The following is a 144,179-nucleotide window of genomic DNA, read 5'->3' as shown; positions in this document are numbered from 1 at the left end:
GTAATTGTCAATAAAGTGGCATTTCTGACAGCGAGCGAATTTTGCACAATAGCAAAGGAAATGGTTTCTTAAAAATCTATGACCTTGTGGAGTCAGGTAATGTGATCAAATTACATGTGAGGACCATAGACAATTTATTTTATTTTTTTCTGGTAGCAATTTATCTTACTAAAAAAATGATTGATTCCAACACGGGCCAGGATTTATTGTTCATCACTTCATGGTATCTCAGAGGACAGCATTAGCAAGTTTTTCTTTATTTTCAGTTTTTTGTATTTCACTCTTGACCACATAACATGGTCAAGAACATTTAAAAAAATCTGATTTCCCCCCTCATTTAAGTTAAATCCATTAAATCTAAGAACTTCCACAATTTTAAGTTTCCAAAACATCAACCTAGCACTTGTATAGCACTTTATCTAGTTCAGAGTATACCAAGGATATTCACACTGCATTCAGCCACTCAACCATTCACACTTACATTCTCACACTGATACTGAAAAGCTACTATATTGTAGCTACAGCTGCCCTGCTCTGGTTGGACAGAAGCAACTCATCTCATTTGAGCTACTGAGAAAGACACATTGAACAATAAAAAACTGAAATGATTTATAACAGTTTGAAACTGGTCAAGATGTCAGAAGATTTTTTTTTTTCCTTTATAAACGATTAGCATCTCCACTGCTGCCATGCAGCAGCACAACCGAGCCCTCTGACCGCCACCAGCAGCCAAAGCAAGTGAAGTGTCTGTCTTGCACAAAGACACAACAACAGAGACGCACACAGCCGGGGCTCAAACTGTCAACTTACTGCTTACAAGAGGGACTCGCCACAGTCAATACATAAACATGACTGTAAAATAAATGAAACTTTTTGGTACAGCTTTGACATTATCTTGACTTTGAAAATGCATATACCATATGGCTTTCATCAGTGAGGCTACTTTCATCACACAAATTCCATCTTTGGTCTCTATCCTTTTTTATCTTAGAATCTGCAGAGATGCAACAACTTATCTTTGCCCCAAATCCTCATGTAATTAATATTTTAGACCACTTTTCAAGCTATAATTTGTTAAAGTTTAATTTCTGCACATTAAATGTCACCAAGACATTAATGTGTTGTGAAAAGGTCATGATAATTTTACATATAAATGAGATGGAGCTGCAGAAATCATCGCTTGGGAGGTTGTTTGTATCAGAAGACTCTGTAGTGGGGGGAAAAAATCCTTTGAAATAAACAATAAAAACTGAAATAATTCATAATGTTTGAAACCGGTCAGGCTGCAAGAGAAGGATTTTTTTTTTCTTCATAAAATGAGTTGCATCTGCACTCCTGCTGTGCATGGCAGAAGTTGCAAAAAAAAACAGAAATCACTTGTGGAGGTCTGCTTGGCAGTGGTCCAGCAGACATCTGCTGACAAGGAGACTGGAGCTGACAGTGGACTTCCACACATTAACACAGCAACACTCACTGATGACACCTTACAGCACCTGATAAAAGCCCCAAAGTCTACCCCTCCCATCACAGACTAAGCTGTCCAAAGGAAAGATATGTGGGTGGGTGCGCGTCCACGTGTGCTGTAAAAGCTCTGCAGCCAAAGGCTAGTTGTGAACTTTAGATCTTTCAGACACAGCAAAAGCTTACAAGGGGAAATTGTGAAGAGAAACAGAAACAGAAAACTACAGAAAGTACAGTATCAACACATGCTCAATATTGATTTTGAATTTGGCACAATGTGTATGTGAATGAATGTACCAAAGTATATGTCATAGAAGGTGTGCTTGTACCAATTTAGAAAGACAGGAAAACACTTCAATATAATGTATGACTTGCATCAGACAAAAAAAAACAAAAAAAACTTTAGATAAACATTAGTGATGGATTTGTTCTTCAGTTGTTGGAATGTTGGAAATGTTATTTTTCTTCATGCATCACAGATTAATGTAGCTGCTAAAATTATGGTTGGATAGCAACTTGTTATAAGAGTAATTTTCCAGGAAATTAAAGAATATCCATATCTCAGTTTTAGCAACTGCCACAAGGACTTTCTATGCATCTGATACATGACTCACATATTGAGTGTTTATATGTGCGAAAGGAGAGAATTACAATCTCTGGAAGCAATAACAGATCCTGTGATTTAATTTTTTTTCTTGAGAAGTTAGTTTCTCCTTTGAAATTGAAAAGCAAACTATTCTTTTAATTTACAAACAGAAGTTTGTTTTTCACAATTCTCCTAACCTGATGATTACAAATAAGGTGCTGGGAGGCCACAGATATTTTTGGTTAAGGCAGCACTTATATTCCCTTTTTCAAAAGACATTTATCTTCCTATCAAGCTAAAAACTGGAGAAGTTAAGCTATTAAGCCAGCAGAATGCAAAGTAAGTATTTTTAAAATTGTGGCATTTTAAAATAATATGTTGTGTTTAAATCAGACTTGGGCATCTAATTAGATGTAAATAGTTGAGTTGGACTTGGCTTGGACACAATGTTTCTGGCAGGTGTCTTCAAAACCACTCCTTGAGTGTCCAGTAAGCTTTAGATGTGTCCCTGGTTCAACACATTTGAATCAAAAGGGTGAATTAAAAAGAAACAACTGGGCAACTGTCCTCCTGGCCCTTATAAATTCATGCGTGGGAAAAGCTGAAAATGTTGAACTTTTGTTGTCTGCTGTCAGAGAAAACATTGATCTTTCGCTGTTGTTTGTTGCTCCCAGTGTGTTGAGTCCATAACGCGCTGCTGTGAACTGGGCAACCCTCTACAGGAGAGAGGCTTTTAGATCAAAGTAGCAGTTAGATTAATCTGCATTACGTAATTTTAATGCGTTAAAATTGTCAGATAAATTGCATGCATTAACACGGTAACGTTGACGGCCAAGCAATAAATTAGATGTAAAACGAACAATGTCGCTGTTTAATTTTCTTTGTTGGTTCTTGTTGTTGAACATCTACTGAAAATAACCTTTACTGTGATTAGTCTATCCTAATTATAGTAAGATCTCCAGTGACTTTTTTTTCCGGGTTGTTCTTTTCTTTGAACAGTTGTTATCCAGCTTGAAAGTGTAAAATCAAACTAACTTGGCCTTGAACCTAATACTTGTTCTTTCCCTCTCTGTATTACTCCCTCCCTTTATATCTGCGGATCTAACCACACATCAAAGCGTGAGCTCTTAAAGCCCTGTGGTAAGTGCTTGCACAACCCAGTAAGGCCTCATACCGAGGTGTCTGCATGTACAGCGAATTTAAAAAAATCAATGGGACTTTCAGCAACTTACAATCTTGTCAAAGTGAGATTATGATTTGTGAATTTCTTTTTTTCATCTTTGAGTCTAATGGTGGAATTGGCCTAATACCAGTCAAAGCAACTAAATGTTGAATAAATAACTCCTTTCTCTGAGACATGCTAGAAAACTCAATTTGGCAGTCATGTCTCTCTAAAGAGTTTTGTCGCAGTTGCCAGCAAGTGCAGGTTAGTCGTGGCCAGAACATCCCATTTGTCAGAGAAGTTAATGGAATATTTTCACAGCGCTTAACCTTTGTAGCATCTCTTTCTGTTGATTATCTGGACACATTTTGCTTTGACTTGTTCAGGGCACTGATGGATTTGAAAGTGCTGAATGGCATGTATTTACTGAAACTGGGAAACAGCAAACCATCAGAAAAGGGCTGCATTCATTGTAAGAATCAAATGTCAATATCACACCAATATCGCACCAATATCATGCAAAAATAATTCTGTAATAATCTTGTGTAGTTTTTGACAATATCTTGGCATTGGGGTTAGAGGAACATCAATGAGTAAAGCCAATAAGATTTAAAAACCTATCTCCATGATTTCCATTTTTGAATACATGTCAGTAATTAATTTTTCCAAGCATTTTGCTTCAACAACATACTGGCAACAGACTAGAAACAATATGTTGTCCCTATCACGCTCCCTGGTTAATGACACACGTGATGGATTTATCGTTGGACCATATGGAGACATAATTTCACCTGCAGCTATTTATGCTGCTGATCTGTATTCCATTTTATATGCGGCAGATTGTGGATGTCACAGTGTTGTTATCCATATAACGGTCTATGGGGGATTTGTCAGAGTACAAAAGTGTACAGATTTTAAAATACTTTGAAAACACTTGATTGGCATAATGAATAATTCATTGAGTATGAATGTACAACACACAGTGGTTACCAATACATTGAGGTTGTTTTGCTAGTTTTGTAAGAGAAAGTATCTGTTGACTGAATTTGCATGCCTTCTGCAACAGATAAAACAGGCATAAACAATGAATAAAATATGACAGAAGTCTCTCCCTTTATATATATATATATATATATATATATATATATATATATATATATATATATATAGCAACAAGGACTATTATGCTCAATCAAACCATCCATCTATTTTCTGAGCAGCCTTCTCCCTAACGGGGTCGGCAGTTGCTGGTGCCTATCTCCAGCTGCGTTCCGGGCGAGAGGCGGGGTACACCCTGGACAGGTCGCCAGACTGTCGCAGGACAACACAGAGACAAACAGGACAAACAACCATGCACACACACTCACACCTAGGGGGAATTTGGAAAGACCAATTAACCTGACAGTCATGTTTTTGGACTGTGGGAGGAAGCCGGAGAACCCGGAGAGAACCCACGCATGCACAGGGAGAACATGCAAACTCCATGGAGAAAGACCCCGGGCCGGGAATCGAACCCAGGACCTTCTTGCTGGAAAGCAACAGTGCTACCAACTGCGCCACTGTGCAGCCCTCAATTCTAAACATAAGGAAATATAGTCTTTTCTTTTGTTTCGTTCTCTTGTTTCTGACGCTGCTTTCTGGGCTGAATAGTGCATGAGTGTTTTGATTGAGACTGTGGAAATCAAGAGCCCAACAGCATCAGGGAAGGCTACATTACATTTGCTGTGATATGAGCATCTCTTTAAGGATCATCTATAAACCCAGAAATTACATTTCTAATCTCTATAAGTGACCCATGAGATCAGATCATTGTTGCTGAATTGAGTTGAAAGTAGGTCAGTTTTGTTTGATCTTTAAGCATCTGTGATTCCAGGGTGTGTGGATCTCCATGAAGTCAGATTAATCATTTCTATTGTGTTGCATGCAATTATGAAACAATAATAATAACTGCAACAGTATTTGCTTGTAGTGCACTTTACATTTTCAAAATATCGATGTGCTAAGCAATCATAAAAAGCAATAGTAATATAATTTCGTCATTTCTGCAATATTTGAGTGGAATTAATATAAATGAGGCAGCACTGGTGTTCACACAGGAGTTGCATCACTTATTTTCTTATTTTTCATCCTGATATTTTATTTTAAAATTTGAAGCAGTAAACTCATGTGATGTCTTACTGGAGTCATATTTGTGTTGAATCACAAAGATAAATTGTTCAACATTGTTCTTAAAAAGACAAACAGAATTTATCTTCTGCTGCAAAAGACATAGCAACTTTTTACTGAAACAATTGACACCGGCATACTAGGTCACCTATCCAAAGTTCTGGCTAAATCGCTAACAAACTGTGGATTAAAAAATAAAAAACAAATTAAAGGAAAGTCATAATTCATGGAAAAAGTGCAGTGAAATTCATAATTCACCATTGTTTACAAAAACACAAAGTGAAACTCTGCATTATTCAGATTTTTGTACTAATTATGAACATGTTGAGTTTATCAAAAAATGAAACCATTTGCAGATTTAACTAGGACAAGAAGGTGGTTCTGGAGGCTTCTTTGCCTGGCGTTTGCACACTCTTCCTGTCTGGGAACACTGACTTCAACAATGCGCATGATTTGTGAAATGGAAAAGATTTGATTGTAGGAGTGATTGAGTTGTGGTGTTCATGTCTGTAGCAACCCTGTGATGAAGAGAATACTAAAAATTAACCCAGAATATACCTGGGATGGCAGCTGGAATAAATCCTACCTCATGTGACCCTGACCAGTTCAGAATCGGTCTGGAAAATGAATGAAATCATGGCTTTGGTAAATAGGTAACAATGGCCTTAGCCAGGGAGGAAAATAAGGACTTCAATCCCCTCTTTGTTTACTCGTTTTCCTATTTTGCTCCTTTTACTGCAAATCTAACCAGCACTATAAGACACAATTGTGTGTCTTATAGTGCAGGTAGTGAAGGCTAGTGCCCATCCTTTCCCACAGTGGTAATTCTTCACTTCATCCACATCAGAGCACTGCCTCGGGGGACGTGGATGGGTAATACAGATAGAGCCTGTGTAGTTCTTTCAACTATGGCTAGAGAGAACCTGAAACTGGCACATCAATCATGACTTATTTTTTTCCACTCATTTTTTGATTTCTTTCTTTTTTTCTTTCTTTCTTTTTGAGTGTGCCACTATGAAGCAGTAAATCACTTTTGTCACATAACAGGATTGGAAAAGAAATGTAACCAGCATAAAAATGATAAAATTATTTCAATATGGAGATGAATAACTGCAATATCTCTCAGATATATTAAGACTTCTCAGTCCAATCACCTCAGATTTAGCAGCACACAACAGACCCAATAAATAAATTGATGCCATTTTGTGGTTAAACGGTATGATAAATACAAACCAGGCTAAACTAAAAATAATTTAAGCTGCTATCACTTTTTAAGTAAAAAGCAGAAAATGTAAACAAACATTTGTTTTTTCATCTAAAAATTCTGCCCTATATTTGCTATTTTTAAGGTAAGATACCTGTATTGTAAAGCCAAGATGAAAATAATTTGTTCGAAAGTTTTTGTCGTTTTTATTAAGTTGTCGGTTTTTCATTTGTCTGTGGGCATTTCAGTCCTTAATGAACTCTTTGTAACCAATTTTTCTAAAGAGAAGCATAGGTAAAATACATACCATGAGCAATGACAGATGATAATCAAATAACTTTTCCCATTAACTAGAATGGAAAATTTATTCTTTATAAGCATTTGCAACTTTGTCCAGTTGTGTATGATTTAATAAGCTTAGGGTGCAGCACAGCAGCTTACGGTTCCAGACTTGATCTTACATGCACTCACATTATTGCTCACAGTTTTGGACTGTGAGTGATAAGGAAAAAATAAATAAATAAATAATTCCTAAAAACTTTTACATTGTTTTAAAATTTCAACTTTCATCGTTGTCATTATTTTTTCATTCTTAGACTTAGATTTATCTAGGTCACTTTAGTTATAGTAGTCCTAAATAAATAAAAGTCTGCTTAAAAGGAACATGGATAAAACTAAATCAAAGAAATGGAATCAATGGAATAAAATGTTTTTTTTTTTTTTTGTTTTGTTTTGTTTTACTCAATTATATTGCTATGCACGTACAAGTAATAGCTAAGACCTCCCTAACACATATTCAGGGGTAATTGCTCAGTATACGTAGTATTTGCCACCTGTGGTTTAATATAAAATCATCATGAATGAATAATGAGCTTTCCTCAGCTGCATTAGAAATACAGACTTTGCCCACTATTTTTTTTTTAATTAACCCTACTGGAGAGCTCTCTCAGATGTCACCATGATTAACTCCGGGTAATAGAATGAAAAGACTTCACATGGTCTGATTTTGAAATCATTTTAGAAAGTGAATGTCTTTGGCCAGATGAGAGCAGTTTGTACGACTTATCAAGTGATTAAGGCAGTCTCTTTATTCTATCCCAGTTTCCATGGAGACGTGACTCGACTTGGTAAGCACAATGTGTATATAAGTGTGTACATGAGAGGATGGTAGTGTGAGTCTGGAGAATTAAGTTACAGTTGAATGCAAACCCTTAAACCTTTTATGGGGTAAAAATGTAACTCTTTTCAAAATGTATTATACTGTACTTGATTGAAACTATGCTTGGACCAACTTGTGTTGGACTGTGTAACTGGACTAGATCGACACCTAAAAGGAAAGGTTATAAAGAATAGAGATTTTTTTCCTATTGTACAAGCAAACAAAAATGCCTTGGAAAACTGGAGGGTGCAGGATTTTGCCATAGGCATGTCTTGACTGATGAGTAATGCAACCAATAAGAAAAATGTCAGAAATCTTTATAGCACACACATCTGCATATATATTTCTCATGCAAGGAATAAATATGCACAGACTTTCAGAGTGCAAGATGTTTACGGACATTTTCCAGACATAGGAAAACAAAACATCAAAAACGTATCAGTTCAACACAGAATGCCCTGCAGAGTGAGAAGGGAGAGAGATGAGGCAATATTATTGCATGTTGAGGCAAACTTGAGTGTTTCGGTGCGATTAGCTTGTCATCAGAGGTCTCACAGTTTAAATGAGTTATTTATTACTTTTCTTTAGTCAAAAACTAAAGAACTAACTTTAAAAATGTTATGCAACACAAAAGCAGTTGAAAATTATAAATGATGGAAACTTTTTGAACAATTGCCTCTCTGCCATGATGCAGAAATGTTGGTTTTGCTTTGAGCAAGAAACTTATAGTATTTTATGAATCAGTCTTAGGATTAAGAAAAGCTGCTTTTGTCACATGCGAATGTCTTATTAAAATGTTTACATTTAAGACAGAAAGATTCCTGTCTATATATAGGAGAGTGCAAAATGAGTTAACATTTCCAAATTTTGCCAACCACAAATGTCAATATGATTTCTTATGCTTGACTAAAACAAATTAGATAAAAACAGGGGAGGGGTCTTGAATTTTTCTTTAGAATCAAAAATTTGAAAAGTGACATTTATATTTAGCCACCTGTGTTGATGCTAATCGCATTATTTGTTGCTAATGCAGCAATTAGCTACAGATCTGTTGTATGTCATATTTTTTTTACCAGGTTTGTACATTTAGAGATGGAAATGTTTGCCCATTCTTCTGATTTGATTTTCAACTACAAGACCTGTTAGCATACTAGCTAGTATGCTCGTAGCATACTTGCTAGAAAATGACATACCTAGTATGGCATATATTTGCTCTTTCTTTAGCTCCATCTAGTTCCCCATCAACTCTCATAATGCTCCCAGCTACAAAAAGCATTCCCGCTCCATGATACTGCCACTACCATGCTTCACCATTTGGATGCTGCCTTCAGGGTAATACGGAATGTTATTCTGATCTAACCAATTTATATAAAAATAAAAAGTAAAAGACACTTAAATTACCTAAAACACCTAATCCTCATCCTCATACTCAGTCCTTCATTAAAGTCCTAACCCCTAAGTAGACATTTATTTAGCTCTCAAATAAATGTCTACTTAGGGGTTCTTAATTTTTTTAGTTCTCAAAAAATTGTGAACTATTTGAATGTAGTACAATCTGGCCTGTGACTGAAGTAAAAAAAAAATCTGATTTCCTAAAGCACAGCCAGAGAAGGAGAGTTTGTGGACTGCCTGAGGAGAAACTGAATTCCCTTGATCCTAACTGCACTGTCCTGCTGGGGGAAAAATGTACATCAATACAGCCATTAGTTATAATCATAGCCGATTAAGGCCAGCGCGTGTGGGAACATGTGCCAGCTTGTATCAACCACAAAAGAGTTGTACATTTGGAGTTGCAGCGATTCAGCTGATGCACAGAGGAGCAGCTGGTCGTCCACTTTGGCTGCTTTGATTTTGCATCCTTCCTCCTCGTTTTTGATCTGGTGTGGCATTTCACTGCGAGGTTTGCAGGATTGTTTAATAAGACAGAGTGATTGATGACCAAAGACAAGTACAACATGGCTGCCGTGTGTCACACGTTAATGACCACATGTGATGGATTGCAGCAAAGCTAAGTCAAATTTCCAGATCTCAGAAATCTTCTGAGGAACAAGGCATAGTGGTGTTGAAATAACTCCAATAGATCCATCTTTGAAATATGCAAAGTTTTTTTTTTTTTTTAAATAATAAAAAAATTGCTTTGGCATTATCTTCAAGGATCTCATACCAGTTGAGGTTGCTTCAAGAGAGAGAAAGCTAATCCTCTGAGAACATCCTGTGTGGCATAACGGCAATGCTCTTTCTCGGGGCGTGAGCGACTCATGCGAGGCCATGTGCAGTTCACTCTGCAATTAACTCACACAGTTAATTGCAGATTTCAAGAGGACACATTGTTCTGAAAAAAAAGGCACTCTGAAATTTTGAAGGCCATGCTTTGATTGGCTTTCATGGAGACTTAGCTTGACACAGCTCTTACATAATGGCTAACACTGTAAATTAGGCTTCCATTACGTTCCCTCCTCTTTGTATAAATGGGAACCAGTATGCATTTTGTAGAAATATATTATAAAGTAGGCCTTGTGTATTTAAATTACTGAGGACTACAAGGGCTCTTATTGTGTTCTCTCCATGCTGTCCATTAGTTATCCTTGAATTTCATACAAATTAATTTAGCATTCAGTGCCTAGAGGAAGATTTGGTTATTCAGCGTGCATTTCCTTCTGAATTATGAATGTGAGGTTTGTGTAGGTGCAGGTCAATTAAAGACTGCAGTGGTTGAACTTCAGAAACCCTCAAGGTAGTAAGGTTTGATCTTAGGAAAGACAAGAAACGCATAAAAAGGCAGAAACTGTTTGGGGTCATGATCCAAACAAAGAAATTCAGACTTTATGTCCCTTTGGAGGGAAGAGAGACGCAAACAGAGTTATTCTTCTTTTAGAATCAGCTTAAAGTCACATCTTTTTTCTCTTCCTTTTCAAAAAAGACAGAACAGGAGGCACTGTTGATTAATTTAGAAAAGAGAAGGTTTCCAGTCTTTACACCATTGTAAAAGTGACATGAAAAAAAACTATTCTCTGAAAAGCCAGCAAGCTCAAAGATGAGAAAATGGAGATGACAGCATAATTAGTTTGAATGCAGCCTGGTTCTGGGAGAGAATGTACTGATGCTGTGCAGTGAACCAGGGTGTAATGATGAGAGAGCTGGAGTGTGATTGCCAGTGTGCCCCTGAGACCCAGAAGTTTGCAGAAGGCGTGGGAGGAGAGACAGCTAAGTTCTCCCCCCATGACGTGACAGTGTTTCTTTCACTTTCTGATATTTGACATAATGAGCAAAAAAATATGTCCGCGAATGTATGTGTGTATGTGTGTAAAGTGTTCATTTGTACTTGTGTGTGGTGGGGCTATAGTTAAGTGCAGATTGGGGTGGTGGTAATAAAAGCGGGGAAAGAAACAGAGCGCTCCATCTGGCGCTTGGCACTAACACATCCACTGTCAACAATCCCTAATCACTGGAGACAGGCCCTATTAAAGGACACAGACTGAGATGTCCGGCCCTCACCGGAGCACCCTCTGAGTGCGAATCATTACTCTCCGTGTATATCTGTCTCTTGTCAGCCCAGGTCATTAGTCAGTGTAAATATGTAATGCCCTGACATTGAGGGTAGGGGAGAGGACAAAGTGTACAGGCGAACTTAAATTTAGCTAATTAGGAAAATCAGAAATGCTGAAAACATTGAAGTTACAAGATCAGAGAAACTCATTACTTCCTGTTCAATAGGCAGAAATGAACCAAACCTAATTTAGAAGTGACCTTTAACAGTAGCAAAATTGTGATAAGGAGCCCCTTTGTGTAATCAGATTCACATATTGTCAAATAGAATTTGTGGTGCGTAATTTCTCTCTACAATGGAGCTGTGGTCATTTGTTACGACTTACTGCACGTTCTTTCTGTTATGTCTCACATCTTTCTGTACAATTTAATCATTAAAGCTGATGGTTCGTTTGGAAAGGGATGTTTGTGTGTGGCTCCTGGTGAATTAGTGTGGAGCTTACTCACCATCTGTCATAATGAAAGCTTGTGAAGTAAAAAAAGAAATTTCAATAAAAATGTTTAAAACTTTTTCCAAACATAACGTACACAAATCTTGTACAATCCAAGTGAGAACCCTTTTCATTCAATGAAAAGACACAATAACATGGTAGCATAAATGTTCACAGGCTAAGAATTGGTTTTAGTACTCATTAATTCATGTCTGGTAACCCTAAAATTAAGTCCTACTGATCTATTAATCTATTAATATCTATTAATATTTTTCAAAAATGTTCTTATTTGCAACATGTGTCTAAAGCGTGAGTAAGCTAAGGCATTAAAATTATGTATTTGTCAAACACATATCTGTTCTGTCTCCTCTGCCTGATCCACTTCTCTGAGTATGCATACAACCTAAGGAAGAATCATCTGCAGTCCAAAGTTCAACGGTTAGGGAAACTGTCCCGGTCAGGCCAGGCAGAGGAGACAGAACAGATCCAGAATCTGTGTGATCATCATCAAAGTCCAGGTAGATAAACCAAAGTTTAGGGCAATAATCAAAGTCCTTTGCTATTAAGACGAGGACCAGGCAGAGGCAAAGGTCGGCAGGCAGAAAAAAGTTCAGAGACAAGATCATAAACAAGGACCTCTCAGAGGACCCTCAAAGACTGTGACAGGTATGATGACAGACAATCTCACACTGAGTTGGTACAGAGGAGCAGAGCATTGGAGCAGCGATGGAAACTATAATTAAACTAAATTAAACTAAATTAAAAGTTTTGTAAGAGAGAGCCATGAGATATATTTGGCACAAAAACAACACTTTACCTGATAAAAACAATTCCATAGTCACCATGAAAGATGGTGCAATCATTCAGTCAAAAAATGATAGATTTATGTTAGGGGCAATAAAACTATTACATGTGTCTAGAGCATAATTTGACAGTAGATCCATGGGGTTACCTCAAGAGGTATGTGACAAGAGATGTCCCCAGAATATGAAAGCTTTAGAGAACTTTTCCAAGATACATTGAGTCAAGTTGTGGGATGCTGATAGACTAATACAACTAATGAAGTGTTTTCATACTATATGCCGCTACTTTTTTCCCATGCTTTGAACCATGTGGCCTGTCTCTCGGTGTAGCTTTTTTGTGGATTTTTCTTCAACCACCAGAGGGCTCTTTAGCAGGAAATGAATCATTGGAAGTAAAAATTGGAAATCAATGAAGAAAGTGCTGATTTTCACTTAGAACAAGCACATGCTAGCAGCAGGTAAGACGGAGAAATGTTTTCAAACTCATACCTCCTCATCATGGAAACAACACAAAGAAATTCACATGATGAAACATATGATGAAACACACCTGTTCAGAATTGTATTTGCAATGTATTAACAATGTATTGTTTACTCCATGATGCATGACTTTGTGTTTTTGTGTTTATGATGTAAAGCACTTTGAAATGCCTTGCTGCTGAAATGTGCTATACAAAAAAAATTGATTGATTGATTGATTGACTGATTGATTGATTGATTGATTGATTGACTGATTGATTGATTGATTGATTGATTGATTGATTGATTGATTGATTGATTGATTGATTGATTGATTGATTGATGCCACTATTCTATCGATCTGGCAGGACAGATCGATAGCTGCTGCACATAAGCTCAGCGTGAACAAATCCATGGTTCAGCGTTGGAGATGCAGGACTGCGTCCTTAATAGCAGATTTATTGAGGATCTCAGCCCTCTGCTGTGTCCCTGAGGAAAATTGAGAGCAGCGGAGATATCAGCGGCTTACAGCCCGGTGCGGCTTCCAGTTTTTTTTAATAAAAAAATCTTTGTGGATGCGGCTTATAGTTAGGTGCGTGCTATAGTCTGGAAAATACTATATGGAATATGTGTGTGTGTACCAATGTAACCAAGTTATTAAAAAAACCAAACTTGAAAAAGTAATTTATTTTCTTGTATTATAAGAATTACTATAAGGCCTCAAACATTGGGTGAGACAAATAATCTCTACATCTCCTATAAAATATCCAAAATGCAGCAACTTTTTGATGGATATTGTACTGAGAAACATGAACATACTGTACATTTCCAGTTTTAGATTTTCTTCTTGATTGTTTTAGGATTGATTTCAAGATTTTAATACTCACTTTAAAACATTGTAAAAGGTTTAGACCCATCATTTCTCAGTGATCTTCTTCACCACATTACATAAAAACCCAGCAAAGCACTTTGACATTTGTGACTGTTGCATGTAAAATATTGAAAAGTTCAGTGGATTTTCAATATACTAAAGAACACTGTTGCTATGACCATGTTTAAAGTGCAGTTAATACTGGAATGTGTTGAGAACAGAGCAATTAGGTATTCAGACTTACTAATGCATGTCTTTTATTATGTTAAGGCAATTTTGAAAATGTCATTCAGCTCTTCAAGAAGAAATGCTAAAAGCAAGGTTGTTTATGTATCAACCAATTATACAGAGTTCACTCTCTACTGGCAGTGCCGCAGCAGGATAAGTAATGCAGTATGTTTTATGTCAATGTAAATATAATTCTTGGTAGAAGAGTAACTCTGTATTGTTTTTTTTTTTTTGTTTTGTTTTGTTTTTTTGTAGGTTGTTATATTTCTTTGTGTGCAAGCATTTTGTTTGCACAGTCAAAGGAGAGTCACTCTCATACTGTACATGAGAAACAGATTATAAGCTGTATGAAATTTATTTATATTACATATGACATGCTATAAGCTCTGGTACATTCAGAGAAAGAAAAACAGTTTTCAGACAATATCTACTCTGCTCTCAGGACTGTCAGATGACAAATATCTCTCTTCACTTTACTTCAGATCATGCCAGGCCTCTGTTTGTTATTCTGTTATCCATTAATATGAAAATGTTGATCTCATTTCTACAAATGTGTTTCATGTGACATTACACACAGTGAAAACTAGTCAATTTTAGTTTTGACTAAGTAGCTTAGCAATTGTTTGTTTGTGCTGATTTTGGCCATCACAAAATTTCCATCTGGATTAATAAAATATCTATCTCTGTGTGCGTGTGTGTGTATGTGTGTGTGTGGAGTCCATGATATCATTTCAACAAAAAATGAATGATCTCCTGCAAATGTTCAATTATCAGCAGATGTTGTTGATATGAGGTTGTGTAAGGTTATGTTGGATAAGTGTTCCCTTGTTGATGGCTTTTTCAACTGACCATTGTCAAGTTTGTTGCTGTTTTTAGATATTTTGGAATGATCATAAAACAGGCTGTTCATGATCCAAAACCTCCACTGAGGCTGAATTAAAACAATTCTATAAAGTGGAGTTGGCCAAAATTCATATGCGCTGATGCCAGTTGTTGCTGGCATGCGTACCACAACCAATTATTTTGATTTATGGGGACAGCTACTTTTTCACATAGGGACAGTTTGGTTTGAATGGCTGTCTTCCTTTAATAACAAAAATCTTTATTTGAAAATGTTTGTATTCACTCAGGCTGTCTTTGTATGGTCTGATATTAAAATGTGAAAACAAAGCTAAATCAGAAGAGATCTGTCACTGAAATTTCTCAGTGAACACAATATGATTTCTATAATTTGATTTTACAGAATTGTATGTATGAATAATAATTTATATACCTGATATCAGAATATATTTCTGTTAATTAAAGTCAAAACCTGAATACTGTTAAATGCTCTCTGTTCTTTAACATTAAATACCAATACAAAAAATGTAATATTTATATATTTGAGTCAGTATACACAGTAAAAAAAATAAAAATATATATTTTTTTTAAAAAAACTGCGTTTTCAGAGGATCAAGATGGATTTGTGTTTGTCAATACCTCATGGAGTCAGTTTTCTCCTTTCTCAGCTAAGCCTTCTAATCTAAAGGACTTTTACTTCAGGTTAATATCTGTTGTTGAATGTGAGGGCTAACAGAGGTCTGTTTGAGTAGCTTTACTTCAGATGATGACCAAAGCTCAGCTCCAAAGACCCGCAGGACGACTTCTTTAAAACATGAGAATGCCAGCTCTGACCACCTGTCAACTAAGCCCATTAAAACAAACAGCACAGCGAGAGAGATGCAGGTGGAATATCGACTGGTGCTTTACCCAGTCAATACCCAGAAGGCAGAGCTGGAGGAAATAAAGAAATGTCAAAGAAGCCTAAACAGTAAAGGAAGGATATTTTTTTTCTACTTCTTTGGGCTAGGCTTTTGAAGGAGAAAAAAAATGTGATAACTTTTTATTTATTTATTTTTTTTTTTATTTCTCAGAAAAGTACCAGTAAAAAGGAAGGTTTCTATTTATTGCAGCTTATGGAAACAAAGGTTTTCATGAATTATATTGTAGCTCAGGGGGTAAAGTATGCTTCACTGCTGAAACTCTGTCATGTCACACATCATATTTGCTCTCGTCACTCGCTCCATTCATCTTATCTTTCAAGTTGGCTCTGCAGAATAAAAAGTTTTTAAGGTCAAAAAGGGGCAGTGTGTTTTAAATTTGTAAAGTCCAGAAATGTCCAATTAAGGTATGCAAGGAAACAACAAAAAATTTCAATAAATGATTGTAAAACAATAAGAAGGTAATTATTACAACCATAAAACTAATCATCAGTGTCTGACAGAAAATAGTGTGACGGTGGGAAGGTATTTTCTCATCAGAAGATAAAGTTTTCCATAAAGAAAAGTCAATTCCGAGCAGAGCCTTATTTGTCAATATCCCGGTCCAGCGACTTTATCAGAGCAGGAATTAATTTGGAGAGAAATAAAAGGGAAATGAATGACAGTTTTTTATTGGACTGAATTAAAAAGTGATGTGCAGTAGCTTCAGATAAGAAAGCTTAGTCCTATTATTTTGACAAGAGAGGCATGGAGATGACAGGACTCCTCCCACAAACTTCAGATTGTCAGAGAACATTTATAATCATTTAAGATGCTCCGAAACTGACAGCAATAAGGGTTCAGGAGGAGGCAAAGAGTTGAAAAAAGGTCATCTTATCTGTTGTTTAAAGAGGCCGTAATCAGCCTAAGCTGTATAACAAACATCCTGGGAGTGTTGTAGAGCTGACATAAAACAGTCTCATGTTTAAATACAGTGTGTCAAACCGCTGGACGGTGTCCTGAAGATGCATGGAGAAACATGTCAATGTATGTCAGACTAACAGAACACTTAAAACCAATTCAAAAAAGCTTGTGTCGCATTCAACTCTGCTATTCAGACTTTATCCATCTGTCTTCTTTTTTTTTTTTTACACAGCCATGTGTAGCCTGTCAGAGGTACTACTTATTGAATCTCAGGAGTTATCTCTCTGGCTCATTTAAAAGGCTCAACCTGGAACATGTTGAGGACACCACTTTATATTTCTCAAAGCATCATGGCTGCGTTCCAAAAGCGGCAGAATAAATGCAATTAACAATTACAGTCTGCCCCGTTTGACATCTCATTATTTGAGTTTTCGTGATGTCCTTGCCTTCTGTATTTCTCTTTCCTTGTATGGCTGTCTCTCAGTCACGGAAGTGTTTTAGCCACTCAAAAAAGCAGTGACAGCTCTGGCGTGGGGGGTAGGGGAGATGACGGGAGTCTAAGGGAATGCTTGTGTTTAAGTACATTTTTGGCTTGGGCTTCAAAACCCAGGCTTGAAAGAAGTTCCAGCAAACAACTGGATTAGGAAATCCATTTGCGAGCCCTGACACTGTGCTGCTTGCTGATATTCTGACATAAAAAAGAGTAGGTGGGCATGTGGTATGTGCACATCAAACACACAGGCAAACATGACTTGTCTGCAGTGAGCCATTAGACACAGGTGAAGTGGCTGATGGATGCTATCTCTGTCTGCCTTGAAGAGTGTGACCAGATGAGGTCTTGTAAAACCCCTCAAAGTCATATGGGGTGCTGGCTGTCTCAACTGCCTGTGCATGGGGACAGCAGCAAACCTTTTCTCTGCCTGGTGCTGAACATGTTTCAGGTTTCTGCTCGACATAATAAAAATATATTTCATGAAGAATGGGAAAAGTATGTGTTTGACACGTCACAGTTTTTCTCAGTAAATTTGTTTCTAACGAGGATCATGACATAAAATTTACAACAGAAGTTTGTGGAAAAAATAGCTCATTGAGACATGCAAATAAGTTAAGACTAAAAAGTCAATTTACTGACTTACATATAAAAATTCAGAAAGTCGCAGAGAATGAGCACCGATCACATGAAGAAAAGAAACTGCAAAAAGACAACCAAAGACAGCCCTGCCCTGCTTCTGTACAAATTAATGTACCTTGCTTTTTTTCCCTAATTGATAACTTCTTGGAAGGTTATTACCAAATTATTACACAACCAACCCAAGTTACTGCCCAAGAAGCATCCAACAGACCTTTTGACTCTTATTGTAACAAATCATTCTCATGAGATTAGTTACAAACCCATTTCTAAACTTCTAAAGAAATAAAACAAATGAACAGGACATTATTTCAAAATAAAACTGCCACTACCAAGCCACCTATCAAAATTTCTGACAGAAGAGTCAAAAGAAAAACATTTTTGCATATCAACATGTTAATACTTGCTCTCATAAAGCTGTTTCAAATTTGAAACCTCTCATAGCTGTAGTCTCTTAGCAAATTGAGCACATCTATCTTGTGATGTCCGGAGGAACGACGAATGCAAATTGCAAATTGTTCTGTCACTCCATCTTTGAAATGTTGATTTTCACTGTCCGCCTTTCCTTTTGCTGCAAAATCATAGTACACCTTTTTTTCCCCCCCCCCAAACTAAGTTCCTATTGCTGAGGAACTTTACACAAGTAAACCAGCTCCAAAAAAAAAAAGTAAAAACATGAAATATGAGTTGCAGTAGTCTGAGTGACACTGATTTAGCCTGATGTCACTCATGGAGATTACAGTACATGTTGGTCTATGATGTAGCTAACGTGGGCATCTGGTGATCTTCCCATTATTGTGGAAACATAACGTACAGAATACCATGCCGATTCAGTGTGGCAACATGAATAAAGCAACAGAATTACAATTCAGAGCAAAAGATATGCAGCTTGCCTATAAAAGGCCTCTGACCTGTCATTTTAATTTTATTTTATTTTTCATTTTTTTGAGGAGAAGACATGGTCTACATGAGCTTTACAGAGCATTTAACAAAATAAGAAATTGCTCTCCACTTACAACTCGTGATGGTTTGAGATGAGTTGGTTAAAAAAAAAAACTGCCACAAGCCAGTGCCAATTGATTAAATCTGGCACATCCACACAATGAGCCAAACCAATATGGCATTCCTTTGTATTCTTAGACTTGATAAACAGGGGTTTAATCAAGGGTTTAACTGTCAGTAAATTTTACCCAAACCTACATGTCACCAACACAATGGTTTGCTACATGCAGAGCATTTGCTGGACAAAGTTTTGTTTTCCAATTTTATTAGCCAAAATGAACATGTTTGTAGGATTAGTGCTGACACATTAATACTTAGATTTTTGTGCCAGATGCTCAACAAAAATATAAAATATTAAAAGGTCTTCCACACTTTCACAGGGGCTGTAAATTGACCTTTGTATTTAACCTGATTTCAGATTCACCACTGTCCCTACAACCATTATTTTGTGAAATTGACAAAATTATGGTTTTAGGGAATTTTGTGCACACTTGATTGGGAGACTTTTTGGAAAGGCGGTGTGATAATGACACAGATTAGGAGGAATCTTAAACAGCTGTGAAAATGGCCTGGACTCAGAATTTTCAGTCCATCCAGTTTATGGAAGGAAAGGGCTGGGGAAGGAGGCTTAGAAACAGTCAGTTTATGACTTATTGTGTTTCATGGCTCACCAAAGGTTACAGCAAAGGTCTTGGATGCCTCTACACTAAAACATGATTTGTTTTGGAGGGACTTCACCTTATATTCAGCAATGAGCAGTTCACAAGAATGTTGAAGAACAGCACTGAAAACAGGACAAAATAGAGGAAGACTGTCATAAAATAATATAATTTGATATAAGTCCATCAAATGAAGACCTATCAGAAAATGATCAGAAAATCAAACAGCTTGAGCCTCTCTTAAGGCTGCAAATGATCTTGAAAACACATATCAGAAAAACAAAGGATCTTATATATAAAACCTTTTTGTACATAGGAAAAGGTTTGTATGTTCAAAAAGGTTTGTGTGGACGAAAAGTGGTTGCGAAGTTGATGCCACATGTAAACCTCATTGTGATCTGTGACTAGGCCAGGTAGTTACATAGACCATTAGCAATCACAACATCACACCTATGAGCAGAGAAACCAGCCAGCCTTAACAGAAGTGTTTGTGTGTGTGTGCGTGGGTTTGTATGCGCGGTTGTCCCAGAGGGAGCAGGTTAACCTTTATCTCCCATCCCCTTAAGGACCATTTAAAAAAATCAAATTCATGGATTTAGGTGTTTTATCAACAACAGGGTGATTTTTTCCAATTTGTTAAAGTGTAATTGTTAATGTTTAGTTTGAATGTAAATAATATAATGATAGTTATGTTTTTGTATTTTACGTATAATAACACACAAACAAAAAAGAATGTTAAAAAGACCTACTATTTTCACTTTTTAAAAGTGAAAAACTAGACAAAGTGTGAGCAGCTCATGTTGAGCAGGCAATCCTAACATACAGTAAAATCTTGGCACTGATTTGCACACAGTATGAATGTGTGTCCAGATCCTCATCACTGCTGTGGAGATGTTGTTTTTATGCCCTCAGGTTAGTATTCTCCCTACACATTCAATGTTCTGCAGATATTCAATATATCATTTCAGTACAGCTCCACCAACTTGAAACTTTGGCAGTGTGCAAACTTGAAGTTTCTGTTCTATCTAAACAAGGTCAGCCATTGGTCAGTAAATTTCAGCTGCAACTTGCCTGTACACTGTTGGGAAAAATGATGGACTGGAAATAACTTCTCAAGTCTAAATAGTCAAAACTAAGCTGGGCTTACACACACTACTACTTTATAATCAAGCATTGTCATGCTGTCCTTATGCATCTGATACCTATTGTACCAGGAGATGCCTAAGGTTTTCTGGTACAATCGGTACCAGCACAAATATTATTTTTGATCAAAGTTTTTTTTTTTTAATCTTTATTTAAACAGACAAAATAAAACAAAATCTTCAAAATAAGGTGTCCAGGGGAAGACTGACATTAGGTCAAGTGAAGGACAAATCTCAACAAACAAAGCATTTGTTTTTCATTTGAACTGTATATTATATGTGGAAAAATTTTGAAATTATTTATCATGGTCTAATTTCTTCACTAAAACCTCGTACATTTGAGGATCGCGTCTTGTTCATTTGTGAATTATGAGACTATTTTAGCTCCAACTATGTGACATTTCACTGACATTGCTTGACATCCATATGTGTAATTTTAACTTGAGAATTGCAACAGTAGTTGCAAGTGTTGAAAAGGTAAAGGCCGTTCTATGCATTTCTTTCAGGCTATCTTAGTTTGACAATGTGCAAATTACACATCTCTATTTCTGTTCGTAGATTCACCTTTTGAAGTGACAAAACTACACATTTTTCTAATGAGACATTTTAGAATACATATTTTGTCTTTTTGGGGAGCAATAAAAAGAACATAGTTTTCCATTTGCATTCCAAATGCAACAATAGTGCTTAAATTACAGTCTGTATTTTAAATGATGAGCTATTTTGTAATAACTGGTGCTTTCTAATATTTTTTACAGTTTTAAACCAGAATGTTATCACAATTTATTTGGAAATATTGGTGTCATTTCACTGTGACTTAAATTTACCTGCAGATCATTGACATTTTGTCACTCTGCAGCACTACAGCTGTATATTTGCGGCTTTTCTGGATTTAAAGCAGTGTGGTGAGAGTGCTGTGGATAATAAAGAGAGGAGTATTTTCTCACACTGCCACAGAAAGCCCGGCTAAGAGAGAAAAAGAAGCAACACTTAGGAAAGATCAATACAGGCTCTGACCAAAGTAAAATGGATGGCACGTCTGACCTGCTGAACTTGTTGGAACAAAAAGTCATCAGGCCATTATCAGTGCATCCGTGCAAGACTCCTACAACAGCACAGTGAACAAGGGCGGCTTGTTCCAGGCATAGTGTTTGAACCCAGTGAAGGACATAAAGCTTTTCTCATCAGCAGCAGCAATCGTCATGCAAGTCATTGAATTAGAAGGCACTTGTATTGAAAAAGTGATGACAATAACATTGACAATCGAGGTGAATTATGCAAATCTGCAAAACTCTGGGGAGAATATCTGCAACCATACGTTATTATGTCCTAATTGATTTGACTGGGGCTCTTCGTGTAGCTTTTATTAAACATCCACATTGTATTGATCAGATGGAAATATGCAATTGCCCCAGAGTGCTCAGTGGAAACTATGCCATAATTAAGAACCTGCCAAAAACCATTAAACTTCTGAGGAGTGCAAGCCTCTTTGGTTCGGCGTGCAAAGCCTCCACTACTCCATTACTTTGATCTACAGGTCAGGAAGGAACAAAACTCAATACCGAGATGTTGTTATGAGTGACCTCTAGTTCACTCCAGTTTTAGGTTGAAATCCATGGCTTTTTCCCAACAGTTCATCAGCTGTAATTTCTCAATTGGGGAAAGGAGATACAGATAGATTACTGCTGTCACAGAGAATGACTTCAGTGATACAGCTGAGCAGCTTGGTGGTGCCAAAAAGAAAGAAAGAAAAAAAAAACAAATGAATGGAAATCCCTAACTCTAAAAATCCCTATTTATATCCTCCTGAAAAGATAACTGCATTTCACCACATTTGAATTTCTGCAAGCTATCTGCTGATGGCCTGGCAAGCATCAAACCTTTAACGCCGGTCCTTGCAAACATTGACGTTACAGCAGAGCTCTCCTCGCAGCATGAAAATTTAATCCCAGGCTTTGATTGTACAGTAAACATTTCAGCATTCACTGCACAGCTCTGATTTCAGATTTTAAGTGAATAAAATATGAACAAATAGCTACAATGATGATGTCACATATTCTAATCAAAAACCCAGCATAAAGTTTGGGGAACACTTTCTGCTGCTCTGTTTATTTGATCTACAGGTTAGGGAGGAACAAGGCAGTAAACATTTAGATGAATTTCACATCACATCACATATTTCTTAATTAAAACTTTTTTCTGATCTTGTTATCTATTTCTCGCAGTGTTGACAATTAGTAGAAAACCACTCCATCCCGTTTTATTTTATGTATCAGGCATACATTTAAGATTTCTTGCATTATATTGATCATTTAAAAGCAAAAACCAATAGTTGTCATAGCAGCTTTTTGTTCTCCAGCAGGAAGATCAGGGTGGGATCTTGCACAAGTAACGTTACATTGCAAGGGGTCCATATTCAAAGCTACAGCTGGTCTTACAAACCAGGAGTGCTGAATACATATGCATACCACACCTTTCTGATATTTGTGAAACATGTTGAAAAGCATGCACCCTTTTTGTCTTTTGCTTCACAGTTTTCAGTTGATCTATCATATGAAGTCTTGATAAAGTACTGCAAAAGTCAAGGCTGTTATGTGACAAAATTTGAAAAGTTCAAGGAATAATAATTATTTTGCAAGGTACCTTATTCTCATTTTTCATCGTACATTAGAAACTGCTTTTCACATGATATGAAGATGGAAATGCTGACCCACCATATTTTTGTATGAATTCTGTATAAATCTTCCAAAGAAAAAGAAAAAGTCAAAGCTCAGTAACCTAAATTTTACCTTTGCAGCTTGCTAAATATTCTATGTGTATTACCTTGCTTTGTAAGCACTTTTACTAATGTGTTGAACCTGCTCCATGCAACAAAACTGACATATACGTTTGCCAAGCATTGCAACTTTGTTTGTCAGAAACATGTATATTCCTGTGGTGACACATCTGAGATACAGCCATAACTGACTTTTGCTAAATATGTGCTATTAGAGTCCACATCCGTTTAACATAGACTGAAATCCATAAATGGGAAATTGAGGGCTGAGAACTTTCTCCAAACTTGTGTCAAAATTACTTTAGTATCAAATGCCAACAGAGACAGTGATAGAAACATATGGCTCTGTGCCATGTCTCTTTTTTTCAATTCACTGCTTCAATACTCTCAGTTCTGTTGTTGGCTGTTAGTGAATTCAGCCACAAGGCTTTGGACTTGACTGACAGAGCGAGGAGTCAAGTTGAGCAGATGTTCTGCAGTGTTGGGAACTCAACTTGACTGTAAACGGGTCACAAACTTTTATAAGTGTGATTGCTCTGTTTGGTTCAGCTGTTTGCACTCTAACTGCAGAGTTTAACAGCAAAAAAGTCAGGAAAAGTAAAGATGAATTAGACACCACAAGATGAGAAAACAGCCACAGGACAACTATGAAAAAATATGCTTATATATTTTTTAATTCTGAACAGCAAAACATTTCACATCATAGAATTTGCCACCATGTTAGGAGCCTGCTACTGTGCTAACATTGCATTAGTGTCCCATAGAATATATTAAACAGCAATTTTAAAAACTATTTCTTCAGTGCACTCTATGCCATTCTATCGTTTTAGACTTGCCTATTTTTGAATGTGTGTGAAACAAAGAGAACTTATATTGTAAAACAAAGTGTTGCCACATGGGGTTACCTACTTCAGTGTAAGCAAATTAGATAATTACGCCATAAACGCTGACTTTAAATGCCATCCTAAGCTGCATAATGTACATATACTCATTGGGGGGTTTTTTGTTGCTTTTTTTAATGTTAAATCAAATGTAAAGAACATATACTAATATGCATTGACGGATGTATTTAAAGACATGATGAATGTTTATTGTTTCTTATTTATGGTCTTATATGTTGATCGATGTGTTTTCTATATCTAATTTGTCAGGATCACACAAAGGCTGAATATTATCATAGATGTCCAGCTGCAAGAGATGGAGTGAAGCCAGTTTCTCACCCAGTCAATGCAGACACACACAACTATTCCCAGTCGATAAACATTTCACCTTGTATGACCTCACAATGTGCTGCTGACCCACATGAATTTGTGAAACAAGCAAATAATTCTATTCTGTTCTATTATATTCGTTGTTCATTATGCAACCTTTTTTTTTTCGTGACAGTTTTAAATGATAAAGACTTGTCAAAACGAAACTTACACATGTTTAGCATTATGTTTATTTTCTAAGGACATTTTACCAAAACATGCTGGCTGTGATATGTTTCCTGGTTAATTGATCAGTTACTCATGTGTTTTTGCTGTTTATCATCACTGTAATTTTTCTTGTAAACTGCGCTTTGGCTGTTAATAGAGGTATTAATCTTTCTTCCAAAATCAACAATGTGTAAAACAGCATGAATATTATGTCAATACTTTCCACCCATGTGGAAGGTATTGGCAATAAAGCCTCAAGTACTCATTAATTGAAGGTTTCTTTGGATCCTTTAACAGACCTCTCAAAATTGGTGAGTTATCTAGGTAGTTGGACTGAAGACGCAGTAAATCATTGTGTCATTCCTTTGACTCAGAAAAAGAGAGAAAAAAAAATCTGTTGCAGACAGGAAGGGTCATTTGGAGATATTGGAATTTGATTGGCAAGAGCAGAAATAAGAAAGACTGTAGACATCAACTTCTGCAGAAGTGCTAAGACATTTCCACTGTGGGCATTAATGTATATCAAGGTGTATTGGCTGTTTGAACTATACAAATAGGAAGTCATAGGAGTTTTTAGAAGGTGTCTGTCTTATTTAGCTATGCTAATCCAGACAAATACCCAGGACCTACTGTAAAAGAAAGTATTTGTTACTTCATAAGCTTGAAGTTAACAACCACCCACAGTTGCTCAATGGCTGTTGACTCACACAATTACTTTTGTGGTTTGCCAATAAGCTGCCACATATTTAACTGAGAGATTCCCATTTAAATTGTAATTTTTGGTATATGGAACAAGGCATATTCTGCCAAGGACACTGATTCCAAATGATACAATGACAAGTCATCATCTACGCATAGCCATCTTTTCTGTCAGAAAAGTCTGTGCACATGTAATTTGGAGCACACGTAGAATCACTAAGATGGAACTGATGTAAAAATAGAAACAAGGCAGTACTAATGGAAAGTCGCAAGGAACTAATGGAAAGTAACAAGGAATACTTTCTACTTTCCACATATATAACATATGTCCCAACGGTAAAGAGATGATACGGAAGTCTGAATCGAGTTTTATTCTTTGTTCCTTTTATATAAGAAGAATAAAATGTTCCTTTCATATGATGTTTTTGTCAAGATCTTGATTTTTATCAGATAATTTCATGTAGCTCTCCTTCAGCTTGTTTTTTTTTTACATTTATATTGAACTTAATAAAGGAACACTTGTAATGACATTAAATAAAAGAAAGAAAAATACAAAATATTTTGGATGTAATGTTTTTTCAGAGAACCCATCCTTTAACAAACAGTGGCATCTGCAAGAAGTACTTCTGATGTGATCAAGTAAACTCAACAACATTACAATATGCAACAGCTATGACTGAAAGGGATTCAGAAATTGGTGACATGCTCAAGGTTGCACATTCATGAAAAAAAAAAATAATAATAATTGAAAATTCCAACCGTGTCATGGAGTGTGCGTTGTTTTCAAATGTACAGCAATTAAAATCAAAGAACTTGCACTTAAAATAGTCTGTTCTTGGTGAATAAAATGGGAAAGGATTAAGAAGAAAATACAGACTGAACTCATAGACTTAGCAAATCTATAACCCTGCCAGGTGACAAAAGGTAAGTACTCTGTGGTACAGTTTGTTCAAATGCTCTTTCTGTTTGAGAAGAACGTGGCATCAATGCAGGATACCAATAATCTTTTGTGCAGACAGCTCCTGGTTCATGCTGACCTGCTTTCTGATTACAGTTGATTTTAGTGTTTTCCCAGCAAATTTACCATGAACAGTGTAATCAAGCAGCTCGCAACAAACCCAACACTGTCTGCATTTTTGCATGCCAATGAGAATGATGTAATGTTCTACTCAGCTCTGAGTACTTATTTCTGTTGATAAACATGTTGACTGTCGAAGCAATGCTTTGAACATCAGCTTGAGAAAGATGTCCATGCTAATAAAGTTGCAGTGAAAAAAAAAAAAACTACAAAATTAAATCTGATAGAAATCTACTGACATTTAGATATCATCATGCAACATGTATATTTCACCTTCTTTTATATGTTTAGAATTTGGTTAATCTTGTTTTCTGCAGTTTAAATGAGTTCAAGGGCTTGGATTATAATTACCACTCTAGTTCTGTACATCCATCTGTGCGTGACTCTTTGATTTTCTTCAAAGCTGGGCTATTATGCCATTTGGTTTCACAGTTCCTAACACAGGTTCAGTAGGTGGAACATGATTTAGATTTAGCTTTCCATTCCAAGAGGAAATCTTCAGTATAGCTTTGCTAAAACAAGTGAGATAATAATCTTACAGTTTCGCTCGCATAGATCAAATCCATCAGCACAAAGCAATAATTTGTAATTGTTGCTTTTGTTTTCTGTTCTATTGCAAAAAAACAATATTTGTCATTCTTTCAGTATGATTTCACTTTATGTCTAAATTAGTATTAGAGTAATGCTAATTAATCTGTCTACATGTTAAGTATCTTGGAAATGAAACCTTTTTTTACAAGCTGTAACTCTGCTCAACTGTTTGTTCTCTTGTAGAGGTGGGGAACTTTTATTTTCAGTATATGCATCATTTGATTGCATGCACCTTGGAAAAACTGCTCAGTACATTCTCCATGTGAGGTGAGAAACGACATTGTTTATTTTTGTGACTTTCATCTGAATCACACTGTCAGTTGTGTGTCAGCATCTGCATTTTAATTTAGAAATATTTCTTTGGAACTTAATCACTGTTGTTCGGTGACAGTTTTGACACCAAAAGAAGCTTTGTTTCTCTTATCAAAAATAATTTTCTAAAGTCGGCATGTTGTTTTTTGTTTCCATTACTAGAACAGCTTTGATGATAATCTAGCTCTAAATTTAGGCTCCAGAATGGTTTACCATGCTTTTGAAAAGGACCACTTACAGTATACTGCACAAAACAAAGACACTGTATCACATTGTTTATGCACACAGTGAATGCTCAGCTGTTCATTGTGCATTTCACTGTGTGCTGTTGTTCTATTGAATTGAGGGGGTCATTTTTTAATAATAAATATTAAACTTAATCTTTACTCTGAGAAATTATAGATCTCAATATCCACCACAACATAACATTTCCCAGTGAGGATCAGATGAGTAACCACTTTAACATGTTGTTATGGTCAAATTATTTTCAGTCTTTTCTGGAGGTGCCGTCATTTTTGTTCAGGCCTGAGGACGGCTACATCAATCAGAACTTATTGAGGGACTTCACATGAAGTAAGTCAGGCCTTTATTTGTTTAATGTTGACGTGAGGGCAATTATTTTAGATTATACTATTGGGCAGTTGGCTAAACAAGTTAGGTTTAAAACGCCATACTGTAAATAGTCAAGAGTCTAACAGTTGATCTAATTTTGGCTTGCTTTTTTTCTAAATCCATCAGGTTAGAGTAGGTAATAGTGCAACAAAACATGAAAATATGTAAAAATACATGGTCTTTGACTTAGATCTTTTCCCCCTAAAACTTTTAACATTATTTACTGAGACTGGATGCTTCACTAAGAGTGAAGTGCCACGACTGCAATTCAGCGTGACAGTGCTGAAAATACTCAGCATCATAGTATATAGTGAAGACCAGAGAAGACTGCATTTTCTCTCAAATGACAGTGAGTAAGAACCTTTTATAAGATGTGGAGGTGAGGTGATGTGATGCCTAGCCCTATTAGGATGACATACAGAACCGATGCTGTTCAAATATTGTCTGTGCTGTTCCCATGCACAAGCTAGCACATTTTATTAGTGCACAAATAGCAAAGTTAACAGGTTTACCTCAGAGTAACAAGAAGATCTCCTGGCACATTAAAGCTACTGATGATGGGAAGACCTTCAATTCATTACAAGCTAGTAAGTCTGACCATGACAAATTTTCTGGGTCATTGAGAACATACTTAAGGGCAACTTGATTTACATTCAGAAAAGTTACTTTCATAAACATAACAAGTACCTGCCTAGAACTACTTTCTCCTAGTTTTGTCTCATTTCAAGCAAATTTATGAAAGAACACTAATGAATGTTACAGTGGGAAAAAACAGTTTCTATTTGAACTCAATGTAGACACACTGTTACAGATTACTTAAAGCTGCAGCATTTAACTTTTTTATTGTTTTTCTTTTTGTTTGTTTCTTGCATATTTGTTGAAACTGTCACTATGTTCTAGCAACATGAGAAATATAACTGGAAGCTCCTCCACCTTCTCCCCATGTTGTTATTGCTGCTTGAAGAAATGCACTGCTCCCAGTCAAAAACAGCCAATCAGAGCCAAGATTTTTGTGCTGCCAATCAGATTTGTATGTTGACTGCTCAATGGCATAATAGCCGAAACACAACTTAGCAGGAAAATGTATTTTTCTCAGTGGCTATGCAAACTAGCCTGAGCATTCCTGGCAGACTCTGTTATCAGTAAGCTGTAGCGACGAAGAGAGCATGGGAAAAGTGATGATGAGTGGTTCGTACTCAAGCATGATTGGCGGTGCTAATACCCTCCTCCTGGCTCTGATTGGTTGTTTCTAGTTAGTACTGGGGAAAGAAAGAGGAGCTTTTTTTTTTTTTTTTTACAGATTACCTGTGAAAAAAGGTACAAAAAACAGTGACAGTTTCAACTAATGTGTAAATATGTACTTTTTTTAAAATAAAAATGACATACTGCAGCTGTAAAGTGCATGCAGATAATAAAATAAAAAATGTTTCCAACACAAATAATGATATATTCAAGTATATTCTTCACTTTAGTAAAAACATCAGCAAAGTTCAATAAGAGAAATCCTGTAATCATGAGCAGTTATCTACACCAGAAAATTAATGTCACTAATGATGTGTGGCAGGAAAACCACACTTTTTTACATAGGCACCCCATAGTCTATGAATTCAAATGTTTACTTTTTGAATGACAGCTTTCAGAGTCACCTCCCAGTGTTCATTAAATCTCCGAGGGCCATGACCCACCACACTGTTGTTGCAGCAACAAACAAGTATGCAGATGTTTCAGAATACTTTGTGCAGCAGGTAAAAAACACTTCCACATTATTGCTATTAGTTAGACTTGCAGTTACTCATCTAAAGTTTGGTCAGACCTTTTAGGTACTTTACACAAACATTATTGTATGCATGGTAATCATACATACAATAACTTGACACATTCCAATAACTTGACATAGTCCAATAAGAAATATACACTGAGAGGAATTAAATATTTATACCATGATTTCACTAGTCCTCAGCATGGAAATAGTATTTTTAGAAATTTACAATTGTAAAAGAAATATGAACAGGAACCTTAGGCCTTGTTCACTTGTAGCTGGTTATCTGATGAACTGATTAGATTTTCATGCAATTTGGCCTTTAATTCATATGTAATAGCACTTTACATGCTTTAGTGCTGTTTAATAGCACTAAAAACAATTGAAAATGAAAACTCCGGCCAAAGTGAAGAATTGCGAATTCTCCTTTTTTTTGCATTTGCATGTGTATACATCAGAAACATGTGACAGTCTGCAACAAGTAGTGAGGCACATTGTTGGCTTTGCAGCAGAGGAAAGATGACTGCTATCAGAGAGATGTTGATGTTAGCATTTGTTCATATACTTTTTACTTGTTTTTTTTTCTTATAAGCCTCACTGCTTTGTTGAGTTGCAAAGGAGACAGCGCGTACACAGTATGTAAAAGTAGTTCAAATTCTCTGCCCACATAAGTGACTCTATTGGTGCCAAGTTTAATGGTAGTTGCTTTGAAGGATCGTGATTGGCGGACATAGATTTTATCTTTGCCCTACATGAGCCGTATAGGTTTGGCATGTTTAAAATATTGCTCATTGGTCAGTTCAGCTGGATTGTGTGAATGAACTTAAACTGATCAGGAGCAGATGGTATGAATACTTATTGGTGCCCCGAAAAACGACAAAAACACGGACACCATCATCAATCCACAAAGTCCTCCCAGGCCGAACTTGAAAACTGGATGTTATGCTGCTAACACTTAGCTTTAGTCAACAACTTAGGCAGAAGTGAGAGTGCAGTGCAATGCAAATAATAACCCGGCCGGAACACGGTGCATTAAATAATAAAATATAGCTTAACAAAGCTTTGAGGCAGATAAATCTTCCTCGAGAAATTTTTATAATCGAGGAATCATTTCAGACACTCAACAGCAGTGTCCTATAAACCTGATATTCTGGAGCTGAGTTTTAACATAAGAAAATGTGCATCTCTATGTTTCTTGAAAAGAAAGCTGTAACCGGCAGCATGTTGTGTTTGTGTGTGTGTTTTTCTTCTCTGCAGCTCTTATTGTCAGTTATGTCCAGATGTATACGCGTTCAAATTAGGTCTGCAAAAAATGACAGCATTGCAGTGCTGTATCTTTTTGTACAGTTCTCCTGCCTGAAAAGACCTGGAGCGGGCAGCAATTTACACAGTTAGTTTTCTTTGTTTCTTTTGTTTCTGTTGTTGTCAGAAGAAACGAAGAATCACCTCTCTCCAAGAAACAACAGTGTGTCACAGAAACTTCACAAACAGCACAACAAAGACAGTGTTCGTTAACAAGGTGGAGGCGTGTGGAGCACTGGCAGGCCTGCATCCTTCCAAAATAACTGCCATTTTCAGCTAAAATTAAAGCCTCAACATGACATCAAATATTAACCAAAGTCTCAATTATTTTGGAGGATTTGTTTTGCTTTTTGAGTGATTAATTTTTGCCAGATTTTAGACCTATGTAAGGCATACATTTCTGTAGATTTCTGTAGGTATTTTTATAAGTCTATTTTCATGAATGTAATGTTTTACAATTGTTTTATTTTCAGCTTATAATACTTACAAGCGTCTTCCAAATATAACGACCATTTAAGTTTTCATGGATTCCAAGTGATCCTGACTTAAAAAGACGATGGCTTGTAAACATTCGTCGAGACAAATTCAAGCTAACACATCATAGCAAAGTTTACTTCTGTGTTCAGCCTGAAAGAGCCAATGTGAGGGAACGATTGAGCAGACCAGAGCCGGACAGCCAAGCAACTGATCCGCCTGTGTGATGCACTTCTGCAGATCATGATTATTGCTCTATCCCAGAGTCAGAGAAATAAAAGCCCTGACAAACCAGATCGAAGAACTAAAAATCCAATCTATCTTTGGATTACAAAGGTTTCCAGGGTCTGATGATGACGTTTTACACAAGGTAAGCTTGTACACCACAACAAACCTTTTTCTTTTTAAGAGGTGGGTTACTCACCCCACCTCTGGTGTCTTAAATATGTAAAATAACAAAAAAAAAAACATTGTCTTTTAGAAAGAATAAGAATGTTTAGGTATTTAAATAGCACAATTGTATTAGTAAAATGTCAGTGAATATTGTCTATTAGCATCAGCTAAAGATAATGTTAGCCACAAAATTTAAAGAACTTTAAAGTAAGACTCGCCTTCGTATCCATGAATGTATGGCGAGACGTACATCTTAAAACCTTTTTCCAGTTTGCTTGTTGGGGTTTTGGATCCCGCCTTACCAATTAATGTACATTGTTAATTGTTAGCTTTGTCAAGCCCTGCAAACACCTACTTTAAAATGACATTTTCAATAGACTGGAAAAAACCGAGCCGCTTTTCCCCTACACGGAAGCTGACGTGCAAAGAGCCCATTACCGAACAGGAAGTTTGTTGCTGACATGGCAATGATTTTTCAAAATATAAGCCTTCAAATTTACTGCATCTACAAGTAACTTCAAATGCCATCAAATACAATATCCATAAACTATTAAAGAAAATTCTGTAAAAGTTACACAACCTGCCTTGTATTTTTGTTTACAAAGTATTTGTCAAAACAAAAGGGTGAAATTTTGGAAGCTAAACTGAAAGTTGGTTGGTTATTTCATTAATTTGGTAATGAATCATTTGATAATCACTGTTTCTATTAATTTGAGTTTTTGTCAGCTCTTAACGTTTATTTGAAACCTAAAATATTTAAGTGTAAAAAATAATAAAGAAGAAATCTATGAGAGAGCAAATACTTATTCAGTGCATTTTATGATACAAGGAAATGTGGTTAGAGTTTCTGTTTCTAAATTCACTTACTCCTACTCCTCTGCAGTGCCAATAAGCGTTGATGTTTTCCATTAAGAAAAGTAATAGTGAATGCAGAAACACACTCTATTGATTCACTGTTGAAGTCTTTGATTTAATCGGCCTGTAGTCTGACTCTAGCAGTTATTATTCTAAAGCTCTGAAATAATAACCTGGAGAGTAGCTGTGCAGTTAATAGCAGTGCTTTATCTTGGGGCAGTCATATGGGCTAAAACAAGACCAGCACTGGCCTTTTTCTTTCTCTATCAGATATATTCTACTGAGAGTTTCCAGAAACTCCTAAGCATGCTAAGCTTCACCCCTCTGAGACCAAACACATTTGAAGAACTATAGAAGTATGCATTGTAGCTAATCTTCTAATAACTATAATTAACTCAAAGTTACAAAATTGTCAAAGCACATATACAGAGGTATAAAAAAGTGTATGCCCCCTTAAAAGGGATTCACGATTAGTTGAACATGTGATTAGTTGGACAAGTTGAACACATTAAATATGTTGTAATTTTCCTATTAACTAAAAAATGCTCTGTGTGATATGTAAGAACTCATAATTACTTCAAAAGATCTTATATCTTCAATTATAGTTTTCACACATGGAGGTCACCATTTTTTCACCTGCTCAATGAATGCTGTGTTGATGACACAGTAAGGTCCATTCTGTACTGGAATCTACAGAGTAAACATAGGAAGGCTAACTTTATCCACCTTGTTGTTTATTATGTTCCATTTGACTGGTAGACACAAGAAAGAAACAAACAAGCAAACAAATAAAAAAACAGAACAGTACAGTAGGAAGGAGCTGACCAAACGATGGCCGAGACCTCATTATCAGCAAACAAAATTAATGTCTAAAATAAGCTTTGTTGTCATTGTACGGGAATATGGACTTACCACTTTATTGAGTCCCTCGTTTCCACAGAGAGAAAGAACTGACTTCTTAATCAAAACAAGCATTTTGGAAAATACATTGATACTGGTGGAGGTTGCTGAAGCACTCATCCATAAGTGCTTGACAAATGGACTTTCCCCACTGATGTGGGTACATTTCTGAGAAAAATAAAATTTAACCACACTTCGGAGACTCTGATGCCGGAGTACGATGAAAGGAACCCTGTGGTTTAATGTACCCTAGCACTGAACATTTGGACTTGCCTGCTTGAAACTTTATTTCACTGCAAGAAATGAAAAGGAAACAAAATTGTATCAGTGGGAAATCCATGACCTTGTACAGCAGTTTTACAGCGAATGCCGTGATGCAATGGACAAAAAATGTAATAGGAAATAGATAAAAAGTAACAGACTGAAAATTCTAACCCGAAAATAATTTTAAAATATCTGTAAAGCACCAGGAAGGAATTTTTTTTTTTTCCCCTCGTAGATGCTCAAAGTACAACAAAAATATATATTCAAGGACTAAAAAAGTGGATTTTGTATGAAATGTCCCCTTTAAGGCCCACTGAAGATTATTTATTTATTACAAAATAAATTACAAAACACTAAATGGTCAAATTGATGACATCATTAATAGGGCCAGTATGATGTTGATCACATTCCAGCTAGATTTCTGCTAACAAGGACACATCGATTTGTTTGTTAGCATGTGGAAGCCCGGTTATTCTAGCTGTATCTTGCTTCAGAACATTCCAGCTGTAAATTAAGAGGAAATGCATTCCAGAGTTGGGCATGGGTCGATGACTTCAAAGTTGTTGACAAATCAATACTGCTGACAGCTAATTTTTCAACTTCTCATCAAGCACTTCCTATCATCCTGTGGCCAGTGTGCCACTGTCGAAGTTGTGGGTTTATTGTTTTGGTGACATGTCTGTTACTTTATAGCAATAATACAGTATTTATTTCAGTGTTTGTTTTCCATCTTTAACAAAGAAAGTTGTTTAATTACAGGTTAAAGACGAAAAAAGGTAGGACAGCCTACTCTAATACCTAGTGTTACTGTCTTTAACTTTATTTGTTCTTAAAGAAAAGCTTCTCTATTAAAGTAATATTTCATTTTAAAATAATAAAATACAATCGATTTAAAAATATTCTTGTCAGAGAGTGTCTGACATTTGATGATTTACAAAATGTGTTCTTTTATAATCTTGTCAATTTAGGAGGCCTACGCAAGATTTTGACCTTGCTCAAAGTGAAGTTAGAATCAAAAGGTTAACATAGCAAATTATTTTTCTGTGATGGTTGATCTATTACTATACACAACAACAAGTTGTTTCCACTCTGCTAGCAGGATTAATGGTAATCATAAACATTAGTTTGTCCCATGAAGGACACTGGTAAAGGAAGCCTGTTTAAGATGTCAGTGTTCGCATAAGAAATCTAATTAGCTCATATAAGATAACACATTTTTCTCCTACTTGGCATTCAAGGAGATGCCTCATTGTCCTTTCAAACTGTAAATTGTGAATACAAATTAAATTATCATGATAATATTGCAAGGGCAATTTTCAGCATTCCATTCATAGAATTCGTTACCAGCAGCAAGGCTGAGCAGATCTCAGTCGTCTTTTGTGTCTGTGATACAGGAAATAGAGATACTGAGGCACAACATGGCACAGAGACAGTTTTTACATCAGATTTAGCAAATCTGAAGTTACCATTTTGTCATTCCCCCCCACCCCCTTGCAGGAAAACGCTATAAAACATTTGGGTTTTTAGCACATGGTTTTCACAAGAAGTCAGAAAAAAAGAAATGAGAGGTGTGTTTCAATGAGAGGTGTGTTTCTCTGTTGGTTTGACAAACTGCCATCATTATATGAGTCATAACAAAGTAGAGCTCTCAGAATTTGTAATCTCTGATTAAAATTTAGAAATAACACATCCCAAAGATCAATCATTCTAATCCTATTTGTACTTATCGAACGGTGACTTTCTGATTATAGGCTACTGAAAATGTGCTACTAATAAAATATAAATGATTGTAAGAGAATTGCATGAGATCAAAAATCTTCCAATTCTGTTGTGAGTATGGAAGTTAAAGGCACCTTGACAGATAAATCATAATGTCATTAGTTTTAAGGTTTTCTGATGCTTAAGATATTAGTAGTTTTTTCTGACAGACCATGCTAAAGTAATGCATAACTCTGCATTGTACTGAAAGGTACACACTTTTCAACTATTTATTATCTGGAAACTGTTTAATCAAAGTGTGTAGTTCCCTTAACTGAGGTACCTCTAAACGAAATCCAATGTGTTTAGAAGCTTCTATTTAGTAAACAAAGAGCACTCATGTTTAATTTAATCTTAGTGCAAATGCATCTATTTTGTGAAGACCACCAAGGATTGTTAGAAAATTGTGACCAAACAGCAATAGCCTATTGCCGACACAGTAACGCTGTGTCAGCGATAATATTTTGGAAATATTTAAAGTTAAGCAAGGTTAGTTTGTAAAACAATATGCCAAGCTTAAACATATCACAACATAGCACGTTTTGAACTATCATCCAAAACTAGAAATTATACTGGATGACATCACTGGAAACCTACTACAATATTCTACTAAACTGACTTCAGTATCTGCTAAACTGAACAAGGAGAGCGATAGATCAGAAAAACCGAATGTTGATAGCTAACTCTTGATAAGCTAAAGCTAACAGGTCATGGTAATTCTGGAATGGCTCTCTGTCCGCAGTTGTCCTGTGGCAAAACTCTTGTTGAAAGAAAAGCAAAAAAAAAGGGAGCTGCATTTATGTGGTTGTGACGTCAGCATGGCAGGTGCAAAGAGTCCATTTTCAAAAAAGGAATGGGCTTTTATTTTAGTACATGGATGAGCCAAGTTGGCAGAAGTATATGTGCTGCATTTGCACAAAATGTGGTTCTACATGTGATTAAATCTCAGTGCAAATGCACATCACCATTTTATTCATAAAAATGTTAACATTTTGAAAAATTGTGTCTTCCTCTTTCTTTATACTGACTTCAGTTGTGTACTGTTTTGTTTTGGTGAATAACTAAAAATTCCAAATGATAATTGATTGAATATTTTTAGTACTTGATGAAAGGTGAAGAAGTTCAAACCTCCAAGGAACTCTACGTAGGTTAGATTATAAAGCAGCAGGGTGGCAGCTGACATAAAACCCTAATCTAAAATTCCCAACAGTATAGGGCATGTGACAGAAAAATGTAAATCTCAGCTGGAAACCTTCTTCACTCTTAAAACATACTTTAATTTTCAAATATAACAATTCACTGAAGAGATGTTATACTTGTTCGAACTTTCTGACTTTGAATAGGACGTTTGATAAATACAAGAACTTTTAAATTTCATCTCACTGTCACTCACTTCATATTTCTCTTTTTTTTCAAAACCATATACCTTTTTCTGTGTTTTCGTCTCCACAACCAAAAGAGATCGAACAACTAAAAATGGCACTGTTGAATCTTGTAGTTCAGAGTCAGAAGCGAAACAGGGAAAAAACTTAAGAAGAAAAATAAACTCGGCTCCACAGGCTCTTCCAGAGCGTGAGCAGCGTAAGCTTGTCAGGAGTGAAGCGACTCATCTGCTGACTGCCTCTCTCCACCTCACTGCCACCTTGTTTAGCCTGATCCGCCAATCTTCAGCAAACTAATGCAAGATGACACTTTGTCACCAGAATCCTAAACTCTACCCACAATACAATTTGTCATCACATTCAGGGGCCCATGACATTCATGAGATCCTCGCTGTCAGTATCAATTTCAGTCTTACTTTAAGGGGTCTGAGCCCTTAAAGCATTCTCACTAACAGACGCTTAAATAGTATCCCTAAGGTTCATTGTCAATGTAAGCCAAAACTCCATATTGCTCTGTCTTAGAGATTATTTACCTCGTGTCTACATTGCACTGCAATTTTTGTTTTCACTGCTAAAATGGAAAGCATAATCATAAGCAAAATAAAAATGAATTATTGATGTAATTTATAACTGAACTATACAACTAAAATTTTAAACAGAAACCACCACGTAATGAGATGCCTGGTTCTGTTTGGCCCTAAAGGCAGAAGTGAAAAACAGGCATAATGATGTGTGTCTGGGAATTAATTTCTGACCCTTAAGAAGATGGTGTAAATCAGTGCTCACTAACCCCCGGGCTGCGGACTGGTATCGGTCCCTGGACCAATTGGTACCAGGCCGCGAAAGAAATAATTAAATATTTCTGTTTCATGTATTATTTTAGTCAGGAGCATCTTTTATTTTGAAAATCCTTTAACCGGATTTTCTTGGTTAGGTCTTGCATGTCAACATTGAGCCCACAAGCAGCAACACGAGTAAGAAAAAGATCAAATGTCTTTGGAAAGTTTCTTTGCAAAGGGGAAAAGGCCCAGAGAAGAGACAGGAGAATGGATTTATCCCGGTTGGTAATTCCAAGCCCGCTCTGCATGATACGGTGACCGGCTTGTAAATGAGGCAATGAAGCCTTCAAACTGCTTCGCCACTTCGAGACCAGGCACACTGTGCATAAGCAACACTTCGGGTGTCTTTGTCTCTCATCATTCTCAGATGGGACGTTTTGTTGCAGAGAAACAGCCTCAAGGCTCCCATTAGTCATTATTGTGAGTGAAAATTTTCACAAAAGTAAAATGTTCGTTTTTGTGGTGCATCTGTATCTTATTTTGAAGGGATAGGTAAAAGTCATCATACCGACCACAGTCAGAGAGCATTAGGGCAGTGGTCGAGAGGAGAGGAGCAAATCTTGTTAGTCTTACGTCTGGTTCACACAGCATCATTTGAGGACTGTCGGCCTATTTTCCAAACTTCTGTGACCACACACGACACAAGCCAATAAAAGTCCAACAGGTTTGGGCGATTCACATGTCCATCCACACCGCAGGATCAACACATGAACCGATTCCAGTCATGAACATCCCTATTCCAGAAGAAACCCCCAACATGCCTTACGTGAATTTAGAATAATCAAACACGGATGATGATATAAGAGCAGTAGCGAAAGTTTGTGGACTCATTCTAAGCAATAAAAAACGTACCAAAAAAAAGGCGTTTTATAAAAGATGGCGGGAACAGCAGCTCTATTTGCTGCACTTTTATTTGCGGGTGAGTTATGCTTTTTCGTAGTTAACATTTTTATCCGAATAAACATAACCACATAGTAATAAACATTTCCACATATCACCTCCGCAGCAAAATTGCAAAGTCTTAACCAGTCCATGGGAATAAAAAGGTTGGGGACCACTGGTGTAAATTGGATACAATGACATACCCAGTTTAGATTTTGACCTTGTAGCTATGGTGCAAACATTTACACAACTTGTTCACTGTATAATTAAAAAAAAAAAAAAAAAATCAAGAGAGTTTAAGCTGAAGGTTGATGTAACCTTTTCATGTGCAAGATTTGGCAATCAGTCTTAATCTATGGGGGTGTAATGCTAAGTTAACCTACTCAGATTGCATCACATTTAATACTGCTATGTCTACTGTTTGCAATCTAGCTGCACTTCAAGGCAAAGTAATGAAACGAACATGAACCTTAATTTAAAGTTGACTGGGACTCTGCATGTTGAAAGGCCAGCAGTCCATATGAGTGTACTTTGGGCCTTGCTAAATTAACCTTGTCGACTTGGATTAGGGTAATTATGTCTGGGACAAATATGGGGACACCAACTCATTGAAATCGATATTACTTAAAAGGTGAAGCCCAAAAAAATTCCCCTGTGTAAGTTACCACTTTTCACTGCAAGACAAGCTGCATTACTTTTATTTTTAGAGAGTTTCTCAACTTATTTATATTCTCGTTTTATATATATATATAAAACAGTCAGAAAGTAGCTCTGCCAAAAGAAATACTTTGTCAGCAAACTGATTCCAGTTATATGCAAGAGTGACACCAAAGCTGGAGCAATTAGTGAGCTCAACCATGAGCTATACTGAAATAATAAGCACTCTATAAAAAATACCATGTGGAAAATGAATGCTTTGGGGATGACAGTTTTTCTACACATTTTTTTAACATATCTTTGCTTGCTTATTTCATTCCATGTCTGTCACATGGCCTCTCCTTTGATTCGTTCATTTGTTCACAATTGTATTTTGAAAGAAAAAAAAAAGCCAAACCATTACAATTATATCTGAATAGATCGTCATTAATGTCATATTTGACTTCAAGGGACATTTCATGGTTTCATATATATCACTTCCAAAAAATATAATTGAACTAAATCAAAATGAAACTGTTTAGAGTATCTCAGAAGAGCTTGTTGATTTCTGATACAACACATTTTGTAAAGCATTGCTTAAGTATAAATACAAAATCTGAGTATAAATTTTAGATCATCCCACAATAGTTAGGTGTTACACATGAGGTGTTATACAGGGAAGGAGGGCAGGTGAATTGATAGATCACTTCCATCTTTTGAGGCCACAAGACCAAAACAAACTGTATTCCGGCATTTTCATTGTGTTACCGACAGCAGTGAAGTCGTTTTCAAGTTGGACATTGGATATCCGCGCTCCATGGAGTAAGGGGCGTTTAACTCAAGATTGAGCCATTTTATGAATGTTAATTCCAGCCAGTTGTTCTCTACTGCTCCCTCCTCAAGCGCCTGGAGGTTCACATAGGGACCATCAATTTCCAAGCCAAACACTCCTGTAAATAAATGCCTTGCCTTGTGACCCACCGATACAAAAAATAGTGATAATTCATGCTATTACATGAGGCACTATGTCCTCTATTAAATTTGTAAGTCATATTCAATATTTTTAATAATTTTCATATAAGGTTTCTTCAATAGCTTCCAAATCATTTGCCCCATTAACTCAAAATTAGTTTGAAATTGTTATACTAGACTGTATAGATGAAGCACACTCATCTTTATTACATTTTGACCACCCCTTTTTTATTTTTTTAACTAAAAAAATTTGTAAAAAAAAAAAAACTAATATTTTTTGTAAATATTTAAAAAAATATTTATTAAAAATGTTCAGAAATGTATCACATTTCTTACCTGTAATGTTCAATTGGATAAAATTCTAGGACAGGATCTATTTCACTACATGTTCACTTCTTACCTGAAATATGTTCAATACTACAAATATTTACTTAAAGTGAGATCTATTTCATAACATTTACTTGTCATCTTCAACTTCAACTATTTAATTACACATTAAATGTTTTAACATGGGCTCTTTCATCTGGTTTGCTTATTACATTAAATGTTTACTACAAAATGCTTAATTATATAATTGTTTACTATAATCACATAGTAAATATCAAAATATAATCTTTCATTAAATATATGTTTATTGCCTGAAACATTTTAGATATCCAATTTTTACTTAAAATATGACTCATTTCATCACCTGTTTAAATGAAGTGCTTGAATCAAATGTTTCATGAATGCTTACCACATTAAATTATTAAATGAGAAAAAACAGCCACTTCCAACGTTACATATATTTCAACACAAATGGTTCATGTTCCTCTTCAGAGTGTGCAGCCTTGCTGAGGTCCTCAGCCTTCCCAACTTGCTCCTCTTCTATAGCCTCCGCTACTGTGGTAAATAATGAAAACACAGCCTCTGTAACTTGCTATCCCACTTGTTGATCCACCCTGGTCTTGCTGTATTGCCTCTTTAATTGACGCGCATGTCAGTCTGATGTTGTGGCATTTACCTCCCAGTGACCCACAGTCAGCACTGGAACCCAGTCTGGATTGAGCTAATCCATTTCATACGACGGTTTGCCTTGAAGAGGACATATAAGAACACACATCAGTATTAATACTGTAAATTAGTTTACTTCACAAATGTAGTAATGTAGCAAATGTAGTCGGACTATGTATCATAGTCAGACAAATCTCGGACTATGCTACATAAAAAATATAAGCCCGGCCTTAACAAGGTTGACCCACTTAAATAAACTTAACACAACTGAACATGAGTACACCCGGACATAATTCTAGCAAAAAATTATGACACACCAACAAAACTAATTTAGACACTCATCAGAATGGACATGTCTGGAAATTTGTAGATAACTTAGAATTTTGGAGAACGTAATATCAGGACGTCTCACCACTGATACCCAGGACATTCATCTCCTGTCCATTAGCTCTGATAGCTTAGCCCCCTCACGTTGTTCACAGGCAGAAAAAACAGTGAAACAGAAGTCTGTTTTCCATCTTTTTACCATTTCGGTCGTGTGATCGGACATTACATCCTATAACACAGCAAGTTCAAACCATTGGTAAATAATTTTAAGTAACTTAGATTCAAAAATTCAAAGTATCTGTGTGACAGTCATTTTGTCGGTTATCTATGTGACCCCACAAGATGGCACTCAGATCCCTAAGTCTAAAGCAGTGATGTCACGTTCCAAAGCTCTATTATAAGAGTTAGGCTTTAAAAGAACCTGTCCTTGCTAGAAGATTTAAAAGTGTTTTTAATTGTTAAGTCTGATGTTTTCAGTGAATGGGGTTCTTCAGTTGTAGATTTCCACCACTGTCAGTTCTGGAAACAAAATAATAAAAATCTCAAGGTGACTTCACGTCACATAGTTTGAAGCCAGGGATGGTTGGGCTGGGTGGAAAATAAAGTTCTTTATTCAATTGGAAATAAATCATATGCTGCAACCACCTCCCCTACACCTTGTGTCCCTCTGCACATTTCCAACAATTGGTTCCTTCAAGCATAATTGCAACCATTGTTGCTAAAAGCAACCCGATTTGTATTACTTTGCTTATTGTCATGGGTTGCTCCAGTGCTGGAGTTTACCACAAAAGACTAATTTATCGGTGGAAATGAGTGTGCTGTGTTTTGTTTGTAACAGAAATGTTAAGGCTACCACAAAATAGGACACAAATATGAACTCTAAAACTAAAAAAAAAAAAATGGTTCGGACATTCTAGACCTGACTGCTCTCATTGCAAATGCCCAACCAACAAACTCGTTCACAATTTGTGATTCAGCTTCTGCCCCAGCAATGTATAAGAAAACCTTTCATTTTACCCTTTGTTCATTTGCAGTTGTTTCCTCAAACATATCGAGGCTACATGTAGAGGAGCTGAATATGAGAATTCAAATATCTCTGTCACTGCGCACAACATGAGGAGATTTTTAATGCTTCAGTTCCCCAGTGTTCTGTCTGTGCAGTGTTGGACTGAAGCCCGTCTTTAACTACAGTCAGCAAATGCCCAGATAATATGTCGTAGGTGGTCTCCAGTAACACTTCCAACATGAAACCAATCCAAGCTCAAACCAAGGCTATGAGATTTTTCGAAAACAAGTAAATAATACAAGCTCAGTTTAAATTGTGAGTTTGGATCAAAGCATTGTGGATGCAAGTTGTATACGACTGATTCATGTAATATCCCCTATCTCTGGTTCCAGAATCCCGCTGACACAGCAGCTGTGAGCAATACGTTGTTCTTGGGTGCTTGTGTGTGTTTGTGTGTCTGTGCAGGTGGTAAGAGAGAGGGGGATAGGAATGCCTGTGAGCTGAATAACAAATCTAGCATACTGCACACCTGAGGAGCTGTCATGGTCATAATCAACCGTTTATAATGCATGGCAAAAGGAGGACAGGACTTCAAGGGAGGAAATGAGGACGTAGTTGGTTTCAAAGCTCTGTCTGTATTATATCCTTTTCTTCCTAAGCTGTCCATTGCCGCATACAGAATTGGGAAGGCAAATTGTATTTAATTTGGACTTTTTTAAAATACTCTTATTTATTGCTTTACTTTTTCAAACCCAGATGTAGGATGCAGAAAACTGGATGCTGAGTTTCTGTCTCTAAACCTTCAGCCCGTCTCCTTTTTCACACTCCGTCTGGCCCAGCAGGTTTGTGTCCGGACACCTCCTCTAGAGTGCCCAAGGTGACACATGGCTACTCAGGCTCAGAGGATCTCCTGCATCCCTGGACCTGTGTCAACTGGAAGCGGATCCCATCTTTTTTTTTTTTTTTTTTTCTTTTTACGATCTCACTTGAGCCCCTGCGTAATGGGTACAAACACTCTCTTGTACCTCCTTCACAGCCTGTATGTTGTTTCAGTGTGGTGCTAATCTACAGTTCTGCTGTGAGGGCCACAGCAGCAGCAGATTGACTGACTCCCAGCTCACTGACATAATCATTCATTGCTTGTACTGGGTGTTTGTGTGTGTGTGCGTGGGTGTGCGAGTGTGTATGTGAGTATAGCCGGAAGAGTGCCTGTTAGTCAGCCTGGCTGATATTTTTCTGCAGGATCAGCAGAGACATGGCCAAGCTAGCATCATTGGGAAATAAATCAATGAAGCCCAATTAGACACAATGGAATGTGGGAGAGGAACTGTGTTGCTGAAAAATAATACACATTATATAAAATAATATTATTTTAATATTTTTTTATGTAAATACTTAAAGGGCATAAATGATAACATTAGCTGCTTTTCGTTTTCTGTGGTGTGCAGTTTGGTAGCTCACAATAGCTATAATTATTTCTATGAATACAATGAAAATATACAATAAAGTATAAAAGAAAAAAGTTGAGATAGCCAAAAACTGAAAACAAAAAATAACTCTGACAAAGCTTCAACTTCAATGCAAGTTCATGATGTGAGTATTTACGGTTATGTATCCAGTGAGGAGAAATCTCATCGATTGTTTGAACCACATTGTCTATTACATTCTAGTCAGCCATTCAGTGATTATGCAAATCTCCATCTTCTCCATATAAGTAGTCTGTGTTTTTATTCAAGTGTGCTTATGTCACTGTCACAGTGTTATTTTCAGGACTTAGTCTTTTTTGTTGCTCAAAAGAAAACATCTCCAGACAAAAGCAAAAGTGTACCAATGACATAGGGCATAAAAAGTTCTCCTGATAGACTGTTTGCTCACAAACAGTGAGCAAACAATGTTTTTTGTTTTGTTTTTTTTTTTTTTCGGTTCACAAGTGGCAACATTCAATGTACTCCCACAAAAAATATATTTTTTATGGAAAAAAATATATATCTGTCCTATTAGTTGTTCATTCCCTTTGTGAATCCATGCGTCATGTAATTATCCAAGCTACTCATGACTCATCTGCTAAATTTAATTAGATATAAATTGATCATAAGGCTCTAAAATGTTACTTAAATAGCTTTTTGAGGGTGCACCATGTATCTTTGCTTATTAAGATATGCAGTCATATTCAATAAATAAGTCTATAATCAAGAATTTCATTTAATCAAGAAACTCAATTCCACTAGAAACTCAATTCCACTAGGTCAAACACATTAAAAACACATTTCAGAATGCTGTTTTCAAACTTTTATTTTTCTTAATTATGATGGTTTTCTAATCAGCTTAGGAAAGCAATGTTTTTGATTAGAAGAAAACATCATAAAAATAAAGACAACAACAAATTTAAAGGAGAAATGTGGAGTTAATGAAAAGTGTTTTGGATATGTACTTAAAGATTGCCATTTAAAAATGTACTTATAATCTGACTAATGAGCCTCATTGGAATACACATGTTGATTGATTGAATATGAGTGTCCAAAGACATGTTTTACTGTATGTTTAATAAAACCCCAATTGAGCTTAAAATAAGAAGCATAGAAAAAAAAATTGAGTCACACTAAGCAATTATTCCTCTCCTCTGACTGAGAAAACCATTTTGGCAGTACATTTTTCATGAAATACCACCGTCTGTGAATGCCTCAGCATCAAACTCTCCCTTGTCCATTCGCTGTGACGGTGAGGAGAACGGTCACATGTCTGTATTGAGGGCAGGAATAAAGGCAATATGTCTCATGATCACCTCCTGAGTGAGCCAAATGAAGCTCTGCTTTGAGCAACCTGCCACTAACATCTGCTGCTTTGGCCACAAATGCCACATTTTATACATCACCATTTTCTTGTTGCTTTCAACACTTGTTCTTTAGTCCACCAAAACTAAAGAGAAATGAATGTTATTTTCAAATATTTTTTTTTTTTATTGCATTCATTTGTGTCTTAATTTATGGCACATGAAAGCAACAGCAGAGGCTGCAGTGCTGGCAGACAGGAGCAACAGCAATGTATGGTGTCTGTATTGTCATAAGTTTTCATTTTTCATCTTTTTTCAGACTCATGTGAAAACAATAGTAATTTTTTTCTAAGTTAATAAAATAAAATATACAAACAATGATTTGTGTAGGTAGCTTAACATACCAGATAATAATCTCTTTCACACTGGGATGTAATATGAAAGTCATGCTGTACTGATAGGAGTGTGGGAAAAAGTATTATTAATTTCCAGAATGTACACTTGTCAATTTTACATCCCATTTAAAGGCTGTATTGCATGTCTAATCAATAATACTATCAACTGTAAAATTTATAATGACTCATTTAGCCTATGTCACAACTGAAATCTGCATTCTTACTATTAGCATTTTTTAGATTTCTTGCATATGAGAAACACACATTATAAAGGATCCTAATCTTCCATGAGTCATTTGCTCCTAGATCATTGAACAGTCATCGGTTTCTTATCATGCTTTTCATCATGAGCTTAATCATCTTTATCAGCGGACTGTACCTCTTTAAACAGTCTGGCATACTTGGAGACCTGGTGAGCCTTTTGTCACTCTCCTAAGCCCACAGCAATTACTGACACATTCTTGTAGTCAGGGTACTTTGTCAATGGCATTAAAACAATGTGGTAAATGTAAAAACTACATTTTCTCAACTGAAAACTAAAAATCTCCTCACGCTTGCCATTACAAACTATGCTGACTTCTTGCAAAATTAAACCTTTCATACAAATGCCTGATATTATTAAAAATGACCTCTAGTCAAATCAGTCCATAGATAGATGCTTCCAAGTTCTCAGCTAGAGGAAGCTGTTTGATCTTTCATATCTAAAATCCAACAAGCTGTTCTATCAAAAATCATAGTTCTCTTTTTTTCCTGTAAATTGCTAATGACAAAGTAAAAATGTTGATGACTCCAATTGAGATACTCAAATTTTAAAGAGCCTCAAATACTGTACTGTAGTGATGCATCACACTAAAATCTGGGGTGTTTGGAGTGATCTGTGTTGTAAAATATTTTCTCCGCAGGAAGAACAGTGTGATGTTTCACTGAAAATAACAATCACCCACCATGAGGTTGTCACTAAGGTGATGTTTTGCTATGCACACTCATATATGCATAGCAATGAGTGTCAATATGCAAGCGCATATGCATGTACTTGCATATTGTTATGCTTGATACAAGCCAATGCTTACACAAAATACATAACTGATGACAAAATTGTCATTCTGAATAATCAAACAATACAATTTTACGTCAAGGCTGCACAGTCTGTAATATTTTGCATTCACTTGAAAGACTAATCTGTACAGAATAACACCATCCTTTTAAAGGGATTTTTTTTTAAAGAAATATTTATTTTAGATGTAAAAAAACAATACAGAAATAATACACTCAGTATTGACAATATTGTCACAAGGACGTCTCCATGTTGTTTACGCTGCACTGCATTCTGGGTAAATGACATATGCTTGGTCCAGTTGCGCATATGCTTTGTCCAAACAAAACAGCGATGAGTTATATTAAGCCTTTTTCTATTTGAAGTTGAAATTGATGGGAATATAGGAATCACAAGAGGTAATGAAGATGAGTACCAAATAGAGGAAGATGAAAGCGTTGACTGAGGAAGCTGGTGTTTGTGCTGCTGCTGCTGCTACCTTCAGCTTTATAAATAAAATCAGCAGAGTATCTACCTCTGGTTGGACAGTGTGATCCAGTAAGTAGTTCTGTAAGTAGCTCAATGTCCAGTCCGGTTACACCTGTTTAGGGTCTGATCTTCAGTCCAGTGTTGAGTCACATTTCACATTGTGTACAGAAAGCAGCAGCAATCGCTCCGTTATCAAACACACTATAAATGTTGTCAAATCATATTCTATAGGTGGCAAACTGTATCTATGGTATGGATAGTTTTACAGAAAATTTTACAGAAAGTATGTTGTTAGCTTTAAATGAAGGGAGTTTTTGTGAAAGTATAAAATTAACATTATCCTGCATTTCAAATCTACCACAGGTAACAGGGGTTGTGATCTCTTGTATTTCTTTCGTCAGCAACTTTGCATAGCCAGTTAGTTTTGAGTTTCTTGTCTGACGACCTGTGAACTCCCCCGAGAGAGAGTTAACCAGACACTGAAACTGGACTTTAGCAGCTTTCTGGCAAAGTTAAGACACAGCTGAGCGCGTCTCTCTGCTAGAGTGCACAATCCAAGAGTGCAGAGAGCCTCTGGGCACTCTGAGCAGCTCTGGCCAAGTATGATTTTATAAGCCTCTGACTGTGGTGCTTTCCAACCTTTTAGCCTAGTCTGCTCATGAAGAACTTGTGCCAGATGGAGAAAGCATTCTCCAGTCATGGGACGCATGTGGACTGTGAGGATGAAGACCATTTCTTCATCCTCACAGTGCTAAAATTTGTTCTGAAATCTGAATCCAAACAAATAATGTGTGGTCTAGATTTTATTGACAGCAACAATTATTCAGTTTGTTATACAATTTGAACACAAAAATAGTTATTTTCATCTAGATCAGTTTCATTTTTGGTGGTGTGAAGCAGTTTTAGCCATGTATGACTTGGTGGAGAGTGCAAGGTAGAACCCTTGATGTTCTAACCAGATTTATCACAGCTGGAACATATTAACTAGATTTTCCATTCAAGGAGTCACCATTAATCATTGCAATGAAGATCTTGGGACTTAGTACATTTCCATCTGCTAATTCACATGCAAAGTATTTCCAGTCAGAGAAAGGTTCCCAGAAGAAATCTAAATTGGAAATACTTCCTGTTGGGCAAAATGGCATGGCTTCATGCAGCCTTCTGATTGTCCAGGCCATTACTTACTATTTAAATATTAGTAAGATCTAAAACCTTAACTCAACATCTACTTTTTTTTCTGAAAAGCCTTATTTCTTTTTTTTTTTTTCTTTAACTTTCTGACAAATTGATTCAGACTGAACATGTATGGTTTTAGGTCAGTTAAAATTACCAAAGGAAAAATAAATAACCACGAAAAAGAACACTTCTCAGATAAAATTTTCAACAAGAGCTGTCGACAAGTAATTAGAATGGATACAATAGTGGAGACAACTGTCTGTTTTTACACACGTATCTCTGCAAATCAATAACCACACTTTTATTGGGGCAATAATTAAATATATTTTCTTCTCTTCTTGAGTTGCTTGGGAGTTCAACACAATTTCCTTTAATCAGGCAATCAATCACTATTAGATCTGTGAGCCACACCAGTGCACAGCAGGCAGATGTGGCCCCCAGCAAAAGCTACAGTCTACAAATTGGGGCAGACACACACATGTTAAAGCCCCGTGACTCAGTAGAAGTTGCCAGAGCTGCTTGCAAAGCAGCATTTTGCCTTCATTTGTCGACAAAGGGGCGACACCAAGCTGTTTTACTGACATGTCTTTTCACAAGAAATTACAGAGAAACACTCAGCAGAAATGTTTTTCTCTTTTCAGTTTTTTTATTAATTTATTTATTTTTTTTACTGTTCTTCTTTTTGCATTCCCCCAACATTGTTTGGCACTTCATTTTTAGACCAATACAATCAGAAATTCCCAGAAATTTCCAGCAAGAATGCAATTCCAACACCCCCCTAAATGAATGAACTGCTGTATTCAGTGTGTGTAAGATGGCATGAGGTAACCTTTTAAATTATTTTGAAAGATGAGAGGTAATAATAAGGAAACAAATCATGGATTTACCCGTACCTGCTCGCACATACGCTTTGCAACTCTGTTTGGCCTCATTGTTTAGGTGGCGCAGAAGGCAGAATGAGCCGATTTGGCTTGAGAGGAGAATAATCAGAGCAACACAGTGGTCCTCTGAGATCTTTTATTGAATGCATAACAATGAAGCTTGATTGAAATTGATAAAGGCTTTGAAGACTGGGTTGCTCCTTTCCACGCACTAATTTGTTCCAAAGCGACCTTTGACTTGGATAGGATTGTCTGTGACAAGGTAATTAGCCAGCTTTCGAAGAGGGTCAACATTTGTGTAGTTACATAAAACAAAAAACATAGTCTTCCTTTTATTGAGAGAGATTTCAAAATACTGCATCTAGGTCTCAATAGACTCAAAAAAAGAAGGCACATGCAGAAATTTCACTGCATATTGTCTAGCTTTGAAAAGAAATGACTGAGCACTACTTTGGAGAAGTGTGTGGGAGCCAAGGGTGTTCTGTGTCATATTCCTGTATCAACACGAAGTCAGCAGATGTGAAAGTGCTGCTGACCTCGTCCATTTTTCTTCCAGTGCCATCAAGGCCACCGTGCCGCAGCGCTTCACACCACATCCAATTGTGCAGACTAAAAGGTTTGCAATCGAGGGCTCCCATGCAGGCCACAAGCTTTCGGACACCTGTGCTTATGAGAGTCAAGTGCAGTGTCAGCATGCCGACCGGCATGCATCATGCAGTGGCCTCACATATGCCTGCAGAACAACATTATCTGTCTGTGCACAGACAGCCCAGAGAATATATTATCCTCGGTCCGCATAGCGACCTTGATGGTAAACACCCGCCCTTTGATTGCACAATGCCAAATTAAGGTACATGCTGCATGCAAGGTTCTACAGGGGTCTCTGATTGGTAGTATGAATCATGCAGCGTGATATTGTTTGACTGAATGCACCCAGTCCAAATTGGATTCCCACAAACGCCTCCACCCCACCCTGCCTAGACAAGTACTGATGAAAGATAACCGCCTCCACATTAATCAAAGAGATGGAGCATTTTGATCCCACTCTCAATTAGATTAGATTAGATTAATTTAACAATTTGTACAAAATACGATATCAATTATCATCAGGTCAGTCATCTTGATCTCTTGCCCAAATCTGTGTCAGCAAACAAAAGAAGTGTACACTGAATATGACTGCCATAAGCTGCAGGGAAAAAAAAAAAAATAAACAAAACTGGATTTTGTCACGTTTCAATATGCAATGGAAACATCAGTCTGAGAATTCTGTCTCGATTTAAGTAAATTGTTTTTTCTTTCTTTTTTATTTGCATTCATTTCTATATAAAGTTTAGTTACACATATGAAATGAGGGAAAAGTTTCTACTTGAAAGAAAAATTAGTATGTATTATATGCATTGGCAGCCTGAGCCTTAACCAAACTTTGTATTTCGGCGCTCTATCTTGGGTAGACCTAATTTCAACACTACATGCAGACCCAGTTTAGACCCAGGCCTATTGAATCCCAGTCAATCCCAGGCCTATTGAAGTCACTTGATTTTAGACCACATGTAGACACAGCAGTTTAATCATTATAAATTAGATCAATGTCAATCTAAACAATTAATCCCATAAAGAACACAAAACAAATATGTAAATCATGCACAAAAATCTTAAATTTGAAGACAACTTAATTTGATTCAGTAAAAATCAACAATTTTATACTTTTTTGTTGAAATTCTGGATTTATATTTGATATACATTTAAAATGTAACAGAATACTAGCAAATAAGAATCTATGTTCTTCATGCTTTCTGGACACCATCTTCTGTTTGTTTTCATTTAAGTAACTGTTCAGCATGAATCTCACTTTAATTTACTGCTTAAAAAGTTAGTAATTATTTTGCAAAAGCATAAAACCATGGCAAGAATGTATACCTTGTCCTAATTGCTCACATTCAGCTCTGTAGCTCATCTGATTACCCAACAATGTTGTGGTAAGTCAGAGATTGAGTTTAAGCTCAACACATGTTTACATTTTCAAAAAAAAAAAAAAAAAAACTTTCACTTTGCAGTAGATATACCAAAGAAAAACCTTCACAGTCTGTAAGTTATGTTACCAGAGTGATAACCTGAAACACTTTGAAAGATAAGTGCAGCTTGCACTGTTAAGAGATCAGAATAACAGCTGTTTTCCATGGTTGCTTGTAAATTCAAAATTAAACTTGGTTCCCCTTCCATAACTCTACTTAGGCTGTTAAGTGCAAAGTGTAAAATACAAAAAAGCTAATAAATACAAGATCTTGCATAGAAAATAAAAAAGGTGTCAGTAGCACTGTGGTATCTGGCAGAATTAACTGGAAGTGGGCCCCCAAATGAATTTCTGCTTAGGGGTCCCATTAAATATTGGGCTGGCTCAGTGAGTATACGTGTGAATAGTTACTGCAAATTTAAGAGGAATGCCTTACAGTATGCTTGGAGTTATAAGAGGGCTTCAGGGGCGGAAAGTTTGATTTCTGCCCCTCATCACACTTGCTTGCACCTCAAAATACCAATAATTGAAAATAATGGATTTACCCAGGAGGCGAGGGGAACATGAACTTTTGGTTATGTGTTTGTTTGTTTATTTGCTTAATAGAATTATTTTTGTGATACAGATGCAATTTATCCAGAGTCGTCTCATAATGTGTAGGTGTCAGAAGTAGAGGCCTGGTAATTTAACTTTTATTAAGCTGTATCACATTAAAAAGACAATATTAGGGAACTATTAATTAAATATTTTAGCTAAACATGACAAAGGAGGATTTGCGTACAAATTCTGAACTTAAGTAAACACAAATCGACACAAAGCAAATTTTAAAACTCCAGTGATTGATTTGTTTCTTAAACATAGGCAGAACACTGTGCCTATGGTAGGACAGACACAAAAAAGGAGGGTTGGGTCACAAAAGATTAAGCTCCAAACCATTGATAATTAATAATCCTTGAGGTCAAACATGCAGTAAACAGCAATTACCAAAGGGGGGTTTTGACCAGAATCGTATACCTGATGATCAATAGGGTCTGGGCTGCTCTTTATGCTGGCTGGCAGACAACTGACTGAATCCTGAATTACTGATGCTTGTGACATTCAAAACACATTTTTTTCCTCCGTGGAGCCTGGAGCTGATGGATGGAATCTAAATGAAAAAACAATATAGGCTAAAATGCAGCACAATTGGAAGCAATGATTTCAAAATGTGTTTAAAATGTGGCTATATCCAAATACAGGAGAGAAAAAAAAAAAAAAAAAAACGAATCACATATCAGCGTTGTAAAGAGATTTGGGCTTTTTTTGTTTGTTTTGGTCTTCTCTTTGTATCTCTACACGAGCCTGGCACTCTTATTAAAAAATAATGCATGTTAGGGAAACTGAATAAAATATGCAAAAAGAGCCCAGCCCTCAGACTGACACTAAAATAAAGACGGCATGTTGATTATGTGATGTTCTGTGCGAGGCAGCCAGACATTTAATTTCTACCTCAAAGATGGTATCATAATTGGTTTCAATTGATGGAATAGGGGCGCTCAATTCTTAGCAGCAGGTTTGCTCTTATTTACCCGTTTATCTTGACTTATTTACCAAGGAACGCCCAAAGCTCAGAAAAAGTAAGTAAATAAAAACAAAAAGAAACAAAAATAATAATAATAATTGTTGAGAAGACTCCCCTCTCAATCTGTCCCATACGATTCCCCTCTCCATAGAAATTGTCTGTGTCACCAGCAGGGAGAGACAGTGAGATGGACGTCTTAAAAGCCTAGTGGCCGGGACTCGTTTTGTTTTTGTGTCGGTCGAACTGGATGGGAGGGAGGGATCAGCAGCAGCAGCAGCAGCAGCTTCAGTACCAGGCAGTGCTCTGCCTCAGTACGGACCGGGCGGACAGATAGAGGAGGCTCCTACATGCTGCCGACGCCGTTTCTCCTCCTGCTGCTGTCTTTCTTTCACGGGGAGCGTTTCCGAGGCCACACTTGAACCAAAAGGATATTCTTTTTTTATTTATCCACATCTTTTCCCCCCGCAAGTCCCCAATATTTCCACGGATTCCGAAGCGGGGAAATAAAAGGAGTGTCGGGCGTACAAATGTTCTCGTTACACGAGGGTAGCGGGCTGCTTCTGCTCTTGCTCTTAGCAGGACTGCAGGTAATGTAATTGCAGAGTGGTTTTCGAGCGGAGTTATACACCGGACAGTTTAGTCGCTTTTATTTCCCCCCTCAGAACCTTTCCATTGCTGCTTCTTGAGTTATGGCGAACCGGGACGGGTTTGTAGCTCCTCAGAAGCCACTTTATATTGCGTGTAGTTAGAAAGCACCGCGGGGTCGGGTACCGAAATTGACAATAAAGTCGCCGGAGTCGAGCTTGGTTGGCAATTACTCGCCAGCGGCTCCGGCTTTATTGATTGCTCACAAGAAGCCGAAACGAGGAGTACGTTTGAATTAATTATTTCAGCTAAACGACTTGAAATTTACAGCCTAATTTCGGAGTTTCTCTGGTTGCATTTTGTCTTGGAAGTTGATGGCACAGACCCTCGATAACCGAGACGTTGTTCGATTATATTTGGTTTAGATTTGACGTCGATTAGTGTGATACATTGTAAGCATGCTCTTCTTCTGGTGTGAAAGTCCTCATCATTAACAATGGAAAGCTGAACAATTCAGCGGATGTACAACCTGGCAACTTGTACGCTTTGTGAAAGTGACTGATTTTTCGACTCCAATTGGGTTAAGCATTGATGGTCCTTGAATAAAACGAGAACAGCTCCGTTAATTTCTGACATCCTTGTAACCTAAATTGCCTTCTCTCAAAGGTCTGACTATTGTATTAACGTTTAGATCCAGAAATATGCAACCTGCTGCCATGGCTGTTGGATAGGGAGCCAGGCTCTGCTCCCTCTCTCTTTCTTTAGGCTTTTTCCCCATTTAAATTCCTCTGATTAAGAATGGTAAGCCGTAGAATGCCCTGTTTTTTCATTTTTTTCTCTCTTTTTTAAATTTTTATTCAAAGCTCTTTTTATTTCACATTCTTTTGAAAGTACATTTCAAAACGAGAGGAAAATGACAAGACCTGTGTGTCAAGCAACTGGAATAATGCTGACTATTGTTGCACTGATCTTTAGGCCACACATCGGTATTGGCTAATTTTCCCCTGATGACGCTCATGAGTCAAATAAGCAACAACATAAAGCACATTGCTCTCTCCAGTGTGTTTTATTTGTCTGAATAGATTTATTTTTTTGTTGTTGAAATCCTTGCATTACAGTTTTGGTGAAATTTTACTTTGAGTGTTAGAAGAACATCTACGCTGGTTTCCTAATGTATTCATTGTTAGTCAGCAAATGTGCTTTAAAATTGGTGAGAGTAGACCCAATTTTCCTTTCATTGTCATTTACTGGCTAATCAAATTCTGAACACTTTGGCTTTCTTTTCCTCTGCCCCTTTATGTCACATGCATCAAAATTAAGAACTCCCAGTGTTTTGGTCAGTCAACATATCAACCAACTTCATTCATTACGTTTTTAAGTCTTACAACAGTCAGATAAGGTTTGTGATATTTGCTTTTATGCATGAATGCATCCATCATTTTCTGTTGGATTTGATACTGCTAATGCTAATTAAGAACCTGCAAACACTTTTACCATTTTTTATGTGTTCTATTTGCTGGGGAAAAATATAAGGATCCACAGTTTGATTCAAAAATAAGATTGTAAAAGGGTAACAGTGGTAAAAAACCCCCTGATCATTCATTCTCTAATGTTGAAGTTACGTAAACATCAAAGCATGTTCCTCGGTCATGCTCTGTTGGCTTGTGCTGAATTTTTGCTTCACAAAATATGTACTCTGACTATTTCTGTGCTTTAATTTCCAGCTGCAGTTCTAAATATTTTGTAAAAACGATGTGAAAACAAAGTAAAAAAAAAAGAGAGAAAAACACAAAGGAGTATATTGATCAGTCATTATGTGGTAGTTTCTTTGAAATGAAAAATAATGTGATTTTCTTGTGCTTGCTCAGACATTCGCACATAGATGTTTATTCCCCCACTCTGTGTATTGCTGCTGTTTTCTTTTATTCCTCCGTTCCTGTACTTCAAAGCAAAGAGTGGTTGTCCAGACTTAGTGTGCTGATCACAGGGGCTGACGGACCACTACCCCGTTCCGGGGCCCCTGTACTATGGGACAAATGGGGCTTGTTCTTTCCTAGCCATGCTCTTTGGCTAATGCTTAACCCTTTTGGCCTCATTATCCTAATTGCGGCCCCCGCTATAAAAACAACAGATGCTTTTGTACAAGCATGAGAAGTTCAGAATGTGACCAGGAGGTTTTTTTTTTTTTTTTTTTTTCAGACAGAGTGCATTTTTTGTTGTTGTTCGTAAAGGTTGATTTATGACTCATTTTTGCACCCACTTTACCCCTCTGTTTTTTCCCACATTGCAGATTGCAGCAGAGGCCAAGGGTGCCCCACCATGCAGTCCGGGCTTCTCTGAAGATCTGTACACGGTTGTGGTGCCAGATATCACAGAGAAAGGATGGCCTCTTTTCAACGGTGAGTGGTGAAATATTCCTAGTTTTGTTTCATGCTGGATGCCCATTACGCCTGTGCTTGAGCGTGTATTTGTCTTGGCATACCCGTCAACGGTGCCTGCCTCTATGTGTTACATTTCAGGGGGAGGATCTGAACAAGACTGACATATTTAAACAATTAGCCTCAGTGTAGTTGTGTGGTACTGCAAGTCATGTTGTTTGCCTTGTAAAGCAGCTCGATTGGGGCTCAACTTCACAACATGCCGGCCCGTTTTGCTTGCTTCCCTTTGCTTCACAGCAGGGTGAAACATATGCAGACTGTTAAGCTAAACTTTATGGTTGCTCCCTTTTTTTTTTTTTTTTTTGCACCATTGTGAGCATTTTGGTATTAACCTCTGGCTTTGATTAAAAGGGGCAAACTTTCCTGATTGCTTTGGGGAGATGTATCTTTTTCCAAAGAATGAAAATTTCTGTTATTTTAATGAAGCAAATACTCTTTAAGTTTTCCATAGTTTGTGCTGGCAGATTGGTTTACTTTTATCAAGTTATGCAATTGCTAAGCAATTTTCCTGTTCTAATTAAGGGTAGTTTTTTGCAGATTTTAAATATCAAGCATCACTCTTTGTACTTTTTTCCAAATGTTGACACTATTTTGCCTTAAGAATCTGTTTGAATCATGCCCAATTCCATGTTATACTGCTAAAACTAACAGTAAAATTGTGCTCAGAATGTATGTTGCAATAAAACTGTTAGCTAAACAGCAAAATTATCTTTTTTTTCTTTTCTTCTCTTATAAGCATTTGGCTGAATGAAATGCAACAAAGCAGATATGACCTTCTTCTTCTTGGTCTAATATTTGCCATATAGGGATGCAGCTGCGTAAAATGGCATGCAGGTCTCTGGATGGTAATAAAAACTAGAATATATCACCCGTATGCTATTAGAGTGTTTAGGGCCTTGAGGTCATTTGGACCAGAAAGCATTCCCGCTTGTGTTGGATTTCACAGTGTGAGCCTAAAACTTACAAGCTGCCGTCATTGTGAGTCAGAGAGGTGGGGGGTGGATGTAACACAGAATAGAGAATAAAAGAGAGAGAGGATAGATTGTGGTTTGAATGGGTGGACACTGCTTTCACTGAGCTCTACTTAGTGCATAAGTTTGTGTTTGATCCTTCAGGTGATGGATTTTCCTGTGTTGGCTCGTGGATGAGCCGTGACCAGAGGTAATCAGGTTCTCTTTTGTTTGCCACCCCTTCACTTGTTTTCTCTCTCTGCCCTTCCCCCCACAGCGAGTTGTTGCTGTGTGGAGATTTCCTTGACAGTGAGGGGCACTCCTGTATCATTGTAATGCAGCAGGGCAAAGCAGCGTGGGTTGATGTTAATGAAACTCCATTCCCTAATGAGGATCTCCTGTAGCATGTTTTGAAAGACAAAAGCCCCTACAGTGTGCAGAGTATTCTTAAAGTTTCCCCACTTTGTTTCCACCATGCTGTTTTCTGGTATCGTTTTTGACGAGTTGCTGGAGGCTTTTCTAAAATTAATTAATTTTTTTTAAAACGCAGCTTTTTTTAGCAACACACAACAGTATTTGGTCAGTTTTTCATTAGCTTTGCCATTTCTTAAATAGTAAATGATGAGTCAGCTACAAAATAAAAGACGTCTTCAAGTCTAAATATATCTGAGTAAAACATTGAGCTTTTATCATGCTATAAATAACACTCCCAGCTAATTTCAGCATGCATACATGTCTTCTTGAGTTATTGATGAGAAGCCATCAATTGCCTGCTGGTTCAGTTGGCTTCTTTTGAAATAGGATCCACCTGTACATCTGTGTAATACTATCACAAGGTTGTGTAAGATGTCAGAAACATGAGTCCTGGCTCATATTATCATATTGCATTACATCCGAGGAATATTGTAGATGTGGTAAAATGTTAGAAATCTTCCCTACATCTAATTGTAGCCATTCTTTTCCCAGCTGATTAAGGGAATACACATCCTGTGGCCTGCAAGGCCTGGAAATTGTTGCAGTTAGCATGTAAACAGAAGACATTGTATGTGCTAAATTGAAGACATCCTGTAGATTAGATAATGGTAATTGTGGGCAGCCAGTTAGTGAAGGTAATCAAATTCTGGAAGTTGGAAACTAAATTTTTACTTTTGGCTGGGCACATGGTGGCCTTCCTGTTATTTAGTACTTTTAAAGTTTTTAGACCAAGGAAAACTTTAAGGCAGCTATTCTGCCTTAAAAACAATTTCTACCACTGAATAGTAAATTAAAATTGTAAGTTTATTTTGCCCATCTATAGGAAGAAGAATTGCCTTTGTTTTTCTTTTATTAAAGAAAAAATATTTTTCTAGTTTTTATTTGACCACTCTTCCAATGAATGACAAGATCTAACCAAATGTCAGTATTTTGAAGTTGCATTAAAATAAGCTAAACTGTTCACACATCAGCACATTTTCTTATATCGAGTTTAGCCATTTGATGAAAGTAACTTGTTTTACTAGATTTCATTTAATTTAAGGAATGCTGTAGCTGCGGGTGGTTTGCCCCTGGTTGTCTAATGAAATTCTTGATGGCTTTAGAGAGCTGACACACAATGTGCCTCTCTCTTTTTTTTTTTTTTGGTCTTGATGAAGCTGCAAAGCAGAGCAAGTCAGAGTCGGCACATTATTCAGCGGGGGTTTCCCCCTCCCTAAATCTAGGTTAATGAAAAGCCCAAAAGCTTAATTGAGCCTAATGCACCCTCTTATTCCGCTGTTCTTCCATCTCTTCCCCCAATCTTCTATTCTGATTTCATTTTTCCCTCCCTCCATCCCTCATAACCTTGCTTTTACTTATATCGCTGATAATTACACAAGCTCTAACCATGACAGAAGTATGCTTGTAGATAGCTTTGACCTTGATTCAAGTGTTTTATAAGCAAGAGTGGCAAGACAGTCCAGTTATGTTGCTCCTAAAATTAAAAAAAATAATGTTATTTGGGGTGCTGCTGGGGGGAATGTACAGTTGATGAGTTCAATAATATGATTCAAGCAATAACTGTCAAAGTCAACAGTGTGCACATCAACTGGAGATGAATACAGATAAATATATCCAGCAATTTGTCCTGATTTAGAATATATTTTGTTGTGTAAACATTTTCAATAATCTAAATTTCTCTGCTTTTCTGCTCAGCATATTCATAAATATGGTTAAGTGAATTAATATTTTTCACTTTTACCAGTTCTTTTTTTATCTATTATGTCAAGATTTTAGTGATCCTGACCAAAACTGGGTCCCACCTCACATGTTTTATTTATTTTTTTGTAAGAGGCCCCACTATTTGGTGAGACATGACCTGGTTTGACCCAATCTTGTAAACTGCGACAAGTTCTGGTGAAGTATGGATGAATGAGAGGCCATTAATGGAGATTCTGACACATGAACAGACAGGCCACATAAGCATGACCTTATGTCACCTGAAGTTATTGTGACCTACAGGCTAGGCCATATATCATCTACAGGAAGAAAGGGAGGCCAGAAATAAAAGGAGAGTAGAGAAGGTTTTAGATGCGATATGTCAAGTTTATTCTAATTTGGACCTTAAGATTTTATTTATTTATTTTGCAGCAGATTTGAGGACAAAACATGTTTTCCTTTCAATACCTTGTTTTGCAATTGCACTGATGCACCAGGGTTAAATAATTTAAATTCAAACTGACCTTTGTCTGGTTCAAATTCCTTTTTAGAGGATATCATTGAATCACTGGTGCTACACATGAAAAAGATTTACGGAGGATGTGAGTCACCGTGAGACTCATGCAGCTGGTCCATGTCTCACATATTTCCTTTGTCACCATGGGACATTTTGAGCAACCCCTGTGGTCATTCTTATTTTCTTTGTTTTATTGTACTTCATAATAAAGCTCTTATTATTTTTTTAGGCAGCTCTTTGAGCAAAAGTTTCTTTCCACGAGCAGCCCAGCACCCTCATCCTTCTTTTTTTTCCCCCTTTTTTTTTTTTTGAAAGAGGATCAATGAATCCAGGGTCTTTGTTTGCTCAGATCAATATGTTGTAATGAAGGCTGTGGACCAATTCCCAGCTAATGCATCACTGCATGGTGGGGTAGAATTTGTTTTATAGTTTACTGTAACCAGATTACATAAATTTGATTTTTATCTCGCGTCACTCTGCCTTTTAGCTCTTCTTTGGAACACACTGGCCTGAATAAGTAGCACATATTGTGATGACAAAATGAATCTTGGCACTGTACAAACTCTGAAGTAACCTTATATGTGTTGCCTATGCAGGTTAAAATTTTCTGTTTTTTTTTTTTTTTTTTGGGCTGTTATCATTATTTTCCCATAGTGCAAACATGTTTGCATAATAAATGCATTGATCTTTGGCTAGAGCGTGTATCCTTTGTAAACCCATTCAGGAGCTTAACCTGTGTACTGTAATTATCTGACATTTGGCAGCCTGTTCCTTGGTCTAGCAATTATCACTTCATATTTGGAGGCAGGAAAGTGTTGGTAGAATGCCCAAGTGTCAGTAATGAAGTATTTTGTGGTGGGCAGATATTAGCATTGCAGCTTGTCATCACTTCTGCTCATATCACTCTTATTACCTCCAGGCTGTGGCCTTTGGCATTGGCACCTGACCATATGTCACTGACATTGCACTTTAGTTGAGGTGTCCCTCTCTTGTGTATTGTGCATTTGTCCTTGAAATATAATTAGCTTGCTCTGTTCAGAAAGCTCTTGATGCTGCAGACAAATATTTTGGTAACAGATTTTCTTCAGCTGTGTACCTCTGTTAACTCTAGGTTTAACTAAGAAAAAAAAAGTTTTTGTTAATTTATTTTATTGTGTTTAGAAGTCTCACCAATTGAAATTACATAATGTGCCTGGTCAAAATAATATCACTTTAGTATATTCTTGACAGTTGCTAAGAGGATGTGACTTCAGCTGACGAAGTGAAAGACATAAAAGTTTTCTTTTAATGTTGGCAGCATTGGTCTTTTATAAAATTTTGTTTTGAAAAACAGAAGGACACAGTTCTTGATCTCATAAACATTAGAAAGCTCCTTTTCTGACTTGTTGAAGGTGCAGCGGAGCACAGCAGTTGATCAGTCATGTTCTTTGTTCCATTGTAACACTAAAAGAAAATTTGTCAGTAAAATGCATAGTCAGATTTACAGTTTCTACCCAAAATCTCTATCAAATAACAGATATTATATTGTTCAAAGAAATTTAGGCTATAGATTATCTGCATCCTTGTCCCACCTATATTATGATACTTGTCTGGAAACGCTTCAAAACCAACTGGTTCCAATATATAATATAAGCTTCCAATATAATACTTGGTGACTGATTTAATTTTTTTTTCTTTTCAATTTGAGGGACACAGAGTGCATAATGACCCCACTATATAATGGGGTCATTTATAAATAACTGTTGACCTAACTTTCTGTATGTGCCTTCATGAGTCTAGGAATGGTCTTTCATACAAGTGAATGCTAGAATCGATGTTGGAAAGAAAATGCACAACTTGAACCTAAAAGACGATAAATCAGCACTAGGGAGTAAATGTACTTTTTTTTATTGCAGATTGTCTAGTTTTGTATGGGCAGCCTTTTTTTAGCTTGTAAAAGTAAATAGTTCCTCTTCTCTCTCACAGATTTTTGTCCTTACTAAGTAAGATTTGCCTACGTCTTTTACTGTTTGGGGCATTAACACTTCGATTTTTGCTCATGGTTTTCTCTCTCAGTGGTACTTGTTTTGCTCATTATGTTAAGCCATCGGTGTGAACAGAGCTGTATCTTCAAGTGTTAAATTGGCAGCCACTTTAAAAAGTCAGCCACTCCCATTTCCCCCACTGATTTATTTATTTTTTCCTTTCATTTGCATGTTTTGTTCATATGGCAGTCCATTGAACATCTAAATACACGAGCAAGGATTTATTTATTTTTTAACCTGACAGTTGTAGATTGAACAGCAGTACCTGTTCCATAGCTGTGAATGACAGTTAGCAGGCAGACAACAGTGTCTTTGTGTTCTCTGTCAGACAAGCTAATACTCCAATGAACATATTAATGAGGGTTTCTATGCCAATGGAGACAGTACTGGCCTTGTGTGTTTAACCTTTTTCTGTATGCAAGTGACAAACACAGTGGTGATTTTCTAAACGCTATTCTGTGTTCAAAAGTCTGCATAAATTTGAACGGCATTATTCTGCTGACTATAAAAGAGAAATTTGATGCAGGGACATGTTAATTGACCCAGATACTGTAGCCATGTTCACAAAGGCCAATACCCTGCCTGGGAAGCGACGTCTGCCTCCTGTGGGCCACACCAACTATTGTGTTCCAGGACAGGCTTCAATTTCAGTGCTACAGCATTTTTCCTTTTTTCTTTCTCTGGACAGTATCCTCTGATGTCACTAATCTTTAGCCATCCTCAATCCACCCTGTCTTTGATTCACTCCTCTATCACCTCCTCTACTTATTTCCTTGTTGTCCCTTTACTCTCTCTCCTTTTTCATGTGGGCTTGCAGATGGGGGTGGGGGGAATGCTCCCCCTTGGCGCTATACAAAGATTGATGTGGAGTAATTGGGTAATTCAAGGACAATACTGTAACATTTTCCCCTTTTTTCCCTCAACTGAATTTGTTTCCTGTAGTGACCTTGGTTGCTTCATGACTTCAGTCATGCATGCAATATTAAATTTTACTTGTGTGGGTAATTTTTCTGATGCATGGCTGGCTTTGAAGAACTCGTGGATTTTGATGGCCCTTGGCAAAGGAAGTTTATTTGTAAAGGAGCCTCCACAGGTAATGTAATCCAATGTATTTTATTGGAAAAATAACAACAGTAAAGGAAAAAATAATAAAAAATTTAAGAATTGCATATAAAGGGAGCAACAGTGAAGTTCTCCGTTGCATTCACAAAAGAAATGCAACAAACTGAATACTTGAGGATACAGCTCTGTTCACACCCATGGCTTAACATGAGCAAAACAAGTACCAACTAAATAAACTTTATTTATTCAAAGTTATTAGCTAAGGCATGAGGAAATTGATAAAGTATTTACCTGTCATTGGTAGACCGTGATAAATAGTATTTTCAATTTATTTATTTTTTCAGTCTTGATTTAAAGAAGCCAAGCATTTACAACTATCTATTTTATGGAAGTATTTTCTAGGCATGATCACTAAAACAAACACTGCCCCCTCTTGCTTAGTTCAAGTCTTGGTAACTTTGAGTTACAATGTCTCTGATCTTGGGGACCAAGATTCCCGATCCCTGATTTTCTTTTTTTTCTTTTTATTACAGAACATGGTTGTGTGGTTTTTTTTAATTTATTTTTTTATTATTATTTGAGAGGGTGGAGAGGGCAAAGGCATCATTGCAATAATGTAGCCAATTTTCTGTGAATGACATTAGGTGGACTTAGTATAACATTTTTTTTGTACAGTGGTACGAAAAAAAAGTTGCACTCCGTTACATTCTTTGGGGGAAAATAACTTGCTGTTTTTGCAACAATTATTAATATTGTGGCTACAGTATGACAGAAATTATATAAAGCTTTATTACTGGTGTGTAATATTGTAATACTTCATAATCAGAGGTATATATATATTTATATATATTTGTGTATGTATATAAATGGCTTTTTCTGTTTAGTAATTATTGAAAGCTCTAAGACACTGAGGATAATTTCATTGATTTCAATTTACTTCAAACTAAACTAGGTTCAGTCTTGATGTAGATTGGTTGCTGGTAACAATGATTTCTTGTTCCTTTCAATCTGATAGCTCTTCAAATGAGCTTATGTAGTCTTCCTGATTGCTTGTCTGAAGTGATCTACAGCTACCAGGTTGTGCTGACACTGTTGTATGTTATCACTAGATATTATGGTTGACCTGAAGCAGTTTCAATTCTCTTATTTTCCTCTGCACTTTATGGGAGGGAGCTACATATCGCTTTGTGTTCAGCATTGTCTGCGTTTATATTATCTCTTCTTCTGTCGATATTTAGTGGAACATTAAAGGCCGTGCAGCAAATCGGCAATTAATTTCTCAGAGCAAAGCTACCTAAGCAGGACAGAGACTGGAGGGGAGACATTTCAACTGAAGGATCTGCCTGTTGCAGATTGGTGAGCTACTGATTTCCAAAACATCTTTATTTTATACACCAAACATCCATGAGTAAGGTGAATATAGGGGCAGGTGGCATAATGTTTGTTCCACTGGAGTTTCTTTTGTGACTGCAGTCGAATTGTTCTACTTCCTGATGAGTGACTAAGAGCTTAAATTAATATTCAGTTCCTTATTCAATTTTTAAAAATCTAAATATATCTTAGTGACTGTTTTTCTGATATTTTAATATATGAAGGACTGATAAAAAGTGATTTGTTGTGTTGTATTTTAAATAGAATAATTTCTCCTTGAAAATACAGTTAAAGCCTTTTAATTAATTGGAACTCATTGACTGTGATAAAGAACCAATGTTGCTAATCCTTATATTTTATGTAGGTCTAACTTAATACTTTAACAATACTTGTGCTTTTGATATGTTAAATCTTAACTCTAAGGCAAAACTGTGGAAGCAATAAAATTTGATCTTAAACTCAGTTATTTGATTTATTTCAGTGAGGAATATTTCACTTTTTTTTTTTAGCATTACATATTCTGAACACTACTACTGTTCATAAAACAAACAAAATCTCAATCCAGAATTGGTCTAATCTTTCAGAGCTTTACCAGTCAACAGAGAGCTATATATATCTCAGATTTTGTCCACTCCGTTGACATGATGGAAAGCATAGTGTCTTTCTGTTAATGGCAAATTCTTTCACATGCTTTATTCCTTTCATCTTTTGCTTTTTCTATTTAGCAAACTAATAGGTTGTTGTTTTTCTATATTTTATAGATATGTTTAAGTTTAATAATATGTGAAAAAATTCAGCATAGACAAAAATTGTTACTTCAGATATTTATCTTTCGACTGATGAAACCCTTATGTTGTCATACATTTTACAACCATATTGCCCGGTCTCACTTTGCATTATGCTTTCTGGTTAACTCTTAGGATACAGCTCTGTTCACAACCAAATGCAGTGGTTATCATATCCATATGTTATGTTTATTCATTTTGACTCCAATGGAATGCTCTACAAAATTATATGTTTATCTTATTGAATTTGCAATGTACTGTTGGTTGATCTTTGTATTTCATTTGATTAGACCATTCACAGCTTTATACCCACAATTTGTAACTGCTTACCAGCATCTCCATCCTCCCCCCTCACGCTGTGTTTGATTACTCACAATAATAATTCTCTCAATCTTGTATATGTCCTATGTCAGTTCTTCACTTTTACACTAAGTGATCTAAGCACTGTGACCTTTGGAGACGATAAGATTCCTACAGCTGATTTGAAGACTTTGGAATAACTGCCAGAAGCAGTAATTCATGGCGTTGCTAACCATATGAGGGCTATGAGGAAAGGTTATTGACCTTTTACGCCTGCCACTAGTGATAGAAAGAGCCAGACCCTGGAGGAAAATGAATTGTGCTTATGAAGGAACTGGACTTTTTGAATCAAACCCAGGGGGCAACTTTATTCTTGGCATCGCTTCTTCATTTAAGAAATTACTTTTTAGCAGTGTTTGACCAGCTTTCTGAGAGCACAGACTCTTAAGATAGAGTTGCATTCAGTCATAAAGGGTTTTGGGAGAAATTATAGTATAAATTGCAGAATGCCTGAAGGAGGAATATAGATGTTAAGATGAGGTTACATTCAAAATGCTTTGAGGAATAAACCAACTTAAAATGGTTATGGGCACACAATTTGTATGGTCAGCTTAACAGCAGAGCAAACATTTGGGGGATGCAATGAAGTGGTAACTGAAGAGATTAGTTTAAGAAGTGAGTGCAAGTGTCACGGTCAATGAAAACATTCCGCTTTTTGTTGGGGCAAATTGTTTGAAGTGGAATATGATTGAATGCTGTGGAAATACATTTTTGTCCTTCACCACAATTAATAGAGAAGCTGCACTGAAGAAGTTTTTCTTTCAATTCTCCTTTAGACTAGTTTCAGAAGTTACTCAATTTCAGTTTTTGTTATTTATGTATGTATATGTATATATATAATCTCCTGTAGTTCAACTTTCAGAATTATCAATTGAAATGCTTGAAATAACATTTGTTTCAATCACATGTAGTTGGTTAAATTTTGGTTTTTGAGGTGTATTTGTACTTTTACTTGGAAGCTAGGAAAATTAATGGACAGGGGTACATTTGAATTAAACAAAGCATGTAAAGAATGTGGTGAGGACTGCGGGGAAACGGAGTTATAGACAGAGAAGATTGAGCACCATGTTATTTCAGCTCTGTCCTCCCCCAGAGCTCCAAGCCTGTAAATCCTAGTGGGAGGCATGCATTTATATTGGATCAACATACTATGATGATATTTTTCCTGCTGTCTTGTTTTTTATAATCATACCCGGTCCCTTATGGGTTACAACTAAAACCATTTTTATTGACTCTGGAGAAGGTTATCTCTGGCTCATGTAGTGGGAGCAAAAAAGTGGTTCTACATTTGTATACTGCATCATTGTCCCTGCTCAATGGAAATAAGCAATAGATAAGAACTAAAAGCTTCCAACATAAATGTGTTATAATTATAATGCCCCTTTTTCATTTTGGTTGTAAGGTAAGCATGAGCATTGCCTCTTTTTCTTTTAATACATGTTCCTCAAACCGGAAGTTTCTTTTAATACTTTGGAGAGCAGAAAAAGAATTAGTAAATCCTTCAGCCTCTCTTTAGTAATATTTCAAAAGAGTGTTTAGAAATTTTTTTTGAAGTGTTCATTTGTGGGAAGGAAAAACTAGAAGATGTAAGGAGGGCTAATTTAAAAATAGTTGTATTCTTGGCCGACCTATTTGTTACTGGACTTCATTCATTTGTCAGGGTTTGTTTACTTGAGCCTTTACTTGTATGATATCTATATATCTATATATATATATATATATATATATATATATATATATATATATATATATATATTGAAAAAGCTTTTATATTTGCCTGTTGAAACACTACCATTATCTTGAGTTATAGGGACAAGTCTGAATTTCAACTAGAAAATTCAATACATTTCAGTAAGCAACATTATTTTAATTCACTCCACTCTATTTAATTGCCTGTCTTCAGGCAGATGCATCAACTAAAACTAAAGTTCTAAGGTGTAAGTTTCAAAATAGTTATGCAATTTTGTCCATCATACCTTTTAAACAGTTTAACTTAATTTTAAGGCAAGAGAAGTTAAGGAGTTGGATTTCTCCAGCTGTGTGGAACAGAGCAACATAATGCTCACCACTCCACATGTTGCCATTCACGTGTTACAAAGCAGGCTGTGATATTTTTCTCTTTTCAGTCAAGACAAGCGTGTGTGTCTTTAGAAATATTTTTACTCACAAAGAATCTTATGGTTTTGAGTAAAAAGGGGTCCTGTTTTAAAAATGTCTTTAAGCTATTCGAACTTAAGAGTGCCTATAATGTATGCAAGGTCAGCAAAAAGGTCAAACTTAACCCTCTCCAGGCAGATGTTGCAGATTTGCAACAGCTAAATGCTACTTAGCTAGTCTTTGCAAGTAATTTGAGCCTGAGAGGGTTAAATTAATATAATGTCTAGTTTATCTAAATACAACAATATTAATTCTAACTAAGTATCAATACATTGGGCATAGTTGCAATAATCTCTGAATTGTGACAAATATGTTGATTTATATTTTTTAATATTTGTCCTTAACTTAAATTCTATGACACCAAGAAAATGTATTTTTTTACTGGGTTATAATCTCAGTTTTTTTTTTTTTTTTGCCCTATGGTCAAAAAGGCAGCAGTGAAAATAAGTCGTACATTTTCCATCCAGGCACCAACTTTCCTCTTGTGCTCTTTACAGCGGGGTCATTTTGTGATCTGAAATCAAATGCTGCACTTCACGCGGCAGCACTTCCCTTGAAGGTCCAACATTTGTCAGAAGTGAAAAAGGACAGGAAATCATTTGGAGAAACTCACATTTTGGTTGTTTGCGAAAAATATTTTATATAAAACACAGCTTCAGGCTTTTTTTTTTTTTTTTTCCTAGCCAACTGTACTGTGGTTATGGGTGTTAGTAATGGATTGAGACATTAGTTCCATTAACCTGTTCACTCTCCAAATGCTCTGCTTGATGTAGTATGTAATTTACAATGTCTGTCACTGACTGATAGAACTGTCAATCAGCAATGTGCAGTGAGCACTCTGGCTGGCCACCTTAATCCATTAGTCATTAGGATTTCAGGAAAGTGTAGAGACTTTGGTCTATTTATGCAAAATTAATCTTTCTAACCCAATAAATTAATGTATTCCTTTTTAAAAAGAGGGAAGCTTACATAACTGTCTGATGGTATAAGTTTTAGTATTTGTTCAAACCGTCCCTCCATATACAGATGCATCATGTCTTTTAAAGTAGATGTTATTTGATAAATAGGCGGAAAGAGGAAAAAAGAAAATAAACTGGTTAGCCTGCTTGAATGCTTCCCCTGTATCCTACGAAGAATGCGTTGTCAAGGAAAGCTGAGGTCAAAAGACACAAATGCTGTTTTGTTCCGCCGATACCAGGCTTTATTTTGAGCACAGTGACTGTAATGGGGCAACAGTGGCACCCATTGTTCTGCTCCACATCTGTTGAGAGATTGGCGATTTGATTGAGGGAGAACATTTATTCATAAGCTGTCATGCTGTGTATTAGCTTTATTTAATTTTGACTGTCAAGACACTTGTACACATCCTCGTAATTAGAATATATTGCAGTTCTGCATCTGGAAGGTTTTTTTTTTTTTTTTAATCATAAACACAATCTAAGTGGAGCAAATCCTTCAAGCACACTAGAGATTTATGGCTTCTTAGTGGTGGATATTTAATGATATAAGCAGAAGAACAATAAAAACTACTTTTGTTTCTTTTAGGATCTGTTCTCATTATGCATAAAGACCTAAAAACCATTCAACACTGTCACAATTTTGCTGTTTGGACCAATTATTTATAGCATGCAGCCATGAAGTACAATTATGTAAATTAATTTCCTGAGTCAACTATGTCCTCAAGTCTAGTGAGTGTGTTATGAGGATTATTCATCAACATTTTGTGCCTCTTACAACTTTAACAAGTTCTGTCTGACAAGTTATACTGTTGATATTGTACATTTTTATTGTTAAAAGACTAAAGAAGTGAGTCCACGTATATGTATGGATTATTTCTGCTATTTTGAGATACCACATTTTTATCCAAATCTTTAAAGCATTGCATATTTTACGTTCAAATGTATTTGCTTCCTGCTACAAGTAGTGTGAGAAAATGTGTGTGTGAAAGCTGGTCATTTCATTGAATTAAATCAACCCAAATTATCAGTGGAGATTTGAAATGTATAAATGATACAAAAAATGCCAGACTCCGGATATTATTCAAACCTCAACACCTGTTAGCTCTTGGGGGTGTTTTGTTCATATTGATGGATCAAATTTTTAAGTTTCTGATCAACAGAATATTCACCTATTTTGGTCACCAGCCTGTTTCTCTATGCATCTCTAGACATGTGTGTTTAGATACTTGTAAAGCAGCAGGTCTTCAGCTGTATCAGTTGGAAACAAATTTTATACAAAAAAAAACAAAAAAAAAAACACCCTTCCATGAACAGTGCAGTGCATATCCTCTCCTCAGCTTATCCTGTGATCTCTGACTTTTATTTATTGTTCTGTCCACAAAGTGCTCGGAAAATGCAATTCCACCACCATTGATTCATGTCTGTTTGAAATAAGGAGGTTCAGACTCGGGGCATGAATAAAACTTTTTTTTTTTTTTTTACTTTTGACCTCTCATTCTCTCTCCCAGCCACTTCTCGCAATCCCATTTCCAACATGCCTCTTAGCCACAGTGATGCTTTCTCAGTTGCTTATTATGCCTTCCACCAAACCACCAAGGGGGTATAAGCATGTGTACACAGGCAGCTGTGTGCCACTGTATAACTCTGCTCAGTGCAGGATAAGTGGGGATTGGCATGTCCTGTGCCCGTTTCATCTGTTTAAAAAATGTGACAGCTGGACAACACTTTTTCCACTCCTCCTGTATCAGGATGACTCATCCAAATGAGACTTAGGAAAACAGTCGGAGGAGTGACAAAGAGACGGTGGAAGCCACCAACTGGCATGGTGCAAAGCAAATGTTGGCACATGTGTTATGAGTTAGTGTTGACATAACTGTTTTATGGCTGCCCTAACACATCAAGGTTGCTTGCCTAATTCCTATTTTTTTCCCTTCCCTCTCTGTGCTGTAAACACTGTGCAGTAATGGTAGGAAGGGCATAAGAAGTATAATTTATGTGTGGGGGAGAAGCCTGGGATGAGGCCTCCCTCTGGGATTAATGGGAGTCTCTGTGTCTGTTCACAGGAAATATGAAAGGCCCTTTGTTGGTAAAGGACTTGCTGCTGCCAGCAAATAACTACCCCGTCATATCAAAAATCCCCAACCTCTAAATTCATTGCCTCCTCTGCCGCTCATCCTTCACCTCCTTTTTTTTTTTTTTTTTCTCCCCCCCCCTTCTCTATAAGCCTGTGTGTTTTCTGTCAGGGTCTCTCATTTATGATTCCACACTGCGCCGGCAGATTCAGAGCCCAGGAGACACAAGCTCGTATTGTTAGTATTCACTGTCACTTCTGGAGTCTTGGCCGCTGGACGCAAAAGCGGAAGAGTAGGAGAAATAGTGCTGTTCAGGTGGTGATTCATATTTTTACCTGTGATGCTATGCGCTGCCTGCTCCGGTTCCCTTCCTGTATTCGGTTCGGAGACTTGCTATCAAGTCAGGTGGGGGAAAAACTGGTTTTCTGTGGTTAATGTGTGACCAATGGACTGTGCTGGTGGTCTGGTTTATTTTTGGGGTGTCTGTGGGCGTGTGTGTTCGTTTGCACAGTGGTTGAGCATACCTCCTTAGGCTACGCTAAATAAAGAAAGGCCTATCAGTGTGGGGAAATGACTGTTAGGCAGTGCAATGGGAGTGTGTCTTTCATCAGGTCACACGTTGGTCTCTTCACACCTGCAGCTCAGAACAGGGGAGTGAGAGGCTGTTGGCAAGTGTTAATTGCTATAATAAAAAGACTGGAAAAGCAAGAGAAGATGAGGTAGGTGTGCGTGTACTTGGCTGCATCTTTTTCTATGTACTTAATCTACTTATTTTCTCGTTTAGTTCAGAAGTGAATGAATTGTTAAAAAATTTAGAGGGGTCTGATCTAGTATTCGCATATCATGTTTCTGCCACTAGTACATGAAGGTCATGTATAATTTAATGAGGAATTGTTATTCATAAAAAAAACCTTTGAACACAAATGTATGCATATGATCTCCTAAATTGTAAATAATAAAAAAAAAAACGTATGCATTTGCTTTTGTAGATTTAGACGATTACTTGAGGTTTAAACAGTGTGTCCAGGCTGTTGCAGAAGCTTTCTCTCAGTGAAGTCGGCTGCTGTAGAGTGAGCACTTTGCCGTTCTGCATCACAATCTTCAGAGATATCTGTGAGTTGAAAATGAGAAAACACAAAATAAATATTTGTGCTTTATGCAGACTTGGAGCACCAGAAGTTATGTCAAACTTTTAAAGTAGTAACTCGGGAGTCTGCACAGGAGCAGTAAGCAGCTTCAGCAGGAGAGCTAACTGGAATACAAAGTTTATTCATTTCGGTTTTTATTTAACTAGAGCTGAACCGTCATTCGTAGCAATCATTGCAAGTTCAGTCTGTGTAACATTCCAGTAGGAATGGACAGATTGGATGCAGCGTTTAGTTGGTTTAAATATTTCAAGGGCTTTGCCAGTTGGACATACTTTAGCTTTCTTTCGAGCTTAGACCTGATGAAAATAACCAAGTTTTAAAGCTCAAAAAGAGCAGGAAGGAAAATGTGGCCTAGTTGATAACAATATTACAGTAGAATGTAATCCTAACATCAATCATCCTCTTTCTGTCATGGAGCATAAATATTTAAGAAACTGCTTCTTGCCTGTTGGAAGGTTTTGACTCACGATTATTATATTTTCAATCTTGTAATTGTATGGAGCAGCTCTTGTTAGTCAACAAGGCTAATAGTCCTAAGTTTCTTTTTTCCTAATAGTTTTAAGTGTTCCTAATTTAATTTTTTAATGCATTTTTTTTTTAATCTAAAATTGGATACTCCTGTCTTGAGTTGTTTGATGGGTGCTCTGTGGAGGATGGAAGCTTGACTGAGAACTGAAGTTCTAAGGTGGAGCTTTGGGTGAAAAGTTTTAAGTTGTTTGAGCAACTGTTAATGTTATCCTCCCCGCAGAACCACTTTAAGATACTGTTCAAAAATTACAGTCCTCACATCCTTTCAGGTCTCTGTATACAGATTTAGCAGCTCTGTAGCATAATGTTAATATTGGCATGAAAGAGCCATGCTGAAGTTTATTATGCAATTATCAATATTTTAAAAATAGGAATACAACTAAAGGTAAGGGAGGGGTTGTGTTATACATATTATATTTATGTGATATATATATATTTTTCTTTCAACACTAAGACTCTTCAGAAAAGTGCTCTGGATACAAAAATGAAAGTATCAACAAACATTTTCTACATTCAGTTTGACTTGGAATCCAAAAATCTCACATTCTTACAATGAATCTCACACATAAAAAAAGTGTTCTTTCTGCAAAAACTTTTTTTTTACTAAGTTTTAATACAGGCTGAAAACATTTAATTGTATTTGTATTAGCAACCCTTATTTGCCTTTTCTCTTATATTTCCCCTTCATTCTTCGATTGTTCAAGCTATTTCCGCCTGCGAACTCTGCAGAAGAAGTGGAGGATCTAATGGCTCCATATTGACTCCCTCGGGCTGTCGCCAATGGATTTGACATAGATAACATGGTTGTGTTTGAAACCCGAGGGGGAGGGGAGTACATAAAAGAACAAAATCCAGGACCCCCAACTGCAAACAAAAGAGAGGGAAGAGTGAAATGAACTTAAATGAAATGGGTTCAACTTGACGAAAGCTTTAGGTTGTCTGGGGCAACTCAAATAGCCCTGCCAAACAAAGAAAGCTACTTCATACCGTCAGACTGTACTTATGGCTTTCGTTTTGAAAGGGTGAAACAAAACAGACACATTAGATGTCTGCCTTATAAATCATTTATAATTCAGTTTTCCATTGCCTAGGGAGTTTAGCTTTAACGAGCTTGAGTATTCATGTTATTCTAAACTTTAATTGTAATACTGAGGATGACAGTCATTTGTTTAATTTCGTAGACTGGGAGTTGATGGCTAGGCTTGCATGGAAGGAGGAAGTGTAATGGCCATTCTCTACAAAGGATAAGGCTTATTAGGTCTGAGTAGCCTCCTGTCTCATATAACCTAATGTGCCTTTGATAGACAGGGGATTCCTGGTTCTGATACATTGGAACTATAAATCCAAGCATATCCCTTGCCTCTGGACTTTGTAATTGCCTATTAAGAGCCATGTTTGTAGATGGAGGGGCCAGATGTGCCTAATGTGGCTGAGGGTCCAATGTGTGCTTTAAGTCAGCATGCAGTAAAAAATGAGGAGGAGCAAGGGCTGGACATTGCCTCTCATTAAACTGACCTGCTCTCTGCCTGCGGAGCCATAAAAAAACTTTAATGTTCTTACCAGAGAAGCTCAACAATTTTTTCCACAATTCTGCTGCCATAAAAAGGGAATTGAATTCCATACAAGTTTGCTGCTGTCACACCTCAAGAGGCCAACTGTCTGTCCTTGTTTTAAATCCAGACCTTGGGCACCGCCATTTCTCAGTTTGGCGTTTTCCATATGTTACATTAATGTAAAATACTCAGCTCTCACTGGGCCACTTTAACAGGAAAATGAGCATAATTGGGTTTGACATAAGCAATGATAGCAAAACGTTTCAGCAGCTGACATGAAGTAATGATTCAACTGGTGAAGCAAAGTCATTCTTTTGTGTTGGTGTATTTTTCCACTCAGACTAATAAATATGGGCACAAAATTCTTGTAACTTTTTGTTCTCAAAACTCATGTTTAGGAATAGTGGGTTGGTGTGTGGACTTATTTCACGAAACCAACCCACTATGTATGAGTGGTGTTTTCAGTCTATCAGTTTTATGGTTTGGAAAAGGAAGGATGGTGGGCTTACGTAAAATCTAGATGTACTTGCATTTCTAAGCTCTGAGAATTCCTCTGGTCACTAATACTAAAGTTGGCATCTGCATCTTCCTGTCATAAAAATGAATGATTTTAGTTTAAATGAATCTGGATTAAAATGTATCCAAAATATGAAGACTGGTCAATTATAAAGTGGATAACTTTTCACTAAGAGAGATTTTAAGAAAGAAAAAGTGTATTAAATTTCAAACTGATTTAATTTTTTCTAATGATAAATGGAAATCTATTTCTGGATTAGTGAAATATTTTCTTATTTTGAATCAAAATAAATAAAACTTTTAGGTTTTCTCAAAATCTTGTTTTTCCTATTGAGCTTCATTCAATAGTCCCAGGTGAGGTTCTTTTTTTTTCCCCCTTGTCATATTTAGTTATTATTAAGTGTTTGTTTGAGCTTAAAGGTCTCTGAGATGCAGCTCATATAGTTAACGGTGAATGAGAAATGTCGCAATGTGCGTCTGCATGTTGTTGAAAACACAAACGCCACCATCACTTCCAGCTGATGAGGTTCGAGCAGCCTGCAGGGACCTTTTATTATGAATGAATAAATATTTTTGCAATTTCCACCTGAACAGTGAGATACTGTGCAAAGTTTTCTCTTCTGTTCAGCTTGATTTGTGACCAGCATGAGAGATGCAACACATTTATAACTTTTATAACACCCAATTCATATTTGGTTCCTTATTGTTTCCCCCCATGGCTGTGTGCTGTATGACTGAGATTCCCAGCAGAATGTGGCGCACTGAATTAGTTGCACTGAATAAATTCAAATGTGGTCACTTTTTTTTTTAAGTTCAAATGAGATTAACACATTTGTTACATTTTTCACATTGAACATAATGAGAAATTGAGAAAGGAAAAAATATACATTTTTCTATGTTTGCTCCACACTCGACACTGCCCATAGGTGTTCTCAGTATCCAGGGTTTCAGCAGCTGACATTTCATCCCCTTCCTGCACGTAACACAAAGTGGAAGCGTCACTATTAGATCATCCTGCTGGTTTTCCATCTGCATAAGCCATGCATGTCTATTCCATTAAAAAAAATGTATATATATATATACAAAAAACTACAAACCAGCATATTGAACATTTGAAGGACAGCTGGAGTTTCTGGCCTCAGACTTCTATGCCTCGCATTCAATACCCTCTGAGCTAACAATGAACCCGAATGCTTTTGTTGGCCAATATTCTTTAAACAAGTCAAAGCAAAATGTTCCTTCTTTACAACTTTGCAAGAACAGGACATAGATATTTATTTATTTATTTTTTAATGGATGAGCTTTTTTAGTGTGGCACCTGAAAAGAGCTCCACAGTTTCCACCAAAGACCAGAACACAATAATGCGACTACAAGCCAAGCTCAGCTTTTATCCCTTTGTCTTTGTTTCAGAAGGTTTTTTTTTTTCCCCTCCTTCTCTTTCGATTTCTCCATCTCTCTTTATGCACTGAAAACCTGATATGCAGCAGACCGCTTCAGGTTACAGTGCACACTGAGATTCTTTTCAAGTGGTAACCACTGTGAATAACAGGATGTTGTGGAGGTGCAGGGAATTGGGATGGAGTAACGCCACTCTCCCCTTTGCCGCTAGGCTAATAGCATCCAGCTCTTGCCCATTGTGAGCTTGAACTCAATGGGATTTGTGATGTGGATGATCTTTGACCTCTTTACGCCCACATCATGTAAATTAATGCACAAAAAAATGGATATATATTTGTCTTTCATTATAAGACTGCAGAGTTTTGCTTTTTGGTTTATGTTAAAAATAGTTTTTATTTCTTTATTCCAGATATGGTAAAATGGAATTTTATACTTTGATTTGTTTTATATGTTTTTATATTTGCATCTAAGCTGGCCTAGGTTGAGGTATTTATGTAACTGAAACAACAGGTCGGGTGTAAGAAAATAAACCTGTTTGCATGCAACTATAAGTTGCTACAGCAGAGGTTGAGAAGGAAACCAGATCCATCCATTCAGGCACGCAGACCCCCCTGAAATCCCCAGATGATATTGTCCCTGTGCACAAAGGATGGGGGATGTGTTGTAAGACACAGCAACACACTGAGGTTCATGGACAACACCCATTCCCGTATTTTATCCAACTGTATAAATGAACATTTTCTGGTTTTATGTAGTTTATGTTTTTCACCAGAATTTTAATGTATATGATCACATTCTGACAACTACTCTATAGTTATAAATGGTATGAACTCTACATAGTAGTTTAGTTAACTGCTGTTCCACTCATCATTTAGAACAGGGAATGGTTAGCATTATTTGTATAACAACCTGCTAGCTGCATTACCTAGCCTGCTGGCATCTAGAAAATAAAGAAAATAGTCACAAGTTCCCTCCTACATACTTAGTTTATATATTTTTTTTATGTAATTCAAAGGTTAAAGTAGTTCAACACTGATTCTAACATGGCCTATATTAAGGATTTAGAGCAGACAACTCAAATGCGTAAGGGAAACTAGGATTCCTACCTCTCAAAGACAAACTAAAATACTTTGAAGTATGAGATTTATTTGCTTTAATCAGTTGACCTCCTGTCTTTTTATGTGTAGTGTTAATGAACATAACAGAACCCTCTGTGACACTTCAGTAATGGAGGTTGGACAGCTGAACATAATGGCTTTCACCTTTTGAGTAGTTCAACACCTCTCTTTTCTGCACACATGTTGCTTTCTGCTTTGTGCAAAGCATTAACAGAAATAATGCTCTTTAAAGTCACAATGGCCTTTATTCTCAATAAATGAAGCTTTTACCTCTTCATAATTGGCAGCTGCTGGGGTAATGTTTTAGCTCGTTGGCTGATGTTGTAAATTTATACACACAGTAATTTTCTATGCTAATATGTGACTGTTGTTTAAATGATGTGTGCATATATAGAGAAATGTTTCACTCTTTTATAAGCACCTTGTGAAATTTGAGTCTCTGCAAGGAGTTTTGAAGTGTTGTACTTGTACCCATTAATATATCTTCTCTAGACATGGAAAAAGTGGGGTCGGTTGACACAGTTTGTCATCCGCATCTATAGGTGACTGGATACTTTGTTCTCCTGGTACTTGTTTCAGATATTATAGATAGTTGGCTATCCTAAAGCTGCTGCACTTCTCTGGCATCTTCTGAAAGCAATTTAAGCTACAAGAATGCTGCACAAGTTGTAAAATGAAGCAAACAACTCAATATTCATAGGACTATACAGCTAGTGACACTCATTGTGATATTTTGCTTATTTTATTTTTAGGTCAAAACAGTTGCTTGGTTTCATGACATCTTTTCTTTATTTCACTGACTAAAACTATGTGGTTGCACAAGTAAATCAGCTATTTTTTCCCATGTCAAAGTAGATTTCAAGATGAATTTTTCACTGTTTTAATGAACAGGACATTTGCAAAAACATGAGACTTTTGTTTTCTAAACTCAGAAAGTCTCAGATTTTGCTTGATTCAAACCATATGCTGAATAGGCTTGAGCAGTTCACCTCCCACATCAACAGACACAGCTGGCCAGCAGCCTGTGATCTCATAGTATGACATATTTGCCATATTTTGCTGCTTTCATCACCCTTGTCAAAACCTCAACTCTTCTAACAATTATTATTGCTGATGAATAACCTTCAAAATTGGTTACAGTCATGCTTTGCTTTAAAAAAAAAAGTATTTGTGGGAAGGACTTGAGATTTGCAAATTCTGTGTTGGCATTGTGGCAATGAGCATAGTTGTAAAAGTGTCAACTGAATGTTATTTATTGTTGCTATGTCAGCCTTTTTTAGACCCTCATGCTAACTTCCCTCATGTGAAGTTAGCATGAGAATTACAGCACACAACCACAGAGAGAGACAGAGTGAGTTACGATCTTAAATGCTCTTCGTTCTCATCCTTAACAGTTCTAACAACTGGGATATTAAAGTTTGTTTTACTCCCCTCATCTACAACAAAGCATCCCGATAGACGCATGTTATTGAATTCATATAACCTGAGATATTAGGTCATACATCTTGATTGTCTGTTTATATTGGCACATAAGTCCTCTTTGGTACAAAGATAAAATGAAGTTGAAGCTAGGATAATATCAGTTCATCTGCACCTGTGTCCTCACCATTGAAGATATGAAACGGAGGAATAAATGAATGTTTATATTATCACCCCTGGTCAGCTTGCCTAATTTGCTACATTCGTCTGAGCATGCTCACACATCTGCTGTACACACACATATCCTTTGAAGATAATAGATGACAACATTCCTGTCTGTACAGAGTTTTCTCAGCCAATGAAAATAATGAGATTAAGTTGATGGGGAATGGACTGGTAAGATAACTTAATTCATGCACTGACTCCAGTGAGTCAAAGTGAGGTGGATAAGTGAAGAGAAAAGCCTCACATAAGAAGCAATGCACATCATAATAATAATAAACTGCAGACCAGGAGAGGCAGGCACCATCACGCCTCTTGTGTTGTTCATCCTTTTGGAAAAAATGGGATCAATTTCAAGTCTTGAGAATTGCTATACTTGTATCTCCAGGCTGAGCGATGTAGTTTTACTGAATGTCATCTGAATGTGCCATTATATCTCATTATAATCGCCTCATCATATTGAGGCAATTTGCCTCATGCTCTTGTCAACTACCACATCAAAGTGTAGGTCCACTATAACCTACCCGCATCATTGACCCAGCATACATTGCACATGAGAGAAAAGAAAAGTCACTTCTCTAGGTGGAAAAATATGATGTACAAGTCTTTATGCATCCCAAACAAGTTTTATGTTAATAGATAACACAGGTGGGCCAAGATGTTCAACTAAATGTGGATTCTTGTTGGACACCTGAGACTAGGACAGAGGTTAATCTTCCAGCACCTTAAGGACCCTAAATGTAAAACCTTTTGTGATGGAATGAAACTCCAGAGTCCTTTGACTCCCAGCATTAGTAGGATGTCTTACTGGTGAATCTCTGCTCCGTTGCATAACACTGAGTGAACCTGCATATTGTTTGTTAGCCTGAAAGGTTTCACTGAAGCAGAATGATGGGATGCCAGACAGCAAACCTAACGCCTCTCTTCCCTCCAGATAGACTCCTATTATCTTTGAATTTGTTGGTAAGGATGACAAGTGGAGGTAACATAACCACTTGCACATGGAAACCCAATTTACAGCCCAAAACACATACAAAAGGCAAGGTTTCAAAGAGAGTTGCACATTTGGACAAGAATATTCTTGCTCTGTAATGAATCGCTGCGTTGTTTTGACATTCTAAGCCATTACAACTGGATGGCACCACATATTTCTGTTGCATCTTACAACACTGAATTTGATTCATGGTAGCATGGGAATCTGCCTCCCTTGATTCACATGTTGCGCCACCTGCTTCTTTGTGCCACCACTGTCAATGTTAGTGTGACCCTGACTAACAGTGCTATCACCGAGAGGCGACAGACTATTCCCACGAGCCCTCATGTTAAAAAGCCACAGTCTGGAAACATTTCTGCAGGCGGCCTTTCCAAGCAGAGACAGATTTGTACATGGGCCTACTTGTGGTTTTGTTATAGCTGCATACAAACTGAGGACAGATGTGCTTGGATTCCCCTCCCCACCACCAACTCCTTCCATCCCTGTGATCGTTTATTCTCTTCCTCTCTCCTTCCAGTTTCCTTAATCTGGGAGTCATTGTGTCTAGAATAAAGCACAGCTGCACAGATCCCCTCTAAAGCCATTCAGTTCAGCTGATTACATCGGAGTAAGAGGCCTCTCAGCTCACATAGTCCACTCGCACAGCCTCACTCCACACATGGTAATGCTCAAGCAACACAACATACATGCGAGACAGACTATTCTTGTGCTGGACTGATTCCAAGATTAATTGTTGCCATCTGATGTTTTCAGTCTGAGAAGCGTCATGATGCAGACTGCAAATATCAGTTGTTTACAGATTTTCAAAAATCCTGCTTGTTCTTTAACATGAAAGTGCTACTTCAGCACCGATGTTGTGTTTCAGTTATTTGAAACGTTCAAACATTTCATTTTTGCCTTTTGGATCTAAAAATGCGAAATATATTAATGTTGCTTAACTCAAATTGTAAGAGTGAGATTTTTTTTGCAGCTATGTATAGGCTGGTATGTTCTAATGGTAAAATTTATAATATATAGACATTTAAAAGAAGAAATACCACTGCAGATGTCAAAATTTATTACAATTTAATCAATTCTTTAAAAATATATTTTAAAGTCATTTATGCCAAAACCCATTAAGTGATCTATTTTCACCTTTCTGAATTGGCACACAACAGCACTGCAGCGTTGCCGATGCTTCTCTCCGCCCTGGTGGTGGCCTAGTTGAACAGTGAAAGCTGATCAGAAAAGTGATTAAATATCAGCTGGTGCTGGATGTTCAAAACTACTGTGCATCTGGTGAGAACCCTCTAGATGAAAAACAAAAATATTGTTTGGACGTATTTTGACTGAGGCAGATGTATAGAAAAGTACCAGCACACATCCACAAGCCCCTTATGCAAGCTGTCCTACAGAGTGAGATGCGAAAAATCAGGCAGTGCACTGCAAACTTACTGAAGCATTTGAAGCTATCATTCTGTTTGAGGAATTTCAAAAGGTCAAGTAAGACGCTTATTCTACAAAAGTGTAGTATTAAATCCCCTGGGGTGAGACAGAACAATTTTGTCTGTTTAAATATGAGCCACTTACTGATAACTTTCATGCTTCTCTGTTCAGTGGTAGAACAGTTGGGGTGTTATTCTTTTATAAAAGAACTGTACCTTTAAAAATGCTTTGGAAGATGATCATTCTTAATCATTTGGGGCTATGGGCCAAGCTCTGAACGAATACGCAAGTATTTGCAGATCTCATTTTAAAAGCAGTTTTTTTTTTTTTTTTTTTTTTTTTTCCATGTTCAGCCTTGGAACACAGATTATTTTCTTTGCCAAAGATCAATATCACTCCCGCAGTCAGTTAAAGAATAAACCATGTTTTTAGTCTACTTAGCTTATCTATTTAAGCACAAACTACATCTGAGGGAAGGGTTACTCAGGTCAAAGTGAGTTAGCGGTCAGAATCATCAAAGTACTGGCTTTAACTTTTCAGATATCAACCAAGTACAAAAATGGAACAAAAAAAAAAAAAAAAAAAAAAAAAAAATCAGCTTGTTTAACTGAAGACAATGATTGTATGAATATTCGAACAGTTGAATACTCCTCTGCTTGCTTACTTCCTTTAGTATTAAGCTGTCGCATTTTTAAAAACCTATGTGGGTGCTGATGTGAAGCTTTGCTAGAAGTGTTGGACTCAGCCTTAGTCTTCCTTCTGTTATTTTTTCATTTCTGTCTTTAAGTATTGGATAATTGCATGCCAAACTGAATCTGGCACATATTGATTCAAAACTGAAATTACAGATGTAGATCCTTTGTATATTGGCAGCTAGCCTAACTCTTCTGTGTATTTTTTTTTCCTTCTCATCAATGTTTAGATGATGATTTTTTTTTTACTTTTTCCACAACTCCTTTCAATTCCAAAAAAAGAAAAAAATGATCAAAGGTGCTTCTGAGAGATCGGTGTGCTTTGTGATGAGTGGTGTAGGGCATGTGAGTAAAAAGAAAAATATAGGTAAGCAGTTGTCACACTTTGGTCCACACCTCCAAAAAATACACTGAGATGCATTAATGTTTTGTCTTTTAAATTTAGAAGGTAAACCAGTTTCCAAATCATTATACATCTGAACAATTCAGTTCGTTGTAAAGGGGAAAAAAAAAAGAAACAGAATTTAGTATGTTTTCTTTGTTGTGTGTGTAACTCGAATCATTTTTCTTTAGCTTGAGAGACACAAAAGCAGCATAGATCTTGCATTTTAGTCTTCTCCAGAGACTGCCAGCCTCATCTTCCTTTGTCTGCCGCTTTTGTTTCCTGGCCAGGCAGGATTCACATTCCTCCCCTTTGTTTTCTTTCCATACCCTGACTTCTTGAAAGCAGAAGGCAGAGAAGGAATTTCGTGGGCTATCCATACTAAATGCAGCAATGCAGTATGTTAGCTGGCTGCATGAATGAATTATAAATATGTTCAAATCCATATTTATTTTCAAGAAAGAAGTAGAAATTAAAGATTGTAAGATGTTTCTCTGTGTGCGTGTGTGTGTGTGTGTGGTTACATTTGTGATTGGATGCAGTGAACTGTGTCAGTCTTTACCTGAGCTTGTAATTTGCATTTGTGCTTGATTGACAGAGCTATGCAAAAAGGCAGACTTCTCTTTCCTATTAAGGCAGAGTGCATACATCAAGTCTTTTTCATCAGCAGTCACATGTACTTTAGTATTGAGTCATCATTGACTGAAATATGGTTGCAATTTATTTTGCCTAAGGACATGTTAATCATATTCATCCGGGGTGTGTATGGTGAAGTGTGGAAGTTTTTGTTTGTAGCAGATCTCAGCTGTTAAATGAGTGAACTTCTAAATTTCTCTTAATAGATTTTCTGAATGCCATACAAGATGGACTCAAAATGATAATGGCAATACCAAACAGCTCATTAAAGACCAGCATGTCTTTAAAAAGTTTTTTTTTTTTTTTTAACATACAATTTTATCATTTTAAAAATTGGAATGCAAATCTCTGGAAATTGGGTGTAATAGAACTCCATCAATAAATTTTATACAAAGATTTGTCTGCATAATTGCTGTGAAATGGCTAATTATTTTACAAATTAACAAATTTGCAGCACAAAATGATTTAACAGACATGAAATGTAAGCAGGTGAAGATGAACAACCACAATATCTAAAATGGTAGGTTATCTGCTAAGTAGAACATTCTTCTGCTTTCCAAAACCAAAATGACAACTGAAAAATAGTCCTATGGTTTTTGAGGTTAATTGGCAAAAAATAACACAAACGACACATAATAATATAGTAAGGTAAGCAAATGCATGTTTTGGCACTCGAGGTGAAGTTGAACACTTTTAATTGGTTGCATGGATGGCACAAATTCTGTTAAGTTATGGTGCAGCTTTCATCTTAACTAAAGAAACTCTGAGAGAACTTCAAGAAAATTGAGACAAACAATTAAACAGCAATGACAACCCCCACAGCCTGACATTTTGAAGTATAGAGATATAAATAAAAACTTGCTCATTCTTACTGGAAGTGAATCAAAAGGAAATTCAAGCAAACTTGATCTCTGTATAAAGTTTGTAAGCAGTATTGAAAAGTCAGAAAAGGTATTGAATTTGATATGTAACACTTTTGAAGTCTAGGGTGAGCGTTGATGAGCTTCTAAGACTTAAGATTTCTAGAAAATATTTTTTATGAATTTGTTCACATGAAATATACATGTAGGTAAATTTTTATTTAAGTGCTGGATGGGGGCCGTAACCTGCATGAGGAACAGTATGGAATCTTAAAATGGAGATTGTGTCAGTATTAAAATTCAAACTTAAACAGCAACCACCCATTTTATTGTTGCTGTGGCTACTGTCTTTTTTTCATGACATTTGTAAGAGGCTAGAGTTTTGTGTCTCACTCTTAAGCCATTGTGGGTGCATTAGAAAGTGGTTTGTAACGGTGAATAAAGACCGCTTCCCAGTGTGTCCTGTTGTCCTGAGGTATTCTAGCCTGAATCTCTCCATCAAAAGTTAACATTGTCAAATGGAAATGGACTTTGGAATAGAGAGCCTTCTGTTCTAGGTATATAAGCAAAATTCAACTTATGCCTAGTTCTTCTAGTTTCCGTATGTCTAGATGGATTCACAGTTTTTTTTTGTGCCTACTTATGCAGACCATCTTAACTTCCACTCACGTGTGAATGTGTAAACATAACTCATTAAAGAGGCTGTGGGAAGTGGTGCATACAAAACTGAATATTATTCCTGTCCTGTTGCACCACATTGACTTTTGCCTATCTCAACTATCGTGTTTATTCTGGCTGGTTACTCTTGTTGTTGTAATGAATGTGTAAAGGTGTGGGGGCAGAGTGACACGGTATGGGGTTTGTCTCATTCGAAGAGTGGCCACCACCACCCATCATGCCCTGTGGTCATTACTCGCATTGGTTGAATCTGCTCCCTTTCAGCATTAAATGAACTGCTTGTCAAGTGATGACACAAGGTTAGGCAATTTGTCAGAATTTAATCACATTCTAATAAACAACTGTGCTAATCTTATCAAAACTGATAACATACAAATGGGTTGCTCTGTGGTCAATCTCCTGGGAAATAGCTTTGTCTTCTTGAACGTTCATTTGTGGAAACCTTTGTCCAGTGCAAATCAAAGTTTTAATTAAATGTGTGGCTTGTTGTCTCCCAGTAAAGGTCTTGGCTGTCTGTTAATTGTCTTGGAACGTGTTCGGCCCATTGTATTTAATATGTGCATAAAGAGAGATACAACCCAGTCTGACTTTATTCAATCTCAAAGTCTTATTTTGGATTTTTTTTTTCTCTCTCTCTCATGGACAAACGGTTCAGACTGATTTACTCAAACATTTTAATAGCTTTACTTTTTGTTTGGAAATTTTGCGTCTTTGCAGCCACAGTTACAACAGCTTGGTAAGCTGCTTCTTCACGTATAATAGTGGTATGAGATTTTCCATGTTATCTTAAGTCACTCCTGTAGAATAATTTATCATCAGCTGTTCATGCTGCCTAATCCCAAAATGAGGCCATTTGTTAATTCTTTGCTGCATGCAAAGCCAATATGTTAGTGGTCAGGATTTGATTGATACAATATGTTCCAAGCTTCAGCTAAACCCCATAATGCTTTTGCACACACATCTGTCTTGCAACCCACCACATTCTGACCACATGCTTGCTTTACTTGTGCTTTTAAAAGTGTGTATGCATATGTGTGTCTATATCTATCCATCTGTATATATATATATATATATATATATATATATATATATATATATATATATATATATATATATATATATATATAGCAAATGCAACATCATACATTTGTTTTTTCTTTCTGAGAAACAATAATTGGTACAGTTTTTAGCACAAACACGCAGCACATCCCTACATTTTCACTACGTAACAACTCAGCATTTGAAAAACATCTTCTACCGCCATTAAAAAGTCTTACAAGACACAGTGAAAATGCCAGTAGAGGTTATCTCATCCCTGGTCACCGAATGTTTTTCTGCCTCTTTGATTTTCGTGATGGTATTTTGACACAAATGATCAAGGGGAGGCACTAAATAGCTTTGAGTCTATGCTTTGGAGATCAAAAGAGCCCAATAATATGACATTACAGGTTGCATTGAGGCACTTTTAGAGCCTGGCCCTCATGATCAGCCTCCTCTGAAAACATTAGCTCAGCTTGAAACCACAGGCATGGGGGCTCATGGTGACAAGCTAATAATCCAGCTGGCTGCTTTCCTTGAAGACTTGTCTTTAGCCTTTTTAGTATTAACCTCCAAATAAAAGATCAAGTAATGTAACACCTGCTTCATGGTCTAATTTAGGCAAAGCATTTATTTTAATGTCTTCCTAACTTCACCCTATCAAAATGGAACGACCTATGCTCTTGCAGATTATTTTAAGATTCTGAATAATTTGAAAGTAAATGTTTTTACTCTTATTTAAACAGTTCTAAGTTTTTGTTAGAGGAAAGTGAATGATTTATGGTTCCATATTCCTCCCCTCAGGACTTCAGGAATAAGGTTTAACTTTTTGTCCTGCTGAAAATGCCTGAGATGGCACCGTGACAACCCCATGGCACTGCAATGATGGATGTACAGAGAACAGGAGCATTTTCTAAAATTAGCATTATCTCCTCTGTTGGACTTTGGCCAGAGCCTCGAGGTTTTAGGGGCCTTAAAAATAACTTATTCTATATAAGCTGTTGTGGAGTCAATTTTCATTTATTCCTGAGATTAAACACCACATAATGCTGACCTGGAATATTAAACATTACATTTTGTGATGTGTTTTTGTAGTTTTGTCTGAATAAGAAAATTTTTATTTCTTCTCTTCAGAGAATTAAATCTTCAATGCTGATTGAAATAATGTAATTTAGATGAAAGCAAATTTTTTGAGGCACCTAAACTAACAGAACAGTAAACGTGTTTTTACTCAGTCAAGACTGTTCAATGTACGTTTTAAGTGTCTTGGAAAAATAGAGATGCAGCCACATGCCTGGCGACTAGATTTTTAGTTGTATTGGCCTAGATTGTGACTTACCAGTTCGAAACGAACGGCCATATTGCACTGCTGATCCAAGCCCGGATTCAAATCCAGGTCAAGTATTTTTGCTTTAGTTCTTAGTCTTATCCCACCCACCAGATAACATACATCCTGAAACTCTTTGTGATGCTATTTGCATGAATGACCCATTTAACATACTAAAGACTGCATGTAGGACCCTATGATATACGGGATGCAGACAACACAGATGGATGGTGCAATTTAAACAAAATACACAATGGAGCATCATGCATCGTGACTCCATGCAATCCACAATAAATTGTGGAATTTCACAGAATTTGCTGATATTTCAGAACAGAAAAAGCTTTACAGCATCTACCAATCGTTACTTAATTAAGGGAGGTTTGGGTCTACTTGGCTCTCTTCTCCACACAGGCTGAAAAAAAGGTCAACAATGGCAAAAGAAAAAGAAAACTCACTGAAAGATTGCCATCGTTGCAGCTGCAGGAACATGAGCTTTACACCGAAAGACCGACAGTGATTACTCCAATGTAAGAAATGGAAATGAACAAAGATCCTGATTATTATGGAAGTGTATAGTTTGCAGATTTTTATTTTTTATTTTTTGTATGACACGACATATATTTGTCTTGCGTTCAACTGTGTAAAAATGTTGAGCTTCAGATTCTTAGTTTTGCTCATAAGTTTTCAGTTCTTTAAATCAGTGACAGTCAAATGATTGTGAACAACTTGTAAAACCATTTAAAGTTTGTCCTGATTCATAGCAAAGTTTTATACTTGAAACTTGAATATCAGAACACCTAGACATTTGACTATTGATTTGGTATACTGTTTTGATTCATGCCAATAAATGTAGTTAGAATGAGGAGAAAAAAAGTGAAATTCAGAAAAATAAAAATGAAGATTTCATAAGGCTTGAAGTATAGGAGACTTTAACAGCCACAAGGCCAGGAGCCCACATCTTCCTGAATCCCACCGTGGGTGTGACCATGAACATTGGTCTGCAGACACTTTCCTTGAAATACAGAAACAATTTAAAATTTAAGCATTTTACCGAATAAGTTCTAGTTTTTAATCCCAAATCATCTCTGGCCATTGACCTCTCATATTAGTCTTGTTTATACCATCCATTTTACATTGACAAATTCAGATTTAAAGCCAAGAAGTATTTTTGCTTGAAGAAATAAACAAGGTTGAAATGTTAAAAAGCAGAACAGATTGTGGAGATAAAATAGAACCATGTGAATTTTGATTATGCTGTGTATTACTACATTATAAGGCTATTCTAAACTCATATTTTATAATGGATTTCTACCTGATTAGTGCAGTCGGGTAACAGTATAAATATGTACGCCCATATGCATACATGACTTGAAGTAAAAATGACCATCATGGTTGCTAAGCAGTTGACATCTTGGCATTGTGATCTTTATGTTTCTCTAAAGCCCCCCTATCAAGTTGCTGGTCTCAATAACCCGCAGAACAAGTTCCTGGTAGCTATGCACTGATAACTGCAGAAGGATGTAGCTTAGCCTTATCAGTTCTTGGCTCCAGTGGCATGTTAATCCAAACAATGCCCGACTGTCAGCGTGATGGAAAACACAATCATTTTGTTTACTCAACAAAGCCCTTAAATAATTGTTTCCCCTGGTGTTCATATAGACTATAAACCCAAAGAGGCTGCTAATTTTCAAATGACAAATGCTGCTTATTAGAAAAACAAAAAAAGAACAAAAACAAAACATGTTTTCTGTAAAGTGTGCCCCGTTTTACAACGGGAATGAAATGTACTTGGAAACTACTTGTATAGAGAGATCATAGTGGTCAAATTTAAAAGGATAGCTTTTTCTAGCATTTAGGACAGACTAGTAAAGATATACAGCAAATTTAAAGAACTATTTAAGAAAAAAAAGGCATTTGTTAAAATTACATAATTTTAACCCAGAGAACCGTGTACGTTTTTTAGCTCTCATTTGAAAAAGTCAAGCAAATTAGGAATGTTTGTTTATCCTCAGAGCCAGTTTTTTGTTCCCTTAAAGCATAAAAATTTTTATTCGGTATAAAACATAAATTTCTTCTCCCTGGTTTGGATGATCATGTGTGTTTTGTAATAAAGCAGTAGAGTATCAATGCGTTTCTGAAAGCCTTTCCAGAATTCACAAGTTGATCTTTCAGCATTAGGAGTAACACAAAGTGCTTGAGGATTGGTCACTTCAATCAAGCTAGAAAAATGAGCTGACTGCTTGTTATATTTTTGTAAGAACTGCTATTCTTCTTCAGCTATCTTAATTGGGAGCAGAATTTTTGGAGAACAGATTTTTTTTTTTTTTTTAATGCAAATCCCCCTGTGTATTGAATGCCATTCTATAAATGCATTCACGTCAAGGGCCCTGACTTCAAGAGTTAAGCCTGGCAAAATTAGCCATCATCATTTTCATAGTAAAGCTTGGACTACAAACTGTTTACTAGCTCTGAAGAATGTTATTTATGGAAAACGCGACTATACCTTCATCATAGTTTTTCATACTGGAGTCTTTCATAACAGAAGCATATTCAGTCATAAGTCAATCCAGTATTTTTCTGATGGAATTATCTTCTTATAAACAAAGCATACTTGAAGCGCTTTTAGAAAAACGTCTCTAAGAGGAATAGGAAAAATTATGTTACACAATGGTTTTATTTACCAGCCCTAAAGCTGTATAATATGCTTTCATAATGATAGCCTAAAAAAACAACAACATAAAAACACCACGCTAAAAAAAGAACATATGCATGAGCAATTACGCATAGCAAGCAGCAATCTTATTTTGTGTTCCATTAGCACATTGTGCTTTTAGCAGTTCAAGCAATAATTGGCCGATTATAGAATATGCTGTTGGGGATATTTTTTTTTTTTTTTTTTGTGGTTTGCACTAAAAGTCTGTGCATAGCTAGAGAATACTGACCTTAATTTGCTGTGTCCTCCACAGTTTAGAACCAGCTAAGAATTTCATATCACAGCAGTTTGAAATGATAGCACAGAGCAAGCTCCATTGGGGCTCAACAGGATTGAATAAACAGTGGTGGTAGCTTGGATGTCATTCGTTGTATCACTGCCAGGTTCAGACCGGCTCTACTAACCCTGGACAAATTCATTTGTGAATTATGTATTCGGTCCAGGAGTGTAGAGCGATTTGTTAGGGTTAGGTCAGGAGATTGACACCGGAGTATTTGCACTAGTGCATGTATATCTGCAGCTGCTGATGAAACACCTATGCTGGGTATTTCTCAACTGTCAGTGACCTCACTTCTCAGATGAAATGATGGCGTACTGGGATGATCTCACATGAGAGGTTTCAGTCTTGTCGCATTAACAGCACATTAGTGGAAGTTCTGTATGCTGGCTTTCAGCGAGTGCAGTTGGCAGGCAGGAATTAAAGATGAGATTCTGGAACATTTTCTTTGCCTCTGTGGAGCTGAAGAGTTCACATTCTGTGCCCCAAATTAAATGTCTTGCCCTCTCCTTTTCTCTGCAAACTATTTGTGTCTGTCTGAGTTAGAGTTATCACGTGATGTACAGACAATAGAGAGGCACTCTTGGACCATGGAGAGGTTATAGGGGATTTTTTGTGTTGTCCAGCAAGGGAGGGTTTTGGAGGGGGTGCGTCCAAGCTGTGAATAGGATCATTGAGTCGGAGGTAATTTTGGGCTCCGGTTCAGGGCATTAGTTGGACAGTCCATTCTGCTGACATGCCTGTTTCCCCCTCTTGCTCCTTTTTTTTTTTTTTTTTACCCCCAACCCCTAGCTCTTCTATGTGCTGCATCGGCATTTCTGCCCAAATCGAGCCTTTATCGTCCTGCCTATGGTGACATATGTAACAGGGTGTGGCAACCAAGATATCTTCTCCCACTTTACCGTCGGGAGCCGATTCATCTAGAGATTGATAACCTGCAGCTGAATCACTTATTTGACATTTGTGTGGCTTTTTAAGCCACCAGAGCCCGAGGGATGAATATTAGTATGTGGGACCTTCCTATACATCATCAGTGTAGCTTTTGGTGTTAACATTGACTATAGAACAGCCTCTTTAAAAGTATGTAAACTGAACTCAGTTTTGTTAAAACCACCACAACAGAATGAGGCCATTTTTTGGTTGACCTATTTAAGACTGATGGACATATGTTGTTGTTTAAATATTTAGCTTTTGTTCACCCTCGCAACAGAAAATTAAAATCTATATTTTTCCTTATAGAAATGCATTCTGATATTGACTGATGACTGAAATCAGCCAGAAAACGAAAGAGTTTTATTTTCCAATCAGTTCATGCACAGTACTTAAAATAGTACTGTTTACAGTAACAGCAACATTCCTGAGTGGGAGTGATGGAACATGGGGTGTTGGCAGTCTTGGAAATCTTTGAATTTAATTATCTATATTTCCATTGGAAGATGCATGAATACTATTTTCAGAATGCTATCCATGTGAATTTCTTTTTTTTTTTTTTTTTTTTTTTTTTGGGGGGGGGGGGTTAGAAAACTGCTGTCACACAAAGTGATTTTTTTTTTCCTTTGCTCCTCTTATAAAGAATTAATTACCAGCCAGAACAAGTAGGCTAGAACAAACAAGTTAAAATCTGTTCAGTATTTTCTTGTTATTAAAATGAATCAATTAAAATCCAAGCAGGCAGTTCAATGTTTTGTTTTGTTTCTTTGTTTGTTTTTTTTTATTTTAAAAAAGTCAGTATTAATGCCTTTTGTACCTAGTTGATTTCAATGCATTTCATTATTTTTGGGGGATCTTAATATTATATAATTGCCAGCCTTACTTTTTTTTTTTTTTTTTTTTTTTTTTGCAGTGAACTTTTTTCTTTAGGATGCAGTCAAAATTGTCTAAGTCTATGCCCACTTTGAGAATTGTGAAGTTTCCTAAATTTTCTGACAGCCTTCTGCTGCATTGTGAGTTATTTTGACAGTCCCTTACTCTGTATTCTACCTCCGTCTGAGTATCTGCTGCTGACTTGAGATGGCTGGTGATTGCCTGAGGGCTTTGAGCTTACAGGCACCTGGTTTAAAAGCCAAACCATCAGAAAGAGACAGTCATTTATCTGATGTCAGCATTGCCAAGTTCAAAGGGGAGAGAAAAAAAAAAAGCTAATTGGTCAAGGGTAATTAAACTGAAATAGGCAGTAAGGAGCCGGCCGGTATTATAGTCTAAAATAAAAACGCTGCCACCCCGCATTTCCATTGTCGAAAGTTTAGCTTTATTAAATTTATTCTGTGTGCTGTAAGACAACGTTTTGGCAGTTTTGTGTAACCTGCAGGTTGTTATTGAGCAAATACTTTAAGGTTACCCACATCATTGAAAAATTTAATACTTCCAGAATGTGGTGTACTTGTGGTTTTCTTCCGGCCCCGAATTGGTCGGCTGTATCTTTTCCTTGAGCTTAGAGAAACGTTATGCGCAGATGATACTCTGTAGACATCACTGGGTCTCGAAGGTATTGGCCTGTAGAAGATGATGTGCCCACATGCTTTTTTTTTTGTTTTGTTAAGTAGTTTCACATCTGTTTAATAATTCATGACAGCTTGATATAAATGGTATATGGTCTTGTTATAATCTTTCTAAGCAACACAACAAAACATTTCCGTACATGTAAATGAAGCTCTTTGCTGCTGAGGGTTTGTATGTTGGATGCTGTGTATATATGTGGTGTGTGTTGCAGTGTCACTCAGTCGTAACATGAAACAATGTTGTACCCCTGTTGCTGTGGCACCTGTGGGACACGAGCCCCCCGTGAGCCACCTGTCTTCTGTGACTGGATGTGTACTCCCCAGGTTTTGGATTTCCGTGCGCTCTTTATGAAATAAACATCAAACTCCAATCTTGTATCTCAAAGAGTCGAGGATCGTTGTCATCCCTGTATGTCACAGGGGACAAAACTAGCATGCGGTGGCCTTTGCTGAAACAAAAAAACTCGATACCTTTCCAGCATTTCATATGTTAAAATATTCAAACTTTGTTCTTTTTATACAAAGCTTAAGACTGCAAGGCATTCAGCGTTGTCCACATCATGTTTTAAATATATTGTTTTGAGGGGGTTTCATAGATTTAATAGACCTTAAACAGCACACTCCCTGTTTTACCTCAACTTTGTTCTCCTCTGTTTTTTTCTCCACTTCACCTGTTTGAATCTGTACCTTTGGGCAACAGCTTGAAGTGAATGTATAAGCAAGAAGAAGAATCAGAAAACCTTTGTGGGCTTTCTGTCTCACTGACTCTCTTTCAGTCCTTTTGTCTATATTCCCAGCTTCTCCCTCTGTTTGTCTAATTTTAAACCAAAATCCTTGTGCTGCTTTTTCTTGCAGTGAAGTTTGTCAGCTGTGGCAGAGGTGGTCTGGTGCGGTTTGAATGCAGCAATCCATCTGACTTTCGGATAGAGGACAACGGAGTAGTTTACGCTGCAAGGACTCTTCAACGCACTCCAGCCCCTGCTTCGCCCTTGCTGATCAAGGCTGTAGACACCACCACTCAGCAGCAATGGGTGACACAAGTCAAAATGATGCCTCCCACACAGGTGAATAATCTTGGCTTCTCTGTAATGCTCTGTCGCTTGTTTTTCATGCCTGATATTAATGCTCTGGAAATGCAAAACGATCATTCCTGTTCTTACAGCAAATAAATAATGCATTTTATGCCTGCTGTACATTCACAGATGACTGCTTCCCTGAATTGCAGCAGGTGTTCCATGAGACAGGATGGATGCTTGCTTAATTAGAACTGAATGTGTCAATTTACCAGAAGCACAAATGTTATATCAGCATGGTCAGTGAAGGGTAAGATCAGATGCAGAATAGCTTTAAGTAAAGTTTAACTCTGAGGTCACAGCTTTGTATTCCAGAGGAGGGCACGCCTCTTTTTAAGCAGTGCAATATGGGAAGCATCTGTGTGAGCTGGAGAAAGCCACTCATCTGTTAGTTTTTGTTCCACATGTCAGCATTGTGTTTGGCAGAGGATGAGTGGAATTTGAGGGGGGAAAAAAAGCTCGGCACATGTCATGTCTGTCTGTGCTGATGCTTGGAAGGAAAGCTGCAGCGAAAGGCCGGCTCTGTTCCAGACATTTAACCTCTCTTAAAGATGGTGGGTGTCTGAATATGCCTATTTAACAATCTCTGCTGCTCATAGAAGCAATGATACACATAAAATAACAGCCATAATCTTTTCATTTGTGTGTTACTGTATTCACTCCTTGTAAGGAAAGAGTTAGCATTAAGTTACATAAGTAATTATTGCTGTAAGATTTCGGACTGCACCAATTACAGTGTTCTGGCTGACCATTGAATCTTTTAAAAAGCCTAACCTGCCAATTCCAATTTTGGCTGATGCCAATTTCATTTGGTTGCTAAATATAGCAAGAAATTTGCTGAGTTGGTAACAGTGGATTTGTTATTACTAACTGCAATCATGCAGTCACAACCTAGTGGGCAGGTCTGTCAGTCAAACCTCTAGGGGAGAGCAGAAGAGGACAGTGGCTGATTTTTAAACCTTTATTCAGGTTGATAAGATCCGGGGTTAATATCTGCTTCACATGTAGGTATCAGTTAATTACTGATGTCCCAAAATTAAGAAAATTTGTGCCAATAAATCATCTGATAATAAATCAGTGCTCCCCTTATAAGGTTCTAAAATATTTGCCATGGTGTGTCTTAATTAACAAGTACAAATGCAATCTTGCTTGCTTTTACAACTTTCAGTGTGCTTTTGCTTAAAGCACATCAAAAGTTGTGCTTAAAGGAACAACTTTTGCACATTTCTATAAACTATACTCCTTATAGAAATGTTTGTTTGAACTGTGATAAAATCATCTGAAAAAATGGGTGCCAAATTTACAGTGATGAAAAATACAAGGAACACTGTATTAGTGCTGTAGACCACAAGTCTGCTGGACAAAAAATATAACTGGTTCAGGTTGGGATTTTATCCTATTAGTTATGAAAAGGATTTATGTTATGCATTCCTATTGGTAAGTGTCATGTTAGTGAAATGTGAATTTCTGCCTCAGTCAAGCTCTCTGGCTGATGCAAATTTCTGGTTTTCTTTGAAGTCCAAATCTGCTGATGCCATGATTTGTATATGCACTTTTTTTCTAATGACTGCGAAAAGGAAAATATTCTCCATGTTCTTTTAATAAAGCTTGCAGCTTTGAGTCAAACTTGAAATTATGAGACTGTAAGATGATTTCAAATGTTCTATCTGAATTTAACTCATAAAAGGCCTGGTGGTATGAGCTTTTAGCTGGTGAATTTTTCACAGTTCTTAGTTTTTAATACATTAAAAGGAAAGGAAATTCTGACATTTTATCATTTTACCCACCAGACTCCAACTGGGACCAATTAAGGGAAATTTGACCATTTCTGATTTGCATCTTGTCCGGTCTCTACATTTATCGACTGTTTTATGCCACAGACAATTTCAGAATTTTGCCTACAATTTAGAATATCACAGTTGCATGTGGCAACTGACTTTGTGGTAGTCTGTATCTTTGAATGTGTCCTGATTCATAATTAAATTGGGGTCTAACTTTTTCCTCTCTTCCATTTTTTAAGTCATAAGCAGTTAATCTCCCGAATAACCACCCCACATACCTCCATACTCTATTATTGTCATAAATCATCACATCTTTTAATCATATTGGCAATTGCTTGTTTTTAATAACGCAATTATTGTGCCAGCCTTGGGAAACATTTTAATCAATGGCAACCAAACAATATCCTCATTAATATGAGTGCATACCTCCTTGCCCTCTGTCTCATCACTATTTAAACTTTAGTTCTACCACACTGGGAAAACAGGCTGGGTTAGGAAATGGAAGACAGATTTTTTTTTCTCTCTTTTCTAAAAGGGCAAAAACACACACACACACACACACACACACACACACACACACACACACACATAATCCTTCCTACACACTCACAAACATTCAGGCCATCACTCAGCCCAACACTCTCTGGGAGTCTGAAGGAGATTTTTAATCTGAAGATGGAGAATGCGGGCGAAGTGTAGATGGGTGCAGACCTCCTGTGCACCAGAGATGGATCTGTTCTGTGTTAAGCTGAACACATCCTCCACGCCATTCATCATTCCAGATGCAAGTTCCAAATAATTAGTGGTCTCACTTGCAGCCATTTTAATAGGGTAATAGATATTTCGGAGGCATGCTCCTTCGCTATCTGTCCGCTTGCCTTCTCTGCATTTTCAGTGTGTGAAAGCAGCATAATCGGATTTCAAACATGATTAGTGGAAGCTCTGTGACATCTCCCCAGATGTTGGAGGAGGGGGAGTGTGGAACGTGACTCATGTTATAAGGTGGAAAAAGTGGTAATTAATTTCCGTGTTTGCACAAGGCGCTTCATTGGAGTTTGGAATATTTGACTACCAAACAAGCTGTCAGTGTTCAGATATTAAGACGATGCTGAGGAAGGTTGCTCAAAAGGACTGACAGTTTGTCAATGCTAATAGATGGTAGGATGTTCTTTTTCAGACTTTATATATTGGCTTTGTTTTTTGTTTTCTTTTCCCATCTTTTTCAATTCAAGGATATTAAAACTTTTTTGTTCTTCTTCTGGCAGTTTTAGTCCCTGGAGCAGCATAGGCAATTTGAGCTATGTGCGTGCATAGTGTCTGGCTTTCAGGTACCACCCTCCTTTGTTTCAAATCTTTTTCATTACTGCTGAGGGAGGATGGCAGATCCATTATGGAAGCTGGTATATCTGTGTGGGTGTGTTTTATCAGCACATAAGAAGAGATCTGGCATTTAAAATAATTCAGTATGAGGCTACAGAAGCAAGTTCAATGCATACTCTCACATATGTGCTGTTTTGAATTTAAGACTTCAAAGAAAACCAGAACAGATGGTCTTGTTTGATTAAATGGGGATTAATAATAACTACCAAATAACTCTTAAAACAAGCTTTTTTGTTGCCAAGACGCTTTATTTAGTGATTAGCTTTTCCAGAACAGGTCATTATCTTTGTAATGAGGTCAAGATGTTTTTTTTGTTTTTTCACACAATTAGAATTTGTAGTTTTAATCTTCAAATGGCAAGTTGACATTTGTAATGTTTTTTTTTTCTTCTTTGTTTTTTACCTTTATCGAGTTGGCGTTCAAGTTTTGCAATCAACCTAAAACGCCAAAAAAACTGGATAATAAATGTTAAAATCGCACCATTAGTTGTATTAATCAGGGTTCTGTGGTCAAGAGAGGAGGCTCCCAAAACACCATGTGTGGAAGAAAGTTGGAAAGTATGGAGAGATGCATTTGAAACTGTTCTGCATCTTATGTTTGTAATTGTAAATATATGTGTATTTCCAGTTGTGGTACATTGGGCTACATAAGAGTTCCAAAAAAACATTTTGGTGCAGGTTTTTGCAAGGTGATTGTATTTGGAAGGATTTGGAGCTAATAAATATCTAGAGTCATAACTTACTCAGGCACACTGAGCTTAGCTTTTCTCAAAACAGAGAAAATTCCTAGTGAAAACAAAAATTACAAGTGAAAACCAGCTGCCAAGATAGTGGCTATCTGATCCATTTACCTCTAAGGTCAAAATGAGGAATGACTTTGTAGCCTACTTAATCCCTTTCCAAGTTTGAAAGGAAGTGTGATTTGCTTACAAGTTTGCCAATAATAGTTAAGCCAACTACTAGAATATAAAAGCTAATTATTTTTTTATGCATTTTAAGTTCAAACACAACATTCAAAATGATTGTATGTGAACAATTTAAAAAGATCACAATTATCAAAACTGCTAATGTACTGGTTTTACTGTGACCAAATGCTGCTAGCAGCAGTATTTGGTTTTTAAGGTAAGGTTGTTGGTGATTCCAACTTCAGGATACATTTCTATGAATTTTACCATCATTATTTAAGATAAAACTCAGCTTTCAAATAAAATGAGATCCATAGTATCCCAACCACTCATCCAGGGCTTGTGAATAAGAACGTTTTGTGTCCATTTTTTGTTTCTTGTTTTACACCATGAACCCATAATGCCATAACAACACCACTACTACAGTTTGAAAATGTCTTAGTCTGGTATGTGGAACTTAAATTGCATTGCAATTCTAGTTGGAGAACAATGGCTCCTTTAAATCACTTCCAAGATTTCAAAAGACGGGTAATTATTCCAGATCCTCCATTTTCTACACCCCAAAAAAGCAATACAAACGGTTCTTTCTAGTATTCGTTGTCTCACTCCCTGTTTAGAAGTGGCAAGCCAGATGAGCAGACAGCACGCCTCCTCAAATTAATGTCCTTAATCAGCTTCTTACTTTTTGTTCTGCTTCTAACTTTATTTAAACGCCTGACTGATTGTGAAAGTGGTTGACTTTCTCCAATAACACTGAAAGCTGTGTTCACTGCTCTTCAAACAGAATTCAGGATGTTTAAGTTTGTATGTGGAAAGTTAAGCTGAAAACCTATTACATTTTCCAACTGATTCATTGGAGCATTGATTTTCTTAACTTTTGCTCAAATCTAAAGCATATAAATTAATGATCATTGTGATTGGAACATGAATGTGTATATCTTATTATATCTTATAATGTTTTATCAGACCACAAATGTCATATTGGTATTAGAAGTGGCATTAGTCACTGGATTACCAAAGTGTTTAGGAATTCCTGGGTCAGCTGTGAAAATGTTGTTGAACTATTTTTGTCTGTTGCCACAACCCACAGATTGGGACTGTCAGCCTCATAGCTATTCCTTCTGGCTGTTTAAAATGTCTGTACTCACACTCCATTGCATATGTATGATCACTAAATAATTTCCTTTTGACAGGTCCAGGAACTCGTCGTCCCTCCAGTCATGTCCAAAAATTTCAAGGAAATAGTTTTTCCATCACAAAATGCGGACAGCACTCTGAAACGCATAAAGAGAGACTGGGTCATCCCTCCAATCAATGTTCCTGAGAACTCCAGAGGCCCATTCCCCCAGGAGCTTGTCCGGGTAATGTATATGTTTCAACCAGATGCATGCACACAGACACCAGTCTCTCAGCTATAATGGTACTTTTTTTTTTTTTTTTTTACATGTCAACTTTGCAGATTGTGTAGACTTCTGCTTACAGGATTTTTAGAAGTTTGTCTTCTTTCAGATTGTATCATCTTTTGGTGCACAGAGCAGTTTGCACTGGTGAAGTGTTGTATTATTTCGAACCATTTATAATCTGAAGACCTCAAAATGATAATTGTTGTTGTTTGACTGTTATGATCCCGAAATCCTCTTTTTCACATCTCAAAGACAGGTTCAGCCCAATTTCTTATCAACCATTCAGTCCTCTGTGTTAGCTGTTGCACAAACAACTCTGACAGCTTAGGAGCAGAGTCTTTTTTCTAGCAGTTTACTTTGTACACAGTAAAAAAATCCTGAGATTGCCATATGTAAGTTTTGTTTTTTTTTTTTTTTAATCCGGCTATATGTGAAGGAGGTTTCTGGGCTGGAGTTGCTGATAACAGTAGGAGGAAAGGGCCCGTTTGCTCAGCTTGGCTCAAGAGGGTGGGCACACAAGGTCTCAGCTTACATGGAAATGTGGTAGAAAGTCCAATTCTGACAGAACTTCAATAGTATGTAGGAACTCATTACAGAGAAATAAAAATATAAATATCTTTTATTGGCCCAAAGTGGGAACAATCTGATGCAAAACAGTAAAGTGACAGCTGTGTAGAGAAATTGTAAAAAAAAAAAAAAAAAAAAATACAAAATGTGTATTTGTGCATTAAAAAAATGATTATTTACAGTATGTATTTGAAAAATAAAAATGTACAAATACCAGTAGGGATGCAAACACTTCTTGAGTTGATCGTTAGTCCAACAGCTTGTGCACTTAGGATTCAGCAGTCCATTATTGGAGGAACTCTCCAGTTCATGCACGCTTGTTCTCAAACAGCAGTTAGCTTTAAACTGATCTAGTATGGAAACTATTTCTCTAAAAGGGATTTTATTTGGGATTTAATGCAGTGTTAACAAGGGCTGTAATGCATCCCAGATAATTCAGTAATTATCAGTTTCCAGGTCTGAGAGAGTATGGGGGTCAGGGAGTGTAGAAACATATCTCAGCTTTAAAGGGTTTTCCTTTTTTTTTAGACTTGACACAATTTGTTCATGCTCAACAAATTCAGCTGATTTTGATTTATATTGAAATAACATGGTTCATCTTGATTTGCTACATCACAACTATTTTGACTCGCTGGCTGAATTCAGTTACACACACACAACAAAAAAAAAAAAAATAATCAAATGAGGACTATTTCTCAAGGCTTTTATTGTGCTTTACGCTATTCAACTTGGGGTGAATAAAGTCAGACCTGAGATTTTAAAATGGATCTGGTTCAAACAAACAAATCAGTAAAACAGTTACTACCCTAAAGGTTGTTAGCAAAAGGCGCTTTTCCACGGGCATGTCGCGCACTAACCGGTTGGTGTGCTTTTTAGTTTCACCACGGATAACGAGCTTTTCCCTTATTATGTCTGTTCCTCATTATTGTGGCACTTGAGCAGTAGCAGTGACAGTCAGCAATTGAGCACCGTGAGGTTGTGGTTCTGATAAACTCGAAAAAACGCAGATACTTAATTTTGTCTAAAAGAAATTCATCACTGGTTCAAGCATAATGATAGACTCAGATCAGCAGACTATTTTGCTACACATATAAATACAATTAAATTCTTGTACTCATTTTTTAAAAATATGTAACATTTTGGATCTTTGCAATGCACTCAACAGATGGAAACCAGTAGCCACTCCTGAACTGTATTTTTTATATATTTTTTTTTAATCCAAAGGAAAAATAAAATTAACATCACAAGCAAATATTATGTTGTTACGGTGTTTCATGTTGTTGGTGGAAAAGCTGCCCACTGCTGCACCGTTTCTCTCTAATTCATTACCGTCCATTCTTCAAAGCAAAGTGCTATTAGCAGCGCTGCTAAATCATGGTTATTCTGCAGCAAAACTTATTGCATGTGTTCCTGCTGCTGCTCCTTATTAAACTCATAATTACTCCTACGTACTGAGCAGCTCTCTGTTAGCAGACAGCATGGGCCCGGTTCACAGCTAAACGTTAAATACTGTTTGCAGTTTTCAGTGACATAAATCATGGGTCGATCAATAAAAGTGGTCACCTGTCAATCATATCACTCCAATGCTGAAAATCCAAGAACAGTCGGGCAGGATTTGCTAGTGGAAAATGAATACCGGGACCAAACTGGCTTGAAGTGGTCTAGTTACAAAGTGCCTAAACTGTGCTTTGAAAGTATTTAGCCAATTAGTATCCTTTTTTTTTTTTGTTTGCTTTTAAGATAAAAAAAAAAATAAATTGTTAAATGAGTCAGTTGAAAACTAAGCTGCTCTGAAACGTCAAGAACCTAATTAAAGAAACTGAGTTTGGAAAAGTAAGGAATTTGTACATTTAAAATGTCAGAACAATACGTTGAAGAGTTTGAATGTAGTTATGTTGAATGGTTCTCACGTAATGAATCTCAAATTGTATCCTTGTCCCAACAGATTCGCTCAGATCATGATAAAAACAGGTCCTTAAGATACAGTGTGACGGGTCCAGGTGCTGACCAGCCCCCAACTGGAATCTTTACCATCGATCCCATTTCTGGAGAGCTATCTGTCAACAAGCCACTTGATCGAGAACACATCCCCAGCTTTCATGTAAGTCAGATGAGGCATTTAAAAAAAAAAAGCTTTGAGAATTTCAATGTGATTTACCAAGGTTTTTTTGCAGACTGCTTTATCAAAAGAAATGTGAGCTCTCTGTCTTTGTCTTGCTCACTCTCCTTAGCAGGCTGTACATTCCAGCCAGTTGGCATGTGCTCAAGGGTCATGTGTAACCTAAACAATCTCCTCAGACTCAATAAAAACCAGATTCTCTCAGGAAAATCTTTCTTATCCGTCTGAGAATTTGAAGGATTTTGAAGGGGAAAAAAGATAGTCAGAAACTTGAACATGACCTGTAATTCTCAAGCTGCTTTTTTCATTGGTATGTTTTTCCATGTCAGAATGTTCAAAAATTGCCCTTCAGCACAAAGTTGTGGACATGATTCTTGGTTTTGATTTAACTGACTCTATAGTTAATGGCATGTTCATCCATCTTGTAGTAAACTGGTGTATTGCATGCACATGTTTTTCATTTTATTATTCATTACTAGCTTATGAGAAAGTGTATAATTTAGTGAGGTTTGACTTTATAATAGGTATTTTAATGGTCGGCCAAAACCTGTTATAAATTACCTTCAAGACATTAAAGATAGATACATGTAGATTTAGTCACTCTGTATTTAATAACCAAAATCTAAAAACAGCAACTTAAAAGGACAACTACATTTACGACTTAAGTCATATGGCAAGTTAAACAGAACACAGTAGGTGACACCAAAATAGGACATTCAACACAACAAGATTTGCGAGTTAAGATTCAAATGCTTGTACTATTTTTCTTTAGCAACATGTAATGTAGTGTTTTTCTCCAATCAGTAGATTCACAACTGGAAAATGCTTGTTTAAACCAATCTACAATCCACTTTTTTTTCATTCTCCTTCAGCTGAGAGCTCATGCAGTAGACCTGAATGGCAACCAGGTGGAAAACCCTATAGATATTGTGATTAATGTAATCGACATGAATGACAACCGACCAGAGTTCACTCACCAAATCTGGAATGGAACTGTTCCAGAGGGCTCCAAACCAGGTAAAGCTTTGACACATCTTTTTTTTTTTTCCCGTGTGTTTGCCTCCAGCTCTAATGTTGCTGCAGTATTAGCAGAACAGCTATTATTAATTTGGTACTTTAAAGTTTGAAAGACGAACATTGGACTTTCATTAATAATTAATACATTTGAAGGTCACATGGAGTATATATATATATATATATATATATATATATATATATATATATATATATATATATTATATATATATATATATATTTATTTATTTATTTTTTGTCTCGAAGGAACATTTGTTATGACTGTGACATCTATCGACAAAGATGACCCCAAAACAGCGAATGGCATGCTTCGATACAAGATCTTGTCTCAGAATCCAGAGAGTCCGTCTTCTAATATGTTCACCATCAACAACAAAACTGGAGGCATCATTACAGTGGCTGCAGGCTTGGACAGAGAGGTATTTAACTTTTTTTTTTTTTTTGTTGCTAAATCATTTAATGATAAAATCCATATCTTTTATATTGCAGACAAAGATCATGGATAGTATTTTCTCCAATTGTTTCTGGCTCTTCATCACTGAAATGTGTTCATATGTCTGCATGAATGGGCTGCGTTTTTAAACAGCCGCTTAGAGTTTAGCTGTTAATATTCAAACTGCCTAGGAACTAATGAGCCACAGCAAATTTTGCTTATTACCACCGAAATGAGAAGTAGAAGTTGGCTTGGCTGTTTCACACTTATTACTCTTACAAGGAGGCACTATGCATCACTAAGCAACTAACAGTTTTTCTACCCACCTATTTTGTTTTACTTGTATCTTCTCTTTTTTTTTGCAAAAACATCTTATTTTTGCATTTCATTCTCTCCATTACCCCTGTTCCAAAGGTTACTGCTCTCTCTATAAATTGGGATTGCACGCCTGTTTGAGGAAAATAAATAAAATGATGTATACAGCTGGAGCTTGGTAGCCGCAGCCTTGTGAGGGCAATCTGGCTTAGGTGGCTGCTCAATCACTCCCGCCCTGGGGCCACCATTTTATGTATGCAAGTTGCCACCATGAAAGTAATTTGCCTGGCTCTCATTACCTAGCAACTGGTCCATCACCTGAGTGGTTTTTAATGTGAAGAGAGTCATTTGTCCCCTTTACGGTACTGTTCATTGTGTGTCTCACACGCATACACGCAGACGCTCATTAGCCCCAGAGGATGAAGTCAAATTCATGCGAAAAACTTGTCATTTATCATCATAATTAAGATGTTGGACATGTCACATTTGCTTCATCTTTGTAGAAATAATTTACCACAGTGTGAATGTACATTGCTAGTATTATCTTATTAGGGTTGGTTGTGAAGTGGAATAAAGTATAGTGAAGTAATATGAAAATTATGTCTTTGTAAAGTTATAAATGCAGTTTAATTTGAAATTGTTCTGTGCCAACTGTCCAATTATCTCCTTATTTCTCCTTTTCTTCTCTTTTAGAAAGTGCCTCAGTATACTTTGATCATCCAGGCAACTGACATGGAGGGTAACCCCATGTATGGCCTGTCCAACACAGCCACTGCTGTCATCAGAGTCACTGACATCAATGACAATCCGCCAGAGTTTACTGCTGAGACGGTAAGAAACAAGCTCTTATCTGAGATTCCACTAGAATAGACTTAAGGTCCCCCATTTTCTCCGAGCTTTGGGTGAATGCACTCAACCGTCAGTTCTGCTCACTTACCTGGTTTTGCTTGCCTTGCACTTCTGCAACCATACACGTACACAAGTCGCCAGCCATGTGTAAAGTGTTATATCCTACTCCAAATGTTGACACGTACAACTGCGGGGATGTCTGCCTCAGTGAAAGAGGCACTTACCGGGCTCGCAAATCACAGAAATTTGTAATGCTGCTGTTATGCTATCAAGGAAGCACAGGGAATGAGAACACCGTGACCGGATGATAAGTTACCTTAGATGTCTGTTTACCCTTGATTGGTCCTGCTGTGCTTCGTGAGCTAGGGCACAGCATAGTATTGCTAACAGCTCTCTCTTCCTTACATTTATGGTTTATTCATGCAGTTTTTTGGGGAGGTGCCTGAGAATGCCGTGAATGTTATAGTGGCCAACCTGACGGTGACTGACAAGGACCAGCCCAACACACCTGCCTGGAATGCGGTGTATAAAATCACCGGGGGCGACCCCACCGGCAGGTTCTCAGTGCCCACCGATCCAACTACTAATGAGGGTCTGGTAACGGTTGTTAAGGTGAGCGACATCTTCGTATTTCTACCCTTTCAGCCTATCAATGCACTGAATATTTTCCTACAAGAATGAATGCTTTCCTGCAATTAAATAATTGCAGGAAAGCATCTTTTTATGTGTGTTTTACTTATGTGAAGCAGTTAATGCTAAAAGTGTTCCTACCCCTGACAGATCTTAATTTAAATTTAATTTAATTTAAACCAGATGTATGACTTATTGCTGGACAGGAGACATGCTTGGATATTAAAAATATGAATATAAATTGAGAAGAAATGTGTTTTAAGCATTTCATGTCAAACTATGTTTAATCAGTGGAGAAATCTCTGATGTTACAGAAACCAGTCCCTCTTATACTACTAATCACCCTTTTCCATGTTTCAACTGATATTTTGAGGATTTCTGTTTAGAAGTAAGTTCTGTATTTTTGTTGTTGAAAGATCTCCTTGCCAATACCATAATGTATAGTTCCCCCTACAGATTCTCCATCAGATTCTATTCAAAACTTTGGCTAGGTCCCTCCAAAAAGTTGTGTCCAGTTAGAAGAAACATGTTGGTATAATTAAAAGATTGAAAAAAAAAAAAATCAGACCTCTTTGAGGGGAAGAATAGTTTTGGGCTTAACTGTAAATACATAAAATCCAACTCTTAATGGTTTATCCTTGTTTTTCTTTTTAATTTTTCAGTCAGCTCTAATTGCCAGTTTCCAGGGAAAGAGATAATTAAAACTTTACGGTTTTAAAACCTTAAACATGTATAATGTAAAGCACTTTGAATAGCTCTGTTGTGAAGATGTAAAATACAAACAAACTATATTTGACTTACCGTAATTATGGTTTAGTCAGTTCTTTTTTTTTTTTTTTATAATAATAATATGCTCCAAGTAAATCTACAGTTGACTGAGCAGCATGTTCAGTCAACTGCAGCGAACTGCAGACTCTGTCTGAACCGATTACCCAACTATATTTATGTTACTCAATAATCAGAAATGTAGCAAATGTTTAATGTTTTTCTTCAATTCTGTGTATCAAGATTTTCATTATTATTAACAATTTTACATCTTTTGCTCATTTTTGAAGGTCAGGTCACATTTTAAGCTAACATGGTTGAACTCATATCAGTTTCTTTGAACTGATTATAACAGGACATAGCATCTCTTTTCACATTTCTTGGCTATCCTAATATTTTTCAGGCTTGATGAAAATGTTCTTTTGTATGTTGCCCTGTACTTCACATCACACAAACACAATCCTAATGTGATAACTTTTCTCTTCAGTCCGAGTCTTTATTCTCGTCCTCAATGTTTTCCAGCCCATTGACTATGAAATCAGCAGAACGTATGTGCTGACAGTGGAAGCGAGAAATGAGGTTTCCCTGGCCAGAGGTATTCACCCTCCCAAACAATCCACTGCCACCGTCTCCATCAGAGTAATGGATGTCAATGAGAGTCCTTACTTTGATCCCAACCCCAAGCTGATCAGGCTGGAAGAGGGAATGTTGCCCGAGTCGACGCTGACCATGTTCACTGCACAAGATCCTGATCGATTCATGCAGCAAACCATTAGGTAGGCAGTATGCAGATAAAATAAAGCCTGCATTGTTAAAATGTCATTAAAAAACTCCACAGACATTGAATTCCCAAAAAATCTGCTTTAAATGCTTAAGACCACTTTTTATATGATTAAATAGGGCTTCTCAAAGGTTCTTATTTTTGGGCTTTTGTATAATTGAGGAGCTAAATTGACTTAAATGCTGTCTCTGCTTTAACCAGCTTTGTACCATTTATGATAAATTAATATTTTCTTCTAAGAAAAGGAGGCCTTAGAAATTAAATCTAGTTATTTTTCCTAATTTAACCTAAAACATACAACTTATTTTGTTCTGTATTGAGCATTAATCAGTTATGCAATTGAAATGGCTTAATATTGGCTTTTTCTGGCTTATGTTGGAATCCTATTTTTTTCTTATAAAATCTGCTGTGCAATTAAAGTTCTGCCTTTTTATAAGACTTTTTATGCTAAGCAGTTAAGTTAAAGTCTCAGCCTTTAATTGACATAGAACTGGAAGTTCATTGGTGGAAAACAAGCTTCTTACACATTGCATATATTTTTAAATTGATTCCAATTCTTCTCAGTTAAAACCATTAATTCAGTTACTCAAGTAAAAAAAAAAAGCATGGTTGGATGTACTAAAATGATTTCCTTAGAAGCATGGATTCATGTGTCACTGTGTAGTGTGTCTGCTCTGAGAAAGCTTGACATTGAGCTGACATGACTTTCTAATGCCATTACAATGAAATTGGTTGAAATCTGAACAAAATTGTTATATCATGTATTATGTTAAAGCGAATAATGCTGCATGTGATGGCAAAAACTAATTATTTGTAAAAAGTCTGTGCATGTATGAAGCAGACCTATGCGTACCCTCATATGGTCTGCTTAAGCAAAGTTTATTTACATGATTAGAATAAATTGACATTTTAACCTTTTTTTGTTAAAATAGGAAATGCATATTCATTTATTGTAGAGCACATAAAATACATTTCATGTCATTTGGTTTTCTGTCTAACATTTATTTATTCCTAATGTATATTTTTGATTTGTGCAATAAGTTTACTTTGTTTAGTTTCTATTGGCTTAAAAGTAATCCACCAGAAATAAAGTTTTTCATGCAATAAAATTTGAAGCGTAGATGTAAAAAAAAAAAAAAAAAAAAAAACAGCTTGTTTATTTTGGGTGCTGCAAGTTTCTGGAAGAGTTATGTGAAATATGTCCGAAGTGTTGTGCTTAACCAAAACATTTTAACTGTTTTAACATTATCCAAGATAAATTGTGGAACCTCTATCTCTACAACACTAAGAGATGAGAGCTGGCAGCTAAACTGAAATGAAACAACTGTGTATTTTTCTGTTCTTGCTTCAGATATTCCAAGCTCTCAGATCTGGCCAACTGGCTGAGGATTGACCCCAGCACTGGTCGGATTTCAACAATTGCCATTTTGGACAGAGAGTCCCCCTATGTGAAGAACAGTTTATACAATGCAACATTCCTGGCCACAGACAATGGTATGCAAGCATTCAAGTGTGTCTGCAGTTGCCAAAAATACCTTGTTGAGCTTATGTGATGCACAGGTTTTATGGTCTGGATGTTTTACTCAGACTGTTACACAAGCACTTTTTTTAAGGCCGTTACTGCCAGTGTACGCTAATGCCTCCTTTTTTCAGACAGAAGCCCAGTGGATGTCTAATGTAGCCCAGATCTCAAGGGTCAGTCTTCCACCCAGCATTCCTTTTTGTAATGCTTTTCACCTGAAGCAGCTGCCTTGTTTACAAGCCCCAAAGATGTTCTCCAAGCTTGAAGCACTATCACGAACATGGCACTTGGCGTATCAGCAGCACTGACCGCTTTAAATGGAGGTTAATATGTTAGCAATCCCCAGAATCATCCACCATGTGGATGTTTTCACCTTCTATTTGCACTGGCAGGATTTACCTCTGTTCAGGTTTACCCTGTTCTATGGGGCATAGCTTAGGCCAATAGGCTTAAAAACTCTACCAATAAAGAGGTTTCTCAGCATTAATGGGTCAGGATTGTATGACTAGCTCCTTTGAGCGTGGCCTGAATGGCAAAAAAGCCTCTTAGCTGGGTGAATACATAGAGGAGCCTGAGAGGAGCGACAGTGGGCTCTGTTTGAATGCTTTAGTATTCCTATCCGAGTCCTTCGTCAGGAAGACGTTCTTCAGGGACACAAACAGACACAGCAAATGTTCTGATATCCACCTCTGTCTCTGCACCTTCTCACTTGGAGATTAAACTCTGAGATCAGTATGCAGTTTGTATGGGGCTATGAGAGTAAATCGTGATTTAATGTGCAAATGAAAAAAACTAATTTCCTTTGCTGTCTCTGTGATGATGGCGAAACGAGAGATATCAGTTTTACATCTATATCTGAAAATGGGCAAAGTTTTAGGTATTTTTCAGAAACCCTTCCTGCATTTGATTAAAGATGTTTGTCCATCCAGGCAAAATTCCAGCAAGTGGCACAGGCACCCTTCAGATCTACCTGGTGGATATCAATGACAATGCGCCAAAGGTGTACCCCCACGAGGCAGAGATATGTGAAAAACCTGAGCCAAATGCCATTAACATCACCGCGCTGGATGGAGACCTAAACCCCAATGCGGGCCCTTTCGCCTTCGAGTTGCCCCACCGGCCCCAGGACGTCAAGAGGAACTGGACCCTAACAAGACTAAACGGTGAGATACGGAACAATCTCAAATCCTGGCCAGATTCATACAGGGGCCATTTGTGCTAGTTTAAACCCCCCTGGGCTAATGAGATTAAATTAATCTTCAAATTGCAATTCCCAGAATGTCAGACATGGTGAGTCAGCTTTTTTTTCATTTGCTCTTTGAAGCTTTTACAATAAAGCAGACTTTTTTTTTTTTTTCATTAAGTGGCATGTGAGTCATAAAAGTTTAAAACAAACAAAAAAAAGAGGTTGGTCGCTCAGCAGTTTCAGTCATTAAAGCTTTAAGATTTTAATCTTCAATTAGCCTGAGCAAAACCTGGGAAACATGTTTAACTGTTTGTAAATGCATACCTTGGAGGTGTCAGACATATTTAGTAATTTATTAATCTTACCAAATAGGCTTTAATTATTTATGCTAATTTAAAACAAAACCATGAGCAGACAAACTCATTTGTTATGTGTTCAGCTATTAGATAGTGGGAGATGAAACGCAGTGAATAAATCTTAATAGGATAATGGCATTTGGATTATCGCAGCTGGGAATTTAGCCTAAGCAGCATTATCAAAAGGTATTCAGAAGATTTATAAGCTTCAAATCCAAATCCTGACCATGTTTTGGATTAGATATGCTGATGCAACTTCCAGGTAGGAATTTATGTTGCATATTTATGATAAAAGGAGTGTAATCATGGTGTGAACAGCATCTAGACAAACAACTTCTGAGTTTAGGAGTAAATCCCCTGTGAAAAACCTGATCTCCGAAACAAATATATCAGTTTATATTAAAACGCACTGATCTGCTTAATTTTGGATGTCACCTTTCCAAATGTTTTTCCTTTACGGATACATTTAGAATCATAACAGTGATTTTTTTTTTCTTTTTTCCCCTCTGTTCCTTCTTTTTTAGGTGACTATGCTCAGATGAGCCTTAAGATTGGCTTCCTGGAAAGTGGGATCTATGAGGTCCCCATCATAATCACAGACTCGGGCAACCTGCCCATGTCTAATACCTCGTACCTGCGGATTAAAGTGTGTCAGTGTGACATGAACGGAGACTGCACTGACCAGCAGCATATCATGGCAGCTGGTCTGGGCACGGGAGCCATTATATCCATCCTCCTCTGCATCATCATCCTTCTCAGTGAGTATCCCTGCATCTTCCTCCCAAACTGCACATCACATCAGCGAACACAGGGATTATGAAGGAAGATATCCACAATATCTCTAGATTACTGTCGGATTACCAAATAGATAGCCTTGATCAGGCCCACATCCAAGGTCCTAAAATATCAGATCCGATTTAAATGTTGACAATAATTTGCAAATTATTTCCTTACTGTAATATGAGACTTCTCTCTGTTGCTGTATCATTCAGTTCTCGTGCTAATGTTTGTGGTGTGGATGAAGCGTCGCGACAAAGAGCGTCAGGCCAAACAGCTGCTCATCGACCCCGAAGATGACGTGCGGGACAATATTCTCAAGTATGATGAAGAAGGTGGTGGAGAAGAGGATCAAGTAAGGACTACTATTCTATTTTATTCTTAGTCTCTTAGAGGTTGATTCTTAGATCAGTTTTATTTAACTCCGTAATAAACATGAAATACAATTTACTATTGATACAGAAAGATTTGCTGCATGGTCTATTATCTTTCTTCAATCAGTAAGTTAAAAAAAAGAACTTTTAGCAAGAACTGAATAAACGTTGAGTCTGTTTATGATGAAACTTTTATTAAATTGTCTGATTTACTCTTTTTCTCTAAATAAAATATATGGCCAAACATGCTGCAGATATTAATATGAGCTGGTGATTTGTTTCCAAGGACCTTTTCCATACGCATTTTATCTACATAATTTACTTGAAAATTACAAAAAGACATCAACACATATTGTATATAACTTGGATTTTAAGAAACAGTGGTGACAAAATTTATTGGCAACACTGATAAAGTTTTATTTTTTTTTTTTGTAAATATGTTTTAATTTTTGTTTAATCGCAACAACATAACACAGAACAAAAGCTCAGCAGTGCAGTCCATAGGAGACAACAACAAAAAAAAAAAGAAAAAAAGATAAGATAGGGAGCATACATATTTCCATCATTAGATAGTCCGCATTTATAAATGCTAAAGAAAGGACGGTAGACACGTGTCCTTCAGCATAGTCCAAGAAGGGCTTCCATATGCGTCCAAAAATGTCAGTCTTATAGTGGACTGATAGAAAGTCAAGAAGGATATATTCCAAAACAAGTTTCTTCCACCCAAAAATAGATTTATTAGAAATCCATTGTAACAAAATATTCTTTCGAGCACAGAAAATTAGGACATTATACAACTTACTCCTGTTTTGATTTTGAATATGTTTATTTGGTAGCCCAAGGAGAAGAGACACTTAATCAAGATCGATATTAGTTTTGATAATTTTCCTAGTCTCAGCCAGAATTGATTCCCAGTATATCTGAATTTTAGGACATGAACAAAGACTATGTGTGAGGCTGCCTTTATGTATTTTGCATTTTGGGCACAGTGAAGAGGACCCTGGTTTAAACTTAGACACCTGATCTGGGGCCAGGTGAGATATTTAAATCCTGCAGGGAGCCACTTAAAAAAGGAGTTGGGGAAATAAAATTGTCTGCCCAAGGGCATGGCCTCAGATTTGGAGAAGTTTATTTTGTGTCCTGAGAATGAGCCAAACTGATTAATAATTGTGATGTTTCTTTCAACTGAAGTAGCAGGTCTGGAGAGAAATAACAGAACATCGTCGGCATATAAAGAAATTTTATGGGTCCCCAATCAGTGTTGATACCGATTACAGTGGGATCACTATGAATTGCTTCAGCCAGCGGCTCGATTGCAAGAGTAAATAAGAGGCGAAAGGGGGCAAAAAGACTTTTGACAGTCCTCTGCGCATGTCCCGGAGTTCTGTATGCAAGTGAAAGGGGGAGACGATGGGCAACAACAGACACAAGTAATTAGTAAGTCACGTTATTGCTTGGATTTTACAGCGCCTTGTTAAGTCCCTGAACTTCACAGTTTAACACAAAAAAAAAAAACAGAAAAAGTGCAATGCAATGTGGATGTAACGAGTAACACGACGATTTTGTAGAAATGTAGTGAAGTAGAAAGTTCAGATACTTGCTGTAAAATGTACTGGAGTAAAAGTCAAAAGTATCCATCATTAAATCTACTTAAGTACAGATAAACAAAAATTGTTCTTAAGTACAGTAACGAAGTATCTCTGCCTATTGAGATGATTCATTTTCAATTTAGTGGCAGAGTCCAGCAGGTTATTTAAAATATCAGGGTAATTTAATGTATGATGTCATGCACGCTTGACATCATCATTTGTTTGTTACTTAAATGCCAAATCTAAGTCTTATGTGAGAAAAACACACACTTCCACTTAAAGTTTCAGTACAACTAAGCTTTTCTGAAGTCAAGATTTAAGATCAACATATAACCATGATAATCCTAGTTGTAAAATTAATTTAAATCTGAAATTGGCATAAAAAAGCTTTTAAGGTAATTTTTTGCAGTCTTATATCAATGTTTTCTTGGAACATACAATTCCAAGTAAAGCTTCAAACCGCTATTGAAAAAATAATACAAAGCAAATGTTCTCTTGTTGTTGAGGAGAATTATTCAAGTTCCATCTCTAATACACACGTGCAGTCAGGCTGAATCAACATGGGAACAAAAGCACCTCTTAGAAATTTTCTGCAAGCACATTTACATTCACCGTTTCTTTCTTGTAATATTTCAGCTTTTTTGTTGCCCCAAGACGCATTCTGAATCACTCTCATTGAAGAACATTTTGCTATTGTACAGTATTTCTTTATTGAAAATGGAAGACTCTTTTTTTTCTTTTTTTTTTTTCTTTTTTTTTTTCTTCCCTCTCAAAGGAAGCCAAGAATCAAAGACTGGAATCAATAAGGCAAATACATTTTGATCCAATTGGTTCTGGAAGTATTGGAAATGTTTTGTCAACTGGAACAGCTTCCCGCTTCACAGCCCTAATACACACACAAACAATAGAAACGCAGTGCCACAGGCATCAATAATGTCCCATCTCTGTATTCTCCTGCGCTGATCGGACACGCACAGAATTCAATTGTCCTAATAACCCCTTGTTAGCAGAACGGAATCATTTCATAAAAAAGGCAGGATTTTACCAAATGGGCTATTTTCCTGCTGCTGGCTGAAGTGCTTTGGTGGCTTGGGTATAACAGAAATGTGCGGGAGACCCCAGCCTGACCCATCACTGTGCCAAATTAGCCTCAGAGACGTGTAATTGGTGAGCTGATGTCATTTAGAGACAGACATCTGCTGGGGTGCAATAATGAAGCCCTGTCTAAGGTAACAATATGACTGGAAAGCCATTACACATCTGCCGGTGATTAGGCAGGAGGGAGAACACCCATTTGTCTATTAACATTCTCAGTCTCACTCATAAAATGCACAAACCTGTGGACCAGAACATGTTGAAAAGGGAAACTGTGGCACATAACACTCCCCAAAGGCAAATGAGTGGGTGCAGCGATTTATTGAGGGAAAACAAGCTTCCCGTTTGGCAGAGTGGGGCCAGGGCGTCAGGAGAAAATGGTCTTGTCTGTGGAATGGGAAGCGGAGTCAGTGTTGGGTAAAAAATGGGTCCGACTTTCCCAGCGATGTCGTCTTTATAATGCCCACCTCTGTTCTCCCTATCTCCCACTGGGGAGGAAATTGAAGTGTCAGACCATTGGGTGCTCTCACAGAATGTGATTTTAGTTGCCGCTGTCATCGTCTTGGTTTGTACAGCTTTGTATGGACCTCATTTCATCAAAGGGAGACAAGTGATCAGCCTTCGCTCTCAGGAAATGGTAAAAAAGAATAAATAAATGAAATGGAAAAAAAAAAGGCAAAATGAGAAGTGGTTGTGCACAGCTTTCCTTTAGAGAAAGGGAAAAGGGAAAAAACAGGTGATTCATCTCCTTAAAATGACCTCAGATTGATTTGATTCATATTTACCTTCGATAGGGTTCTGGGAGACATGCTGTGAAAAAAGACAGGGTTTTCTCCTGCCCCCTTTTCTGCTGCAACAAGTGAATCAAATCAAAATCTTCTCTGAAAGTGTTTTCTCCATTCAAAAAAAAGAAGGCGGTGTCATTGCATTTATCACATTTTAAAAGAAATTGTGCTTACTTTGATTTAAAACAGGATTTGCTTTTTGCAGTTGTCGTGACTTAATTCTGATAGCAGTGAACCAAAATACATTATTGCCTCATTCACATCCAAATGTTATTACCGAAACTTAAATGAGAAAGGTGGTACTGTGTATTTAAACTACTTAACCCCAGAATGAGAAGTGGGGGCAATTTGCCAAAATACACACTATCTGGCGACCAGCACATATGTTTCCATTTGTCACTCACTGCAATAAGTATGCCTGCTGGATGATCAAATAATGTAGAACACCAAAATCTATTTTATCTAGACATGCAAATACTCTAAATGGTATTATGATGAAATAGTTTAATGTAGATCAGCATTCAAGTTTATTTGCGATGTTGGTAAAGTGATGCAATTACTTGGCTGGCAGATTAAACAGGATATGAATCCACAGTTGTCCGCTGAAAGATAGTCCTTGCAGTTTGTTTTTGTACTGATAATGGTGTCCTTTTAGCCTCTCCATTGTCCTACTCGCTCACAGCTGTTTCCTCTCAGGCTTCTCTCCATTGCCAGGCAAACAACAACATATAGCTCCTGTAATTTTGATATACCTGAAAAAGACAAAAATATGTTCCAAACATTTCTGAAATGTATATATTTACCCCCTTAAATATCAGTTAATTCATTTTAATGATGCTATTTACCGCAATACTACCACTATTTTTGCATATAGTGATAGTATTGTTATTCCTGGATATTACGACCTAACACTATTAATGTTCTAATTAATTTCATTTCAAAACAATCATTCTTTCTCTTGGTAAGAATATTACTAGAGTAATATGTTTGAATTTATTTTACATAAATGTAGGCAAAGATCTTAAAAACAAAACAAAACATGATATTAAGTAGTTTTGAAGTGATTATAATTTTTGGTGGATTTGTTTTTTCCAGAGAAATAAAATGGTGTTGGTGGGCTTTTCTTTTTCAAAATAGCTTATTTAAAAATCAAGGGAAATGTTTTGCATTGTTCATTCAGCAAAGCTTAGTGCTTATATGTAGTAAGAAGGAATCTTTTGGTCATTACTACGTGCTTCATACATCAGAGATGGCTTTGGTCACACCAGTTCTTTCTTTGGCCTCTTTTTAGAGGTTCTTAAAATTGTAGAAATAGTGGTGCTTGTTGAGGTTTTGATGCTGTAGCTCAGTTTTAGCTTTAAACAGTGCATGTTTAATGAATGAATAAAAGGTTGTGCTTGCCACACAGTAACCTGCAGTAATCTATCTAATTCTATTCTTAGTAGTTCTTAACCAATACATGACCAGTAACTGATTTCCTTCTCCTCAAATCGTGATATAAAATTACCACTACAAATAACATTCAAAGTTGGATGAAGCCCAAATTATTTTGTAAGGTTTATGTAGGATCTTAAAGTGCAGTTCAGCTTCCTTTATCGGCATAGAAGTTGGTTTCCTCTCATAATGATCACTAAGCCTTTTGTAAGTGTTTAATCTGAGATGACAGCAATCAATATGGGTAATTACTCATAAATGTTATATTTTTGGGCACACATTGAAATTAAACTAACAAATGCTAACTTCTTTCTGCAGCTTGCTTTAATTGCATTTCAGTAAACTTCTATTGAAATTAACCTCATGCTGCTCTAACAGCCCATAACACTTAACTTGATCCCATTTTTAAATGTGTCTCGCCACAAATGATGTTTATGGAATGTTGATGTTTAGATGCTTATGTTTCAGTGTGGTTTATGAGTACCATGGGCAACCATTTCAGCAGAACAGAATGTTTGAGACGCCACTTCCCCACAGAGAGTTGCTATGTCATTATGTCATTTTTGGTTTGGTGGATTGAACACCACTGACAACCAGCTTTTTACTGCGGTTTAGACAAATGGATTTCCCAACTTCACCCATTTTCCTTTCCAATAAAAACTAAATCCCTTGTTATTGATTTTGATCAAATTTGGAAATATTTTGTAATGAATGCAGATCTTTGTGGAAATTGAATATTAGAAATTAGCACCTTCAAATGCAGAGTTATAATGTTTAGTTCAGTGGCTGTAAAATAGCATCAGAAAGATGCAGAAGATGGCAGTAATTCCAATTGGTAGGTTAAAATTGTTACAATTTCATAGTAATATCATATGGACATTGAAAATTGGAATGCAACTATTAAAAACATGGTTATGAAATGAAATTACATTATGATCTGACAGTCACTGTTTTGTACTAAATCAAGTTGTAGTTTCTTGAAGTTAGTATGTCTACTCAGTTTTCCATCATAATTACATAAACGCATGTTCATGATTGTAAGAAATACGATATAGATTTTATTGTGTACAATTTTGGAATTGCCTTTCCTTGTAAATTTATTGAAGGTCTGTCTTTTTTTATTATTATTATAAACCAGAGCAGTAAGCAGTTTTATTGTATTTAAAAAAAATGGAATCAGCAGTTCAGATGATAATTTCTGAACCACATTGCAAATTTAGTGTTAGCAACTGCCTGTTGGTCAATCACTGGTTCCTGTCAGCTTGGACAATGTGACATTGATCTATCTACACAACAGGGGTGAAGCTGTAACTACTCTCTCTTACTTTGAAATAACTTGAGCTCATGATAATCACTTAATTCACCAGAGGAAGTTACATGCTGACACCAAGTAAATAGAGCTTTGCAATAAAACCCATGTCATATTGTGAAATCTTGTGCCAGAAGATCTCATCACACCCATAGTAACTGCCTAATTTCTGCCTGCGGGGCATTTCTCACCACTCATCAATAGTATTGAGGTTGTTTTTGCAAGCAGGGAATTATAATTTGAACACATTTGACAACTACCCTATATTAAATGTCACAGAACAATTACATTAATTCTGTTTTCATGAGTGAATAAAATGCTGAAGCTATGGTACTTTAGATTTAACATAGGTATGCATCTTATAGAGCAGCATTAGCAAAGGAACAAGTCTAGTTATTAGAAAGTAATGCATATCTATTGGCCTGTGTGACAATCTGAACAGACCCGAGATCTATAGGTAGATTGAGGTTTGAATAAAAGGACTTTTTAAAAATAGACAGCACAGCAGGGCTATAACTATTTCTTCATAAAGGAGAATAGAATGTAGAGCAACAAAGACTTACTACATTTTTTTTCTTTACAAGTTGTACACAAATGATCAGCTCAAATGGCTGTCATATCCATGTGACCAGCCTAGTTTTCTCACAACATAGCTGTACTATAAAAGAATGTATTACAAGATGGCAGAGTGGGTATGTCATGTTGCACCTGATATCGTGTTATTTATTCGTAGGCGTTGAAAGATCACAATAATTCAGTCTCTGACATCCAGTGTTTGTTCACAAAAAAATTTCCATTTCATGTTCCAGGTTAAAAGAGCAGGGTTTGTTGACATGCAAGACCCCATCTTGACAGAACTACTACAGTCATTCAATAAGACAACTTACCAAATATATCCGAGCAGAAATGTACAGTACTTAGGTTCAGCAAATCTAATGCTTAACTTTACTATTCCTGATTAGTTTGCCATCATACTCAAGAGGATATGTCACTTCAGGTTCTATCTCAATTTTTCATAAAAGAGAACCATTTATATGCTCCAGGTTCTAATTAAGAGGGTTGTCCCTCTTTATCTACCAAACTGGTAGTTCTGAATAAACGGACACCTATTAAAATGTTTCAGGCATAAATTCCAGTTTTATTTTGGCTGTCCTGCTGAGTATATGCTAACCTTTGGCTACAAGTTAAGTAGTCCACAAATCTGTCAAGCTGGTAACGCATCCAAGAGACAAACCGAACAGTATTAACGATCACATAATGTTTTTGTTTATATAAAGGGAATAGCTTTTCGTCCAATAATTTAGAGAACCTCATGCCTGAATATAACAGTGTGCATACTTACTTTGCAATGTTTGAATTTCTTCTGCATACATACTTCAGCACTTATGTTTATTTTAACATCTGTGTTTCTGCGGGGAGTGACTGTAAGAATGTACATCTGCAACTTAGCAAAGATAATTTTGAAGTGGGATATTAGAGATGGATGGATTACTGAAAATCTCTTAAAGAGGGACAATCCATCATGCATGCCTATTAGGCACACACTGCCTCTCAAATGGTATTATCTTTATCATATCTGCCGTCACCCTCATACCATCCAGTCGTCATTCAGCTCCGTCGCTCTGCTCTCCATCACAGCTTCGAACTCCAACTTTTTTTCCCCACCTCCCTCTGTTCTCATCCTGTCTTCCTGCCAATGACTTTGCACAAACTGCGAGCCATTCAGGTTGCCTTGGTAATGTTAATAGGATTAGCAGTGGCTTATGCATATCCACCATCCCGTGTCTGGGCATTGATTAGAGCAAAATAGTTGCCTGCACATCCTTCCTGCTGCACCATGCACGAGTACAGAGAGAGAGCGTATGATGTGCTCCTCAGCTTGAACCCCTTCAGTGCTGGCTGCTCTTATGTGTCAAGTCATTCCTTGGCGTGTTCCTTTACAGAAAAGAAGATTAAAGTCCCCCCTCATGTTCTCTCAACTCTCCATGCTGCAATTTAACTTTAAAATCTTTCGTCCCCCGAGTTGAACTTCTTCACGCTCTTTGCAGCACAGGATGTGTTTATCTGTTTAAATAATCTCACTCAGTTCAGGGTCTTGTCGCACAGCTCAGCTAAGCTCCATCTGTTTGCGTGTTCCCCAGGATTATGACCTGAGTCAGCTCCAGCAGCCAGACACGTTAGAGCCTGATGCCATCAAGCCGGTGGGAATCCGCCGTCTAGACGAGAGACCCCTCCACCCCGAGCCGCAGTATCCAATGAGGTCAGCAGCACCCCATCCAGGAGACATCGGAGACTTCATCAATGAGGTAAAAACACATTAGCTGAATACAGTTACTAACAACCGACGCCGGGTCTCCCTGAGGTGGAATTAAATCAGAGGAAGAGACCAAAGATGGCAATGCAGTCGAAAAGATTGAATTTCATTTTCGAGTTGAATGAGTTTCATATGACATTTCTTCCTAGGTAAACAGTCAGACGTTTTTATGAGTGAACATCAAGGGCTGCCTCTTAGCTTGAAAGCAGACATTTTGAATTCAGTTATTAGAGCTGTTTGTTTTCCCAGCAGAGACCAAGAAACCTTTCTAATTTTGTCACTGCTGCGGCGCTTATAAACCCCAAAATGTATATGATACTAACACACTTGGATATAATTGTTTTCCTCCTTCTGAAAAGTGGAGATAGAGATGTGTCAGCATAGTAATAGAAGATGAGAGCAGCAGCGCATCGGCTTTCTATCGGCGTGCACAGCTCAGAGTGCCCTCGTTTGCCTGAGGCCATCATTGACTCCGGCATGAAGGGAGAATGTAAAATGAAAAGAGGAGTCATATATTTTTCACAAGCTCCAACAGACAAGAGTTTCACTGCATTACAAATGAAGTTCGCTCCTAGTTTTTGGATGGCGCCCATGTTTTTAGATTAGAGCTCGTTCTTTTCAGCTCTGCTGCCTAACCATTTATCTCTCTGTTCCCTTTAACCGGGTGCCATTCGCCTTCCCCCATCCAGTTGTGAGTCATGAAAACAAGCTATAAACTTGTCCTAACAGCTCATATAAAGAAAAAAGCAATTTTTACGTTGCCCGAAGATTTAATTTATCAACAAGAAACTTTGAGGTATTGGATAAGGCTAGTATGTAATGGGTCAACACAAAGTAGTGAATCATTGTGAAGAGAAAGGTAAACGTGAGTTTCCATTTTTTACAAATAAAAATCAGAAGTGCAGAAAGCTTAAATATTCCGCCCCTTATTTCCTCTAAATCCAAAATTACTTTTTTTTTTTTTTTCTAATTCACCCAATTAATAAATGCTGTCGAGTTGACCCTTGGACAACTTTAACCCAGGCTTAAATTATGAAACCACATTCTTACACTTTGAGTATCTCACAGACCGCCGTTTTATTCATCACCTTAAAATATAAAGTGTATTGCACAGCTGCAAAACTACAAGTCTGATCAGAACATGTTGACTTTGGAGGAGCTGCAAAGATCTCCTGTAAAGATGATCTCTTTTATTATATATTATTGGTGACCCTTTATGAAACCTGTAGATGCCAAAATGCAGTGCCCACCGTAACATATGGTAGTAGCAACATCATACTGTGGAGTTGTAGTTCTTTAGCAGGGAAAGGGAAGGTGATTGGAGCTGATACAAGATGATTGTTGACACTAAATACATATCGATGCTGGAAAAATCTGAGACTGGCGAATGTTTACCTCCTTGGTGGACAGCAGCCCAAACCACACAGCCAGAGCAATAACTGGTTTAGATCAGAGCATATTCAGGTGTAAGAAGTGTTCACTTGAACCAGCCCGCGTTGGTCGGTCTAGAGTCCCAAAATTGACAGCTCCTAAAGCCAAGTCCTGGTAGCTGCAGCACACTCATTGAGCTGGAATGACCTAACTGATAGGGCCGCCTGCCAAGAGAGAGGGGAGAAGAAGAGGAGTCAGGAAGGGAGGGAGTGAGGGGGAGAGTGTCTCATCTCAATCCTGAATCCTGCACATTCCCTCAGAGCTCAGGCCTTTTAATTAAATTAAAGGGACAGAAAAAAAAAAATCAAGCATATGCTTACCATAAGAAAGTTAACTCCTTAGTTGGACAAACAGTACTCCATTAGTCAACTTTTGGCCTGGTCTCACAGAGGAGAGCTAAATTAAAAACATCAGCGCAAACTTGCTCACATCTCTGTAGATCACAGGTGTACACAGACGGAGAAGTTGAAGTGATTGCACTCAGTTTTTTTACACAGTGGCTCATTTCAGCCCTCACAAGGTTTTCTGTGGCAGAAGTGGGTTTGATTACACTTCTCTTTGTCTGCAGGACGGAGCTGCTCCAAAATGTGAGGGAAGTTCATGATTTCACACTTACGGGCTGTGATTGTTTCTGCAACAGGGAATAACTCTGTTATAATGAAATCTTTTATTAGAATGCTGAGTTCAGTTATTGACTAACTTTATGAAACTGCCACTTTTAAATGAAGAGGGCTGTATCCCACAGAGCTATTACGGTTGTAATTGAAATGAACTATCCATCTGTCATATTTTTCACAAAATGATAAGCATCACAGCCCTGAGCAAATACTTAACCAAAGCTAACAAGTGGAAAATAATGGCTAAGTGCCCAGGCACTTTAATACACTCCATCTTTTTATTTGAGGGCATTTCAGCACTATAGTGTCTGTATAGCGGAAACCATAAATCTTCGACAAGGCCCAATGAGCTGAGACCTCATTTCTGTTATGTTCATGTACTTCTTTTAATTCACATATTATTTGCCGAGTGTCCTCAGTTCCAGTGGTAAGAGGGAGAAACCAGGCTTGCATCCAAAAGTGATTCATGGCCAAAGCACATCTCAACTCCTAGATTAGCAATCCATCAAGTCTCCAGAGTCCTGTTAGTGAATGAGGCTGGAAATCAATAACAATCCATAAGGACCTCTGGTGCTGCTATGAGGATTTCTGGGAATGTCAAGTACAATCTTCAAAACAGAACCACTCCCAACTAGCACTGCGAGCCTCGAGATGACACTGGATATGTGGATGCATGTGCAAACAACCCACTTGCCCTCGTCTCTGCTTGGGTCTATGGTTTACAGAGCTGGATATCTATAAAATATTAAACATGTTTTGAGCTAGATGGTAGATGACATCCTATCAGAGCTATACTGACATGGCAGAGGAGGGCAAGGGGCTCAGTCACAAGGGTTATTGAGAGAGAGAAAAATTCTACCAACCATCTGAAGCTGCCAGTCATGCTTTTGATCTAGAAGCAGACTTTTCTACATCCTAGAAACATCAGGATGATCTGAGTAAAAGCAGAGGGCTCTCAAAGGAGCAGGCGAGTCTGATGAGTCCTGGCAAGAACCTCATTTCTTAAACAAGTGGAGGGAGACCCGCTGAAAGGTTTTACGGTAAATTGGCTTGTTTGTGAGAAGTGGCACTTGAGAGAGAGCAATGTTTATGTGGCCTCAATCCTTGGTACAGGCAGTTCTGTGGTCTGATCTTCACATCCAGCAGCTGAGATGTCCACACGTCCAGTGTAAGACTCATGTGAGTTGGCTCACGTGAAAAATGCTTGTTTTTAAAAATGAAATCAAAGCTATCTAATCTGCCTCTAAAATATTACTGTAAGTTAGGAGATAAAATGCTCTGATCAGAATTTAACAAATGTCTAATTTCCAGATGCCTGTAGATGCCACATTTTTATGCAAAAACAAAAAATAAGAACCATGGGGAATTCTCCAGCCATTAGAGTGCTGGGACGAATGGTTTAGTGTTGCACAGATCAACTAGCTTTTGTCAAAAAGCAAGTTATTACAAAAGCTGTATGAAAAGAACAGTGTTGTCATCTACAGTGAAATGATTTCTACACCAAGATGAGCTTCAAGGACAGTCTAAGAGGGAGAATCCATTAATTGCACTAAATGAGACATGTCTTGTGGTATGACAAAAGGAAATTGGAAGTGTTGGATTGTAACAATTTTCATGACATTTGAAAGAAAAATTTGACAAGGCTGAAGCCTGAGAACATCACAATAATTGATCTATTGATGTATTTACATTATGTTGCGTGTGTGTGTTTTTCATACATTGCATATTAAATATAAATCTTGATGTATTGTTTTGTTTGTTTTTTTTTTCTGCAAAGGGACTGAAGGCAGCTGACAATGACCCCACTGCTCCTCCCTACGACTCCCTGCTAGTGTTCGATTACGAGGGCAGCGGCTCCACGGCTGGCTCTCTAAGCTCGCTCAACTCCTCCAGCAGTGGGGGCGACCAGGACTACGATTATCTGAACGACTGGGGCCCTCGCTTCAGAAAACTGGCAGACATGTACGGCGGAAGCGACGATTAGGAGACGCAGGCTCACCTTGACGAATAAAAAGTTGCGATTTTTTTTAAAAGAATGAAGAGAAGGAAAGATTTCCCATTGAAGGACACATACAGCTTCTGATATTCCCATGAGAGTGATAGAACTGTGACTGAAAAGATACAAATAATAAACATGGATTTCAGAATTTTTTTCTAAAAACGAAACAAAAAAAAAAAAAAACCAACCTAGGCTTATTGTTGTAGTCTACGCATACATACGCTTGTCGAAAGATTAGGCACAGCCTGTGCTCCAAGTATGAAGGATGTGGGGAGATAACGCTCGGTGGACTGTCGCCACTCAGATTGTCGGTATTGAATGCGCTCAGTTAAACTTGAATTTCACAGTACAGAAGCACTGGGATATAATGTGCCTTTTTGTACATTTTTTTGGATCTAAATGATTAGTTTTATGTTCAAGGCTTTAATGGTACTGACTTTTGGAGTGATTTCAAACAAAGTATGTTACACTCTGGTATGCTTCTACGTGCTTTTTTTCTTTTCTTTTCTTTTGATTACCCAATGCTCCTGTTTTGAAGAAGGAAAATGATCAAGAGCAGCACTGTACAGTATGCTAGACCTTTAGCGTTTCTCACTAAAAAATTTTAATCATGCAGCTGGTTGCAAATAAAGGGAGTTATAAATCACACTTTTTGTAGCATTTTTTTTTTTTTTGGTTTCCTTTTTATTTTTTTTTCTTTTTGAGGTGATGTAGTACTTTACAAATGCAACAAAAACTGTTTTGGTCTGATCTATGTACACTTAATTTGCCTTAGTCATGATCTGATATTTTCAACATTTACTTCACTGTAAAAAGATGTGTGTTTGTGTACATACTGTTTTGTTTTACTTTCTCTTGTTTTTTTTTTTTGTTTGTTTTTTTTTTTCTTTGGATGTAGTATTATGAAGCAGTTTCAAACTTGTAAATGTATAATTTGGATAACAAATTCAAGTTTTTTGCATGTTTTTATCTTTTCATGACAACAAAAATTAGAAAGAAAAAAAAACTGTTTCCCAAATTTATTTAAAAGTAAAAAAAATGCAATTCTGGGTGACATTACATGTGTAGAAGTTAACGTTTTTGTTGGAGTTTTTTTGTATGAAAAAAAGAAATAAAAAAAATAAAATGACAAAAAAAAAATATCAAAGTAGTGATCTTGTCAGCACAACATTTGAATTTGTACCAAAAAAGGGGGAGTGGGCTGGGTAACATGCTAATGGGCACTGACTAATGATTCAGCTTTAAGACTGGAAAAGGTTTTGGTGTGTACTGGAACACAAATTATACATCTCTGACCCCCAATCATCCAAATAAAATGCTGATTTTGGAGCTGAAAGCCCCTGTTTCTTCATTTCTTGTATTCAGAGGCTTAATTACTTTTTGAGTTGTGTAGTCTGAGAACAATAGCCTTCCCATAAAAATAGCTGTGCACGACATTTTGCCAAAGGCGCCAATAAATCATTTACACCTTTTTCTTGTTTGCAGAGATTATAGAAAACAAAATGTATATATATTTAAACCTTTGCATGGAAGTTTTGTTGCTTTGGGGCTTTAAACTAAGCGGTACATTCAAGATGCAACACTGTGACCCCTAGTCAAGGGCAGAAACTTGAGGAAAACAAACTCACCCCACACCTGTCTGCTATATGGAATTTGAGGTCAAGTCAGATTAGACTTGACCTCGAGATGAAGATTGTTTGCTAATCCCAAAGCCGCCTCTTAAGACTTCCATTTGTATTTTCTTAGGGTAGAAAACAAGAGTCACTTGGAGAAATCATTTCAGCCGTTGGATAATAAAAAATTCCCTGCTTCCTCTTTCCTTTTCTGGCTTTAGGTTCTCTTACATTTAGTTGTGTTCAATTGTGAAAGACTAAGTAAAATGAGATGGCAAATTCTAGTTTGCTGATGTTTTTGTTAAAGATCCTCATCAGACTCCTTCGAGAGCCACTGAACCCTTGTTTTCAAGTGACCTTGTGGTGTGCAGAGCTTATCTGAGAGTGTGCACAGCTCTGCACTCCATTTCCTATAGTTGACACAAAGTGTTACTCTGCAGAGCGAGATTTAATGTTGAAAAAACAAACTGTCTGACCTCCAGGTTCTGTTTCAGCTGCAGCTGATTCACATTTGTTCAGTCGAGCCACTTCCATTTTACCTTGAGGTTTTCAAACAGAAGCAATTCCCTTTGTCTTTCCTTTTGTCTCCACTCACTTAATGGAAGGGGTTAACTTTTGACTAACTCCTTTTGCTGGCTTTGATCTTGAGCCAGCAGACATGTGTTTAGTGATTCAACATTTTAATGAAGTTTCCACCGTGTGCACTGAAGCAGCACATACTTTGAGTAGATGGTGCACCATTAAAGAAGTAGTTTGACATTTTTAGACATCTGCTTGTTTGCTTTGTGAGGCCTAGATGAGTGAATGAGGGCTATTAAATTACACACATCTGTCCATTGTAGAACAATAGGCAGCAGCTGGAGAACACACAAAAAGTGGAAATGGGAAAAGAAAATAAATGGGGATCACATTTCCTACACCCTGAAGTCATAGCTAAAATTATTTGACCTAGAGTTATTAGTTTACCATCTTCTCATGGTACATTCTTGTTCACAGCAGCTTCTTTTTGCTCCAGAAAAAAATGTTGCGTTACCTTGCATTTTTAAAGGGGCACAATGTTTTTTTTAACAGTAAGTGGTTGTTGCTGCCAGACAGGCTTTCTTGAGTATTTCAGAAACTGTTGATCTTCTGCAATATTCATGAACAGGAGATAAGCAATATTGAAGTACAAGCTAAGAGTGGGAAACTGGGGCTTTGATTCACACAGGTTCACCAAAACTGCAATATATTTGAATAAAAAGGTATTGCCTGACTCAAATGCTCACCACGTCAACTGTGACATTCAGATCATATAGCGAAAATTTGATGTAAACTTAATGATTCAGCAGTACAGGTCCTTATATCAGGTAGGATGGATTAGGTTGTAGCTGGAGTTTCAGTGCAGAAGGCACATTTTCTTGCCACATGTTGGGGCCCCTCAAGGAGTCTGATCAGTACTGATCTAACATCTATAAATGTACAGCCTACCTTGAGGCTTGCCTGTTCCATACCTCCATGGCGTCAGGCAGCATATCCATTTTCTGATGGTTACCTGCAGAAGGATAATGCACCTGGTCACAAAGCTCATCTGGAACATAATTTGGATAATTTTAACTAAATTAAAACCAGAAACATTTGGTCTGATTTGACTTCAGAAAAAAAATTGTTTTTGGGTCTTTTTATTCAGTGTCTTTTTATTCAATGTACAGTTGAATCTGGTTTCAACTGTACATAATGATAGTTATAGTACATAAACTATCACTATCTGCCTGTGTTACGTTTCCTGCAGAGAACATTATCCCTCGACTCTCTACAACAAAATGGCGGTGAAGATATGACCCTCTTTTACAGGCCAATTACTTGCATCACCCACATACCCCAAAACGTACGTATTTTACACAAATGATGTCAACGCTGCTGTCGATGGATATAATGTGGCATCAAACTCACTGCTTCTAAATTCCCTGTTGGCTCACAGTGGAAGTTACCTTTAGCTCTTCATGCAGCCTTGGTCTTTGTATAAATAGGAGCAGGACACAAAAAAGTTCAGGCCTGTATTGAAAAGGATTAGCTATGTCGACTTCAGTTTCTAAAGAAAACAATTTGTCAAATTGCTGCTCATTTTAAAATCGCATAGAGCTTCTACAAAGTCTGCTTTGTAAGTGTTCATATCGCTGTCCCTTTCTTCAGGTCACAGGGTGGTTTGTGATTATTATCCAGCAGTCCTATACCAAATAGGTTCAATGTGAAATGTGTTGCAACCCAGAACATAATTGAATAGATGATCTCACAAAAGGTCTTTTACCGGCTGAAAAAACAGATTCCACCTTAAAACTTGGAAACAACCCTTTAAGACCAATGAGATGGTCTTATGAAGAAAAGCTGCATGTGAGAATCTTTTTCTTTTGTTGATGTCAGTGTTAAATGCTAAACTTTTTCTTGCAGCATCAGAATAGTGCATGGTTAAGACTCTATCTGCCCTTGCTGTAACTCGCCTATGAGATTTCCCGCCCCTGCTGTATTGTCATCATGATGTTGAGATTGCCCCAACTGGTTCAAATCCACCAGGCAGTCAGGTCTTGTTTCTTTCTTCTTCCTTTTCCTCCACCTGCTGAGGGTGGAGAAAAAGAATTGATATTCCTGCACCCCACTTCAATTTCACAACATGGATTATCCCCGAAGGTACGCTGGCAATCTAAGAGAGACTAGGACATAAAGGCGACTACTGCACACCTCCCTCAATATCCGCACTGAAAACATACAGCGCTCTACCTTTTATAGATATGTGCTGGGAGAGTCTGTAATAATGCAAGAGTGGAAACTGCTTCAGTCAGGAGTGCTGCTTGAAAGCTTTACAGAGGAAATTAAGGAACAATGTGGAATGTTTTGAGGATAATAATCATTGAAATTGGCAGCCTGAGCCGTAATTAATGACCATCGTGTGAGAGGCATGTTTTCGTTGTGTATTTGCAAGATGGTGCAGTGAGGTCGGGTGATATAATTGCACAAAACGGTGTCTCATTTACACATTTCAGCTCACTGAAGAATGGATAAAAATAGTAAACGGCAAGCATGTTTAAATAGGCAGAAAATGATTTGCTAAGCTAATTAAGTCGGGTAGGAATGACACCATTTTGCTCTGCCAATATCTGTGAATACCTTCTACATACAAACTGCACAATAATAAAAAATAGAAAAAAAAAAGAAGAAAGCGAACACCTCAGTAATACAAAACGATGAATAAATAATAAATGTGTTATCAGCTGCTGGCTTTCTGTCTGTGCTTTGTTGTCTCTCGTAGAGTGAAACTTGGCTCTGATGCTCACTCTATCTTTTCATTAGATGCTGCAATATGTGCTGGTAGATATATTTTTTTATCATTATTTTTTTCAGGTTTTATACAAAATATTAACTTCAAATGTGAGGAAAAAGTCGGTCCGCAATGCTCGGAGCACTCCAGGGATGTTCTCCAGGGGAAAATGGCTGCAGATTGCCTGTTCTTACAAGCACCCCAGGGCTGCTTTTATTGACTGTGAAACAATGCTTCCACCAGCGACTCCTCACCGCAGCAGATTTACAAGACAGCCATCCTCAGCTCCCCATCCTGTGTGTCTGCGAGAAAGTGTGAGTGCTGAACAAGTATAACAGAGAGAGCCACCCAACCTCGGTGGATGAGGGTGGGGGTGTCGGTAAACATGCAGAATACAAACCAGAATCCAATGCAAACCAGCTTCTGAGTTATGCTGCCTGTGACCTTTGGTGGACTTTGAAAAGATGGATGCCGCCCAGGCCATCGATAGAAATTTCTGGCCCTGAGCAGCAAGAACATATTTCATATGAATTCTCAACCCCGGCATGCTACCTTTGAATGAATAAGTGAGTAGTCTGGATGACAGCGAGTGCTTACCAGGGCACATGCACTCTTTAATGTATTTGTGCATGGACCCAGTCACTTGTGTAAAATCAATCAATTTGATTTCTACACAGCTGTCCTCCAAATGCAATATGAGATCAGTGTGTTTGCATTTCCTCTACACAAGGAGTGAAAGGAGGCCTGTTCTTCAATCAAGCTTTTCTTCCATCCAGCCTTGATTGACTGTGCTTTGAAAAAGAATTTTGGCCCTGAAAGATTTATTTTATTTTTTTGTCACAAAAAAATGTTTCAGTTTCAATATCACACAAAATTGTCTGACTTCAAATAAGGATTTTACTTATTGAGGGAAAAAAAAACAATATAAAGCATCTTGTCTGTAGCTGAAAACATAATTCCAACCACTTTTGAAGTCTTCAATGTATCTAAAAATTCAGGAACTGATGACAATCAAAGTAACTAAGATTAGCAGTCCAGAAGGAGAGTTTTAAAGGGACCATATTATTATGCATTTTTAATGCACATAGTACCATTTATTGCACAATCAAGCAACCATGTTACACTTCAGCTGTTATAAAATGATGTCAGAAGTGACTTAAAAGAATTTTGACATTGAAATTTGACGCCTTGAAATTGGGCCATTATCTCTTTAAGAAGTGCCAACTCCTTGAGACACTCCGCCTTCAGCGTGTTGTCACAGCAATGCTTCTTTTTATGCCTTCAAAACTGTTTTTAGGAGCATTGCACTGAGAAGTATTTTGTATGCTGAGCTCAGCAAACACAGTTCCACCAGGTGTTTGATAATTGCTGCTGCCACTAGTGGATCTCGGTACAGATCGGGGGAGTGAAAGCTCAACTGGGGGCTGCAGCTCCAAGAAGGGGCTTTGTAGAAAGCAAGTGTTTAGGCACCTCTGAATGACTGAAGTATTCTTCAAACATGCATGATAGAATCAAAGCAACAATTCAGGTTGGTGAGTCCAGAAGATTTTGGGGTCCTCGACTTGATTAAAAAATTTTTGCTAGTACAGAGAACTACAGAATGAGACATTATCCACAAATGTAGAAAGTACAGAACATAGGAAAAGCTTTTAAGGACCGGCTGGCTTACAAACATCTGTATATCATCAACTCATCCAAGAAGTCAGTGGCATCCATGGACTGTCGGAACAGAAGCTGGATATTTTTGGAAGAAATGCTTCTTTTTTACATCGGCCACAAAACTAAAATAGATCAGATAGATCACAAGATGATGGTGGTGTGGTGGTATGATGGTTTGATGCTGCATTTCTGTGTCAGAACCTGGGCAAAATGTCATAATTGATGAAGCTATGAATTCTGATCTCCGGATAAAAATCCGACCAGAATGCATCCAGCAATTTTATGGCACAACCAGATATATGGTGTGCTGGTAAATAATTTTTCATGTGGACCACGAAGGCTTGGGTAGCTGCATTTACTGTGTAAATGAAATCATCATTTGAAAACTGTGTTCGATTTAATCCTATTATCTTTGTTTGATCATCTGGAACATTTAAGAGTAACTAAAAAAGGAAAACCATAAATCCTTGGAGAACAAATGCTTTTTCAGAGCATTGTGCTGCCTCCCATTGCTTTGTTTTGTTCTAGATTTCAGCTGTATATCTCTCCAGCCGCTCACCCTCCGTCCCAGCTGATATTGTTCTCTCTCTGATCCATCAGCTCTCGTTTATCAGGGCCCACCCATTCCTGCTATTAGTCTCCGTGCATACACAGCCCCTGACGGTGTGGTCACACAGCCAGCAGAGAGGGCACGGGTCGACGGTGCGAGAAACTCTGAGACAAAAAAAGAAAAGAAAAGAAGAAAGATGATCGCCTTTTCTCTCAAAAGATGCATATCAGCGAAGCGGGGGATTTTCAGCTTGTACGCCAATGTTCAATGTCATTTTCTGCCGCCTGTGAGTGCTCAGAAGGCATTTCTCATCTTGCTGTGGTTTCTCTTGCATGAATGGCTGAGCGGCTCCACAAAAGGATGTGTAATCATAAACCATGGAAACACATTAAAAGACACCCAGACCATCTATTTTCCTCATTTAATTTTACTCACACACAAACTCACTAACTTTTCTTTACCACAGCTGAAAGCGGCTAAGCAGAGCATTCACATTTAGCAGCTGCTCACTCTTAAGAAATACTTTTGATATTTCTATTCTCCTGCAAAATTGAATATGCAAGAAAAGCAAGTGAAAGCAGGGAGGGCATAGTGGGAAACAAGTGAGAGCCTCAAGATTTATTCATGCTTTTAAACACTTGACATCCCATCACCCTGCTGTCGTTGTGGTTTTGAGTCCCTCCTGGCCAAATTCTCACAATAGCTGGGTCATTTTTTGCAACCAGTAACAAATTGGTTATGGTGTTTTGTGCCGACGGCAGTGCAGAACCTCCGTGATCAGTGATTTACAAATGCGCTGATGGGGAGATGGTTCTCAGATCAATGTGTAGCTAATTACACAGTGTGTTGGCGACATAACTGTCTGTATGAAGGAGAAAAGAGGGCACTGGGTTGTCCTGACTTTCCCGTCTGCTGACTCCATTGTAGTCAGCCGTTTATGTGGATGGCTAAGAGCCGGAGTGATCAGCCATCATCCAAGTGGGAAACAAAACTCCAAAGCTTTGTCAGTTCAAAGGACATCAGTTTTCACTCACATGTTGTCAAAAAACGACAGGGTATACATCAATTTTACTGAGCATTAATCACCCTATTATTAGTTTGACATCTGTAAAATGTCTGTCATTGAGTGAATAACAGCTCTTTACTGTAAAGCAGAAAATGCTAATCATCAGTCAGCTCTGACAAATGTCAGCTGGTAACAGTAAGCAGTCATAAACTGGTAATTATAAGATCCCCTTTTTCTGCTTGACTTTAAAATTGAATTCGACAAATTCCCATAATTTAATAAATAACTTTAACTGTTTTTTTTTTTTTTTTTTTTTTTTGGCCTCTGCTGAAGTTGACTCCACGGCTCTCAGAAGGTGTAAAGCAGATTTGCACCGTGACTGGATGATGTTAAATTAGTTTTTACCCTTTATGGGCTAATTCCTCCTCAGATCAACATTTTTCACAAATGCCTGCTTCTTTTGGATTTCGCTCTTTGCCCTCAGCGCTGAATAGAGACAAGCTTCAAAAGCAGGGTGGCTGACAGTGGGGATAGCTTTGCTCCTGGTTTAGTGTCCTTTTGAACTCTTTAATCAAAGCATCAGCGCATACGGAGATTCACGGCAGCCCCTGACTGCTGACCTGACTGCATTTGTATTAAGAACCCTTTTAATCTGATACTCCCAAATCAAAATCCAGTTCACCCATATTATTTCCAAGTGTAGAAGGCCTCCGAGGATTGTAAAAGAAAATTAGCGATCCAACACTAACACATTGCAAGCAGAACAAAGAGTGCAGCAGACAGGCCAGAGTTTGGATTGTGGAGAAGTTTAAATCCCTCTGAAAAAATGTAACAGGTATAGAACGACTGCAAAACAGCAAAGATATGACCATCAACCAAACCTGTAAAGCTAGAGGATCCGCAGAGAACTACAGCTTCAGTGGGACAATCTGTTGACAGGACATTAGTCAAGAACCAGAGCCGTGTTTGGAATGGCTTAGATTAAACAATATTCATGTATCAGAGTAGTCCAGACAAACACTGGACCTACACAGACACTCTTCACCAAATCTGTCTAAACTTGAAGTATTTTGTAAAGGGCACAACAATTCAGAGTCTAAATGTGAATAGACTTACCTCTACACTAAACAAGATGCTTATACAGTACTGATTTCTAGCTTTTTTCTTGTAAGAAATGTTACCGGAAGCTTACTATTAATATACTTCAAAAGCTTTCAAAGTTGAAAGTCAAACACACTTTTTGTTCTTTATAAAGCTATAATAAATCTTCAATAACTTTTTCATACAACATTCATCTCTTTTACCATAATAATTTTAGTTCCTGTTTTTTTTTTCCTTCCCTGTTTTTGTCCAAGCGAGTATTTTTAGCACAAAGAACAAAGAGTAAAAGTGGCTTACAGCACAAAGAAGAATGTTCTTCTGAAACAGTGAGAGGACTCCCTGCTCAACTTGTTTATTCCATGGAAATATGTTATTGTGGGTAAACGAATACTCACACAGAGACACAGAGACCAGCTGGTGCTCCGTACAACAGGGCTGATGTAGGTTTTCTGCATGTTGCTGCAGCTGAATTCATGCAAACCCCCCAAAATGCATGACATCAAAGAAATTTATTCATAGGAAAAAATAAAAACAATATACACAGACAGTGGAAATTACAGGACACATGTACAGCTGGGTCCTTTCCATTAATTGCAGAAATTTGGCTTCTTAAACAGATCAAGCTAGTAGTTAGTCCAAAAAAAAAAAAAAACTAAATAAAAAAACTAAATAAAAAAAAACATATATTCTGCTTAATTTATTGGACATGTTTCAAAGCAGTGAACAACAATTTACCAACTGAAGTTTAGATATCTGGATGACTTAAGGTTTTTGACAAATCTACATCAAATATACATTTGCTGGAAGATAAAACTTCACATAAAAAAAAGAAAATCAATAACCTCTCCGAAGTACTCTACAACAGACAGTAGAATAACTCCAGCTTTCAATAAAAAGAAAAAAAGCTACAAAATTGAAAAAACATATTGGATGATTATTTTCCAATTCATCTCCATTGTACCATGAAGTTTAGCTGAAGCAGAAAGTTTTTGTAACCGTCAATGGAATAAAGTGAAACAGGAGAAGTTTACCTTTGGTTTCTTTTAGGAACATTGTGAATAACCAAATAAAGCAGAATTAGTTAAAGAAACATAAGCTCAGAGGGCAGGTAATTTAAAAGTGCTTTCAGCATGTTAAAACTGCAGCTAAGCTGCTGTTTAAATTGTCAACATACCTGTGCTTGAAGGAAGTCCAGGAATGACGCTGCTTACTCATCGGCAACACAAATAAATTTGAAATAGCTGCCATTTCACAAAGCTGGGAGACAGGACTGCTGCTCAGCATTGGCTAGTCTGAGTACCAAACCTAAAAAAAACTGTCTTTCAGAGCTAATGAGTGTTGTAAACACTTTACCATATTTAATATTGTAAACATGTTTTACTCCATTTGCAATAAATAAAGCTCTTTGTCAAGATTGGAATGGATGTGTAACTGAATAGAAATTCCATGTTTGTAAAGTGGTTCGTAACAGGATCTGTTGTAAATTGGCGCTAAGTGAATTTAATTGAATTAGGTGAAAAAGTCATTTTCCCTAAACCTAACAATTACTTGTGCCACCTTTGTGGCATCATTTACCATCAAGTGTATTCAGTCAGTGAGTCACTGTGGAGAAATTCTGACCCGTTCTTCTTTACAAAACCGATTTAAGTCCTTTTCAAGGTTTTCAGACTCAAAATGAGTTTCCTTAAGCTCATATGATAGCAATTCAATTGGATTTACATGCAAACTTTGAATAGGCCAACCCAAAAGCTTAGTCATCATTCTTGAGAAGGTATTTCCAAAAATTACTACACTACATCAGTGTGCTTGAGCGTAAGGTCACAAACTGATGTCTGAGTATTCTCTGACAGAATTTTGTGGAAGACAGCAGCATTCACTTTTACATTCCCATACAGTCCTCAGTCCTAATACTGCTGACCACCACATTGGTCTGATATCATGGGAGGCACAACTTTTCCACTTTTGTCCCTGTTGTCCTCAGAATATTTTTTTCAGGATCATCTACATGTTTTTTTTTTTTTTTTTTTGTCTTTGCTTTATTAATCAAATATGAAACAAATCTTTGTTCTCTTTGGTCAGCAGTGGATTTCATCTTGGAACTCTGAGATGAATGCCACTTTTGAAAAAAAGTTTATTTTATGTTGTTCAACCAGGAACACTGACCTCAACTGAGGCAAGTGAAGCCTGCAGTGCTTTCGGTGTTTTTCTGGGATCTTTTACGACCTCTCCTGGGAGGTTCACTGCTGTTCTATGTTTTCTCTATTTGTGGATAAAACCTTTCGCTGTGGTTCACTGGAGTTCCAAACCCATAGAAACAGCTTGGTGAAATTTTCCCAGTTGCGCGATGTCAGGGTTGTCGTCTGGTTTTGCATGTCATTGGATCAGCACATAATGTGTTGTTTTCTAAAATCTTTTTGTCTGCTTCATATTGTCAGGCAGGTACTATTGAGGTGATTTCTTGATTCTGCATGTCGATTGATAATCAGGGATGGCAGTGTAAAATTGAACCAAGTTTTCCACTTATGAGAGTTAAGTCATTGCTTAACAAAAATTATATTTTTAGATCAAATCATGTCAGTGTGGATCCTTTTTATTAACAATAAATGAAACCATGTCATGACAATGTTGTTTTGTTTTCACTCTGGATATCTTTGTCTGACCAGAATATTTTTCTACTGGTCTCAGAGATATTTTAGTTTCTGTAGCCTTTCCCTTGTCCCCTAAACAAATACAGAAAAAAAAAAAAATGAAAATAACATAGTTAATGTAGCAGAACTTTATTGCATCTACTATTCAGTTGAGAATTAGTAACCACAATTGTCAAGTTCAAAGAAGTCCAAACTAGTAGATACATCTAAATGTACTAAAACTCCACTTATTCTATTTTGCTGTAATATTAAAACAACCAGACTTGCTGCATGGGTTTAGATTATGAAACTTGATTTATGAACATTGAAATTCTATTAATTGAATGAAAACAGTGACATGACAACATAATACAAGTACAGAATTAAGTTCCTATGTATCTTGACGTCTAGAATGGAAAACATAAAGTACAAGGATGAAAAACTCAGTTTTGCTAACCCAGGTGTGGATGAGACATTTGGGTCAGTAACCCAACAGCATCTTCACTGGGTCAATTCTTTCAGCCAGAATGGATGCGGGACCTCTTCACTCTCAGGTCCTTTTTTCAAAGTGCAACCAGAAATTTTTCATTTGAATTGGAGTCGAGGCTTTAAAATGTCAGATGCAATAGCTTGACCATGGTATGTTCAGCTTTTGTTGTAACAGTTTGACAGTGTGCAAGGAGTCGTTAAACTTTATATTGAAACCACTTTCAAGAGTTCCAATTTGTGGGCTGGTGTCTCAAGGAGACACATCTATACATGACTAATAATTATTCCTGCAATAATTGACCTTTCAGGTGTGAATATTTTCTGTTTTGACTTAGGAAAAAAAGCCCTTTATGCTGTCGGAAAGACGAAGTGAAGTTGCTGCATAAACTGGAGTCTTCAAAACACTGTTTTAGCCTTTTGAATGAATACAATGACAAAAAGCATTTTATTGCTCTGATTTGATTCAGTGTTTCAACTTTTAATAGGAAAATGTTTAAGACAAATACCAAAATAATTGAATTAAGGGTGTCACACTCATCTTAATTTTAGGCCATATCAAAAATCTGAATGTTCTTAAATAAACTCCATTCAAATACTCCTTTATCCACATCTGGATATTTTTCATCCAGATGTGTTTGGAATCTGTGGTTTATGCTGCTGTTTGCAAAGATAAACATAGTACCCTGAGACATTTGTAAACTGTTTTCAAAGTTGAACCAGACTTATGTAGGTCAAGTTAGGTTGACTCAAATGATGCTGATGAGCCTGTCAGAACCTTCTAAAACCGCAGCGTTGTTTTCACATATTTTTCAAGACATTTAAAGGCCAACTTGTTCTCATTCCCAAGGGCATAAAAACTGCTGTTCTCTCACAGCTGGTACCGTCTCTGAGGTATGTACAAGGTGTCCTTCGGTGCAAAAACTGTGATTCACTGACTACAGCAACATTTGATGCCAGAGCAAATGGTGTCTTGTGAGCAACTAACAACATCCATAAGAGGCAGGAGGCATGACAGCAAAAATATGTCACGAGAATTCTGTTTTGCAGACCTGTCTACGACTCCGGTGTCACTCTAGTGTGTTTCCATGCACAGAGTTTTGCAACAGAAAGCATATTTTCTTTGCTTAAAAGTCAGATGTTCTTTATGTCTTGCTCTGTAATATTGCTTGGTTAGGACCAAACAGAAAAAACTGGTGTCATCGGCTCTAAGATACTGCCGTACCAAAACGTCTCCTAAATACCCTTCCGTTATGTTGTGATGTTTCCCTTCTTATAAGCATCACTTCATCTGCAAAAAGAAAAGCAGAACAGAAAAGACAGATGAGGATAGAGGTGCCAAAACTGCGAAACCTATAAATGCTTCAGTTTATAAGCAAGCAGTTATGCAGGCCTGCCAACAAGAATAATTCATCTTCATGCTTTCAAAGCCCCAAACACAGCACTCAGACATCCAAAGAGACTTTATTATTGGTGTTCTCTGCATACAGGAAGCGGCCATGGACACAAACAAGAACAATATAACACCTCAAAGAAGAGAGCATGCCTGCAGTGTGCCCAATCATTTTCAGTGCTGTTGTCTCTGTAGGCATGTAGGCATTTATGTTTGGTGCACAGAGATGAAGTGCAGTGACTGCAGACTTGCCAACTGGGTCAGCTCCTGAGTGGGAAGTGAAAGCGTTAAATCAAAAGAGGTGGCCATTTATTCAGGCGGTCATCAGTTTAATTCTAAACTACAAATGTCATGAGAAGCTGCTTGGCTTCATGAATCCCTTCATGGCTAAAATTCTTTGTTCAATTATACAAACTAAATAACAATAAATATATATTATGATTAGGGGGAAAATATGGCAACCAGTTGTGGAGTGCACAAGAATTTTAGTTAATTTTTTTCACCTTTCAACACCAAGAGATGCTCAACATTCAATAAAACAGTTTGATTTAATTTATTTCAGTAGCAGTTTCAACCATAATTATTTGAAAATGCTGGACTGTTTTTGCATTTTAGGCTACTTCTTAGGGGTAATATTTATTTATTTTTCTGCAGATTCTCTGGTATTGAAATTATAAAACCAATATGCTAAGTTTGGGTTCTGTTGCTGTCCATTAGTACCTTAAATAGAAAACAGTGAGACATCATTAGGGCACATTAATCAATAAATGGATGAGAAATGCCAATTAATTTCTTGGTGTATGGTGACAGTTAAACATGCATGTCTGCTTTATAACAGTGTAAATTGGAAATTGCAAAGATTAACTGCATGACTGCGTGTGTGTGTGTGTGTGGGTGTGTGTGGGTGTGCCAGTGATTACAGGCGTGCGTTCTTGTCTGTCTGTGTGTTGTGATTGGAAAGCAATTTGTAGTGTTATGTGTTCTGTCTTGTTTTATTGTTGTATTGAATGTCCGTTTTCATGACCAGTCAATAGAACTGCAGATGTGAATTAGCTTTAGCTGCAATCTAGTAAAGTGTGTCAAATGGTGGCATTTATGTTTGAGTGGTACATCGTCCATTTTTCAGAAAAGTTTATTATCATTGAATTGGAAGCCAAGAACTTATTCAACTTTCTCAAAGGAAAAAAAGGTATCCAATTCGACCTGGACACCATGAAGTAGGGTGAAACAGTCTTCACCCTGGCTTTGTTAACTCAAAAAAGCCAGGATGGTGAAAAAAAACCCAACATTTTGGTATGTTTTGTCCTCTCACTTACATGGCAATGGCATTTTGACCCGGCTTCCAAATGAAATCTGTTAGAATGCAAACAAGATTGTTAACTTTGATTGTTAATGCAAATCAAAAACATTTACAAGCAATGATGTCAGTCACACCACCTTGCACTTTTGCACTTGGGCCTGGTTTTCACCCGTGCACAGTAAAACAACAGCAAGCATATCTTCAGATTATTTTATGGTTGGCCTGAAGTGTGAACAACTTCAAGAATTAACGAAACACAACGACAAACTTAAAAACGCAGCACAATTACAAATTAAAAAAACACAACAAGGTTAGCTAAGCACAACCACAAATTACAAAGACTCTGACATGAACAAAATGTAAGGCTTTAGCTTATTTGTTGAAAATATGACTGCTACTGGTGATGCAAATGTTGCTACTGCTATCCAGGCATAGTTAGAGTCAGAACATACTCAATGAAGCTTAGATTCATTCTTCTTTGTAGTTTGGGTAATGCATTGTGCTGTGACTGTTTTCCAGCCTTTATATTCCAGCTTTTCTGTAATTTGCAGAGAGAGCAAATGCCAGAATAGTTTCCATTTCTAAAGTTCAAAGTGGTGTCATCCACTTAGTAATGTCTCAGGTTTCTCTCTGGAAACTATGACTTCCATGTTAAAGTTGTGTTTTCCTAATTTCTAATTGTGCTCAGTTAATGTTATGTTTTCTTAATATGTAATTTGCTTACTTAATGTCGGTGTGTTTTGAATAGTTTGGTGTCTTTTTAAATTTGTAGTTCTGTTTAGTGAATTGCTGAAGTGGTTTGTACCGTATTAATTGGTGTTTTCAAGAAAAATCTATTCATTATTAAATGTTTCTACCATCAGCATGAATTCATAGATTATGTAGAAAAGTACATGAAGAAACCAGAATTTTATTTAAGGAAAGTGGCTGTCAGTTTATCTTAGCTTCGACTGGGTTGAGAGCACTGACCTCTCACTTCCAAGAGGGAGCTAATTGTAAATCCCTGAACAGACTATTGTTTTATACAAACATACCAGTTAACCCAGCACCCAGCAGTATATTGAGGGTCAAATACTTTTCACACTGGGTTATTTTAAAGTGTTTTCTCCTAAATATGAATAAAATCTTCATTTAAAAACAACCTTTTGTAATTACACAGGGTTATCCTCTTACAGTTATTTTGATGACTAAAATTTAAAAGTGTGACAAAAAAGGAAGAAAAAAAAGAAGGCAACATGTTTTCTCGACACTGTATGTCCCCAACTTGTCATAGAACAGAGACGCGTGGGAGTGCTGCAGAATGACCTTGTTTTTCTGGATTTCTAGATCTAAGCTCCGACATCACAAATGGCACGGCATTACGAACCAGCGCAGCAGAGAACAACAAAAAAAAAAAAAAAGCTGGATGATTGGCTCTCCCTCTTTGAGATGTCTCTGCTGTTTATCTGTCTGGTTTCCTACATGCACTACAACTCTTGCAGTTGCTTTGTTTCACTCTATGTTTTTTTTTTTTTTTTTTTTTTTTTTTTTTTTTTTTTCGCAAACTGTGCTTCTCCGCTGTAGCTGGTGTCATTTTGGAGACCCAGACCTGTCACTGTACAGCTTTTGAAGCCCAGTGTAGCTTCGTAGCGGGTCCATTTTAAGTAAAAGCCTGAGGGAAAAGATGTCACTCAGCATTTTTATTTGAAAAAACAAGAAGATGCACAAAAAGGGACAGAGAGGGAGAGAATCACTTCAGCCTTCTACATATCATTGACAACAGCTTGTAAGCAAGCAGTGTAATTCTAATTGAAGTTGCTAAGCCTAAAAAAATTGAATCTGTTTGCTCATTTTTTCAGCACACAATATATATTCTGTGGATCTTACAGAAGAGAGTCTGAAAGGGGATTAGATGTATAATCTCTTTTGACAATATCTCTACTAGCTGTAAAATGAGCCATTGTACACCAGTAGGGATAATCTTATCTCCAACTGAATGCACACAGGAAAATTCCTTAAATTACACCAGATATGAGTGCCATTTAATAAAACATACTGTTATACCAAACAATTTTTTTTACTAAAACAATCAAAAACAGGAAGCCATGTTGAGTTTGTCATAACTGTATATGTTTTTTTTTTATTTCCACAGAAACATAATGTCTGCTTCATTTCTGTGCAGGTTATGTCAAAAAAGATATAAATGTTACAAACACTCTATTGAGCACAGCATCATCAAGGACGATATTCATATTTGCACATTGGTAATGACCTTCTCATAAGTATCTGCTTCTTCTTTTTTTTTTTTATTTAATCAAAATGGTGCTTCATTAGATAAAATAAACATATAGTAAAGTCACATTCCTAATAGTGTGCTGATATCCCACTTCTGGATGTTAGGGAATGAAAGAGAAGATATGGTAATTTGTATCATACATTTCAGAAGCATGGCAATGTAATGTGTTTTAGATTATCTGAACATACAAAAATCAAACAAGAAAGAAATATTACATATGTGAAAATAAAGGACAGTATTGAAACGTTGGAAATACAGACTGCAATTAATCAACATCATGTTCCAACATTAATCAAAAGTAACTAAACAAATAGGTTTTTAGCCTTGAGTTAAAGATGTGTTTTAACATTTTTATTGTTTCCTGGAACTTTTGTTCCAGATTAGAGGAGCATAAATACTATATGTTGCTTCTCCATGTTTGGATCTGATTCAGTTCAAACAGAGTATATTTGAGCCAGAAGACTTCAGCCGTTTGGTGGAAAGTTGATGCAATCACAAAAGATGTTTAATGTACTTTGGAGCTAAGCCATGCAGTGATTCATTGACTATATTTTAAGGTCCATTCTCTGGGTTACAGAGACAATCTAAAGACTCTGTGACTGGGATAATTTGCTTTATTGCCTAGTTTTAGTGAGAACACGAGCAGCATTTTTGTGGATCAACTGCAGCTGTCTGGTTGATACTTTAGGCAGAACTGTGAAGACAGTGTTACAGTAACCAATTGAACTAAAGATAAATATATGAATGAGTTTCTCAAGATGTTGAGACATTGATCCTTTAACGTCATTAATATGCCATCAATAGCATCAAATGTTGCACTGAAATCACACAATAACAGCCTGAACTTTTGCAAATGTCAATTAACCCTTTGACAAGACTGGAACACAAGACTGAGCATCTTAAGTTCAATGTGGCCCCAAGATGTTTCAGTCTGGAAAAACCAGAATGAAAGACATGAAAGCAGTTGGTCATCATTAAGAAGGCATTTAACCTTTGGAGCACAGCTGTTTCATTAACCTGGCCAATGAATGAAATATTGGAGACTGGCTTAAGATTTTCAATAGTGATTTGTCCAAATTGTTTTGTCTTTCAGCAGTGGTTTGATTACTGCTGTTTTTAGGTCATGGACACTGCTGTGGTATCTGGCACCAAGATGTTAGCAGCAGATCATTTAGATCCTGTGACTTGATAAGTGGGACATCCATATTTCAGTCTGATTATCCTGGACATCCAAAAATACACCATTATATTCACTCCTAAGTAATTTGGCGGCCAAGCTGGGACCTCAAACTTGTTCTTGTGCATCTCAAATAATTCCTAAAACAGTTTAGCTTTGCTGGTGAGGCAGATTATTGTGCTAAAAGATGTGACAGTCATCAAAAATACAGTTCCCATGAAAGGATACATGCTCTTCAGCAATGCTTAGGTACATAGCACTAAGTATAGGCAATAGAAAATTACCACAATGGGATTTATTGTGATGACAATAAAATTTGGAGCTTCATCTGTCTATTTCACAATACATTTGTCCCTGGATAAAAGTCTTATGGTAACCAATAGCCTACTTTGACAATTAGAATATACTTGAATTCAAATAAACTCGATTGAAATGTGTCCTGCTTAATCTGTTTAGTCTAGCAACTATAGTGTTACATTAGAACTTCATTGGAGATTGAGATGGGTTACTGGAAACTTGTGAGGTAGAAGGCACCACACAGAGGCCTGGCATGACTACTACAGCAGATTAAACATGTCTGCACTCTGCTGTCCTGTCTAAATGTGGAATTTTTCTACAACATCCAATCACAGTGGATTTGCAATTCAAATGTAACAAAACATGTTACTGGTATTGTGTTTTTTTATGCAGAATTAAAAACAAACAAAAATAAATAAATAAAAATAAACAAAAAATATGGTATTGAGTTAACAGTCTTCGGTTCTTACAAGATAGTAAACATAAAACTAAAGTTTAAGTAAGTCATTAAGTAATCCTTTATTTAAAATAAAACACATCTAATTTATTGTATTCAATTTTTATGAAAGCCATAAATATTTAGAGAAATGTTTTTGTGAGATGAGCCTGAAAACCAAACTTGCTAATAAGAGCAAGTTTGGTAACCCTACCCTACTCTCAGGTTCAAAAAAAAAAAAAAAAACACATTAAGAATGAGAAATCAGAAGAAAATGAGAATAGAATAACACAAATCAAGCATAAAAAATATTGTGAATTTTGTTGGCGACATAAAATGTCCTTAAAAATAAACAAATAAAAAAAAACATTAAGAAATGTAAACTAACTTCATAGAAACAAGATTAATATATGCGAGTAGCAAAGAAATGTTTAAAATGCAAATGCACCAAGGCGTAAATTGACAACAAAGGAATGCATAATGTTGTAAGATAGCTGCAAGATACTAATTGAAATAAGAAAATACCACATAGAATATCTGCATGGATGGTGGTTGTATTTTGACTCCGTCTTGGTCAAGTGTACTGGGGGACAAGAGACAAGGTCTTGTTTGTTTTTACATGTTTGTGTCTTGAAGTTTTCTGTTTCATAATCCATCCATTGCATTGCACAGCAGCAATTGCAACATCTTCTGACTCATCAAAGGACTTGGGTTATGGAAACGAAAGAAATATCCCATTTTGCTAATTTCTTATAAAATTGCATGCGACACACAATGTCACTCAGAATGATCTGAGATTTAACTGGTGGTACACTGCTTCTTGTTCTACATTTTCAAATTCAGATGGAAGTCTGATTTAAATCAGAGATAAAACATGATTGTTGTAGAACATATTTTGGGAAGGAGATTTAGTATAGTGACCACTTTCTGTCAACCTGAATTTAGCATCAATACTTACAGTCCTGAGCTTGTTCATTTGTTTATTACCGATCTCATTAGAGCTTTATTTAAACCATTATTTGATATCAACCACCAAACATGATGAATTGTATAACTGATGTGGGAAATTCTCAGGGTACTTCATCAATAACCCTGCAGTGCTTGGAAGCAAAAGAAGCCACTGACTTCCAAAGACTTGACTTGAATCTTCCTCTGAGGCTTGATCATTCACAATGTGAAAAAACAGGAGGACAGGGGCTTCTGCAGAGGCACTCTTCTCTTTTTGCCAATACCCGCTCTTCATCTCTGTGCACCCGGGGACAGTATTAAGGTAGAAACGTTTCTTTTGTGTTTCAGACACTGCAATGACTGCCAGGATTTACAAGGAACCCATTGGAGATGAGAGGGGACCGTTTTGATGTGTGTGTGGGTAGAAGGAAGTTGGAAGACCAATAGGAGCTCATTTCGCTTAAGAGGACACCCACAGACTCCAGTGGGAGATATGCTGACTGAGATGCCTACAAATATGGAGGTAGAGAGCAGAAAGAAAGGCAAAGCCATAAATGTAAATTATTGGCCTCAAACTGTTAGATGGTGAGTGTTAAGGAAAATTTATCCTGCTGATTTTTCTTAGAAGAACTGAACTCAAACAATGATCTATTGCATGTAGAAATTAGCTATTCCCAAGGCCTTGTATGCAAATTAGTGGGACCCTTTTATAAGCATGCCAAAGCATTCTGGAACAGTGCTTAGCATTCCAAGAGCAGGAAAGCAAATCTAGCAAGGAAAAAATGTATGCCAATTTTACAAATGGTGGTTGTGATTTTGGCACAAGTCGTTTTCATTTGACAGAGTTTTAATAAAACATAATAGGAGCAAAATAAAGCAAACTACTTTTTTTTTTGTTGTCTTTTTAGCTCCACATCCATCTCCCTATCAACTCCGACCAGCTTTTCTCCCCACATGAGCTTCAGTCTTTCACTACCTTGTTTTACCATTGTTGGTTTATTCAGGGCCATTTGCAGTGTTAGTTTTCTATCACGTATTGCTTTTTCCAAAAGTTACATTTGTCATGCACATTTGTGCAGTGCATGACAAATAGTTGTCCTGTCAACCAAT

The 144,179-nt window shown here is 37.0% G+C and overlaps 1 protein-coding gene across 1 annotated transcript; it reads left to right on the top strand.

Annotated features, from left to right (window-relative positions):
- The first annotated feature begins 53,497 nt into the window (after positions 1–53,497).
- cdh2 (cadherin 2, type 1, N-cadherin (neuronal)) lies at positions 53,498–124,248 on the top strand. The gene is made up of 16 exons (XM_055032964.1): positions 53,498–53,801; positions 56,090–56,198; positions 92,945–93,153; positions 98,421–98,588; positions 101,143–101,298; positions 102,189–102,333; positions 102,598–102,770; positions 103,793–103,930; positions 104,375–104,560; positions 105,866–106,119; positions 107,476–107,618; positions 108,576–108,809; positions 109,713–109,946; positions 110,181–110,320; positions 118,693–118,857; positions 122,691–124,248. The coding sequence occupies exons 1-16, from the start codon at positions 53,742–53,744 to the stop codon at positions 122,895–122,897; spliced, it is 2,721 nt and encodes a 906-aa protein (XP_054888939.1). The 5' UTR covers positions 53,498–53,741; the 3' UTR covers positions 122,898–124,248.
- The last annotated feature ends 19,931 nt before the right edge of the window (positions 124,249–144,179 follow it).

The sequence above is a fragment of the Poeciliopsis prolifica genome, unplaced genomic scaffold (assembly GCF_027474105.1).
Source record: "Poeciliopsis prolifica strain line A6 unplaced genomic scaffold, Auburn_PproV2 SCAFFOLD008, whole genome shotgun sequence".
In the NCBI taxonomy this organism is placed as follows: Eukaryota; Metazoa; Chordata; class Actinopteri; order Cyprinodontiformes; family Poeciliidae; genus Poeciliopsis; species Poeciliopsis prolifica.
The sequence above is the reverse complement of the archived record's forward strand: the minus strand, read 5'-3'. Positions and strand labels throughout refer to the sequence as shown.

What these genes read in the sequence shown, in the direction of transcription:
- cdh2 (XM_055032964.1), top strand. Translation starts at nt 53,742, where the DNA reads ATGTTCTCGTTACACGAGGGTAGCGGGCTGCTTCTGCTCTTGCTCTTA. An exon ending in GACCCTAACAAGACTAAACG is followed by an intron (nt 108,810 to 109,712) that starts GTGAGATACGGA and finishes CTTCTTTTTTAG; the next exon opens with GTGACTATGCTCAGATGAGC. An exon ending in GTGGTGGAGAAGAGGATCAA is followed by an intron (nt 110,321 to 118,692) that starts GTAAGGACTACT and finishes CGTGTTCCCCAG; the next exon opens with GATTATGACCTGAGTCAGCT.